Below are 125,302 nucleotides of genomic sequence, written 5' to 3'. Positions count from 1 at the left end.
ATTGGTCGCTTTAAATCCAAACAGAGGATGCCATGAATACAAGTCCTGAGAGACTTCACTGGCTTGTTGCTCAGATTCCTTGGTCGGATGATATGAGAATTCTGAAATGAAATCAGCAACAGCTGCCCTTTGATAGTTGCTTTCGATCTATATTGCAGATCGAACTAACTTAGTTCCATGGCCCATTTGAGCAATTTACCCGATGCCCTGGTTTCTAGAGGACCTACCTGAGAGGGTAACTTGTCATTACATGGATTGTATGGGGCTGGAAGTAAGGTCACAACTTTCGGGAAGTGATCAGTAGGGCATAAGCTAATCGTCCATTTCCAGATACAACATCTCGACATCAACAGAGCTTGCTCGCTTACATTGGCCATTGAACCTTGCCTCCCAACTAATGCTTCACTGACTGCGTACTGGGAGACGGACAAATACAGGAGCAGGATTTCTGCGGGAGAGGCTTGGATAGAATAGGGTTTTTTTAGGTGCTCTTTAATGTTTTGAAATGCCGTTCACACTTGGGAGTCCACTCAGACTTCTTATTGGCCTTGAGAATGTTGAGAATGGCAAGCAGCGATCTGTTACCCTCGATATGAAGCAACTAAGCGCCGCTATTCACCCATTGAGACTTTGAACATGTTTTCGGTTAGCGGGCTTTTTATGTTGAGGAGAGCTTGGATTTTCTCGGGATTGATCTCTATTCCCCGTGGTTAACCATGTACCCTAGGAACTTTCCTGAGGATACTCCGAATGAGCATTTGAAAGGATTAAACTTTATTCTGTATTTTCGGAGGTATCGAACATCTCAGCGAGATGTGCTATGTGATATGAAGCCACATGCGACTGAATAGCATGTCATCAACATAGACTTCCATCGACTTCCAATCTGCTCAGAAAATATTTGGTTAACAACACTGGTAAGTTGCTCTAGTGTTTTTCAGGGCGAAGGGCATAACCCTATAACAATACAGCCCCCGATCTATTACAAATGAGGTAGCTCTTCGTTCGGTGCATACATCGAAATTTGATTGTATCCCAGTATGCATCCATAAAGCTCAGTAGCTCGTGCCTAGAGGTGACATCAACGAGCTGGTCGATCGGTAGGGGAAAACTATCCTTGGGGCAAACTTTGTTAGGTCGGTGAAGTCCACACAGGTCCGTCACTTGCCATTGGTTTTTTTTTACTAGAACTGGGTTGGTAACCTAGCTCGATAAAACGTTTCTCGGAAGGACCCATTCTGAAGGAGGTTATCTACCTTGATTTTCAAGGAGTGTACGCCGGCTCATGCGTCCTTCTTTTTTGGCATACTGGTTTGGCTTCACTATCGATGTTCAAAGCATGGCAATGACATCTGGAACTGATCCCGACCATATCGGCATGCGTCCATGCGAACACATCAATACTTTCTCTGAGGAAACTGATCAGGTTGTTAGTGAGCTAGGGGTTGAGATTGCTTCCAATCTCAACACTTGCTCGACTCGCTCTGGCGACTGACCTCTATTAGATCCTCAACTAGCCCACTGGTAGGGCATTCCGGATACGAGGACCTATATTATCCTCGACTAGGCCAGGCTATGGTTCGATCGACTGATCGCCATTGTCTGTTTGGGAATGCCACACGAGATGCTTTCCCCTTACATGCCATCTGCACTACCTTCACATAGCAGTGCGAGATGCACGCTGAGATCCGCTTACTTTCTCTATCCCATTGGGGTGGGGAACTTCATCTTGAGTGGTAGATCAAACTGACTACTTTGAAGTTCCTCAGTAGAGGTCGCCTAAAACCATTGAAAGCGGATGGGCAATCCACTACTAAGAATTCAGTTATTTTGGTCACCTCGTCAGAGTCACCCAGTGTGACTGGAAGCGAGATGTCCCTTTGGGGATCAGATGATCCCTTGTAAAACCATACAGGGGGATTGAGCGGGCTTCAGGTCGGCCTTATCTAATTTTATTCTCTCGAAAGCTGGCTAGGATTTCACATCACTTCCATTGTCCACCAACATTCTCTGGACGTCAAAACGCCTTATTTGGGGTGTGATGATGAGAGCATCATCATGAGGATGATGTAATCGAACTGCGTCCTTTTCAGAGAAGGTGTTTCCTCCTCCTTGTAACCTTTGATGGTTGCTGCGTATGTGTTCATACATTGATGGGGTCATGATGGACTGCGCGAGATATCTTTCTTGGGCACCTCACAAGTTTGTTCGAGGTGCGGTCCTCCAAAGATTATCCCTACGCTATAGACACCTTAGCATCACGATGCTTTATTGGTTCCTCTTGATTTTTCTCTTTACGGGAGCAGAGTCATCAACATACTCTTTGAAATGCCCTTGCTTGATAAGATTTTTGATCGCCTGCTTGAGAGCTCGACACTCATCGGTGTGATGCCCATTGTGTAATAACTACTTCCTACTCAATACTCATAAAAATATACTAATAAAATACATGTATAAAACATAAGTAGTTGGGCCAAATTTTTCTTTTATTAAACATATACATTCTTTATACAAATAGTATCATAAACAAAAACTATCAAAAACTATGTAGACAGTGTAGCCATTCCTCCTCGCGTGCAGACGTCCATCCGAGCGTGTCCTCACTAAATCCTACAAAAACATAAAAAGACAATGGGTGAGCACAAATAATACTTAGTAAGTAAACCTCTAGTCATCTATCCCCGTAACTTGTCTCTCTAAGTCTTTCCTTACATTCTCACTTACTCTATTTTATTACTTCTCTCTATTTTCTCTTATGTTTCTCTCTCTCTGTTTCTTTCTTAGAACTTTTTCTACTAAACTCTCTTTAGTAAGTCATGCCACACCCCATCTATCGGGGGCACGCCGGGACTCGCTCCCGACTCCCGTGACTTCTACTGTTCTTAGCCGATCGGACTCGGTTATGCATGGATTCGGAACCCTTAGCCATGTGAGTATAAATCTCTCTCTCGGGTACTCTTGGTATAGCCCTCATCCGCATGCACTCTCACAGGCTCCACCTTTCTCTCTCATACTCATGCCCTCTCAATGCGGCGTACATGCGGGAATACTCTACCCATACTCACGAGTTCTCCATCGCACAACCTTCTATTCTTTTTTCTCTTTTCTCTTAATAAAGCTCACACTCAAAGTTCTTTACTCTTTTTCTACTCTTTCTCTAATGCATAATATATGCATATGGATGATTCATGCTAATTAATGCACTCATGAAATGCACAAATGCAATGTTGCATCAAGATAGTATCACACAGGTCACACTCAAGAAGGCATAACTTGAGTTATACATAAGGATTGCTACTATTTGGTCTCTTTTTAAAGCTTAGAGACAGGGCTACAACTTTTATGTTTTGATCTCAATCCATTCAATCATAAGATGTCCAAAATCACCAAAAGTCATGCTGTGACAGGGCAGTTTTACTTCGGCATTCCATCAAACAATAATGTGCAACAAATAAATCTACTTTAGCTATAACTCTTCTTCTTTCTTTAACCATCCAAAAGGGATTAAAGCTCCTTGTATCATCACAAACCTGTCAAGGAAAAACACTCCCAAAGTTTACTCAACTTCTTTCAACTTCAATCAAACTTCAACCTCATCATATAATCAAAAGCACTTCTCTAAGTCAAATATATCCAAGAACCAGCATATTCATCATCAATACTCATCTCAATTTCTCAATAATCATAACACATACATAATTAAAGAAATCTCTACTCACTGATTTCTTAAATCTTAACTTGGTTGGATTTACTTACTTGAATTTGAGCAACTCCAACACTATAATCTCTCTTTGATAGAATTCCCTTTTCCTCTAACCCTAAGCATATAAAACCATAAGAATTCAAACTTTAAAATTAATCTCACATCTTGATGCAAAATCTTACTTTGGATGCTTAGGATTGAAAATCCACTCAAAATACACCAAAATCTATGAATTTCTGGAAATCTAGTGAAGAAATTTGAGAGAATTTGAGTAGAGAATGGCATGAATGGAGGGATAAAGTGGCTGGGTTTCTACTCTTGAACTCTTATTACATAGTTTCCCATTTTGCCCTTGCTCTTTCTTAAAAATTCCATCATGTCCCTTAGTCAATGACGATAATGCCCTCATTTTATTACATTCTCCATGAAATTCTATCTCTTTTCAATCCCTAATTTTTCAACTAATTTTGAGAAAAGACCATTTTACCCCTAATGAAAGTTTAAGGGATTTTCTTCACATTTTTCTCAAATAACTTTAACAAATTCACTAAGGGCCAACCAACCAAAAATAACAACATGCAGATAAATGAGAACAAATCAATAAACATTCAAGCAATGCAACAATAATTAACTACATACCTCTAGTGGGGGTGTACACATTGTCCCTATGATAACGACAATATTTTTACTGTTTCTGGATGAGCAGAGACCTTTCATAGGCTCAGGCCTCCAAGCAGACTGGCATTTTCTGATTTATCAAGATGGCTTAAACAGATGTTCAAAGAGGTATACTGAGTCCTGTCGAGATCGCGACGAGGAACTATAGCATAAGACTTCTTAGGCTCGAACCGAGGTTTCTTTCTTTTTGTTGATCGTCATTAGCCCATTTGCGATCAACTCTCCTATTTTCCCCTCGACCTGGTGCATTGCCAGAAGTGCCGGGGTCATGGCGGTGGAGAACAAATCCTAAACATTCAAGCATGCAACAATAATTTAACTACATACTCTAGTGGGTGGTTACATTCTCCCCCCTTAAAAAAATTTCGTCCCCGAAATTCACGCAAATAACTTCGGGTAACGTTTCTGCATGTCTTGCTCTACCTCCATGTGGCATTTCTACCTTGTGATTTCTCCAAAGGACTTTTACTAATGGAATGCTCTTATTCCGGAGCTCTTTAATCCTTCAGTCCAAATCTGTACTAACGCTCCTCATACACAAGGTTCTCTCTAAGTCAACATCCTCTATTCCAAGATATGGAGGGAATCACTAATACTTTCGTAGCATCGAGACATGAAAAACATCATGCACACTTGTCCTGCTAGGTGGTAGTGCCAATCTGTAGGCACCTTTTCCCACTCGTTGCAATACCTCAAATGGAATATATCTCGGTGCTAACTTTCCTTTATTACCGAAGCGCACATCACTGCTATAGGGAAGAAAACTATAGAAACACTTTACACTCACTGACAATTCAAACCTCTTTTCTTTTCAAGGTGGCATAACTCTTCTGTCGATCGTGGGTTGCTTCATTCTGTTTCTGATTAATCTTACATCTTCTATCATTTTCTGAGCCACCTCGGCCCAAGAGCGGTACCAACTCATCATTCACATCCCAATGTAGTGGAGACTTACATCGTCTATCCACAAAGCCTCGTAAGGCGTCTCTTAATTGTAGACTGGTAATTGTGTTGTAGGCAAACTCCATAAGGTAACATTTCATGCCAGAATGCTTTATAATATATACAACAAGCTCTCAACATATCCTCAAGCACCTAATTCGTTCTCTCTGTTTGGGCCATCTGTCTGAGGATGATAGGCAGTGGAAATGCTAAACGGGTACCCAAATTTCTCTATAAACTAGTCCCGAAAGCTGAGACAAATCTGGAATCTCTGTCTGACACATTGTCTTGGGCACACCATGCAACCTGACTATCTCTTTAATGTAAATATGAGCCAACTGATCTGTAGTGTGGCTCTCCTTTACATGGGAGGAAATAGGAGGAAATAGGCGGACTCATATAGCATATATCCTCTCTGTACTCTAGGGAGACTTGTGATAAAATCTATAAAAAATACTCTCCCATTTCCCTTTAGAATAAAGTGGCTGAAGCAACCTGACGGCCTTGGTGTTCTGCTTTCACTATTGACAAGTCAGGCATTTAGCTATAAATCACAATGTCTCTCTTCATACCTGGCCACCAGTAGCATTTCTTTACATCTTGGTACATCTTGGTTGTCTCTAGGAGAGCATGTATGGTGTGTCATGCGCTCCATAAGAATTCTCTTTCTCAACTCATCATTTTGAGGATACACAACCAATTTCTGAAATAGAGGACACCATCCACTAAATGGAACTCCGTTACCTTGCCCCTCATGTCTTGCTGAACTATTTTCTGACACCATCATCAGCCCATTTGCTTAACTTGACTTCCTCCAATAAAGTAGACTAAACCTCTAACTGGCAATCCTTTCCGGAATCACTTCAAACTTGTTCTTACATAATTCTTCTATCAACTCTTTCGCTAGTGAGCCAGGGACCATAAGTTTTTCTACTCAAGGCATCGGTTACTACATTGGCTTTCTCGGTTTACTTGATCTCACAATCAAAGTCCTAACCAGCTCTAACCACCTTCTCTGTCCATATTCAATTCCTTTGAGTGAAGAAGTACTTTAAACTCTTATGATCAGTATAGATGTTATTCTTGCAACATAAAGGTAAGCCTCCAAATCTTTAATGCGAAGATCCAGGCCTGCCAACTTAGGTCAGCATAGGGTATCTCGTCTCATACTCTTTTAATTGCCGAGAGGCATATGAAATCACCCTACCTAACTGCATTAACACTGCACCAGTCCTGAAGAGAGGCATCTCTAAAATGTCATAATCTACACCCTCTTGTGATATATACATGACACGGGAGCTGTTGTTAATCTCTTCTTCAACTCTTGGAAACATCTCATACATGCTTCGACCATGACAAAAGGAGTCTTTGTTTGGTAAGAGCTGTCATGGTTTAGCCAACTGGGTGAACCCTTCAACAAATGTCTGTAGTAACCTGGGCCTAAGAAACTTCTGAATCTTTTACTGTTTTCGGCCTCTACCACTCAAGGATTCCTTTACCTTACTCGGATCTACTGAATCCCTTCTTGGACACTGTATGGCCTAGAAATATTACTTGGTTGAGCCAAAACTCACATTTGAGAAAACTTAGCATACAACCGTTTTTCCCTCAACCGGTTGTAGCACTTTTCTCAAATGTTCCTCATGTTCTTCTCTCGACTGGAATAAACCAGAAACATCATAATGAATACTACTATAAACTGATCAGACAGTCATGGAATACCTGGTTCATCAAATCCATCAAAATTGTTGGGGCATTAGTCAAGCAAACGGCTCACTACGAACTCATAATGCCCATACTTGTACGAAAAGCAGACTTAGCTATATCCTGCTCGGCCACTCTTACCTGATGGTACCTTGACCTCAAATCAATTTTGGAGAATACTGCTGCTCCCTTTAACTGATCAAACAATATCTATCGAGCAGGGTAACGGGTACTTATTCTTCACTGCACTTTATTTAGCTCTTGTAATCAATACACATCCGTAGTGACCCGTCTTTCTTCTTTACAAACAAAATTGGAGCTCCTAGGGAGAATGACTCAGTCGAGAAAAACCTTTATCTAAAAGCTCTTGAAGTTGACTTCTTTAATTCCTAAAGCTCGCTGGGGCCATTCGGTAAGGGCTTTAGATATGGGGTGTGTTCCTGGTGCTATTTCAAATATAAAATCAAACCTCTTTCTGGTGTGTAAACCCAAGGTAGTTCTCCGAGAAAAAATATAGGAATCTCGACCTAACGGTGAAAGAACAACATGCATGCATCAAGAGTGGTGGTAATGGAGAGAGAAGAAGCATTAAAAAATAATGATTATGGATTCAAAAATCGTTTTTTCATACAAAGCATGGAAATGAAATTATACTTCTCCTTTGCTTGGAGATTGATGAAGTTAGCTTCAAAGGGATGAAACCTCCACACTTTAAACACCACTTGAGAGATTAAAGACTGGTGTGTGGTTGTGGGTTATGGAGTAGATGTCTTCGTTGTGTTTTTTTGTGAAAAGGTCAAGAATGAACTAAAAATGCAACCTTTTGCAATTATTTATACTTGGGCAAATTTGTAATTTTTTTATTTTTTCACTTCCAAGCCCAATAAAATCTATTTTATTCAAGGGACCCCACGAATTTAATAGCTACCCTTTGAATAATCAATATTATTCAAGGGCTCATGTAAACTAAACTAGTTTATATAACAACCCATAAATTTACCTTTACCCTGTAATATTAAAAGGTTATTTTTGTTCATTCATTAATTAACACTTTAAGATATAATATAATTAAATATAATTAATATTGCTTGACATTTTAACCCTTTAAATGTCACAAATAATTTTCTATGTAATATTACTATAGAAATCCCGTTATTACCCTCAAAAGGTGCTAGCCTTTATGTCTCGGATTAATAATTTCTCTCTCTCATCCTTCTCAACTTCTCAAGGCTATTGGGTGGACCGTAGGTCCCCCGATTACATGAGCTGGTTCTGGATTTTTGATTAAATCCGGGAAAACCTGCCGGAGGCCCCAACACACTAGGTAACATCTAGCAATGTGCCATAGTCCTAAACCACGAGGAAGAAAATACTTCAGCGAAACCCATTTAGATCATACGTACCATGCAGGTAAAGTCCCCATAAGATACATAATACGAGTATGGATTCATGGAACGTCAAAATCTAAACTTGATCTTCTACCGAAACGTCGATCAATATGTTTCGGAACTCGTCATCACAAAAATTGCTTTTGATAACAAAATAGACTCTGGCCAGAGATCTTCAAGTATTTTTGACGACCCATGTTATTGATGTTAGCGCTAGGAACTCGAATCCCCGGACTGGATTTAAGCGAACTCCCGATCTATATTTTAGAGCAATGGATCCAGCCTCTCTGACATCGTTCGTTTCCGCATAGAACAACAGACCATTGGACCAATCAGGCTTTATGTACAAAACATGGATTAGTCTAGTACATTATACATCTTCCTTCTTTTTTCTTTTAGTTTCTTTTTAGAGAACATACGCAATCCATACGGATCCAGACTACAATGTCTCAGTGATCAAAGGACTACATGTGCATGATGATAAACCAAACGATAATCATTGAACATATGCTTTTCCAATGTGATTTGTCGTTATTCCGGTACACGTTTCGAAAACAGCCTTCAACCAACGTAATTACCATACAAATGCCCCAGTGACATGAACCCTCATCGTCCATGTATCTTATACAAACTCATGATACTCTCTCGGAACGCATCACGGTTTGACCTACTGTGCAATAGTAGTTGCCCCAATATTATTGCTGCCGTAGGGAACCCTTTGTATAATTCCACTTACGTTAAATGAATCAGTCGGACAATTCATATACACTACATATTTTAAATGCATGACTGAACTAAAGTAAGCATTTTCACATTAGTGAATTAAAGAACTCTTTCTTCTATTATTCATGTATATCTATGATAGATATAAGACCAAAGAATGCTCTGAAAACCGAGAAAACACGAAATGGCTTCTAGGGATTACCACTAATAAACCACTAACAACTGGCACCCTCTGATTTCTGATCGCTGTCGGCAACAGTCCACCACATCTTATACTACATGAGCCAATATATCCAGAACACCTCTTTTCAACATCTTCTAGCCTTCACCCAGTATAATCACTCGCCAGGCTCAATTGAGGCCTCCCCAACACTAATTTATCTCCACATTGAGATTAAATTGGCCTTCTTCTTCCGAACATCAATTTTTACTAACCATACCCCTAGGAAATCCCATGCCATATCAAAGTACAAGGTGGGCAATATCAAAAACTATTAAATCATATCCTAACTCTTGACCATGGGGATCACTACGGACTCTCCCCCTAACAACCACTCACTGTGGTAACACACACTCACCCTACAGGGGTAACTCTCTCTTAATGAGGCTTGACCCTAGTCAGGTTCTCAAACGTTATATCTCTATTCATTCCATGAGCATATAAAAGATATGGTGTGAGCCCCAGAATCATTAACAGCATATAAAGGAAACAAATGGAAATAACAATTTGACTAGTTATGGCGTGGAGGGACTGGCTTGGCTTACCCTATGCTACTGTAAATACTCTGGATTTGTCATCTGGAGTCTGAAGCTACGATAGGAGACGGACGCTTTACACATCATCATTATATGCCCTGGCTGTCGGCCACTTGTAACAACACGTTCGGTCCACTCAAAACACGTCTCCTGAATGGTTCCTCTACATTTAGAACAAGGGAGGAAAACCTTCTGTCTTGGTCGTTGTCTCGGCAATCTCTCTATCTTCACTGGGTTTAACCTTAGTTTGGCCCTTACTTCTTGTTCTTGTGAATCACTCTCTCCTCTCGTAGGTGGTGCGAGGCCACACGATATGTGAACTAACCCTCCTACAAGTATTCTATTTATCATAGATATCTACCCTAAAGGCCCGTGTTAGGCTTCCTGTAGGTATAGGAGGGGCTCGACTCTGTTCATACATCCGGACAATATTGATTCGACCCTTGCACGAATTGTCCGCCTATAAACTTCTGGTTTACATATCTCGGGGCAAAGCGAGCAAGGGAGTGAATTTCTTACTAATATTTTTTCACCGTACTAGTCCCCTGCCTTCCAAATTAGTAAATTCTTGGAACTTCTGTGTATTCATCTTCGTGTTCGACTACTCGGCCTCAAACAATCTAGCTGAATTCCTCCAAGTCATCGGGCATGTCATGAGTCTTCTCCATAATTCCACCAATTCGGGCATCTCCACCGAAATAGAAATGGCAAGCTGATCATCTTCTCTTATATTGGGAAAATGTGTAGTCTCCGCTACGAACTTAAAACTGCCTCTTCTGACTTCTAAGGGTCCTAGACACCTAAACTCTAGCGACGTGGTGGGTTGCAAGCCCCTGAATCGGATCAACTCGATTTGTACTGTACTACGGTACAATGACCTTTCTCGCTCGTGCTTTGGTCGGTATTTACTAGCGGGTTCATGCTTTCCTGTACAGTCTCACCCTGAGTCTCGTCAGTAAAACTGTAGATATGGTTCAAGCCTAGTCTCATAAGAGAAGGGGAGTGCGTTCTGGTGAGGCTTAGAGTCATCCCTTGTCATCAACATTTGTCCCTTCTTCCGTTACTACCCTCATTAACAAAAGAACAACATTTTATCAAGTCAGAGCACAATGAAGTAAGGAAAGACATTAATTACACAGTCAACTCTCGACAATCGTAGCGGATGAGATATGGTACATGTCAAAATTCGGCTCTGAATACATAAAAAATGTATATATACTATCTACCAAAGTACCACTAAAAAATACTAAAAAATACATGTAATAAAAAAGCAGTCTGGGCCCCAAAGTTTTTTATATAAACATATAATTTTTATACAAAATTAGGTATCATAAACCAAAAACTATCAAAAAATAGTAGACATGTGTTAGCCATTCCTCTCTCGCAGGACGACGTCTATAGAAAGTGTCCTCACCTAAATCTGCAAAAACATAAAAAGACAATGCGGTGGGATCACAAATAATGCTCAATAAGTAAACCCTCTAGTCATCTATCCCCGTACTCTGTTCTCTAAGTCTTGCTTACAATTCTCAGTTACTATTCTTTTTACTTTCTTGTTTTTCTTTATTTTCTCTCTCTTTGTTCTATTTACTTAAAAACTTCTTTTCTACTAAACGCTCTTGTTGTAGTAAGTCACGAGCCATTATCGGGCGCGCCGGGGATTCAGACCAGTCCCCCCCCCCCACACTCACACAGGTGACTTCTACTCGGTTCTTAGCCATCAACTCGGGTATGAATAGATCTCTTGCGGGTACCTCTATGGGTAAGGCCCTATCCGCATGCAACTCTCAGGCGCGACACACTCGCTCTCTCATAACTCATGACGCTCTTCAATGCGGCGTACATGAGGGGACACTCTCACCATACGCACGGGTTCTCCATCGCACCACCCCAACTCTATTCTCTTTTCTCTCTTTCTCTAATGCATAATTAAATGCATAGGAGATTCATACTACTAATTGCATATGAAATGCACAATTGCAATGTTGCATCAAGGATAATTATCGCACGGTCACACTCAAGAAGCATAACTGAGTATAGACGTATTGGATTGTACGATTTTGGTCTCTTTTTAAAGCTTAGAGACAAGGCTAAACTTTTATGTTTTGATCTCAATTAGTTCAATCGTAAGATATCAAAAATCACTCAAAAGGTTCATAGACTGGACAGGACGTTTTCATGAGGCATTCCATAAAACAATAAATGTGCAAACATAAATTCTACTTTAGTTAGTAACTCTCCACTCGTAACCATCCCAAAATGGGATTAAAGCTCCATTGTATCTCACAAACCTGTCAAGGAAAAAACACTCCCAAAAGTTTACTACAACTTCTTTCAACTTCAAATCAAACTTCAACCATCATCATACAATCAAAAAGCACTTCTCATAAGTCAAATATATCAAAAGAAAAAGCATAATGCATCATCATCTCTCTCAATTTATCAATAATCTAAATCACATACATAATTAAAAGAAATCCCACTGAACTTGATTTCTTAAATCTAACTTGGTTGGATTTATTACCTTGAATTTGAGAACTCCAAACACTATAATCCTCTTTGATAGGAATTCTCTTTCTCTTAAAATCTCTAAGCATATTAAAAACCATAAGAATCACAACTTTAAAATTTAATCTCACATCTTGATGCAAAATCTTACCTTGGATGCCTTAGGATGAAAAATCTACTCAAAAATACACAAAATCTATGAATTTCCTGGAAATCTAGGGAAGAAATTGAAGAGAATTTGAGAGAGAGGCACATGGGATAGAGTGGCTAGGGTTCTACTCTGGCACTCTTATTACATAATAATAATATATATATAAGATTATGTAAAAGGAGTTATATGTAGTTTCCCATTTTGCCCATAAATATATATATATTGTTCCATTTTTACCCTTTCTCTTTCTTGACAATTCCATCGATGTTCCTTAGTCAACAATGACAATCAGCCTCATTTTTTATACATTCTCCATGAAATTTATCTCTTTTAATCCCCAATTTTCAACTAATTTTGAGTGAAAAAGGACAATTTTACCCCTATGAAAGTTTAAGGGATTTTCTTCACATTTTCCAAAATAACTTTAACAAATAACTAGAGCCAATCAAGAAACATAACACATGCAAGCTCAAATGAGAACAAAATCAATCACATTCAAGCAATGAAACAATAATTTACAACTATTACCTCGTAGTGGGGCGTTACACATTGTCCTAGATAACGACAATATTTTTTATGTTTCTGGATGGGAGAGACTTTCATGGGCTCGCTCTCCAGCAGCTGGCCTCTTGATGTATCAAGATGGCTGAAAAGATGCATTCAAAGGGGTATACTAAGTCCCCTATCGGATCGCGCCGAGGACTATAGCATAAGATTTTGGGCTCGAAACGAGGTTTTTTTCCTTTTCGTGATCCGCTCATTAGCCCATCTGCGATCAACTCTCCAATTCCCCTGACCGGGCTGCATTGCAGAAGTGCCGGCGGTCTGTGGCGGTGCGAGCGCGCCACAACGCTCTCAATACGGAGGTATTTCTTGTACGGTTATAAAAGCGAAGTGAGGGAAACATCGTCCCATGATTGCAAGCTCATGCGAGGTCTGTCTGGGCTGAACTCTCGCTATGATAAGAGTCTGAAACGGACTCGAGAGTGTGAGTACTTATGCGAACGCTTTCTGTGGAAAACCTACGATTGTAAGATTGGAAGGATAACACTTTCTTGCCTTATGTTGCTAGGTAGCTCAAAAAGTATTGAGAACTTCCTGTTATTGGAACTGTATCAAGAATGTCGAGCTCATCTGATCACGAGATGATGATCCGCGAAAGGACTTAACCATCGCTTAGCATTAGAAGTAAGGGGCGTCATGCCAAGCTTGGCCATTTGCCAAATCAGAAACTTGATGAAGTTCCATCGGTCGTTAATTCGTATAAATGATCCTACGATTAGAATTCCATTGACCGCTGGCAATATCGGGCCATTCTGAATCTGGAAGGGAGAGAGGACAGCTACACAGTCGGAGAAAGAGGAGGGAGACGCTTCGTCGCAAACCTACCCTTGCTCATTTTTTTTAAGCTTTAGATGCTGATCAGAGCCGTTGTAGCTTCCTCAATCTGAGGCATCGGAAAAGCCATCTGGGGATCGATTTCCCCCATGCGGGTTAGGACTCGTGAGATTGCGAGTCAAGAAAGTCGGATGTCAGATGATCCCAGCCTCGTACTGACAGTTCGGCGTCTTGGACACACGCTGGTAGAGTCGTGGATGGCGATGAATGGGCTGGGAACCTTTCCGACATCTGCGGTGGTACGAACCAAACCCGCGAACGGTAGGAATTCACGCGTGATGACGATCAGTGTCGTATTTCTGGCGGGGATAGGAATCTCCCGCCTCGCACTTTTAGTGAGAGTGCGATTGCGCACCCCGTCTAAGTGTGCATTGAATGACAGATCGGGATGTGACCTGTTACCAGTCTTTGCAAGGGTATTCGACACCGGGGGGTGCAGTTGGTGTTCGGAAGCTCCCTCGGGGTCCTTAGGACCACTATTTGCCACCGCTTTCCCTTCCTTTAACGCGCTACAGTGCAGTTGCGGCAGGTTATTGCCATTTTCGTGGCGGTCATGCAAAAATGAAGGCGTTTATTAGGCAGTGGTATCGCTGATTGATTAGGGTGGTAAACCCGATCCAATGGTCGAACCTTGGGTGACTGTTTGGGAGAGATGTTGAACCCTGTGTAGGGAGGTAAGTTCATGACGGCTGGGTCAAGTCGTGAGCTTGAAGGAATATCCTCCACGAGATCTTGAGGGACTGGGGGGCACTTCGGAAAAAAAGTCTCCTTTTGCCGCCTGGGGGATTTCTTCTTCCCACGGTTGGTTCGCTCGATTCAAATTACGCGAGTCATTTGCTGTTGTAGGACAGACTAGTTAGAGATTCTCCTGATGAGAAAGGAAAGACTAAACAGACCCTCCTTCTGCGCCAAAATGTTGATGCGTGATTTGGAACAATTCACGTGTGGAAAGGCTGAGGCCCCAAAAGAACACACGCGAATAGGGGTTGAGAATGGAAAAGATCGGAGAACGATGTTTAAATGGTGGTCGATGCTTAAACAAGCGACTCCTACGCCAATGATTGTATGTTATAATTGATATCAGGTCGCGTTACAGCGAATGAGCTTACAAGTATTACCAAGAGAAAATAAGTGGCTATTACAGAGGAGAGATTAGCTAATCCCTACAAACGGGAAGGAGCCCTATTTATAGTGGGATGATTAAGGTAATGATTACAAATCGGAAGTGGGCAGATTCCGTACAAATCCTCCTTCGCCCCGTTATTCACCGTCCGACGTGATTTAGCGATTCTGCAGGGGTTGGGACAGTGGAATAACCTGAGCTTTCATCGGCCTGACGCGCACCTATGCACTGGCAGGGCAGCACGACTCGTGGTCAGCATGCAAATTGGCTACACCCTGAACGACACTTGGACTTACAAGTTTAGCAATTGCGTTGACAAGGTTATGGCAACCCTTATTTTTCAGTTCTAACAGTTTTCTTCTAATTTGAACAACCACTCACGGTTCCATGACAGAGTGTGAACGAAGAACTAATATTATGAATTAATTTGAAAGTTTTTAACAAAAGGATTAAAGGTTAAAAAAAAAAAAAAAAGGCGGTGAGGTTTGATAAGATGGGGGTTTAGAGTTGAAGGGTTAACACTAAAGTGGGAGGGCAACTGGGCAACAAGTAATAACGGACTAGACAGAAGAAAATCTAAAAGAATCACCGACTCTTCTAGGTAACTTTTTCAACCAGAAAGGATTGATGGCCGTTTTTGAAATTTAGGGAGTGTGGTGAAAATGGGGAAAGGACCCCACTGGCATAAAAAGTATTACTCTATGTTCCTCTTCTATTATTCCACATCAATTCGATTACAAACACGCAACTCGACTTGATTCTTCTTTATCTCTGTAAAACCTTCCTTTTGTCCCTTTTAATAAGGATACCACGAAGTAAAAGACTTCTAATTTTTGCACACTTCAAGAACATTTCAGCTTCGCACTGCTTGCCTTTTTTTTTTTTTTCAATCTGGGTTTGGAGGAAGATTCAAGTCGTCTTTAGCTTCATCTTATAGCTGTCCCAATATGTCTCTGTAATAATATATCTTCTTCTTGAATTCAATACGGATATGTATCCGACTTTTTTCTGTGGTCAGAAAAAAAGGCCGGAGTTGTTTTGTGGATTCATGGAAGCTAATAAGAAAAGATAATATTTTTTGTTCACATTGATTCTTTTTTGTGAAGTACGAATTGGATTTGGGTGCGGATTGATAGGAGAGCAACAGATTCTATTGGTTCTGAGGATTATTACTTGTTACAGTTGAGTCTGTTAACACTGAATTTCACTCTTGATTCTCTGTTATCTGACTCCTGTTATGTATCAGTTTTGTTATTACAGTATTGGTAGCGGTGATCAAGGGTGTTTTAATAGCAACATGGGGTGTTGATTGACTTATAGTTAATTTAGGCCGCCAACAAATACGTTGGTACTGAAATTTTGGAATCTGGGCTTTCCGATGAAAATTTGAATATGTGCCGGGTGATTTACATTGCCTGTGTTTCGCTGGATTGAAATCTTTCTTGTGTAGGCAATGATTTGAGTTTGCACCCATATTTTTGGCAATTAAGGTAGACATGCAGGCAACAAGTTTTTATGATGCCTTGACGGAAGAAAGCTTTATGTATGGTGATGCCTTCTAGATGCTGATTGCAGGCAATATTTGATTTATGCACCAAATTTTTGGTTTCTAATGTCAATTGCCCTGGTGGTTTAATGTCATAGTATCTGGAACCTGGAAGTTATGTTGCCAACTAATTGGTCGAATTCTAATGCTATGATAAATTTTCTTTGCATTTGTTAGTAAATGCCCAGTGTATATGCATTTCCTTTTGCTGCTAAAAATTTGAATTCTATACAAATGAGCCGTTGGTTGCGGCAAAAGTTCTTATCCTGCTGGCAAGATAATATTCATCATGGATGTGACACAAATGTGCAAGGTCCATCATAAAGGTCAATATTTCATGGAAAATATGGAGATGATAGAATATGGAATGGCCTAGAGATGCAGTGGTAATCCACTTTTCCTTTTTTTCCCCTCAGTCATAGGTTATAGCTGTCGCTTTCTTCCATAGATTATTCCTCAATTCGTACATTTTATTAATTATAGAAGGATACATGCTGCCAAGTTGAATATTGGTTGTGCATGCATTACACTTTATGCAGCCTTTTTTTTCAGTTTGTGATGTTGCTGAATATATGTGGAAAAACCTGGATATAGGATGATTCATCCGATTTGACAGAGAGAATTGGACCGTGCTATTGTAAGGTCTCTTCAGAAGTGTATCAAAAAGGAAAAAAAAGTGATTGGTAAGCCACAAACCTGTAACCACTGATCATGAATTTTTGTAATGGGATATAGGTAAAGTTTATGTGCACAATTACATAGACATTACTTAGGCTCAGTGCTGTGGAAGTACTCTGCAAATGACATATCAAAAGAAAAACAGCGTAAGGGAACTGATTGCCATAGTATCGCTTTGTATGGTGTACTTGCCTTGATTGCTTTACTTCTCTTCTTAATAAATAACAAAAATTATTCGCAATAGATTATTTTATTGCATGCCTCAAATTTGCCCAGAACTATGGGCAAGAGCAGAAGTAATGCATCGTCATTGTTTAGTTATTATGCTATTATGTTAATTGAATAATAACTTAAGAGCTTATGCTCATGGAATACTCTAAATAATAAGTAGAGTTGTATGAAGTAGAATCACTTAAAATAATTTTATTTTATTGGTTTGAAACAAGATAATTCTCTTTTCAAATAGTTATCATGCCAAAACAGTGGGTAGATTGCAAAATTGCTTACAGAGTACAACATGAAATCTTTGTGGTTTTTCTGTGAAAATCTGTTTTCGTTTTCAGTCAAAATAGTAGTGAGTGAAGTGAGGCAGGTGGAAGAACGGCTACAAAGTGACTTCTGAAAATATCAGTTGAATGGACGTCCGTTATTATAGGACATGGCTAATGAAACATTGCATAAGGTCTCTTAAAGAGGTGCACTCTATAATCAATACCAGGTTATTTGCGGAAGTTTGGAAGATAATGAGAAAATGTTAAAGTTAGACTTGTAGCTCATAATATATTTATGTATTAGAAAATGAATATGACTTGGGAAGATATACAATGTATTAAATCTGAAGCGTATGAAGACGAAGATGAACTGTTTGCAAAGCTGATAGAGGAAGATGAACGGGCGAGATAAAGCTTCACAAGAGGAAATATGAACGACGAGACTCAACAAGAGGAATCACGAACGTCAAGCCCAAAGCTCAACTAGAGAGCATGAACAACTTGCGAAGGCCTTCGGAAAGTTGGCGCATTGAGCTCCTCCTCACCGTACCCAAGTATATTTCAACCTTTTCCATGTATTTATCCGCCTGGTTACGGTACCGTCATGATTCAATATCTCTGTTCAGTAATCGACGGACTGTCTATATAGTCAATTGTTTTGATTATAGCTCTTAGTGAAAGTCATTAAAGGCCACAAGCGACCTGCTTTTTTGTATTAATATGCATTCATCTCTGAAGATAAAATAAAGATTAGGCTAGGCGAGTTAAGCAGAAACCCTGAATTGTTAGCGACAAACCCAGCTTAAGCATAGGATTCCACGGATAAAAGATAGATTAACACGTCGGCTTCACGTGAGCTAATGGTTAAAGTTTAGCACCACTATTTTGTATCAGTCCATTTAATTCTCTCATGACTGAACTTATTGGAAATGAATGTGAGCAGATTGTCTTACTTATAATGTTTTTTCCCTGTGCAATACTAGTTGTTTTCAGTGTAGGTGCATGGGAAATGGCATTACATTTTCTGATTCTAAGTTGACTTAAAATGCCAGTGGAATGAGGGGAAAACTCGATAATTGATGGTCCTTAAATCTAATATTTCTGTTTACGGAAAATAACTAGGGCAAGATGATTAAGAATTTTGTATTTTAGGCACAATTGAACTTTGTCTATCAAGGAGACATGCTGGGAAGTACTTGACATGGTTAATTTAAATGTGACACTCAAGAATTTGAATTTATTATGTGGCTCAGTTGAAATTATCATTTCAAGTTAGTAAGACGGACATGACAATATTTGACATGGCAAAGTCTAAATGTGTAAGTTGGAGTGCATTACATCATGATGTAACAGTCATGAATTTGCATGCCTAAAATTATATATATCACATCTTTAGTGTGTTTATTTTCATATTATCTGCTTATTAGTTTCTAGTATTTTTTAATTAGATATCGAAAAATCATAACCTGGTTGTTGAAATGTATTCTTTCATAGGATCGTTGTGCTGGTTGCCATATTGAGATTGGTCATGGAGATACTAAGTGGCTATGGGTGCTTTTGGCAACCTGAATGCCTCCGTATTGCCTGGTGGAATCAACCAATTACAGGATGAGGTTTAACTTGTAAAAACTGAATGATAATATTAATTTTGACAGGTTAAGCCAACACTGCTGGAATCTTGGCAAATTTTTCTGTCAGTATGGGTGGTTTTTACAATAACCAAAAGTGAATGAAGGGTATGCTAAGTTGATATATTCGTTTCTATGGAGTTTTTCAATGGCCGGGAGTCGCCTTATCACAAACACTGCCGTCGTAAGGCGCAAACATAACCCCCAAAGGTGAGGTCGCCATAACTTTGTAAGGTATTTTTCCATGTAGTTGCTCTAAGAACACTTTTTTTTTTTGCATATCTCTACTAATGATAGAGCTATTTTTTGTTATGTGCTGTCTGATATTAGATGAACCATTATAACTAGCTCCATCTGTTTTATGTTCAGTTGTAGAGGATGGTGAAGACCCGAACCAACTCCCCTACCTTGACGAGACGATGCTCGAACAATTGTACAGCAAGTATTAGCGGAGAGCACGGAAGAGGTGGTCATGAGAGAACCGAGAACCTCTAGAGGGTCGCCACCAAGACCAGAGCGAGAAGGAAGGGGTCCGGTACCTCAGACAGTAAGCCTCGGGTTGATCCGATTCAGGGGCTTTCTCAAACTAGCATCAACGCCGCGTTTAGGGTATAGTATAACGGGCTGGGAGTTTCACACACCCAGAAAGGATACACGATTAGGTGAGGGACTCCCCCCATTTATAAGCCAAAGACCTCCCCATACGCTTTCAATGTGGGATTTGTTACATTCTCCCCACCCAATCCTTGTGCGCCTCGCTCACAGTGGAGGCCCACGCTGGCCCCATCAACCTCACCTCGTGTGGACCAACAATCACCGTGGGAGGTCCCTGCCGTGGAGTTTGGTGGGACATCGAAAGACGTGATTGGCGTCTGCTCTGATACCACTTACACGGGCTGGGAGTGTCACACCCAAAAGGCTAACCTATTAGGGGGAGGGGAATCCCACCATTTATAAGCAAAAAGGACCTCTCCCATACGCTTTCAATGTGGGATTTTGTTACCTAGCACAGTTAGAAGCAAAAGAGTGGCTTTAAGTCCGTAGGAGCAAGACGATCGGACTGTTTCCTATGAATAGATTAGAGAGAGGATTAGAAGTGCCAGTTTCTTAGTTACGGGAGTGCCCGAATTTGGTGGGAAACTAATGGAAGAGCTATGATATGGCCTCAATGACCTGGGAAGAATTAGAAGATTGGTTTGAAGGCCGAGAGTACCGAACAGCAGGATCGAGTACATGAGAAAGTCCAAGAGTTTATTCATCTGAGGCAGGGGACTAGTACTGTTGAAAAGAATATTCAGTTAGATTCAACTCTCGTGACGTTTAGCACCCGAAATATATATACCGGATTAAGGAGAGATAAATTTTGTGCAAGGGTAAGATCAGGATATTGCCCGAGTAGAGTTATGACAGGAGCGAGCCCCTATACCTACAGTGACAGCTCTAGCAGGGTTTTAAGGGCAGAGCAAAGAGATCTATGGTAAACAAATATCGCAGACAGGGTATCTCCAGTGTTACACCGTGAACATCACTACCTTAAAGAGGGAGAGAGTAGTGTTACAAAGAACAGAGAATGTCAGGGCTAAAAAGAAGTTTCAACCCCCAAGAGGAACAGAAGAGACTGGCAGAACACGCGGCCTAGAACAGAAGGGTTTCCCCTTGTATGTACTGTGGGAGGAACCATTCAGGAGCGAAGTGTTTGAGGGACAGGAATGTATGTTAAAGATGACGACGGCCAGGGCATCTGATGAGGGATTGTAAGTTCTCTTTCACCTGTGGCTCAGCTTCTAGAGGTAACAATGCCGGAGTTTTACAGTGGACAAGGTGAGCATTGAGGCCAGTTCCCCACTCAACTGTACGGCCTAAGTTGTTTAGGCATGATGTTTAATTATATGCTTGATTGTTTTGGGGCTACTTATTCTTTTATTCGCATGGAATGATCGGAGGCGATTAGGTTGTGAAACCTAGATAAGTCAACATAGTAAGATAGAGTTACTGAGGGAGTGAGTGTGTTGAATCAAGAAAGTTATGGGAGAACGTTAGGTGATCCATAGACGAGAGTTAGTAGTGATTAATAGTTTTTTAATGCATGATTGATGTGATATTGGGCAGGATTTCCTAGGGAGGTATGGAGTAGAGATTGATTGTCGGAAGAAGAAAAGCGAGATTTAATCTCGATAGTGGAGATAAATTTAGTTTTGGGAGAGGGCACAGGTGGGTAAAGCTAGACAGATGTTTGAGGAAGGGGTGTTCTGGATATATGCTAATATAGTACAGAGTGATGATGTCCCCAAAGAATGTAATAGCAACTTTTCCTGTCCTTTGTTGTCTTGTCTTCTCTCTACAACTCAAAACAACAACAAGAACATAACAAACAAAAGACTTCACTTAACTATAAGAAAAACTCACAATTAAAGCGGCGCGCTGTGACTCTTAATTAGGAGGTTTAGATGAAATCTCTACTCAAAATTACTAAAAGCTATCTTAACTCCCTTAGAAATATTAGGGGAAAATTGAATGTGAAGATTGAGAGAAATTAGAGAATGGATATGGCGGTGGAAAGGAATGAATAATAACGGGTTTTCTACACGTAAATTCTTTTAGCTCATATTATACCATCATTTTCCATTTTGCCTTGCTCTTCCTTGACAAATACATTCTTGGATATCATTTGTTCTTTGATAATACCACTTATTATCAACACATTCTCCTACGTAATTTTCTGACTTTACTCCTCATAGTCCTAATTTTTTTTTACTAATTAGGGGTTAGAATGTCATTATGCCCCAAATGAAGAATTCTCTAGAAAACTCAACGAATAAACTTTTCATTAGGGTCGTCGCCGCGGCGAAAGAAATTCTTATGTCGCACCGACGAAACAGGGCAGAACCTACCCGTGGGTGTAAGCTTCCTCTTCGCCGCGACGAAAGCTTTTCTTCGCCCCGGCAAGAAGAAGATTGGTTTCCAAACTTCACCAAAACTCACAAATCTCAAGGGAACCATTCAACCAACTCAACATACCATTTCAAATTAGAGATCTCACAACCAACCATAACCAACATACCAACACTCAATGAAACTGACTCAATGAACTTTTAAGTTAAGACAAAATCTTAGTACGTACCTCAGCGGGGCGTTATAAATTCTCCCCCCCCTTAAAAGAATTTCGTCCCGAACGAAATTCACATGAATAACTCCGAAAAGCGAATTGCTGTCTAGTTCTACCTCTTATGTGCTTCTTCTACCTTGTGATTCCTCCCACCAAAAGGATCTTCACCAGCGGAATACCGCTTGTTTAGGCGTTATTTAACCTTCGAGCTGAATCAGTATGGAGGTTCCTCATACACAAGGTTTCTGTTAACTTAAACATCTTCTATACTCAGGGATATGGGAGGGATCACTTACCTACTTGTAGCAGTGAGACAGGAACACATCAGGCACCTTGTTCCATATAGAGTGGAATACCAATATGCAGTAAACCTGTCAGGCCTAAGAAACGCGGATCCTCTTTATTGAAAGACGTGGTAAAGTTGCACTACAGCATTATAACCTCTCTGTTAACTTAGGAGACCTGTGATGAAACCATTGAAATATCTCCAATTTTTCATTCCGGAATACTCAGTGGTTGAAGCAAACCCGAGTCGCCTTTGCTGTTTTGCTGTCACTGTTGACATATTAACATTAGCTACAAACTCTGCTATGTCTTCTTCATACAGGCCACCAATAGACGTTCACAACTTGGTACATCTTGGTTGTCCAGGATGAGCAGTGACGTGGTATGAGCCTCTGAAAGAATTCTTTTTTTCAAATCATCATGCGGAAGAATACACCGATTCTGGAAATAGAGGACACCACAACTAGTAGAAACTTCCATGTTCTTGCCCAAAGCACTTGCTGCACCTTTCTGACAAAAATCATCAGACACTTGTTTTTTCTTCTAACTTTCTCTAATAAAGTAGACTGAATCTCTAACCTGGCATTAGGTCCACGGAATCACTTTGATCTGCTCTATGCAACCTCTTCTCTATCTAAAATATTGCTGCCTAGTGAGCGAGAAAATGAGTTTTTCTAGTAAGCGTCGGTAATACGGTGCCTTTCCATGGTGATACTTGATTAACCTTCATTAATCCTTAACTAGCTTTAACAAATCTATGCCTTAATAAACAAGCTCCTTTTGGTTAAAGAAAATACTTAAATTCTTAGAAATCAGTTGAGATATACTCTTAGCTCATATTAAAGAGTAATGCCTCCAAAATCTTGAGCAAAGAACACGGCTGCCAACTCTAAGTCATGCGTAGGGTATTCATCTAGACTATTTCAATGGCAGGAAAGGCATATGCTATCCCCCTAACTAACTGCTTAACAACCGCCCCAAGTCCTTGCAATGAGGTATCGTATAATGTCATAATCTACACCCTCCTGTGGTAAACACCAAACTGGGAGCTGATGTTAACCTCTTCTGCAACTCTTGAAAACATTTCACCATCTTCGGACCATACAAAAGGAGTCTTTGTTGGTAAGAGATATCAATGGTTAGCCAATAGGCGAACCCCTCAACAAAAAGTCTGTAGTAACTGCAGGCCTAGGGGGAAACTTCGGACCTCTTTATTGCAACGAGTGGGTAATAAAGTTGCCTACAGATTGGTACTTCAACCTAGAATGGGACAAGGTGCATGATGTGTTCCAATGTCTCACTGCTACTGAAAGTATGTAAGGGATCCCTCCCATATCCTGAGTATAGAAGACGTTGAGTTAACAGAGAACCTTGTGTATGAGGAACGTCCCGTACTGATTCTAGATTCGAAGGGATTATAAGAACTCCGTAAACAAGAGTATTCGCTGGTGAAGGATCCTTTGGAGGAATACTAGGTAGAAGAGAGCGCATGAGAGGTGAACGAGACATGGCAAAATTCGCTTTCCCGGAAGTCATTCATGTGAATTCGGGGACGAATAATTCTTTTTTAAGGGGGGGGAATGGAACGCCCCGTTGGGTCGTACGAAGATTGTTGATTACTTAATGTTCATTGAGTCAGTTTTTAATGATTGTATGTTGTCAGGTTGGTGGGTGAGGCTTTTAAGTGAATGGTATGTGAGTTGGTTGATGGTTGCCGTGAGATTGATTGAGTTTTAGGTGAAGTTTGAAAATCCAACTGGCGTCGGCGAAAGAGGAGCTTCACGCGGGAGAGGAGATGCACCCACGGGTAGGGTTACCCTGTTTGCGTCGGGGCGACATCAAGTTCTTCGCCTCGGTGACGAGCCTAATGACTAAGCCTGCGCAAGCGAAGTTTTCTAGAGAATTAGCATTGGGGCCTAATGACCATTCATCCCCCTACCCCTATTAGTAGGAATAGTGACCGATAAATGTAAGGAAAATTAATAAGTAGAGAATGTGTTTGGTAATCAGGGTGTATTTGCAAGAAATCAAAGCGATATGGATGTAATTTTCAAGGAAGAGCAAGGCAAAAGGGGAAACTGATGGTTATAAATAGAGCTTAAAAAAGAGTTAAAGTGTAGAGAACCCTTGATTCATTCATTTCCACCCGCATATCCATTCGCTAATTTATCTCAATCTTCCATTCAATTTTCCTACGATTTCTAAGGGGATTTAAGAGAGCTTTTTGAGTACTTTTGAGGTAGAGCATTTCATCTAAGAATCCTAAGGTAAGGATTCATGCTTTCAGATGTGAGGTTTGTTATAGTTATAGTGAAGTCGATTTGGTGTTATTGTTCTTGTTGTTGTTTGAGTTGTAGAGGAGGAGACCACGAAAACCAAAGGAGGAAAGCCCAAAATTGGGTTTATACATTTTGGGGGAATTCACCACTCTGTATATATGAGCAATATAGCCCGAACACCCATTCCTCAACATCTTCTACTTCCTCTACTAATCAACATAATCAACTGATGGCCCTTTCCAAAGCTAAAATTTATCTCTAACTATCGAGCTTAAATCTCGTTTCTTCAGATAATCAATCTCTACCCATTACTCCCTAGAAAATTCATGCCTAAGATCACATCAAAGTAGACATATCAAAAACTATTAAATCAAATACTAACTCTCGTACAGGGATCACTACGATTCTCCAATACATTTTCGGTGCGTAAACATCATACTCAATAATGGTACTCTATCGTAATAGGTTGACTCACTCTAAGAGGTTTCAAACCAATCTCTCGAGCAATTCCAGGAGAAATAACAAGAATGGGTGCCCAAAATCAATTAAAGAATATAGGTAAACAGAAGGAAATACAATGACCAGTTACAGGATGGCCTGGCTTCGGATTCACCTGTGGTGCTACTGTAAAAAATCTGGCATTGGTCCTCTAGAAGTCTGAGCCACAGGTGGAGAAGAAGGAAAAACTGCGTTTGGAAAGGGGAACTTTACAATCCCTCATCAGATGGCCCGGTATGGGCACCTCGCAACATCACATTTTGGTCACTAAAACACTCTCCTGAATGGTGTCTCCACATTAGCACAAAGAGCAAACCCTTTCTGTATAGGCCGCTGTTCTGCCAGATCTCGCTGTTCCTCTTGGGTTGAAAACTTTTCGGGGCCCTTACATCTCTGTTCCTTGTTGCAACATATACTCTTCCTCGTAAGGTAAGAACGATGGTTCACGGAGGTCCAACTGGAGATAACACCTTCTGCCAGGTTTGTTTTACATAGATCTATGCCCTTAAGCACTTGCTAGAGCTCACTTAGGTGCTGAGGTGGCTCGCTCTTGTTAAACATCGCGAAGCAATATCTGATCTTACCCTTGACAAATTATCTCTCCTTAATCCGGTGTATACACTATTCTGGGTGCGAAACGAGCAAGATAGTGAATCTAATGAATATTCTTTCACAGTACTAGCTCCCATGCCTGCAGTGAATAAACTGTCTAGAACTTTTCATGTACTCGATCTTCTGTTCGGTATCGGCCTCAAACAATCTTTTAAATTCTCTACGTCATTGAGGCCATATCAAGAGTCTCCAGCCATTAGTTTCCCACCAAAGGCGCGGCATCTCCTTAAATAAGACCAAATGGCGCCACTAATCTGAGCCTCTCTATCTCATTCTAGGAAACAGTGCGCCCGTCCGCTCTAAGAACTTAAATCCAACTTAGTCGCCTTCTAACGGGCCTAGTACCCTAAAAGCTTAGCGGTTTGATGCGGTTTGCAAGCCCTGAATCGGATCAACCCGCTTCTTACTGTCTGGATTCGGTACCGGCCCTTCCGCTTTGGTCTTGTGGGGCGGTACTCTTATAGGGGTCTAGGTTTCTCCTGACCAACTCTTCCGTGACTCCCGAATACCTGATGTACATGTTCGAAATCATTGTTCTCGCAAGGGAGGGGGGAGTTGGTTTCGGGTGGGTAGAGGATTCTCCCTCGTTTCAAACACACTCTTTACACTTTCTCCTGTTTCTAGGCTCATCTACACAACAACCATACTTGATCAATTACGGAAACACTTACGTAAGGAAAGAATTACTTACCACCGTCGGCTGATTCAGAGTCGTGGCGGATGAGAATGGCATAACTGTCAAATCCAAAAATCTCGACTTGATACCAAAAAAGTAATAATAGTCAATTTCTACTCAAATACTCATAAAACCGTAATAATAACAATACCCCTATAAAGTAGTATAAAAGTGGGCCCAACATTTTCTTTATTAAATTATATAAATCTTTATACAAAAAATTGTATCATGTATTAAAAACATTCAAAACAAGGTGGACAGTGAGCTATTTCCTTCGCTTTGCGATGCCCAATTCCCACCCCGACCGTTTGTCCTAACCTAAATCCTGCAAAACATGAAAAACAACGGGCCGTGAGCAAACTAAATGAAAGTAAGTAAATCCTCTATCATCTATCCCCGTAACTCTTTCTCTCTGATTCTTCCTTACAATTCTCAGTTACTCTTCGTGAGACTTCTCACACTTTCTATTTCTCATAACTCTTTTTTGTCTAACTCCTCCTAGTATCAAGGCTTCATTACCAGAGGCACGGTCGGGACTCGCGCCTAATCTATGTGACGTACTAATTACTAGCCGATCGGCCTCGGTTAGGGCATAGATTCGGAACCCTTGACAATTCTGAGTATAAATCTCTCTACTCGGGTATATCGGGTATAGCTTAATACGCAGTACTCTCCGGGCGTACACCACGTTTCTCTCTCTATTTCAGGCCGCTCTTCAATGCGGCGTCCATGCGGGACAACATACCCACTACTCACGGGTTCTTCCATCATAAACCTACTCTATTTCTCTTTCTCTTCGTTATATAGTGTCATTCTCTCTTTCTCTTACTCTTAAGGTCGTATACTCAAATCTCTAAATAGGTCTCAAGCACATCTTAAGACATAAGAAAATAAGCGTAGGACAGACTCATGCATCACTAATGCACTATGAAAATGCCAAATGCAATATTGCATTTTTAAAACAGTCAGTCTGCACATGTCTCACTTAAAAAGGGCCATAACTTGCGTTATAACATCGGTTTACGGTTTGGTCTGTTTTTAAAGCTTTAAAAACAGGGTTTTTTTTGTTTTACAATTTTGCTGCGGGACTCAGGCCAGTTGCAAGTCGTGATAAGATGCCCAAAAGTTCACTCTTAGAAAGTCACCGGCGTGACCAAGGGCAGTTTCACTTAGGCTTTCCTCAAACAACTCATCGTGCATATCAAAGTTCACTATATATAATCTATCTTCTCTTTACTCATCCAAAATGAAAGGAAACACACCCCCCCTCCCGCGAGAAAGTATAACATCTAGTTCTTGCCAAAGTCTTAAAACAACGAAAAAAATATGCATACAAAATCCATTAACTTCAACTCAATTTCACTCCTCTCATGCACACATTAAAAAAACACTCTCATCATTTAATCATACCCAACAATAGGGACTAAGCACACATTCTATTCAATTTTCAGTAGGTATAAACACATACACAATCTCTCGACAAATAAATTTAAATCTCAATTTTAGTTTGGATTTCTTACCTTGTGAAAACAAGGACCTTCTCCTACGCACTTTTCCTCTCTTTGGTTCTTGTCCTCCTCTCTACAACTCAAAACAACAAACAAGAACAATAACAACCAAGTAAGACTTCATAATAACTATAAGGCAACTTACATCTAAAGCACATGAATCCTACCTTAGAGTGTGTCGAAATCTCTACTCAAAATTACTCAAAAAGACTCTCTTAAATCCCTTAGAGAATATTTAGGAAACTTGAAGAAGATGAGAGAAATTTTAGAGAAGGCAGTTTATGGTGGTGGTAAATGAGAATAAAGGGTTGGATCTCACTGTTAACTTTTGTAGCTCATCTTGATAACATCATTCCCATTTGCCCTTGTCTTCTTGGAAATTCATATCCATGATCTTTGATTCTTTGCAAATACACCTTTATTACCAACCACATTCTTACTTAATTTCTTATATTTTAATCCCCACTATTCCTACTAATTAGGGGTGACTGGTCCATTATGCCCCAAATGAAGAATTTCTAGAAAACTCAATAAACTTTTCATTAGGTCAGTCGGCCCCGACGAAAACAGGGCAAAAACTCCCGTGAGTGCAGCTCCTCCTCGCCGCGGCGAAGCTTATTCTTCGCCCCGGCGAAGATTGGATTTCAAACTTCACCAAAACTCAACCAATCTCAAGCGCAACCATTCAACCAAACTCAACATAGCTATTCAGATAAGACCTCACCAACCAACCATGACAACATACAAACTCAATTGAAAACTAAATCAATGAACTTTTAAGTAATACTAGCAAATCTTAAGTACGTACCCATAGAGGTCTCCGGATTATAATTTTTGCTGGCCTTAAGATGTTCCCCAAAATTGGTACACACTCGACCCGACGCGAATAACTCTCGGGAAAGCGATATTGCATGTCTGTTGACCTCCCAGTGCGTAACCTTCTTCTACCTTGTGGATTCCGTGCCAAATGTGTATTTCACCAGCGACAAGTACTCTGTTTCGGAGTACGTCTATTTAATCCTTCGCTCTGAATCTGTACTGGACGGTCCTCATTACAAAAGGTTCTTGTAACTCCAACACGTCACTCCTTACTCCATGAACCACTGATATGGGACCCGGGAATCACTTCATAACTTCTAGTAGAAGTGAACATGGAACAACACTCAGGCACCTTGTCATACAAGGTTGGGAAGTGACTCTAAAGCAACTTTACCACTTTGCCAATATCTCGCCCAACCTGGGACCATGAATCTCGGTACGAACTTCCTTTGAGATGGGCAATTAAACTTTCACCAATTATCTGAAAAAAAAAAAAAATTTAATTCAGTTCTTGGCATCAATCACTCATTGTAAACTTGCTGAAGTGACAGACACCCTTGTGTGGTGACAAAGAACTAGAAACTTTGTTTCTAAGAGAAATAAAATACGGGCACATCTGATGTTGAAAAGTTGGAGAAATCGGGAGATTTTAAAATCCTTTTATTTTAATTGATGCATTTTAGTGTCATGATATGAAACAATTTTTCTCAATGTTGGATAATCTACAAAGCACTAATCATCCTAAAATATACACCATTACTGTTACTGTATGTACTTTGTGATTTGACCTTTGATGGATTGGTCGGGGGCATGTTTTGAGCTTAAAAATACTTTGGCATTTTGGTTTACATATGCAACCTATTCTTGGTTATATGATACACAATTGTGTGTGTCACAACACACACACACACACAAGTGTGTAATAAACTCAAGATAGGTTGCATATATAAACCAAAATGCAAAGATTTTAAGCTCCAAATGCCCCCACAACCCCCCCCCGGCGCACAACACCCCCACCCCCCCCCCCCCCCACCCCACCCCCCCCCTCCTCGCGACATTTGCGGATTTGTACAAATTGTAGGATTCATAATCTGTGTTAGTGTTTATCTTCAACATTTTATACATAAAAAGTAGTAGAACGAAAGTACTTTTTATATTCTTCGCCTGGTATCAGACAATTCTATTGTAACAGACAAGTATTTTCTGAATTTCTGGTTCTTTCTTCAACCCAAGGACGAAATTCAGTTGGCCTTATTGAGTATAGTGCACATCCTTTTTTGGTTTCAGAATATTTGCCCCCACACGAGCAAGATGGACTCTTGTGGTTGAAGTTGTGAAAGATGGAGGTCAGTTCAAGGACAAAAAATTTGTACCCTCCTTCTAACCATATCCACCTAAAATAAAAGTCAGATATCTATGAGAAAGAAAACACTACACACTCTATCTGGGAACACATTTATTGTAAATGTGATCAGATATACCTTTTTGTATTATTCTAGGAAGTGTTGCTATGGTAACCCTGGAACCATGCAGCCAAGGGATGGCAAGATATATTCATTGACAGATGGACGAAGTTGGTTTGGAGTGTTTAGACTCTTGAATATGGATACTCATGATGCAACCCCTTTACCTTGAAATACAGATGTTATGGAAGGCTTAAATTATGAAAGTGGACAGCAAGTTCCTTTCACTTGGGTTGAGAGGACAAGCAAAATGGCGGGCCATGGACGGGGGGGAAAAAAGTATGGCTAAGCACTTAAGCTTCATACCTTAGACGAATGCAACCTTTCTTTCTTTCTTTTCTGGTGGTGTGATTATCTATCTATTGTTGTCAGGCAACATCATTTACCTGAGATAGAGGGCTCTGGTTGTCATGGAAGCGCAGATTGTACCACTGTAGGATTTCGTTTTGATACTTTGTTAACCTTAAAACGGCGTTGCCAAGATTTGATTAAGGATACAAGTTTATGGGATGGGACACTTCATATGAATATACTTAACAGGTTTTTAAGGAGGCCGAGAGTTGGAGCTGGCACTTGTTTGTATACAAGATACACAGAGCATTATAGGCTATTCGTCGATGTGAAGTGACAGCAATTCTCATTTGACAGTCTCCCTAAGTATTCTTATTACCAGTCTGGCGCGTAAGTCCTTATACCTGGCTCCATGATTCCATTGTATATGACTTGAGTTTATTGTAAAACACAAGGTTATGTAGCAGGGTCAATCCGTTGGCACATGAAATGATGCAGTGCCTGCTCGTCTGAAGGTTTTATTTGTCTTATGAAAAGCAAGTTAATCATACTCAAATTTTATTTAATTGAACTAGGCAAGCTTAATACGGGGTATTTGACAGGCTATCCAATTGAAACCAGAAGTCGAGAAGGTATCGATATGTCAGGTGTTGGCTCATATGTGGTCTGGATTCTGAACTGGTCTAGCCGGCTCCGCTCAAAGTGTTTGCTTCATCGTCGTCACTCCTCTCACACCCACTGCCTGCCATGACAACATAAGAGGGTAAACTGTTTGACACGTTAGATCGAAGAAGCTTGGTGAATTTTGTATATAACACCAGAGTGAGTAAGTCAGATGCCACATCGCGTATGGAGATGGATTTAGGGACAGGTAACAGGCGTGAGCAGTAGGCCTCAGGAGGACTCTGGACACATCCGTCTACTGGAAATTTTCCCGGTGATTGGATAGCTTTTAGGAACAAAAGCAGCAGATCCATCTTCTGGGTTCAAACCTTTTTAAGAGATAGATATGTTGCAAACCAACTCCTCATGGTCAGTCGATCAACTGGTGATATTCATTAAAAATTACACAGCTTTGGTGAAAAATAGGATGGTGCAAGCTCCAAATTTGAGTATAATTTGGTGGGCAGTGGTGATCATCATCTAACCAGTGAGGTCGAGAGATGATAACTAACCCACCCATATATGCTATACAAAGTTGAATTAATATTCTTTTATTCCGATTTGGCAGTCCCATTTAATAAAGTAATCGGTCATTGTTCTGTCAGCTCAAAGTTACCAGCTTGGTTTTTGTTGATGCGTGATTTTGACACTAATTAAACGCACGTGTGAAATGCTGAGCTGACTTAGAGAACACATGTGAATGGGGGTATGAGAATGGATAAAAGACGGAGAACGATGTTTAAAGTGGTTCGGATGTTTAAACAAGCGACTCCTACGTCCACTGATATTGTATTAATATATTGATATCAGGTCGCGTTCAGCGAGCTGACTTACAAGTGATTACAAAGAGAAAATAAGTGTGCTATTACAGAGAGAGATTAGCTAATCCCACAAACGGGAGAGGAGCCCTCTATTTATAGTGGGATGGATTAAGGTAATGATTACTAAATTCGGAGTGGGTCAGATTTCCGTCCAAATCCTTCCTTGCGCCCCGTTATTCACCTGTCCGAGTGATTTACTCGATTCTTGCAGGGGTTGGACACGTGGATCGATCATCTCTAGCCTTTCACCAACCTGATGCGCAGCTACTGCACTGGCAGGAGCACGCCTCTTGCATCAGCGCACGATGTGGCTGCACCTAAACGGCACCTGGACTTACCTAAGCTCTGACCACTTGCGCTGATAGGGCTCTGCATCAGCCCTACTTTTCCAGGCATAACAGAAGTCCCCTAGTTTTTAAGGTTTGAGAATCAAACCTTGGAAAATACCTGTCATACCTTGATTTGATGCGTTTGAACACTGGTTGACCGACCTGAATGCAGAGAGGTCGAAGAAACATTTTCATACAAGCGACCTACAATGGCCTTTACTTTAGGGGTCAGTGACCTGTATTAGACCATTGTAGTGCCACGACGATGGCTTTGATCTTCACCAGAGGTTTACGGCCTGATTGCACTGTGGAATTTTTTGGCGCAAGACAAGAGATCGTATGGCCTCGCGACCGATATACATCCAAGTCGAAGAGCCACGTCGCTTTGCGGTGAGATATGAGACAAGACCGAGGGGTCACATCGCTTCGCGATGAGACATGAGCCAAAGAATGTTGTACGTAACGACCTCTTCAGATGTTATCCGTTGCACTTTCATAGCTGATACATTTAATGAAATATCTTTTACTCTGACAGACATGTCCTATGCATAATAAGTGCCAGCCATGCGCATTAAATGCGAGACATGCTAAAACGACATTCCCTATCAGGGCATTAAATGTGGATGTGAGTGCATTTAATGTGGAGGAGGGAAAACATGCCGTCGCTTGGGTGTTTCAACGGCAGAGAATGACGATTTGGTTTCTCGAAGCGTGACAGTCACTCTTCTCCGCTGATCTATGACATGTGGTCGCGATCAATGGTGAGATGCATTTTCCGCCCAAAAGTCGTTTGACTTCGGGAAACCAAAGTGTCATTTCCTTCAATATAAAATCCCAAGTTCACTTCAGGCAATGTCACAATATTCATCTTCTTAGAGAGAGTAAGAGATTTTTGTGAGCTTTGATTCTTTGTCTACCAGATTGGTGCACGCTTGCTATCCGGAGCAGGAAGACTGATCTACTCATTTCAAGAGGTAAGGATGATCCTTCTGCCACCTTTCCTATTTTTTCTTGTTTTCAATAGTTGCCGTGCGATGACAGTCTATTGGAAGTTGATAGGAGATGAAACATTCTCTTTGGGATTGAACCATTGATGGTGGCTCTAAAAGTATTATGTTAGGGTTTTTCTAGGGTTTAAGGGAGGAAGTATTTTCTTTTTCCTCCACGTCATCGTACGAAACTGTGTACAAAGACTGAATGATTCCCTGCATGTCGCTTTTGCAGACTGCGGTAGAATGGACCCCCCAACGACCAGAGCCGAGAAAGGGACCAACTCGCTTATGTAGGATGCTCCTGCGGGTCCCCCTCGAGAGATCCTGTCGATACTTATAGACGAAGAGCTTTAAAGGGTGGTAGACCAATACGCTATCAACATGGAGGTCTTCTAAGACAGGACACTCACAACTCTGAATCCGCCACTAGGGCTGGCTACGATCTCCGAAGACATTTTCAAGGGTGTGGGTTTGATCCCTTTCCACCCCTTTGTCAAGTCGGTCCTCGACCATTTCGGGGTTGCACCCTTGCAGCTCACACCGAACGCGTACATGATAGCTGTGGCCATGTACATCGCATGCCATGAAAACGGACTGGGCAAGCTAACCACGCTAGAGCTCGGTTGCTTGTACATCCTGAAAAAGAGTAAGGACAAAGATTCATACTACTTTTCCAGGTGAACTACCATTGAAGTTGGAATACACAGTTGCCCGAGCAATGTAGGGGCATACAAGACGAAATTCTTTTTCTTTCTTCATGATGGCATTTTCCAGTTTTAGGATCAAAGTAGGTCCTCATTTCTTTTGAGTTCGCGAGCTTTCTTTCGTTCTTTGCTAACGAACTCTTTGTTTCTTCGCAGTTAACAAAACGATCAAGTTAGAGCTCCTGGAGGATCTGGATAGGATTACTACCTTTGGCTTTCTGTCCGAAGAGAGTCGCAACGCAAGATTGCTCGTGACAACCGCAAATTTGTAGAAATACGATTTTTTCAACTCAGAAGCGACCCTAGAGACCACATCGAGTAAGCTTGTTGACCTTAGCCTTTTTGATTTCATATGCAGCAAACTGTTTACTAACGATGTTCACGTGCAGTGACCATGCCTCCCAAGGCACCTAAATCACCGCGACCATGGCAATTTGCCTTTCCCCGAAGGGTTGCCATCGGACCAGCTGGAGAGGCTCCTAGCGGTTCGCTCGTTGGAGAGACATCGGTAGCTAATTAGGCCTGACTTGCGGGCGCTCCCCAGCCTTCAGCTGTTCGCCCGAAGCAGAAAACCACTGCCCAAAGGCCTAAGAAGAGGAGGTAAATTCGGACCGAGGAATTAGAGTCCAAACAGGAGGATTTAGGCGTTCAGCTCGAGAGGTCGCAACCTTACTAAGCTGTCTGCTCGGGAGGGCTACCTGGGGCCATGACCGACATCTCCATCGCTCCCGGGGGTCTGCAGGTAAGACAACAGGTGACTACAGTCCCCGAGAGGACGTTAGGAAAGGAGCCGATAGAGGGAACTCTACTTGCTATAGGTACATGCACCCTTGTGCTAGAGTCAGCGGGTTAACTACCGGATCATTTGCAGCCGGTAGTCTTTGCTTTGCTGGAATACGGGCTTGCAGAGGCTTTTGAGCAGTTTGTGGCCTCCGGCACCATGGTCCTAATGACCACATCCTTCCAGCATTTGAGCAAGGTAAATGAGCTGCCCTCAGTGAGGACAATTGTTTTTGTAATATAAAAGGACTAACTTTATTCTCTTCGTTATACAGGCCCTGCTCTCCATGCACCTGTCCCTACAGAAGGTCCAGTTGGGGGCTGCTGAGGGACTGGTCGAGATGAGGACAGAGAATGCGTGGCTCAAGCAGGAACTAGAGGCCGCGCGAGCATACAGAGACTCGTCCATCGCTTAGGAGGAGCAGCATCTGTCTGAAAGGGGATGCTACATTTCGCGCGGTGGACTTTCAGAAGTCCGAGCTGGAGAAGCGCAGCGAAGAGGTGAAGGAACTCCAGAAGACTGTGGCTAGACTTACCAGGGAGGCTGGCGAGAAAGACAAGGCACTGCAAACGACCTCCGAGTGGGCCTTATGAGCAGAGAGGGAAATGGGCGATTTGTGGGAGACTCTTGAGAAGTAGCGATCAATGCTTGAGGCCGAGCTCCACTTTACTCGAGGTCGCATCACTTCGCTAACTGCGGAGATGCAGCAGTAGGAGGCAGAGATTGAGAGTAGGGCTGTAGAATGGACGATTCAGTCCATCTTTGCCCTCTGGCCAAAGAACCCTGAGATAGATCTGTCCAACCTCCTTGAGGAGTATCAGAACGAACTTGCTTCCATGGCGCGGGCCGAGGCTGAGGAAGCAGCTTGAGGACCCAACCTGGAAGAGGAGCATCCGGAGTTTGTTCCAGAGGAGCCCGCACCTGAACAAGCGGTCGACGACCAGCTTGGGGATGAGGATCGATGATCTCCTTCTGTAGTCTTTTTCTTACCTGCCTATGTACTTTCTGTTTTTTATTATGAATAAAGACATCGTTTTTCACAATCTTTCATGAGTACTTACAATTTTCGTATTCTTACATATGAGATCGCATTGTAACTATTTACAATAACATTGAAACAAGTTTATGTGAACATAATTGTATACATGGGAAAATGATTACAAAAGAACAAAATTGCACATTTGCTATTTACAAAGATTAAGAAAAGTAAAATCTTTATAAGGAAACAATTGAGTTCGGAATTACTGATAATATGGTCGGAGATGTTCAGCATTCCAAGCTTGCGGTACTTTGGAACCATTCAGCCTTTTGAGATGATAAGTCCCCAGTCTTATCACTTTGGTGATGCAGTATGGGCTTTCCCAGTTCGGTCCCAAAACTCCCGCACTTGGTTCTATAATACTGAGAAGGACTTCCTTTAAAACGAGGTCGTCGACCCGAAAGTCTCTTCTTCTGACCTTAGAGTCAAAGAACCTTTTCGCACATTGCTGATAGGCTGCTATTCTTAGCTGAGCCTTGCTGCGATGTTCTTCAATTAGATCTAGACTTGCACGTATAAGCGCTTCATTGTCGGCTTCTGTAACAACTGCTTTCTACTCATATACTCATAAAAATACATATAATAAATTACATGTATTATAACATAAATAAATGGGCCCAAAATTTTCTTTTATTAAATATACATATAAAGTATTATATATACAAAAGCTCTCAAAAACAGGGTGGACAGTGTAACTATTTCTCTTCGCTTACCGACGTCCATCTGACTGCGTCCACACCTAGATCTTGCAAAACACATAGAAACAACGGGGTGAGCACAAAAAGGCTCAGTAAGCAAATCCTCAACTCAACCATCCCCGTAACTCTTTCTCTTAATTCTTTTCCTTACATTACTCTCTCATTAACTCTGTTTCTCTTTCACATAGCTCTTTTTCTGTTAATTCTTTCTGAATGTCACGGTTACTTCTGCACTGGTGGCACGGCTGGAACCTCACGTTCCACTCTTCGTGACCGATACTCATTCAAATGTCACGGCCCCATCTGACCGGAGGCATGGCCGGAGATTACAAAGCTCCCACTACTCGTGACCTTTTCTCATTTCTGTTTTCTTTCTGTTTCTATTTCTCATACTCTTCTCTATAACTTCTCTGTTTTCTCGTCACGGCCTCTTCTGACCGGAGGCATAGTCGGGAACTCTCCCGCTCTACGTGACTCTACTCATTTCTCTACCAATCGGATTCGATCATGCATGGATTCAGAACCTTTGGCCATGTGAGTGTATAAACTCTCTCTCTGAATGTCACGACCACTTTTGCACCGGTGGCACTGCTGGAACTTCACGTTCCACTTTTCTTGATGGTCACAACCTCTTCTGACCAGAGGCACGGCTAGGGATCACAAAGCACTCACTCTCGTGACTTACTCATGACTCACGGGTTCCCCACCGCACAACCTACTATATTCTCTTCTTTAGCACTTTTCTCTCTTTTATTCTCTAGTGCTCAATCTCTCTTTCTCTTTACCATTAGAGTGTTCTCATTCTCTTTACTATTAGAGTTGTTTATTCTCAATATTCTCTACTTTCTTTCTCAAGCTATTACTCATAGTATAGCTTATCTCTTAGAGTAGTCTATTCACAAAGATCTCTACTCTTGCTCAAGCTAATACTCATCTCTTTCTCAAGCTAGTACTCATAGTATAGCTTAATTCTTAGAGTAGTCTATTCACAAAGTTCTCTACTCTTTCTCAAACTATTACTCATAGTATAACTTATACTCAAAATTCTCTACTCTCTCTCATGCTACTTCTCAAATGCATAATTAATGCATATGGATGGTTTATGCTCATTAATGCACTTATGAAATGCCAATATGCAATGTAGCAAAAATTAAGGTTGACTAATCATACTCATACTTCTCTTAGGCATTTCATCAAACAACTCATATGCATACAAAAAAACTTTATTTTAACAATAGCTCTATTTCTTTCTCTAACCATCCAAAATTGGAAGTAAACTCCCTTCCATGGGCATAATCCCTACCATAGAAGAACACTCCCAAAATATACTCAATCTCCTCTAACTTCATCCCAACTCATTGCACATCCACACTTCTTATAAAGGAAAAGTATCCAACAAACTCAACATGAATACTTATCTCAATTTAATATCTCTACAAACATCATATATCTCTACTCAATTTCTCAACAAGCATCATATATACAAGCATAAAGAAATCTCTACTCAAATGATTTCTTAAACTTTAGCTTGAGTTGGATTTTACTTACTTGTGATGGAGTGATTCCACTAGCACTTCTCTTTACCTTTGATAACTTGTCTTTTCTCTACAATTTTAACCAACCATGCTATAATACTTCACTTCATATAAAGGTAAAATTAACATCTAAAGCAAGAATCCTTACCTTAGGATGTTTTAGATTACCTTCCCACTTCAAACTACTCAGAAAGCCCTCTTGAATCGTTGCAAGATTGAAGGAAAACTTGAGAGGAATGAAGAATGAAGGAGGCGGTGGAAGAAGAATGAATGAAGGGTTCACTAAGCTTCAACCCTTTTTAGCTCAAAATATCTTCATTCATTCCCATAATGCCCTTGCTCTTTCTTAGAAATTTCACCTATATCCTTTGATTCATTACAATCACACCCCCACACTAACATATTCTCAATGAAATTTTCTTACATTTTACTTCCCACTTTTCCTACTAATTAGGGGTAGAATAGTCAAATTGCCCTTAGGAAAAAATATCTAAAAACTTGAACACAAAACTCAGCCGTCTCTTCGCAACGGCGAAGAACTTTCTTCGCCCTGACGAAAACTCACGGTAGCTACGCCATGGGCTTAAAACACCACTTTGACCCCAAAATTCGCCAAGTCTTCATAATTTTCAAGGCAAAATCTTAACCAAATCAACTCATCAATCCAACTAAGGGCCAACCAACCGAAAATGACAACATGCAAGCCAATCATCTAATCTTAACTATGTACCTCAAGTGGGGCGTTACAGCTTCGCTGAACAGGTCCCTCCAAAGTGAACCGGTCCTTACCTCCACAGGGATCATCCCTTCGCAGCCATATGCTAGTGAAAACGGGGTTTCTGAGGTAGAGGTTGTCGGAGTCATCCTGTATGCCCACAGGACTTCAGGAAGGTCGTTGGCCCAATTTCCCTTGGCTGCGCCAAGTTTAGCCTTTAGGGTGTGCTTGATGGTTTTGTTGACAGCTTCAACTTGACCATTTGCTTGCGGTCTTACGACTGAGGTAAACTTTTTGTGGATACCCAGCTCGTCGCAAAACTACTTGAATTCCTCGTTATCGAACTGCTTTCCATTATCAGATATGAGGGTATGAGGAATCCCGTAGTGGTACATAATGTTTTTAAAGACGAAGTCCTTGAGCTTTTTGGTGGTGATTGCGGCTAATGGCTTTATTTTGACCCACTTGGTGAAGTAGTCTACTGCGACCACCGCATACTTAACTCCCCTTCTACCAACTGGCATGAAACCAATGAGATCGATTCCCCACATGGAGAATGGCTAGGGCCTGGTCATAGTTATAACCTGGTGGGAAAGAGCTCGCGGTATGTTTGCGAACCGTTGACACTTTTCACACTTTTTGACAAACTTGTAGGTGTCTTCCTAAATCAGGGGCTAGTAATATCCTTGATGAACAACTTTGTTGGTGAGAGATTGTGCAGCCGTGTGATTATCACAGATCCCTTTATGTATCTCTCGCATGACGTAGTTTGCTTTTTTGTCAGTTACACATTGGAGAAGGGGGGCGCTAAACCCTCGCCTGTATAGCTGGTCTCCTATTAGTGTGTAATGAGTAGCTCTTGTTCCCAGCGTCCTTGCCTCGATCTTGTCATTGGGCAAGATCCCATCACGGAGATACTGAATGATAGGGATCATCTAAGAAATTGGTTCTGTTGTATTCACGGCCTGTTCGGTCGAGCTAACACTGGGAGCTTCTAGTGCATCTGAGTCTAGCGATGAAGTTATTTTCGCCAAGGTATCTGCCACAGAATTGCTATCTCTAGGAATCTATGTGATCGTGAAGTGCTTAAACGGCTCGAGTGCGGCCTTAGCTTTCTTCAGATAGTTGATCATATTTTCTTCCTTAGCCTGGTATTCCCCCAAAATCTGGTTTACAACCAGCATGGAGTCGTTGTGGATGCTGATCGCGGTTGATCCCATTTTTCTAGCCAACCATAACCTAGCGAGCAGAGCTTCATACTCAGCCTCATTATTGGTCGCTTTAAATCCAAACCAGAGGATGCCATGAATACAAGTCCTGAGAGACTTCACTGGCTTGTTGCTCAGATTCCTTGGTCGGATGATATGAGAATTCTGAAATGAAATCAGCAACAGCTTGCCCTTTGATAGTTGCTTTCGATCTATATTGCAGATCGAACTAACTTAGTTCCATGGCCCATTTGAGCAATTTACCCGATGCCCTGGTTTCTAGAGGACCTACCTGAGCGGGTAACTTGTCATTACATGGATTGTATGGGGCTGGAAGTAAGGTCACAACTTTCGGGAAGTGATCAGTAGGGCATAAGCTAATCGTTCCATTTCCAGATACAACATCTCGACATCCAACAGATGCTTGCTCGCTTAATACATTGGCCATTGAACCTTGCTCTCCTCCCGAACTAATGCTTCACTGACTGCGTACTGGGAGACGGACAAATACAGGAGCAGGATTTCTTGCGGGAGAGGCTTGGATAGAATAGGTGGTTTTTTTAGGTGCTCTTTAATGTTTTGAAATGCCTGTTCACACTTGGGAGTCCACTCAGACTTCTTATTGGCCTTGAGAATGTTGAAGAATGGCAAGCAGCGATCTGTTACCCTCGATATGAAGCAACTAAGCGCCGCTATTCACCCATTGAGACTTTGAACATGTTTTCGGTTAGTCGGGCTTTTTATGTTGAGGAGAGCTTGGATTTTCTCGGGATTGATCTCTATTCCCCGCTGGTTAACCATGTACCCTAGGAACTTTCCTGAGGATACTCCGAATGAGCATTTGAAAGGATTAAACTTTATTCTGTATTTTCGGAGGATATCGAACATCTCAGCGAGATGTGCTATGTGATATGAAGCCACATGCGACTTGAATAGCATGTCATCAACATAGACTTCCATCGACTTCCCAATCTGCTCAGAAAATATTTGGTTAACCAACCACTGGTAAGTTGCTCTAGTGTTTTTCAGGGCGAAGGGCATAACCCTATAACAATACAGCCCCCGATCTATTACAAATGAGGTATGCTCTTCGTTCGGTGCATACATCGAAATTTGATTGTATCCCAAGTATGCATCCATAAAGCTCAGTAGCTCGTGCCTAGAGGTGACATCAACGAGCTGGTCGATCCTGGGTAGGGGAAAACTATCCTTGGGGCAAACTTTGTTAAGGTCGGTGAAGTCCACACAGGTCCGTCACTTGCCATTGGGTTTTTTTTACTAGAACTGGGTTGGTAACCTAGCTCGAATAAAACGTTTCTCGGAAGGACCCATTCTGAAGGAGGTTATCTACCTTGATTTTCAAGGTAGTGTACCGCTCTGGATCCATCGCCTTTCTTTTTTGGCATACTGGTTTGGCTTCACTATCGATGTTCAAAGCATGGCAAATGACATCTGGACTGATCCCGACCATATCGGCATGCGTCCATGCGAACACATCAATACTTTCTCTGAGGAAACTGATCAGGTTGTTAGTGAGCTAGGGGTTGAGATTGCTTCCAATCCTCAACACTCTGCTCGACTCGCTCTGGTCGACTGACACCTCTATTAGATCCTCAACTAGCCCACTGGTAGGGCATTCCTGGATACGAGGACCTATATTATCCTCGACTAGGCCAGGCTATGGTTCGATCCGACTGATCGCCATTGTCTGTTTGGGAATGCCACACGAGATGCCTTTCCCCTTACATGCCATCTGCACTACCTTCACATAGCAGTCGCGAGATGCACGCTGAGATCCGCTTACTTTCTCTATCCCCATTGGGGTGGGGAACTTCATCTTGAGATGGTAGATCAAACTGACTACTTTGAAGTTCCTCAGTAGAGGTCGCCCTAAAATACCATTGAAAGCGGATGGGCAATCCACTACTAAGAATTCAGTTATTTTGGTCACCTCGTCAGAGTCACCCAGTGTGACTGGAAGCGAGATTGTCCCTTTGGGGATCAGATGATCCCTTGTAAAACCATACAGGGGGATTGAGGCGGGCTTCAGGTCGGCCTTATCTAATTTTATTCTCTCGAAAGCTGGCTAGGATGTTCACATCACTTCCATTGTCCACCAACATTCTCTGGACGTCAAAACGCCTTATTTGGGGTGTGATGATGAGAGCATCATCATGAGGATGATGTAATCGAACTGCGTCCTTTTCAGAGAAGGTGATTTCCTCCTCCTTGTCAACCTTTGATGGTTGCTGCGTCATGGTCATCACATTGATGGGGTCATGATGGACTGCGCGAGCATATCTTTCTTGGGCACCTCACAAGTTTTGTTCGAGGTGCGGTCCTCCAAAGATTATCCCTACGCTATAGACACCCTTACGATCACGATGCTTCTTACTTGGTTCCTCTTGATTTTTCTCCTTTACGGGAGCAGAGTCATCAACATACTCTTTGAAATGCCCTTGCTTGATAAGATTTTTGATCGCCTGCTTGAGAGCTCGACACTCATCGGTGTGATGCCCATTGTGTAATAACTACTTCCTACTCAATTACTCATAAAAAATATACATAATAAAATACATGTATAATAACATAAGTAGTTGGGCCCAAATTTTTCTTTTATTAAACATATACATTCTTTATACAAAATTAGTATCATAAACAAAAACTATCAAAAACTATGTAGACAGTGTAGCCATTCCTCCTCGCGTGCAGACGTCCATCCGAGCGTGTCCTCACCTAAATCCTACAAAAACATAAAAAGACAATGGGGTGAGCACAAATAATACTTAGTAAGTAAACCCTCTAGTCATCTATCCCCGTAACTCTGTCTCTCTAAGTCTTTCCTTACAATTCTCACTTACTCTCTATTTTATACTTCTCTCTATTTTCTCTTTATGTTTCTCTCTCTCTGTTTCTCTTTCTTAGAACTTTTTTCTACTAACTCTCTTTAGTAAGTCATGGCCCCATCTTATCGGGGGCACGGCCGGACCTCGCTCCCCGCACTCCGTGACTTCAACTTGTTCTTAGCCGATCGGACTCGGTTATCATGGATTCGGAACCCTTAGCCATGGAGTATTAATCTCTCTCTCGGTACTCTTGGTATGCCCTCATCCGCATGCACTCTCACAGGCTACCCCACTTCTCTCTCTCATACTCATGCCCTCTCTCAATGCGGCGTACATGCGGGAATACTCTACCCATTACTCACGAGTTCTCCATCGCACAACCTACTCTATTCTCTTTTTCTCTCTTTTCTCTTAATAAAGCTCACACTCAAGTTCTTACCTTTTCTACTCTTTCTCTAATGCATAATATATGCATATGGATGATTCATGCTATTAATGCACTCATGAATGCACAAATGCAATTGTTGCATCAAGATAGTCATTCTACAGGTCACACTCAAGAAGGCATAACTTGAGTTTATCATATCGGATTGCTACATTTTGGTCTCTTTTTAAAGCTTAGAGACAGGCTACAACTTTTATGTTTTGATCTCAATCAGTTCAATCTATAAGATTGTCCAAAATCACTCAAAAGGTCATGGCTGTGACAGGGCAGTTTTACTTGCATTCCATCAACAATAAATGTGCAAACATAAATTCTACTTTAGCTATACTCTTCTTCTTTCTTTAACCATCCAAAATGGGATTAAAGCTCCCTTGTATATCACAAACCTGTCAAGGAAAACAACTCCCAAAAGTTTACTCAAACTCTTTCAACTTCAATCAACCTTCAACCCATCATCATATCAATCAAAGCACTTCTCATAAGTCAAAAATATCCAAGAACGCATAATTCATCATCTCATCTCAATTCTCATAATCATAACACATACATAATTAAAGAAATCTCTACTCACTTGATTTTCTTAAATCTTAACTTGGTTGGATTTACTTACCTTGATTTGAGCAACTCCAACACTATAATCCTCTTTGATAGAATTCCCTTTCCTCTTAAACCCTAAGCATATAAAACCATAAGAATTCAAAACTTAAAATTTAATCTCACATCTTGATGCAGAATCTTACCTTTGGATGCTAGGATTGAAATCCACTCAAAAATACACAAAATCTATGAATTTCCTTGGAAATCTAGTGAAGAATTTGAGAATTTTGAGTAGAGAATGGCATGAATGGAGGGATAAAGTGGCTAGTTTTCTACTCTTGAACTCTTATTACATAGTTTCCCATTTTGCCCTTGCTCTTTCTTAAAAATTCCATCTATGTCCCTTAGTCATGACGATATGCCCTCATTTTTATTACATTCTCCATGAAATTCTATCTCTTTTCATCCCTAATTTTCAACTAATTTTGAGTAAAAGACCTTTTACCCCTAATGAAAGTTTAAGGGATTTTCTTCACATTTTTCTCAAAATAACTTTAACAAAATTCAACTAAGGGCCACCCAACCAAAATAACAACATGCAAGATCAAATGAACACATCAATAAACATTCAAGCAATGCAACAATAATTTAACTACATACCTCTAGTGGGTGCTACACATTGTCCCTATGATAACGACAATATTTTTTACTGTTTCTGGATGAGCAGAACCTTTCATAGGCTCAGCTCTCCAAGCAGACTGGCATTTTCTGATTTATCAAGAATGGCTGAAACAGATGCATTCAAAGAGGTATACTGAGTCCTGTCGAGATCGGGACGAGGAACTATAGCATAAGACTTCTTAGGCTCGAACCGAGGTTTCTTTCTTTTTTTGTTGATCGTCATAGCCCATTCGATCAACTCTCCTATTTTCCCCTCGACCTGGTGCATTGCCAGAAGTGCCGGGGTCATGGCGGTGGAGAACAAATCAATAAACATTCAAGCAATGCAACAATAATTTAACTACATACCTCTAGTGGGTGTTACACTTCTCCCCCCTTAAAAAAATTTCGTCCCCGAAATTCACGCAAATAACTTCGGTAACGTTTCTGCATTCTTGCTCTACTCCCATGTGGCTCTTCTACCTTGTGATTTCCCCAAAGGCACTTTACTAATGAATGCTCTTATTCCGAGCTCTTTAATCCTTCATCCAAAATCTGTACTAGACGCTCCTCATACACAAGGTTCTCTTCTAAGTCAACATCCTCTATTCTCAATATGGGAGGAATCCACTTACATACTTTCGTAGCATCGAGACATAAAACATCATGCACCTTGTCCATGCTAGGGTGTAGTGCCAATCTGTAGGCCACTTTTCCCACTCGTTGCAATACCTCAAATGGACCTAATATTCTCGGTGCTAACTTTCCTTTATTACCGAAGCGCATCACTCGCTTATAGGGGAAAACTCATAGAACACTTTATCACTCACTTGAAATTCAACCTCTTTTCTTTTCAAGTCGGCATAACTCTCTGTCGATCTTGGCTTGCTTCATCTGTTCTGATTAATCTACATCTTCTATCATTTTCGAGCCACCTCTGGCCAAGAGCGGTACTCAACTCACATTTCACATCCCAATGTAGTGGAGACTTACATCGTCTATCACACAAAGCCTCGTAGGCGTCATCTTATTTGTAACTGGTAATTGTTGTTGTAGGCAAACTCCACTAAGGGTAACATTTCATGCCAGAATGCTTTATAATTATACAACAAGCTCTCAACATATCCTCAAGCACCTAATTCGTTCTCTCTGTTTGGCCATCTGTCTGAGGATGATAGGCAGTGTTAAATGCTAAAGGTACCCAATTTCTCTATAAACTAGTCCAGAAAGCTGAGACAAATCTGGAATCTCTGTCTGACACTTTGTCTTGGCACACCTGCAACCTGACTATCTCTTAATGTAAATATGAGCCAACTGATCTGTAGTGGTGCTCTCCTTTACTGGGAGGAAATAGAGAAATAGCGGACTCATATAGCTATATCCTCTCTGTACTCTAGGGAGACTGTGATAAAATCTATCAAAATACTCCATTTCCACTTTAGAATATAAGTGGCTGAAGCAACCTTGACGCCTTTGGTGTTCTGCTTTCACCTATTGACAAGTCAGGCATTAGCTATAAATTCTACAATGTCTCTCTTCATACCTGGCCACCGTAGCATTTCTTTACATCTTGGTACATCTTGGTTGCTCTAGGATGAGCATGTATGGTGTGTCATGAGCCTCCATAAGAATTCTCTTTCTCAACTCATCATTTTGAGGGATACACAACCAATTTCTGAATAAGGACACCTCCACTAAATGGAACTCCGTTACCTTGCCCTCATGTACTTGCTGAACTATTTTCTGACACCACTCATCAGCCATTTGCTTAACTGACTTCCTCCAATAAAGTAGACTAAACCTCTAACCTGGCAACCTTTCCGAATACTCATTCAATCTGTTCTCTACATAATTCTTCTATCAACTCTTTCTGCTTAGTGAGCCAGGACAAATAAGTTTTTCTACTCAAGGCATCGGTTACTACATTGCTTTCCTCGGTTGATACTTGATCTCACAATCATAGTCCTTAACCAGCTCTAACCACCTTCTCTGTCTCATATTCAATTCCTTTGAGTGAAGAAGTACTTTAAACTCTTATGATCAGTATAGATGTTTCTTTGCACCATAAAGGTAATGCTCCAATCTTTATGCGAAGATCACGGCTGCCAACTCTAGGTCATGCATAGGGTATCTCGTCTCATACTCTTTTAATTGCCGAGAGGCATATGAAATCACCCTACCTAACTCATTAACACTGCACCAAGTCCTTGAAGAGAGGCATCTATATAAATGTCATAATCTACACCCTCTTGTGATAATACTGACACGGGGCTGTTGTTAATCTCTTCTTCAACTCTTGGAACATTCCTCACATGCTTCTGACCATACAAAAGGAGTCTTCTGTTTGGTAAGATCGTCAATGGTTTAGCCAACTGGGTGAACCCTTCAACAATTTTCTGTAGTAACCTGTCCGCCTAAGAAACTTCTGACCTCTTTTACTGTTTTCGGCCTCTACCACTCAAGATTGCCTTTACCTTACTCGATCTACTGAAATCCCTTCCTTGGACACTGTATGGCCTAGAAATTAACTTGGTTGAGCCAAAACTCCATTTAAAAACTTAGCATACAACCTTTTTTTCCCTCAACCGTTGTAGCACTATTCTCAAATGTCCTCATGTTCTTCTCTCGACTTGGAATAAACCAGAATATCATCAATGAATACTACTAAAAAACTGATCCGACAGTCATGGAATACTGGTTCATCAAATCCATCAAAATTGTTGGGGCATTATCAAGCCAAACGCATCACTACAACTCATAATGCCCATACCTTGTACGAAAAGCAACTTAGCTATTCCTGCTCGGCCACTCTTACCTGATGGTACTTGACCTCAAATCAATTTTGGAGAATACTGCTGCTCCCTTCAACGGATCAAACAAATCATCTATCCGGGTAACGTACTTATTCTTCACTGTCACTTTATTTAGCTCTTTGTAATCAATCACATCCGTAGTGACCCTTCTTTCTTCTTTACAAACAAATTGGAGCTCCCTAGGGAGAATGACTCAGTCGAATAAAACCTTTATCTAAAAGCTCTTGAAGTTGCTTCTTTAATTCCTAAAGCTCTGCTGGGCCATTCGTAAGGCTTTAAGTATGGGTGTTTGTTCCTGGTGCTATTTCAATACTAAACTCAACCTCTCTTTCGGGTGGTAACCCGGTAAGTCTTCCGAAACATCTAGGAATCTCGAACTACCGTGAAAGAACAACATGCATGCATCAAGTGGTAAATGGAGAAGAAAGCATAAAAAAATGGATTCAAAAATCGTTTTTCATACAAAGCATGGAAAGAAATTATACCTTCTCCTTTGCTTTGGATTGATGAAGATTAGCTCAAGGATGAACCTCCACACTTTAACCACCACTTGAGAGATTAAGAGTGGTCGTGGGTTATGGAGAGGTTTCTTGTTCGTGTTTTTGTGTAACAGGTCAAGAATGAACTAAAATGCAACCTTTTGCACTTATATATACTTGGGCAATTTTGTAATTATTTATTTTTCACTCCAAGCCCAATAAAATCTTATTTTAAAGGACCCCACGAATTTAATATGCTACCCTTTATAATCAATATTATTCAAGGGCTCATGTAAACTAACAGTTTTATTAACAACCCATAAATTTACCCTTTTTACCCTTTAACTATTAAAAGGTTATTTTTGTTCATCTCATTAATCTTAACACTTTAAGATATAATATTAAATAATTTTATTGCTTGACCATTTTAACCCTTAAAATGTCCAAAATTTTTTATGTAACTATTACTATAGAATCCCGTTATTACCCTCAAAGGTGCTAGCCCTCTTCGGATAATCATTCTCTCTCTCATCCTTCTCTAACTTCTCAAGGCTATTGGTGTGACCATGTAGGTCCACCGTGGATTAGCCATGAGCTGGTTCTGGATAAATCCGAAACCTGCCGAGGCCCAACAACTATGGTAAACATCTAGCAATGTGCCATAGTCCCTAAACCACGATGAAGAAATACTTCATCGAACCCATTTCAGATCATACGTACCATGCAGTAAAGTCCCTCCATAGATATCAAATCGAGTATGGATTCATGGAACGTCAAAATCCTAAACTTGATCTTCTACCGAATCGTCGATCAATATGTTTCGGAACTCGTCATCACAAACTTGCTTTTGTATGACTAAAATAGACTCTGGCCAGAGATTCAATTTTTTGGACATTTATTGATGTTCGTCTAGGAACTCGAATCCGGATGGAGTCAGCGATACCCCCGATCCTTATTTTCGAGTCAATGGATCCCCTCTTGACCATCGTTCGTTTCCCATATGAACAACGCATGCACCAATAGGCTTTATTGTACGAAACATGATTAGTCTCGTACTTATACATCGTATGAACCATACCATCCATATCGGATCCGACTACAATGTCTCAGGTCAAAGGACTACATCGTGCACTGATATAACCAAACGATAAATCATTGCCTACATGCTTTTCCAAGTGATTTGTCGTTATTCGGTCACGTTCGAAAAACAGTTCACCAACCGTTAATCCATACCAATGCCCCAGTGACATGACTATCATCGTCATCCGTACTTATATCAACTCATGATATCTTTCGGAAGCATCCGGTATGCCTACTGTGCAATATAGTTGCCCAAATTATATTGCTTCCGTAGGGAACCCTTTTCTATAATTCATTTACCGATTAAATGAATCATCTGGACAATTCATATACATACTTTATTTTAAATGCATGACTGAATAAAGTAAGCATTTTACATATATGAATTAAAGAACTCTTTCTTCTATTATTTATGATATATATATAGATATAAGACAAAATGCTCTGAAACCGAGAACACGAATGGTTTCTAGGGCATACACTAATAAACACTAACAACTGGCACCCTCTGAATTTCTGACTGTGGAACGTCACCACTCTATACTACATGAGCAATATATCCAGAACACCTCTTTCTCAACATCTTTCTAGCCTTCACACTACTAATCAACATGCTCAATTGATGGCCCTCTCCAAACTAAATTTATCTCCACTATTGAGATTAAATCTTGCCTTCTTCTTCCGACAATCAATTTCTACTCCATACCTCCCTAGGAAATCCATGCCCAATATCACATCAAGGTTGGGCATATCAAAAACTATTAAATCAACTGCTAACTCTTGACCATGGATCACTACGGACTCTCCTAACAACATCTCCTGAGTCAACACACTCACCCTATCAGGTAACTCTCTCTTAATAGGTTGACTCACTCTAGTAGGTTTCAAACTTAATCTCTCTATCATTCCATGAGATATAAAAGAATGGGTAGCTCCAGAATCAATTAAAGCATATAAAGGAACAACATGAAATAACAATTGACTAGTTATGGCTGAGGGACTGGCCTTGGCTTTACCCTATGCTACTGTAAATACTCTGGCATTTGTACCTCTAGGAGTCTGAGCTATCGATAGGAGAGGAGCTTTACAATCCCTCATCATATGCCCTGGCTGTCGGCACTTGTAACACACGTTTCGGTCCCTCAAACACTCTCCTGAATGGTTCCTCTCACATTTAGCACAAGGGGGAAACCCTTCTGTCCTTGGTCGTTGGTTCTGTCAATCTCTCCTATTCTTCCTGGGTTAAACCTTCTTCTTGGCCCTTACTTCTCTGTTCTTTGTGGCATCTACTCTCTCCCTCTGTAAGGTGGTGGATGGCTCACTAGATATTGTTGAAGCTAACCCTCCTACAATGTATTTATTTACATAGATCTCTACCCTTAAAGCCCGTGTTAGAGCTTCACTGTAGGTATGAGGGGGCTCGACTCCTGTCATTACATCTCGGACAATATCTGATCTCGACCCTTGCACGAACTTGTCCCTCCTTAACTCCTGTGTTTACACTATCTCGGGTGCAAAGCGAGCAAGGGAGTTGAATCTTACTAAATATTTTTTCACCGTACTAGTCCCCTGCTTCAAATTAATAAATTCTTGGACCTTCTCGTGTATTCAATCTTCTGTTCGATACTCGGCCTCAAACAATCTCTTGAATTCCTCCCAAGTCATCGAGGCCATGTCATGAGTCTCTTCCATTAATTCCCACCAAATTCGGGCATCTCCCCGAAATAAGAAACTGGCATATCTGATCCTCTCTCTATCATTCATGGGAAACAGTGTTGTCGTCCGCTCTACGAACTTAAACTGCTCTTCTGCTTCTAACGGGTCCCTAGTACCCCTAAACTCTAGCGACTGGTGCTGGTTTGCAAGCCCCTGAATCGGATCAACTCGACTTTGTACTGTCTAAGGTACCAGCCTTTCTCGCTCTTATCTTGTGGTCGGTATTCTACTAGGGGTCTCATTTCTTTCCTGTACAGCTCTCCCCTGACTCTCAGCTAACACCTGCTGTATAATGGTTCGAATCCTCGTCTCATCAAGAGTAAGGGGAGTTGGTTCTGGTGGGTTAGAGGATTCTCCCTTGTTCATCACACTCTTGCCCTTCTTCCTGTTACTACGCCTCATCTACAAAAGAACCACATTTGATCAATTCAAGAGAACACTTAACGTAAGGAAAGAATTAACTTACACAGTCAACTCTCGGACATCGTAGCGATGAGAATGGTACACTGTCAAAATCTCGGCTCTGATACAAAAAATGTAATAACTACTTCCTACTCAAATACCCATAAAAATATACATAATAAAATACATGTATAATAACATAAGTAGTTGGGCCCAAATTTTTCTTTTATTAAACATATACATTCTTTATACAAAATTAGTATCATAAACAAAAACTATCAAAAACTATGTAGACAGTGTAGCCATTCCTCCTCGCATGCAGACGTCTATCCGACCGTGTCCTCACCTAAATCCTGCAAAAACATAAAAAGACAATGGGGTGAGCACAAATAATGCTCAATAAGTAAACCCTCTAGTCATCTATCCCCGTAACTCTGTCTCTCTAAGTCTTTCCTTACAATTCTCATTTACTCTCTCTTTTATACTTCTCTCTGTTTTCTCTTTATGTTTCTCTCTCTTTGTTTCTCTTTCTTAAAACTCTTTTCTACTAACTCTCTTTAGTAAGTCACGGCCCCATCTTATCGGGGCGCGGCCGGGATTCGCTCCCGCTCTCCGTGACTTCTACTCGTTCTTAGCCGATCAAACTCGGTTATGCATAGATCTCTCGGGTACTCTCGGGTATAGCCCTCATCCGCATGCACTCTCACGGGCTACACCACTTCTCTCTCTCATACTCATGCCGCTCTCTCAATGCGGCGTACATGCGGGAATACTCTACCCATTACTCACGGGTTCTCCATCGCACAACCCACTCTATTCTCTTTTTCTCTCTTTTCTCTAATGCATAATTAATGCATATGGATGATTCATACTTATTAATGCACTTATGAAATGCACAAATGCAATGTTGCATCAAGATAATTATTCTGCACAGGTCACACTCAAGAAGGCATAACTTGAGTTATACGTATTGGATTGCTACGATTTTGGTCTCTTTTTAAAGCTTAGAGACAAGGCTACAACTTTTATGTTTTGATCTCAATCTAGTTCAATCTGTAAGATATCCAAAAATCACTCAAAAGGTCATAGCTGTGACAGGACAGTTTTCACTTAGGCATTCCATCAAACAATAAATGTGCAAACATAAATTCTACTTTAGTTATAACTCTTCTCCTTTCTTCAACCATCCAAAATGGGATTAAAGCTCCCTTGTATCATCACAAAACCTGTCAAGGAAAAACACTCCCAAAAGTTTACTCAAACTTCTTTCAACTTCAATCAAACTTCAACCCATCATCATACAATCAAAAGCACTTCTCATAAGTCAAATATATCCAAGAACAAGCATAATTCATCATCAATCTCATCTCAATTTATCAATAATCATAACACATACATAATTAAAAGAAATCCCAACTCACTTGATTTTCTTAAATCTTAACTTGGTTGGATTTACTTACCTTGAATTTGAGCAACTCCAACACTATAATCTCTCTTTGATAGAATTCTCTTTCCTCTTAAACTCTAAGCATATAAAACCATAAGAATTCAAAACTTTAAAATTTAATCTCACATCTTGATGCAAAAATCTTACCTTTGGATGCTTAGGATTGAAAATCTACTCAAAAATACACAAAATCTATGAATTTCCTTGGAAATCTAGTGAAGAAATTTGAGAGAATTTGAGTAGAGAATGGCATGGGATAGAGTGGCTAGGGTTTCTACTCTTGAACTCTTATTACATAATAATAATATATATATATATTATTATGTAATAAGAGTTTATATGTAGTTTCCCATTTTGCCCATAAATATATATATATATTAGTTTCCCATTTTACCCTTTCTCTTTCTTGAAAATTCCATCTATGTTCCTTAGTCAATGACAATAATGCCCTCATTTTTATTACATTCTCCATGAAATTCTATCTCTTTTCACTCCCCAATTTTTCAACTAATTTTGAGTGAAAAGACCATTTTACCCCTAATGAAAGTTTAAGGGATTTTCTTCACATTTTTCTCAAAATAACTTTAACAAAATTCAACTAAGAGCCAATCAACGAAAAATAACAACATGCAAGCTCAAATGAGAACAAATCAATAAACATTCAAGCAATGCAACAATAATTTAACTCATACCTCTAGTGGGGCGTTACACATTGTCCCTATGATAACGACAATATTTTTTACTGTTTCTGGATGAGGAGAGACCTTTCATGGGCTCAGGCTCTCCGAGCAGACTGGCCTCTTCTGATTTATCAAGAATGGCTGAAACAGATGCATTCAAAGGGGTATACTAAGTCCTATCGCGATCGCGACGAGGAACTATAGCATAAGACTTCTTGGGCTCGAACCGAGGTTTTTTTCCTTTTCGTTGATCGTCATTAGCCCATCTGCGATCAACTCTCCTATTTTCCCCCTGACCTGGTGCATTGCCAGAAGTGCCGGGGTTGTGGCGGTGGAGCGCCGCCACAACGCTCTCAATACGGAGGTATTTCTTCGTAAGGTTATAAAAGCGAGTGAGGGAAACATCGTCCTCTGATTGCAGCTCCTTCCGCAGGTCTGTCTGTGGATGAACTCTCGCTATGATAAGAGTCTGAACGGACTCTTCGAGAGTGTGAGCTACTTTATGGAGCTTTCTGTGGAACCTATCGATGTAAGATTGGAAGGATTCATCCCTTTCTTGCCTTATGTTGCTAAGGTAGCTCAAAAGTATTGAGAACTTCCTGTTTTCTTGGAACTGTCTCAAGAATGTCGAGCTCATCTGATTCCACGAGCTGATTGATCCCGCCGAAAGTGACTTAAACCATCGCTTAGCATTAGACGTAAGAGTCATTGCCAAGCATTGGCATTTTGCCAAATCAGAAACTTGATGAAGTTCCATCAGGTCGTTGAATTCGTATAAATGATCCTACGGATTAGAATTTCCATTGAACGCTGGCATATCGGGCATTCTGAATCTGGAAGGGAGAGAGACAGCTAACACAGTCGGAGAAAGAGGAGACGCTTCTGCAACCTACCCTTGCTCATTTTTTTTAAGCTTTTAGCTGATCCAGAGCTCGTTGTAGCTCCTCAATCTGAGGCAGCGGAGCCATCTGGGGATCGCTTTCCCCCATGCGGGTTCGACTCTTGCGATTGCGGTCAAGGAAAGTCCGGATGTCAGATTCCTCCTCGCCTCGACTGACAGTTCCGGCCGCTCTTGACACACGCTAGGTAGAGTCGTGTGATGGCGATGAATGGTCTGGGGAACCTTTCCGACCTCTGCGGTGGTACGAACCAACCCGCGAACGGTAGGAACTTCCCGCGTGATGACGATCAGTGTCGTCATTCTGGCGGTGATAGGAATCTCCCCGCCTCGCACTTTTATGGGAGTGCTTGCGCGATGTGGCATATGACAGCTCGGGATGTGACCTGTTACCAAGTCTTTGCACGGGTATTCTACCCGGGGTGCAGTTGGTGTTCGTAAGTCCCTCGGGTCCTTTAGGCCCACTATTTGCCACCTGCTTTCCCTTCCTTTAACGCGCTACAGTGCGTGCGGCACAGGTTATTGCCATTTTTCGTGCGTTCATGCAACCTGAAGGCGTTATAGGCAGTGGTATCGCCTTATTTGATTCGGGTGGTGCAACCCGATCCAAATGGTCGAACCTTTGGTTGACTGTTTGGAGAGTATTGTTGAACCTCTCCAGGTAGTTCATGACGGCTGGGTCAAGTCGTGAGCTTGAAGGAATATCCTCCACGAGATCTTGCGGGACTGGGGGCACTTCGGAAAAAGTATCCTTTTGCGCCTGGGGGATTTCTTCCTCACCACGGTTGGTTCGCTCAGATTCAAATCCGCGAGTCATTTGCTGTTGTAGGACCGACTAGTTAGAGATTCTCCTGATGAAGAACGAATACTAAATCAGACCCTCCTTCTAGCGCCAAACTGTTGATGCGTGATTTTGACACTAATTCACGTGTGAAATGCTGAGCTGACCCAAAGAACACACGCGAATAGGGGTTTGAGAATAGATAAAAGATGGAGAACGATGTTTAATATGGTTCAGATGCTTAAACAAGCGACTCCTACGTCCACTGATATTGTATTCATATATTGATATCAGGTCGCATTAAGCGAAATGACTTACAAGTGATTACCAAGAGAAAATAAGTGTGCTATTACAGAGAGAAATTAGCTAATCCCTCAAACGGGAGAGGAGTCCTCTATTTATAGTGGGATGGATTAAGGTAATGATTACTAAATCAGGAAATGGGTCAGATTTCCGTCCAAATCCTTCCTTACGCCCCGTTATTCACCTGTCCGAGTGATTTACTCGATTCTTGCAGGGGTTGGACAGGTGGATCACCTTTAGCCTTTCATCGGCCTGACGCGCACCTACTGCACTGGCAGGAGCACGCCTCTTGCGTCAGCATGCAACGTGGCTACACCTGAACGACACTTGGACTTACCTAAGCTCTTACCACTTGCGTTGACAAGGCTTTATGTCAACCCTATTTTTCCAGTCATAACAGTTTTCTTCTAATTTGAACAACCACTTCACGGTCACTGACATGAGTTGTGAACGAAGTAACTAATATTATGAATTAATTTTAAAGTTTTATAACATAAGGATTAAAGGTTAAAAAAAGGCGGTGAGGGTTTATAAGATGGGGTTAAGAGTTGGAAGGGTAAAGTGGGAGGGCAACTGGGCAACTAAGTACATAACGGACTAGACAGAAGAAAATCAAAGAATCACCTACTCTTCTAAGGTCACTTTTTCAACCAGAAAGATTGATGGCGGTTTTGAAATTTAGTGGAGTGTGGTGGAAAATGGGGAAAGGACCCACTTGCAATAAAAAGTATTACTCTATGTTACCCTATTCTATTATTCCACATCAATTCCGATTACAAACACGCCAACTCCGACTTTGATTCTCTCTTTTATCTCTTAAAACCTTTCCTTTTGATCCTTTTAATAATTTATACACGAATTAAAGACTTCTTAATTTTGCACACTTCAAGAACATTTCAGCTTCCACTGCTTGCCTTTTTTTTTTTTTTCAATCTGGGTTTGGCGTAAGATTCAAGTCGTCTTTAGCTTCATCTTTATAGCTTTCCTAATATGTCTCTTTAATAATATTATCTTCATTCTTTAATTCACTAAGAATATTTATCCGACTTTTTTCTGTGGTCAGAAAAAAAGGCGGAGTGGTTTTGCTGGATTCATGGAAGCTAATAAAGAAAAGAATAATATCTTTTTGCTTCCACTGATTCTTTTTTGATGAGTACGCATTTGGATTTGGGTGCTGGATCTGATAGGAGATTCACCAGATTCTATTGTTTCTGCGGATTATTTACTTGTTACAGTTGAGTCTGTAACACTGAATTTCCCTCTTTATTCTTCTTTTATATGACTCCTGTTATGTATTAGTTTTTGTTATTACAGTATTGGTAGAGGGTGATCAAGGGTGTTTTAATAGAAACATGGGGTGTGATTGACTTATTAGTTAATTTTAGGCCGCCAACAAATACGTGGTACTGAAATTTCTGGGAATTGGGCATTTCAGATGAAAATTTGAATATGTGCCGGGTGATTTACATTGCCTTGTGTTTCGCTTGCTTGAAATCTTTCATTGATGTAGGCAAATGATTTGATTTTGCACCATATTTTTGCAATTAAGGTAGACATGCAGGCAACAAGTTTATTGATGCCTTTGACAGAAGAAAGCTTATGTATGGTATTCCTTCTAAGCTGCTGATGCAGGCAAATGATTTGATTTTGCACCATATTTTTTGGTTTCTAATTTTCAATTGCCTGGTGTGTTTAATTGTAATAGTATCATGAACCTGGAAGTTATTTGCCAAATTAATGGTCGAATTCTAATGCTATAGATAAATTTTCTTGCATTTGTTAGTAATGTCCCAGTGTATATTGGCATTTCCTTTTGCTGCTAAATTTGCATTCTTATACAAATGAGCAGCTTGGTTGCCGGCAAAAGTTTGCTATCCTGCTGGCAGATAATATCTCATCATGGAATGGCTGACCAAAATTGTGCAAGGTCCCAATCATAAAGGTCAATATCATGGAAAATATGGAGATGATAGAATATGGAATGAGCCTAGAGATTCAGTGGTAATCACTTTTCTTTTTTTCCCCTTCAGTCATAGGTTTACCCTAGCTGCTGCTTTCTTCCATAGATTATTACATCAATTCTTACATTTTATTAATTATAGAATGGATACATGCTGCCAAGTTGAATATTCATGCATACATTTTATGCAGCATTTTCTTTTCAATTTTGTGATGTTGCTGACTATATGTGGAAAAACCTGGATATAGGATGATTCATCCGATTTTGACAGAGAAGAAATTGACCGTGCTATTGTAATGTCTCTTTCAGAAGTGGATCAAAAAGGAAAAAAAGTGATTGGTAAGCCCACAAACCTGTAACCACTGATCATGAAATTTTTTGTAATTGTGATATTGGAAGTTTCTGTGATCAATTACTAGACATTACTTATGGCTCAGTGCGTGAAGTACTCTGCAATGACATATCAAAAGAAACACAGAGTGAAGGGTAACTGATTGCCAATAGTATCGCTTTGTATGTGTGTACTTGCTTGATTGCTTTTACTTCTTCTTCTTTAATAAATAACAAAAATTATTCGTCATCAGATTATTTTTATTTGCATTGCTCAAAATTTTGCTCCAGAAATTATGGGCAAGAGCAGAAGTAATGCATCCGTCATTGTTTTAGATTATTATGCTATTATGTTTAATTGAATAACTTAAGAGCTTATGCTCATGAATACTCTAAATAATAAGTAAGAGTTTTAATGAAGTAGAAGTCAATTAAAATAATTTATTTTATTGGGTTTGAAAAATGATAATTCTCTTTTCAAACTAGTATCATGCCAAACAGTGGGTATGATTGCAAATTGCTTACAGAGATACACATGCATCTTGTGGTTTTTCTGTGAAATCTGTTTTCGTTTTTCAGTCACAATAGTATAGTGAAGTGAGGCAGGTGGAAGAACTGTACAAAGTGACTTCTTAAAATATCAGATTGAATGGACTTCCTTTATATATTACATGCTAACTGAACATGCATAAGGTCCATTAAAGAGGTGCACTCTATAATCAATACCAGTTATTTTCGGAAGTGTTGAATTAATGATGAAATTTAAAGTTCATACTTTTAGTCTCATTAATATATTTATTTATTAGAAAATGAATATGACTTGGAGGAAGATATACAATGTATTAAATCTGAATCGTATGAAGACGAAGATGAACTGTTTGCTAAAGCTCTGATAGAGGAAGATGAACGACGAGATAAAGCTCAACAAGAGGAATATGAACGACGAGCTCAACAAGAGGAATACGAACGTCAAGCCAAAGCTCAACTAGAGGAGGATGAACAACTTGCGAAGGCCATTCAGGAAAGTTTGAGCATTGAGCCTCCTCCTCAACCTGATACTCCAAGTATATTTCAACCTTTTCCATTCTTTTATCCTCCTGGTTACAGGTACACGTCATTGAATTCAATCTCTGTTTCAGTAATCTGACGACTGTCTATATATGTCAATTGTTTTGATTATAGCTCTTAGTGAAATGTATTAAAGGCACAAGCAGACATGCTTTTTTGTATTTGAATATTGCATTCTCTCTGAAGGAATAAAGATTTAGGGCTAGGCTAGCTTAAGCAGAAACCCATTGAATTTTAGCCGACAAACCAGCTTAAGGCATAGGCATTACACGGATAAAAGATAGCATGAACACGTCTGCTGCTCGAGCTAATTGGTTTAAAGTTTAGCACCATATTCTTGTATCAGTCCATTGTAATCTCTGCCTTGACTGAACTTTATTGGAATGAAGTGATGCAGATGTCTACTTATATCGTTTTTTCCCTGTGCAATACTTAGTTGTATTTCATTGTAGGTGCATGGGCAATTGCATTACATTCTTCTGATTAAGTTGACTTAATAATGCCAGTGGAATGAGGAAACTCATAATTTGATGGTCTAAAATCTAAATATCTTCTGTTTCGAAAATAACTAGTGCAAGATGATTAAGAATTTTTTATTTTAGGTACAATTTGAACTTTTGTTCTTCAAGGAGACATGACGTGGGAAGTACTTGACATTGGTTAATTATAAATGTGACAATCAAGAATTTTGCATTTTATTATGTGGCTCAGTTTGAAATTATCATTTTCAAGTTAGTAGACATGACATGACAATTATTTGACATTGGCAAAGGCTAAATGTGATAAAGTTGGGGTGCATTACATCCTTATGTAACATCATGAATTTGCATGCATAAATTATATATATAACATCTATTATTGTGTCTTTTATATTATCTGCTTCTTATGTTTCTAGTCTTTTTTACTTAGATATCTGACAAATCCTAACCTGGTTGTTGAAAATGTATTTCTCATAGGACGTGTGCTGGTTGCAATATTGAGATTGGTCATGGAAGATACTTAAGTTGCATGGGTGCTTTTTGGCAACCTGAATGCCTCCGTTGCCATGGTTGTAATCAACCAATTACAGATATTGAGGTTTAAATTTTATAAAACTTGAATGATAATATTAATTTTGATCAGTTAACACACTGCTTGAATTCTTGGCAAATTTTGCTGTTAGTATGGGTGGTTTTTCAATAACCAAGTGAATGAAGGGTATGGCTAAGTTGATATATCGTTTCTATGATAGTTTTCAATGTCCGGGAGTCGTCCTTATCACAAACACTGCCGTAAGGAGCAACATCACCCCAAATGTGATGTCTGCCATAACTTTGTAAGTATTTTTCCCATGTTAGTGCTATAATAACCCTTTTTTTTTTTTCCATCTCTCTACTAATGCTAGAGCTATTTTTTGTTATGTGCTTTCTGATATCTAGTATGAACATATAACTATGTCCTATCTGATTTTATGTTCAGTTGTAGAGGATGGTGAAGCTACCCGAACCAACTCCCCCTACCCTTGACGAGACGATGATTCGAACAATTGTACAGCAAGTATTAGCGGAGAGCAAGGAAGAGTTGGTCATGAGAGAACCGAGACCTCTAGTAGAGTACCGCCCACAAGACCAGAGCGAGAAGGGTCGGTACCTCAGACAGTACAGACTCGGGTTGATCCGATTCAGGGGCTTGCAAACTAGCATCAACCGCCAGCGTTTAGGGGTACTAGTATCACGGGCTGGGAGTTTCACACCCAAAAGGCTAACCTATTAGGTGGAGGGACTCCCCCCATTTATAAGCCCAAGACCTCCCCAATACGCTTTCAATGTGGGATTTGTTACATTCTCCCCCACCCAATCCTGTGACGCCCTCGTCACAGGTGAGGCCCCCTGCTTGCCCATCCACCTCACTCTCGTGTGGACCCACAATCACACGTGGACGTCCCTGCGTGGACGTTTGGTGGGACATCGAAAGACGGATTGGGTCTGCTCTGATACCACTTATCACGGGCTGGGAGTTTCACACCCAAAAGGCTAACCTATTAGGTGGAGGGACTCCCCCCATTTATAAGCCCAAGACCTCCCCAATACGCTTTCAATGTGGGATTTGTTACACTAGGGACCCGTTAGAAGCAAAAGAGTGGTTTAAGTCCGTAGAGCAGACGACGGCACTGTTTCCTATGAATGATAGAGAGAGGATTAGATATGCCAGTTTCTTATTTAAGGGAGATGCCCGAATTTGGTGGAAACTAATGGAAGAGACTCATGATATGGCCTCAATGACCTGGGAAGAATTTAGAAGATTGTTTGAGGCCGAGTACCGAACAGAAGATCGAGTACATGAGAAAGTCCAAGAGTTTATTCATCTGAGGCAGGGGACTAGTACTGTGAAAGAATATTCAGTTAGATTCAACTCTCTTGCTCGTTTCGCACCCGAAATAGTATATACCGGAATTAAGGAGAGATAAATTTGTGCAAGGGTTAAGATCAGATATTGCCCGAGATGTTATGACAGGAGCCGAGCCCCCTTATACCTACAGTGAAGCTCTAGCAAGGGTTTTAAGGGCAGAGATCTATGTAAACAAATATCTGGCAGAAGGGTTATCTCCAGTGGTACCCCGTGAACCATCCACTACCTTACAGAGGGAGAGAGTAGATGTTACAAGGAACAGAGATGTAAGGGCTAAAAAGAAGTTTCAACCCAAGAGGAACAGAAGAGACTGGCAGAACAAGCGGCCTAGAACAGAAGGGTTTCCCCCTTGTGCTAAATGTGGGAGGAACCATTCAGGAGAGTGTTTGAGGGACAGAAATGTATGTTACAGATGCCGACGGCCAGGGCATCTGATGAGGGATTGTAAAGTTCTCTTTCCACCTGTGGCTCAGGCTTCTAGAGGTACCAATGCCGGAGTTTTTACAGTGGCACAAGGTGAAGCCGAGGCCAGTCCATCAACTGTAACTGGTCAGTTGTTATGTCATGCTGTTTCCTTATATGCTTTAATTGATTTTGGGGCTACTTATTCTTTTATTTCTCATGGAATGATCGAGAGATTAGGTTTGAAACCTATTAGAGTAAGTCAACCTATTAAGATAGAGTTACCTGATGGAGTGAGTGTGTTGACTCAAGAAATGTTATTGGGAGAATCCGTAGTGATCCATAGACGAGAGTTAGTAGTTGATTTAATAGTTTTTTATATGCCTGACTTTGATGTGATCTTGGGCATGGATTTCCTAGGGAGGTATGGAGTAGAGATTGATTGTCGGAAGAAGAAAGCGAGATTTAATCTCGATAGTGGAGATAAATTTAGTTTTGGAGAGGGCCATCAGTTGAGTAAAAGCTAGAAAGATGTTGAGGAAGGGGTGTTCTGGATATATTGCTCATATAGTACAGAGTGATGATGTTCCCTAAGAATGTAATAGCCACTTTTCCTTTCCTTTGTTGTCTTGTCTTCTCTCTACAACTCAAAACAACAACAAGAACAATAACAACCAAATAAGACTTCACTATAACTATAAGCAAACTCACATCTAAAGCGTGAATCCTTACCTTAGGATGTTTTAGATGAAATCTCTACTCAAAATTACTTAAAAGCTCTCTTAAATCCCTTAGAAATCTTAGGAAAATTGAATGGAAGATTGAGAGAAATTAGAGAATGGATATGGCGGTGGAAATGAATGAATAAAGGGTTTCTCTACACTTTAATTCTTTTTAGCTCATATTATAACCATCATTTCCCATTTTGCCCTTGCTCTTCCTTGAAAATTACATCTATATCCTTTGATTCTTTGATAATACACCCTTATTATCAACACATTCTCTACTTAATTTTCTTACATTTTACTCCTCACTATTCCTACTAATTAGGGGTAGAATGGTCATTATGCCCCAAATGAAGAATTCTCTAGAAAACTCAAGAAACTTTTCATTAGGCTCGTCGCCGCGGCGAAGAACTTTATGTCGCCCCGACGAAACAGGGCAGAACCTACCCGTGGGTGTAGCTCCTCTTCGCCGCGACGAAGCTTCTTCTTCGCCCCGGCGAAGATTGGATTTCCAAACTTCACCAAAACTCAACCAATCTCAAGGCAACCATTCAACCAACTCAACATACCATTTCAATTAAAGACTCACCAACCAACCATAACAACATACAAACTCAATTGAAACTGAATCAATGAACTTTTAAGTAAGACAACAAATCTTAAGTACGTACCTCAAGCGGGGCGTTATAATTCTCCCCCCCTTAAAAGAATTTCGTCCCCGAAATTCACATGAATAACTCCGAAAAGCGAATTTGCATGTCTCGTTCTACCTCTTATGTCGCTTCTTCTACCTTGTGATTCCTCCAAAGGATCTTCACCAGCGGAATACTCTTGTTTCGGAGTTCTTTAATCCTTCGATCTAGAATCAGTACTGGATGTTCCTCATACACAAGGTTCTCTGTTAACTCAACATCTTCTATACTCAGGATATGGGAGGGATCACTTACATACTTTCGTAGCAGTGAGACATGGAACACATCATGCACCTTGTCCATACTAGGTGGAAGTACCAATATGCAGTAACCTGTCAGGCCTAAGAAACTTCGGACCTCTTTATTGCAACGAGTGGATAAAGTTGCCTACAGCATTATAACCTCTCTGTACCTTAGGGAGACCTGTGATGAAATCCATTGAAATACTCTCCCATTTTCATTCCGGAATACTAAGTGGTTGAAGCAACCCTGATGGCCTTTGCTGTTCTGCTTTCACCTGTTGACATATTAGACATTTAGCTACAAACTCTGCTATGTCTTTCTTCATACCTGGCCACCAATAGCCTTTCTTTACATCTTGGTACATCTTGGTTGCTCCAGGATGAGCAGTGTACGGTGTGTCATGAGCCTCTGAAAGAATTCTTTTTTTCAACTCATCATTCGGAAGAATACACAACCGATTCTGGAAATAGAGGACACCATCAACTACGTAGAACTCCACTGTCTTGCCCTCAAGCACTTGCTGCACTACTTTCTGACACCACTCATCAGCCACTTGTTTTTCTCTAACTTTCTCTAATAAAGTAGACTGAATCTCTAACCTGGCAATTCGTCCCGGAATCACTTTGATCTGCTCTCTGCAAAACTCTTCTATCAACTCTTTCTGCCTAGTGAGCCGAGACAAATGAGTTTTTCTACGTAAGGCGTCGGCTACTACGTTGGCTTTCCATGGTTGATACTTGATTTCACATTCATAATCCTTAACTAGCTTTAACCACATTCTCTGCCTCATAATCAGCTCCTTTTGAGTAAAGAAATACTTTAAATTCTTATAATCAGTGTAGATATTACTCTTAGCTCCATAAAGGTAATGCCTCCAAATCTTTGATGCAAAGACTACGGCTGCCAACTCTAAGTCATGCGTAGGGTATCTCATCTCATACTATTTCAATGGCCGAGAGGCATATGCTATCACCCTACCTAACTGCATTAACACCGCCCCAAGTCCTTGCAATGAGGTATCCGTATAAATGTCATAATCTACACCCTCCTGTGGTAACACCAACACTGGAGCTGATGTTAACCTCTTCTTCAACTCTTGAAAACATTCTTCACAATCTTCTGACCATACAAAAGGAGTCTTCTGTTTGGTAAGAGCTATCAATGGTTTAGCCAACTAGGCGAACCCCTCAACAAAACGTCTGTAGTAACCTGCCAGGCCTAAGAAACTTCGGACCTCTTTATTGCAACGAGTGGGTAAAGTTGCCTACAGATTGGTACTTCCACCTAGAATGGACAAGGTGCATGATGTGTTCCATGTCTCACTGCTACGAAAGTATGTAAGTGATCCCTCCCATATCCTGAGTATAGAAGATTCGTTTTGCTCTCAAGTTGAACTCGTTTTGTTCAAATTGAGCTCGTTTTGCTGAGGTTGGCTCGTTTTGCTCTCAAGTTGAGCTTGTTTTGTTCAGATTGAGCTCGTTTTGCTTTCAGGTCGAGCTCCTAATAGATTTCAGGTCGAGCTCCTAACAGATAGCGATCAGCTCCTGGCTCTCAGCACTCGATCGCGCCAAGAATGGTTCGAGTTCTTCAGTTCGAGACTACAGCCATTCAGATCAAAGACCTTGGTTTCTAAAGCGTGATTACGCACTCCAAAAACTGGGGGGCTTCTGTTATGCCTCAAAAGTCACGCTTATGTCAGCCTAATAAATGTCTTTTGTACTAGCTGCCAAGACCATATCTCCTCAAAGATATTCTTACCAACCCTATCTCCTCTCAAGAAATGAATGGATAAGAGCCTTCCATGTGTTAAGACAACTTGCAAAACACTCATTACATTAAGTGTTTAGGTGTATAAATTGACACTTCTCTTCCCAAAGAGGGGGGCTGGGCATATGAGAGCTAAACCATAGATTCAAGCTCAATTCTTTCTCTCTGTAAACACTGTATTTCTTCATCTTTGTATGCCTTATGGGCAATATCATAAAAATAGTCAGAGATCAATAAAATAACAATGGATGTAGGAGTTACTTGTTTGAGCATCCGAACCACTATAAAAACCTCTCTTGTTAGCCTATTATTTATGTTTTCTGTAACGTATATAATCTCAGCTCCATATTCAAATCTCATGGATCCATCACGTGTAATTTCTAAGACCCTCTTAGCACTTTGCATGTGCAAGTCGTTGGCATCCAAAATCAAGCGTCAACAGATTACCTTTTTTTATTTTAATTTATAGATTCATAGAATATTGCAATTAAAAGTTTGTTGTTTGAAAAATGCAGATGCTTGCCTTGTGGACACCTATCTGTTTGTCTTGCATTGAAAAATGGATCAACAAGGCTCCAGCGGTATATTATTTTCCTATTTGTAATTTGATTATATGTTTCATTCACTTTTATTATGTGCATTAATTTAATTTCTTGGTTATATTGCCCCTCAATGCAATGAGCGGTGCAATTTGAATGATGTGATAAAGTTTATGCTTTACTTGCAATTCTGCTTGATCAAGATCTCGAGAAGGTATTTTTATTGTAGAATGATTAATGTTTATTAATGAACAGTATTCATCAAAATTCAATCTGAGGTTTTGCTCTTTTGCAATATTGCAGGATAATAAGGAGCTCAAGGCTTAGAACCGCGATTTGTTGTCACACGTAAGGCTTATCATTAATAAATTATTTAAACTCACATTTATTTCTTTTTCCATTAAAATTCGGATATGTAGAAATCTTAAGTTATTTCTGTTTTTCATGACAGCTCCGAGGCTTCTAGTAAAGTGAGACTTCTCCATGTCAGGCTTCTGGTAGTGGTGATAATTGTTAGCATAATGAGCTGTTTAAAAGGTGTAAGTATAGAGAAAATCACCAGTTTCATTCTCTACAACTGTTCACGTCTTGGTAATCAGAGAAATTTGTAGATCTAATTTCGTCATTCATGTATGGATTATGAATGGCTTTAATATGTTGTTTATGGAATAATGTCATGTTTACAACTGAGTCATACAACGAGACAAAAAACATAGGATAGATTAGTTATTTTACATGAATTTTGTAAAATTTTAGCTGGGTTGTATAATTTAGTTATAAGCATAGCATTATTCGTTGTTTATAATCACTTCAAATCATCTAAAGGTTGTCGGCATTGGAGTAATTTTGGCTAATTTACCTTGTGGATATATAGATTCCAATAATCAACATCTTCTTAGCAGCCATGTCGGCCTATTTTGATTTTCTAAATGCATCTTAAAAGTTTTAGAGGTTATTATAACAATTAATTTGCAGAATATTAAATGACATGTTGTTTAAGCTTCACATCTTAAACGACTTGCTTAACATACATCATCCATTCCTCTTGTGGACTTGTTCTCTATATACTACATTTACGAATTTATGGAATAACTAAAAATAGAATAATGCTACAGACACTAAAAATAAAAGTTGCATCAAATTTTTGTACTAATGTATGTGACATCCGGTTACATGTAGTCATGTTGGAGACAACACTCCTCTTTCGTGAATGAACGGTTGTCCAATAATTATAGATGTTCGTCTATATTTGATGAACGATTGTTCATCACGAATAAATGGTTGTCCAACAATTATGGACCCCTTTCTATATTTTATGGACGATCGTCCACCAATCCGGACGAATTCTTATACCGAAATAACAATGAGATCTCATTCATTTCATATGGATAGGTGTCCACCTCGAATGGATGCTTGTCTTAAATTATAAAAGAACAAGGTAGATGCCCGTCCATATTCAATAATAATAACAATAACATACTAAAAAATGTATGGGATTTTATTGGTCTTAGGAAATACAAAGCTTTACACTTTAGAAGTCGAAAGATGCTTTTGTTTTACACGAAATTCACTGCTGGCCTTGCAAAATCAAAATAAATCAAGTTAGAATATGTCTCTGATCTAAATGAGAAGCAAAACTAAAATATTCAAAATAATCAATACACCAACAAAATAATAGTATGTTTAAATGCCAAAAATCCAAAAGAACAACAGATAAGAATCTAACAAAGCCCAACAAAAACCTTCATGGAAACTAAGTGAAGTCCATTGAAGAAATTATTCAAGAATGTGGGATTATTTTGGCCCAAGGAAAATGCATAATGGAAGGCAAGAGTAAGGACTTAGTCTAAGGAGATATTACGGCTCAAAATTTGGCCCAAGTAGGTAGAGTCGTTTATCATGAGCCCAAGTGGCCCAAATGGATTTTGACTATTTGGGTTCAATGCCTTTAATTGGATGTAGCTAGATTACTTGGGAAATTTCTCACCAAAAGTAGTTCAAGTGTTCAAACTTTGCTGGGAGAATTAAGGGAAGCATATGGGAGCATTAAATGCAAGAGACAAGGGAACACATGGGTGGCTACAAGCATTATCCGATTTGGCAAAAACAAGGTTGTAAGGTTTGGGCGGCTCCATGTCCATTACCACTTAGGGAAAGTTCTAGGATCTTGTATTTTAGCTAATCCATGCATGCATTTTTTTTTTTAATTTTTATTTCTCCTATGTTGGAACCCATGTATGACCAATTCAAATATTGGTCAATTTTCTTTTATATGGCTTAGATTCACTAGGAGTTAGTGCATGCCACTTGTACGCCCAAGATTAAACCAAGTTAGGGCAACTTTTGCAACTTTTTGTAAGGCCATTATATAAGGCTAGCTTCTCCTATTGTAAGGTAGTTTTTAGATGAATAAAATTCGTAGTTCTAGTGAGAGCTTATTTTATACTTTATCCAATCTTGCCGAAAGGGTTGGTGGTGGTTTATCCTTGGCTAGTGGTGATCCTTTAGGCCCTGGAATCATTTTGGCAACCTTGTTTTTTCTTTGTTTTAAGTGTTATTTTTGTTGTTGAGTACAAACATTAGAGCTAGTCGTAAATTGCAAGCTTGATTCCTTGTCAACCAATATGAGTTCGTCAAGTGTAAAACTCTATCAACTCACTCTATTCACTTACAAATGCATCAACAACATATATCAGTAATAATTTCCATCACTTAAACCTTGGTATCTGTACGAGGCAAATAAAAAATTTTATTTGCCAATGGACGACTGTCCTTTATTATAATTTTAAAAATTTATGGATGGGCGTCCATTCGAGGTGGACCCCCATCCATAGGAAATGGACAGGAGTCCATTGTTATTTTCGTATGGATGGTCGTCCATGAAATATGACTGGGTGTCCATAACTGTTGGATGACCGTTTATTCACGGAAGATGTGTTTTGTCTCCAACGTGGTTGTGTCTGACTGGATGCCATATCCTTCAATAAAAAAATTCGGTGCAAAAAATCGGTGTCTGTAACAACTGCTGAAAACTAGTACAATGCATGCATAATAACAATATAAAATTTGGGCCCAAAACTTTCTTTTCATTATAAGTCATATGTCTTTTATACACAAAGAGTATTGTTTACAAAAATTCGTTTTAAAAGACAAAGCAAGGGGAAACAGTGTAGCTATTGCTCCTCGCTTGCCGACGCCCCTCCGACTGCATCAACACCTAGATCCTGCATCCACAAAGGAAAATAACGGGGTGAGCACAAAATAATGCTCAGTAAGTAAAACCCTCTATCTGTCTGTCCCCGTATGAATAACTCTTAATTCTTTCCTTATACTATTTCTGATTCTATTTCTGTTTCTACTAACATCATGGCCTCATCTTACCGGAGGTACGGCCGGATGGCGTTCACACAGCACTATCTCACTCTCCATGACTATCGGGTGGAGTTCACACAGTACCAACCCGTTCTTAGTGACTACCGAGTAGGGATCACAAAGCACCAACTCGATTTTCCTAACTATCGGGTGGAGACCACCTAGCACCTACCCGTTTCTCATGACTTTTGGGTAACGATCACCAAGCATTAACCCGTCTCTAGTCACTGTCGGGTGATGGTCACAAAGCATCAACCCACTTCTACTAAATGTCGGATGATGATCACAAAGCATCAACCTACTTATCTATTAACTAACCGGGTGGTGGTCACAAAGCATCCACCCGTTCCTAATACTTATCGGGTGACGATCACGAAGCATCAACCCATCTCTAAGGGCTATTCGGGTGGTGATCACAAAGCATCAACCCGATTCCCATAACTGTTGGGTGATGATCACAAAGCATCAACCCATCTCTACTACTCTTCTAATTCACTCTATTCTAGCATTTTGTTTCATTCTCTCTACCCTTAGAGTAGTTGCATCCACCAAGCTCTCTACTCATAGGGTAATTGCATACCCAAGTTTCCTACACTTTCTTAGGTCACTTTTCAATACATAATTAGTGCCTATGGATGGTTTATCTCCACTAATGCACTTATGAAATGCCAACATGCAATGTTACAAGAATTAAGGTTCACTACTCATACTCAAACCTCTACTAGGCATTTCATCAAACAACTCAAGTGCATCATAAAACTTTACTATAGCAATGATTCTAAATCTTTCTCTAACCATCCAAAATGGGGATAAACCCCTTCACATAACCATAGAACCTGTCAAAGAAAGCACTTCCAAAAAGGGTATCCATAACACCCCTTCAATTCCATCTCAAACTACCTTTCCAACCCACAACTCATTTCTTATATTTGAAAGGTATAAACAATCACAAGGCATAGAAATCTCTATTTAAGCCTCCATACATGGCATATCACATGTATATCACATACATACATCATTTCTATCAAAACCCTAATCAAGAAAATTCTTAAATCTCAACTTGGGTTGGGATTTACTTACCTTGCTATGGAGAGACTTCACCAACTCTTCCTTTCACTTGGTTTGCTTGACTTTTTCTCTACTCTTAACCAAAAGAACAAAAACCCTCAAACTTCAATATAAACTAAAACTCACAAGTTTCACAACTAAAGTAAGAATCCTTACCTTAGGAAGCCTTAGGTTGATTTTCTACCCCAACTCACTTCAAAAACCCCTTGGAACTCCTTGATCAAAAGAAAGAGAAATTGAGAGGAACAAGAATGGAGAGTTGCGTTTTTGAGAAGAAGAATGAGGGGTTTGCTAACTCTTAATTCCTTTTAATGAAATTTATACCAAAGCATTCCCATTTTGCCCTTACTCTTCTTTGGGAATTCCATCTATATCCTTTGATTCATTACAAACTCACCCCCATATCAACATATTCTCCATGAAAAATCCTTACAATTAACTCCCCACTTTTCCTGCTAATTAGGGGTAGAATGGTCAAATTGCCCTTAGGGAAGAAAATATCTAAAACTTAACAAACATTTTAATCGGCCTGTCGCCGTGGCGAAGAAACTTCTATCGCCGCGGCGAAACTGTCCAGAGAGTTTCCCCGTGGTTTCAACACATCTTCGCCGCGGCGAAGATTATTCTTCGCCCCGGCGAAGCTTGGTACACTGAACTTCTTCTATTTTCAACCAATTTCAGGGCAACATTCAACACAACACTCAATCAAACAATATTACCAAAACCAACTCAAATAAGAGCGAAAGAGGAGACAATAACTACGTACCTCATGTGGGACGTTACAGTGTCTGTAGCATTATTGCCATTAGAGATTATGTGAAGTTTAATATATTTACATACCTTTTTGTTTGATTTTTAAGTATATATTGTTTTTTATTTAAAATATATTGTATATATGTTTTGTTGATGCTTGATTTTGACACCAACTATTCACGTGTGTGAAGTACTAAGCGGACTTAGAAATCACACGTGATATAGAAGTATAAAAAGAAAGATTGAACGAGTGACAATTTTAAAGTGGTTCGGATGCTCTAAGGAGAATCTTACATCCACTGTAATTATATTAATGGGAGGTTACAATCAAGTCTCGCTTGACAAGTTGAATTACGATAGAGAAATTAAATGTAAAAAGAGAGAGCGAGTATATGTTTTAGTCTAAGAATGAGCCAATCCCGTAAATGAGAGGAGAGCCCTCTGTTATTGTTAGAGGATTCAAGCTGGTAATCATGACTCTGCGTGCGGGCAGGTGTGGTATAATTCCTAACCCGCTTCCCATTGGTTGTCTGCATGAGAGATATCCTTAAATCGCATGGGACTTTGGCAGGTAGACAATTCTTAGCCGTTCATAAGCCTGACAATTCCTTGCCGCTCATAAGCCTGACATTCATCTGCCTTACTGACGATGACCTTACCTCTCTCGTCCTTGCGGGACGTGGCTGTGTCTAGAAGGTACAAATCCTTCCTGAATTCTGATTGGCTCTTGCTAACATAAGCTCACGTCAGCCCTAGTTTTTTGGGCATAACAGAAGCCCCCTAATTTTTAAGGTTCAAGGATTGAACCTTAAGAACTTCATGATTATGCCACGACTCAGCTTATCCTAGATGACGCTTGGTCGAGCCGATTGAGCTGTATGGGTCTCTAAGAACTACACTAGCAACCTGATGCGGTCTTTTCTGACAGGTTCAGCGACCTGAGTCAAACCCTAATCAGTGCCATACCAACATGCCTCGAGTCTCAACTATAACTTGTGACTTGAAAATATTTAGCACATCTTTTACCAAAGGCAAGGAGTCACATCGTTTTGAAGTCGATGCATGATGAAGAGTGTTTTATTCGAACAACCTTTTCAGATGTTATCCGTTGCGTTTGACGGTTCACCTAGCCAATAGTATAATCTTTATTCTAACAAGTGTGTCCATTACGCAATAAGTGTCAGCCATGTGTATTAAATGCAATCCATGCTGAAACGACATTCTCTTTCATAGCATTAAATGCGGATGAAGGGGCATTTAATGTGGAGGAGGGTAATTGTGTTGTCGTTTGGTTGTTCCAATGGAGGGAACGCGATGTAGCGGCAAGGACTAACCACACGATATTAAGCTGTCCTGAAGCGTGAGCGGGGGGGGGGGTGGACGGGGGGGTGGGGGGGGGGGGGGGGGGGGGGGGTGTTAATCTTCCCGCAGATTAATGACACGTGGTATAATCAATGACAAGAAACGTATCCCGCCCAAGCGTTGCTTGCTCAGGAAGCCAATTGTCGTTTTCCCATTGTAAAACCCCGGGTTTGCTTCAAACTTTTGCCATAGAACTCACATTTTCAGAATGAAAAATGAAGCTCTTGCAAAGTCGATCCGTCTTTTTTCATCTGAAGGTTGTGGGCATTGGAGTAATTTTGGCTAATTAATCTTGTGGACATATAGATGCCAATAATCAACATTTTCTAAGCAGCCATGTCCGCCTATTTTGATTTTCTAAATGCATCCTAAAAGATTTTAGAGGTTATTATGACAATTAATTTGCAGAATACAAAACGACATGCCGTTTAAGCTTCACATCTTAAATGACTTGCTTTACATTCACCCTTCATTCCTCTTGTCAACTTGTCCTTTATATACCACATGTACGAATTTATGGCATAACTAAAAATATCCATTTCTTCGTATTAGAGATTATGTCAAGTTTACTATATTTGTTCCATAGCCTTTTTGTTGGGTTTTTAAGTATAATTTTTTTATTTAAAATATATTGTATATAAGTTTGAACTAATGTTTTAATAATTGACCTACGGTGAAACCTAGCAAAATGACTGAGTCCGGGGTCAACTGGTATGGTTGAACCGGTGATGTTAGCATGTCTAGAGGTTTGAAATTTAGCAAACACACCCTTGTTATCTTGTCAAATGCAAATCGACAGTCGACTGGTTGGCAACGGCAACACACCAAATGCAAATCACACTCATTCTTTGAGTCATTCCTTAGCAAATCTACCATACATCTGGCCAAAATCAAACCATTTTTCGAAAAAAAAAAACCACCGCACGCAACTGTCAACCTAGGCCAAATAGGCCTGTTTCTAGTATCGACAATCGCCTTACCAAAAGCCATCTCACCCCCTATTCACCCCGCCAATCGCCGACAATAGCCCGTTGTTGTGGCCATGCAACTTTTGCCTTTTGCCACCTTTTGACTCACCGACACTTCCTTTTCAGAACCCCCAACATCCTCACCACCGTCTGCTCGTCGATCGCCACCCTTCTCTCTAGGGATTTCTTCTTTGTGAATTTGGGGTTTTAAACTATCGACATGGGTGACCCCACTCGGAGAAGGCCCCGGGTCTTGGTCTGACTAGTTGAACCGATCGGAGAACCAAGTTTTAAAACAATGGTTTAAACATTGAAATTATCTGTTTAATATGTGTTAATTATAGGTGAGAATTGTAGTTTTTGTTGACGGGTAACAAGGGTGGAATTAAATTCTCTTGAGTGCATATTATGCTTGAGTTTCATATGATATTAGTACACAAAAAATAAAATCATATATATTAAATCAAATCAAATGGAAATTCATTACAAAAAAATTTCTCATGTTCTCTAATACAACATGACAAACATTATTGTTGTTCAATTGAATTCTATTTTTAGTGCATAGATATGTTTAGACTTATTAAATTTATTCGTTATATTTTAAACTAAATTTGTCACACAATCAACATAATCTCTTAGATGATGCATCCATGGCTCCATCTTTTTAAGGTCCAATGTTAATATTAGGATTTTTAATTATTTAAATTAAAGATGAGATAACCATAAGGGTGAATCTAGATCTAGCTTGAAAGTTGTTATTGGAAATCCTTTTTAGACATGCTACCAAATTGATATCTTGTGCAACTCTTGTATTGTTTTGTAAGCATATTTTGGTATAATCTGCCAGCTTTCACCAAGAAATTAAACAAAAAATGCCACCCCTTTGGTTTATCAAAAAAGATTTAAAATTCCTGTAACTATAAATTTTCAATTTCCTCTTAAGCAAAATTATTTATTAAGTGTTGCTTTAACATGTCTCTCGATGATGTCTTGAACAGTTGCATCGAGTGTCAAATGGATAGATTAACTACCGAGTCAAAATGTATACCAAACGGAAGATCAATTCTTGGAATTTTTCCCTTCCCTGTTTTAACACAATAAACTATAATAATGTTGATTCTAGAACCACCACTTGATGGCCTGATAGAAAAAGAGCAAAGACATCTAACATGAGTTCGAGTTCCCTCGGACATTAATAAGAGTAGTCAGTGAAGGGATTTATCTAACTGTTCACTTCAAGACCTCAGAGGAATAGTTGAAGTGTGCGTAAACTGGCTTAGACACCACCGATCAGCAAAAAAAAAAAAAAAAAAAAAATTGTTGATTATAGTACAATACCAAATGGTAAGATTTTTGAACAGTTCATCCAAGGGACCAAGGCCTTCTGGTGCCTGTGGGTGGGAATCGTAGAGTGCCATGCAGAAAGCAACTGTAGTTTCTCATAGTTAACATGTGTAAGCATATTTTTTAAAAGGAAAGCTGTCTAAATAATGGTTCTAACATTATATTAACATTTACTGAGGGCAGGGTACCATAAATTCCAACAAACCAAATCTCTTATGAAGTCTCTTGTTTCAAGAATATGTCCAACACCTACCACCAACAAAAAAGACATGGCAGCAATCAGCTATTCCCTTATTCCCCCATATAATTTGCACTATCCCGTCTAGATGAATGCAACTAGCCTGAAAGCAAGAAATAATACAATAGGAAGAGAAAACGAAATGGGCTCCTGGGTTCAACTTCTGCTTCTGTAGCATGCATTTTTCCAGCTCTGGTTGAATGCAGAGTTCGCCATTACAAGTTCAATGTAAGTACATTAATTGCTTCTACTTTCATTCTGCTACTAATAAACCAAGACTGAATATCAATATGTGTCGCTTATTAGAACTTGTGCATCCAATTTATTAGTTGATAAAACAGATGTTTGGTGTCCTTTTGGGTGACTATACAGGTAGTGATGAAAACTCAACCAAACTATGTTCGACAAAGCCCATTGTCCTGTTAATGGGAGTTTCCCAGGACCAACTCTTTATGCCAGGGAAGATGATACTGTGCTCGTCAAGGTCGTCAACCATGTCAATATAATGTTTCTACCCACTGGTAGAATTCTTAAGATGATTCATTCAATCTTTAACATAATTAAATGTAATATTGATTTATTTGATTACACTTAATTTCCAGGCATGGTATCCGACAACTGAGAACCGGCTGGGCTGGGACCAGCATATATCACACAGTCCAATTCAGCCTGGGCATACCTACATATACAATTTCACAATTACAGCCAACGAGGCACGCTTCTCTGGCATGCATATATTCTCTGCTGAGGCCACTGTCCATGGTGCCATTGTTATCTAGCCTAAGCGTGTTTCCATATCCCTTCCCCAACCCCACAAGGAAAAGGTTATTTTGTTGCTAAGTGGTGAATCAGACACTGAAACCGTTATCAATCAAGCTCTCAAATCCGGATTGGCACCTAATGTCTCTGATGCTCACACAATAAACGGCCACCAGCCCGTATCTAGTTGTTCTTCACAGGTAGAAATTTGTGAATCAACTTTTGTTTGGTAACAGTCTTAGGAAGGTAACTTTATAATATTCCGAACTCCTTTTCTGTCATGTGCAGGGGGCTATACATTGCCTGTGGAAAACGGCAAAACCTACTTCTTCGCTTGATCAATGCTGCACTCAATGAAGAGCTTTTCTTCAAGATAGCAGGGCACAAACGCACTGTGGTGGAAGTTATGCAATTACGTAAAACCATTCAAAACCGACACTGTTGTAATTGCCCCAGGCCAAACCACTAATGTCTTAGTTACTGCTGACCAAAACTGGAAGTACCTCGTGCGCTCTCTCCTTTCATGGACGCTCCTTGCAGTCGACAACGTGACGGCAACTGCCACATTGCACTATTCAGGCACGCTTGCTAGCACACCCACAACTCCCACGAGCCTCCTCCACAAAATGCCACCGCAGTTGCCAACTTATAAATGTAATTGCTTTGAATTTTATATATGCAGGAGTTTGGTTCATGCACTGTCACTTGGAAGTGCTACAACATGGGGACTGAAGATGTCATTCTTGGTTGACAACGGCAAAGACCCATCAGTCACTTCTACCACCTCCAAGCGATCTTCCAAACTGTTAAAGCACTCAAAGCAATTTATAGAAATACAGAGAGTTTCCAGGACGAGTAATGAGATTATAGAATACAGAAGAAGTTTACAAGAGAGAGCTAATGACAAAGCGATGTACCGGATTCAATATTATTTCTTGGAAAGATTGCAATTAAGTTTACTCAAGCATTTTTGATAAATAATTGTACGAAACTTTGTTAAAGAAATTTACATGGAATTTTTTTTGAGGAACTTGACAAAACTTAGCTTTTCCAAAAGAAATCATCTTGTGATTCTTAATTCCTGTGCTAGATTGAAATAACAAACAAGGCTCCACCTCGTATTGATGATCTGATGTCATTTCAAGAAAGAAAATGAGGGAACCCATATGTTTCTTTCAAAAGAGAAATGGAAACGCCCTTATGGCTCAACATAATATTCACGGTTTTGTTTTATAACTAATGTTTTCCGCATCAATATAAGTGGTCTCACTGTCATCCGGTGTCGGTCATTTTACATAATAAGTAATCAATATGACAAAAATATTCATCTATGACTACAACAACAATGTAAAAGTCCCGAAAAGGTAGGGCTGTGGTGACTTTTCTTCAGATCCCTCTAATGATCAAGGAATATGATTTTAGGATCCTTAGTTGGAAATCCCCATAATTGGGTTGAGAGATTTGGATTTCCAAGATTCCTCAAACTCCAAACTAGTGATGGCAATGGCCGTCCGGACCAGTACCCCTGGCCTAGGCCCAACCCGACCTCATGACAAAGGCCCAGCCCGTCCCGGCCCGTCACGGTTATGACAGGTAAAGCTCAAACCCGTCCCGACAGGCTTTTTGTAACCTCAGGTCTGACCCAAGCCCGTCTATTTTATAATGTGAATTTTTAAATATAATAAATTTAAATTTTCTTTTATATTTTTAATTCTAGAAACAATTTTTAAATATTATTTATTTAAATACTCCACCAAATATATAATTAACTTTCCCAAAGTGCATCCATCCATCCATGTGGTTTGGGAAAAAGAGTATATAATATATATATGTAGATAATCTTGTAATTAATATATAGTATAGGTAATTTATTAATTAATACTAATGTCGGGTCGAGCTGCCCGGGCCAACCCTGAAGACATACCTAAGCCTGACCCGTACCCGAAGGCGGGTCTTAAAATCAAGCCTAAGCCCAGCCCACGAACATCAGTAAAGCCTGACCTTTTCGGGACGGGCCAGTTAAATACCTAGAAATATCGGACCCATTGTCATCTCTATCCAACCCAAACCTCGTTTCAGAGGTTCGAGGAGTTTGGAGAATTCATTCTCATATCAACAATGAAACATTTATTTGGGTTCAAAATCTTATCCACAACCAAATTTACTATTTTTCAAACATTTTTACAAGAAAGATATAATATTTACTAATACACATCATTTTCATTCAATTTTTAACACATAATACAAAATGAAAATATCTACATTAAATCAAGGAACTCTAATTTTTTCAAATTATGAAGGGGTCTAACTTTTTAATCTACAATAGAAATTAATAAATAATTACGCCATGTCCGTTAGCTTAAATAAGAGGTAGTTTGGATTGGAACATTGAGGTATCTTGTTTGTTTAATATTTTTCCCTATTCTGGATCCTATTTTTCAAATAGCGTTTGGTACAATATTCTCAAAATATTACCCTATTTTTTTAATTTATTTTAACCCCATAAGGTTATTATTTCACTAAATACCCCCTGAAAAAAAAGTTTAAAAATAACAAAACACCCCCATTAACCCAACTGTCAGATTCCGGCAACCACCGTCTGATAGCCGAATCTGTACAACGGCCAAACTTCCACCAGAAATGGCCGAAGTTCCCGCGTGGCCTTTTCCGGCCAGATCCACACGGATCTGGCCGGAAAAGGCCAGATCTGGCCTTCAGCGACGGCCAAAGAAATGGCCGTCGTTGACGGTCAACGACGCCCAATCTTGGCCGTCGTTGACCGAAAACGACGGCCACATCTTTGGCCGTCCCTGACGGCCAAAGATGGCCGTCGTTTGCCTTTTCCGGCAAACGACGGCCATAACAAACCGTAGATCTGGCCTTTTCCGCCGCCAGATCCACCATGGATCTAGCCGAAAGGCCATAACACGTGTTACGGCACAGATCCGCACAGTCTGTGCCGTAACGAAATTTTCCGCCAGATTCCGGCGGTGGTGGCCGAATCTGACAGTGCAGGTGTGGGGGTGTTTTTGTCATTTTACATGTTAGGGTCTTTAGTTAAATTAGTAAACCTAAGGGCTTTTTATAAATTTTAAAATTTACCTCGTAATACTCCCATATCCAATACCCCATACTACCCTTAAAATCCTATCACAAATACTAAACCAAACGCACCCAGAATGTGGGTATTTTGATAATTAATCTAACTAAATGGTCAATTCAAAGAGGATGAGTAGTTGATATTTTTATGGACTCCTCAAATGTGATTAATTTATTAGCATATCTCCTTCTACCATTTCACACGTATACAAAGACAAAAAATAATAGATAATGCTAAATATTCTTTTAGGTCGCTCCCCCATTAATCATTTAACACTCTTAAAAAACAAAAAACAAAAAAAAAAAAAAAAAAAAAAGGAAGTAAAAAGACATGTTCTCACCCAAGGTTTGGCAAAATCGAAAGTTTTCACCCATGGTTTCATTAATTTTAGATTCTCACCCTTAAACTGACATCATAGCGATTTTTATCCCTAAATTAATAAATTACTTATCCTTAAATTAATAAATTACCTTTCTAACCCTCAAATTAATAAAGGGCGCATTTTAGCAAGAGGCAACACATGTTAGCAAACGTTGCCACCTACTTTTTCTGCCGTTTTTCGATGATAGTGACTTTCCTCACTACCACCATCCTTTTTCTTGTGCTTCACACACCAAAACCCCTCTCACCCCACCCTCATTGACCATAACAATGGCCGAATTTCGGCCGATTTGTTGCTCACGAAACCATCCCTCCATTTTTGACCAAAACCGACCACCAAAATCCAATCTCTCACCACCCATAGACTCACCAGCCTCTCTTCTTCAAAAGCCTCAACATTCTTGACTAAGTTAGCTCCCCAGTCACTGACGACCTCTCCTAGGGTTTCTTGCATGATTTTGTGAGTTTGGGTTGAAATTGGAGTTTTTTTTGGAGTTGATTGGGTGAATTGGTAGTCTCTTTGGAGTGATTGATTGTTTGGGAGTGTTTCTGTACTGTTTGGGTGTCTTTTCTGGCTGATTTTCCTACCGTCGGCGACTTACCATTTTACTTCAAATCTGTGCACATCAAGTGTTTGTGAAATTGCCCCAACCAACCCCACCTGATAAGGGTGTGGAAATCCGGTTAACCGAACCAGATTGCCCACTTTTCAAACCGAACCGGTTTTTTGGTTCAAGTGATAATCCAAATCGAAACTAGACTGGATTATTCCTTGAACCAATTATTAACTGAACTGAATTATTGGTTCGGTTACTGGTTTATAAACCGGTTTTATAAAACTACCTCTAAATCAGTAAATCTAATTCTAATTTCTAAATATAATCCAATTTACCTTTACACATCCCACAATTTTTCACCGTTCTAATTCAAAAATACATACTCTCAATTATCGAATAAGTAAACCAGCCCCTTCAATTTGTTGGAAAATTTCCAGTTCACAACCAATTCATTCCAAGTGCCCATAATGATAGAGATTCTATCAAACCCTCATACATTCCTCAACAAACCATACATTTCTCAACAAACCATTAAACCGAACCAAAAAATCGATTTTGTCAGTATCAAAAACTGAAATCGAATCGGTTAATTCAAAAAACCAATTTTTCAGTCCAATTTCAAGGTTCAGTTCGGTTTTTAGTTTTTTATTTTTTTTCAGCCTTACCACCCGCCTTAATATATTAAAAATGACAACATTACCATTTAACCATTATATCAAACAATTTTCTGTTAATTTAAGGGTAGAAATTTAGGATATTTTAAACCATGGGTGGAAACTTACAATTTCTCCAAACCTTGGGTGGGAACATGCCTTTTAAAAAAAAAAAAAAAAAAACAAAGACGAGAAAAGAAGTAATTGTCTCGTATTTTTGTCTCCTACATGCTTGTCACAATAAGAGTTGAAAGAGTGAGAAAGATAGTGTAAAAGAGGGTGTTTCTAACACTTCTTCTACCTTCAAAATCACAAGCAAAGATCAATCGATACAGCAAGAGTGGATTAATCCCTTAGAAGATAATTGGGCTTCATTCTTTGGAAAAAGGCTTATACCTGCATGGCTAGGTCCCATTAAATAATTAACTAGTTATTCTATTCAAAGAAAAAGCCTTGGGCACCATAGTGGTTTAGAAAGAAGTGACAGTTCTGTCCAATAGTAAATGACAAGGTTTGCCTAAATGACACTTTTCCACCCAAAAAAGTTTAAAATAGCACTTTTTCACGCAAAATTAATATTCTATTACTATTCAAAGCCAGTTTCGGCGGCAAAAATTATCCCCGTCACCATCATTTGAACTCCAATCTCCTCTATACAAAAACCCTCTTACTTCGGCACCTGATTTCTCACTGATTTTCGGTCATTGCAAAGTTAGCGTTTCCAAACTAATTTTGACGATGAATATTCAATCGATCACACCATTCGATCCACACAGCCTACATCTACAAAAAATCTTACTCTGACTCCTGGTAACTAGGAATGTCAGTCAGAAAGTGAAGTGATTTTGGGTATTTAATAAAATATAATATTGGGTGGGAAAGTGGTATTTGAAACTTTTGGGTGTAAAGTCAGTCAAGCAAACTTTGGGGGTAAAAAAACGTTTACTCCAATGCAAAACGATCAAGTTTAGTTGGACACAGCTTACTGAAAAAATCCTCAGCATGTTGCAAATAATCATGCTTATTGTGAAATAACCCAGTTTTATATGATTAACTTTTTTTTTTTTTACTGGATATTATTATTCACAAGTGCACTGCACATGAACACTTCAATATTTTGCTTTTATAATTAGACATTTTTATGGTAGAAAGGATTTTATAAGCTTTTAATAAAAAATAAGATAACATAATCATAATAGCGGTCTTCTAGATCCAGCTTGATAGATCTTATTAGAAATGCTCTGGAGATGCCACCAAATACTATATTGTTTGCAACTCGTGTTTTGTAGCATATTTGGTACAATCTGGCACAGCATCCACCAAGAATAGTTAAAATTGCAGGAATTTTGCTTAAAACATAATTCACAACTATTCACTACATGAGTAACTCAACCCACCTTTTCTGATGATTTCATCAATCACTCATCAAAACTAACTTCTGTACTACAGCAATTGCTTTACTTGTTTACTCTTCCAATCCAACCCCATCAACTTTCTTCCTCTACCCACTCACCAAAAAATTCAACACCCAAAATAACTTGTCACATGTCTAATAATAGCCAAGTACCTATATGCAAGAAAACAAGAATTATTAACTGATATATTAAGGGTTGCCAGATCTTAAAAGTATCACAGAGTCACTTAAGTGATATGGTGTACGCTTAAGCAATTTGGATATCACTTACTGGATCACTTAAGCGATCTAGTATAAATAAGCCTAACCGCTTAAGCATTTTTCTACCATATACCTGATCGCTTAAGCAATCTGTAGCCATATACCAGACTTATAGCAGATCGCTTAAGCGATTTCTGTCATATACCTGATCGCTTAAGCGATCTTCAATTTGCTGCATTATAAAACATACTAGATCGCCTAAGTGATACACTAGATCGCTTAAGGATCATCAAATCCCGAACACATTTTCAGTCATCTCCACCTACAATAGGTGCTACCACCTCCAACTACCCATAATGCAAGAAAATATTCAACAAAATTCACTCATTTCAATTTGTATTACTTCAAACACAACAAACAACCTAAACAACTAAATCAAAATCATAAACCAAACTCAATCCATCATTAAATCTTTGTAAATCGAAATATAAATGCCAAGAGGTGATACAATACTTGGACGAAGTGTCAGTAGGAGGGGGAGGCGAATCTGTGGCAGAGAAGATGTTAATGGCTGAGGAAGAAGAAGAAGAAGAAGATGTAGAGGAAGGATGAAGAAGAAGATGTAGATGAAGCTTAGAAGAAATAGCAACCAGGGGAGGATGCGTAAATGGTGGGAGGAAGAAGAAGAGGGGTTTGGGTTTGTTTACAAGAATTTCAGGTTTTTGGGACATATTATAATTTTAAAAGATTACACAATACTTCATTAATCCTAATTAACCACTAATCGTTTAATTAACCTTAATCGACATTAAAACTATTTACTTAACACTTTAAAACTACATAGCTTTTAATTAATTTGAACTTCGTTTGGAATCTCCCATGTTGAAAATTGAAGTAATTATAATTACAGGGATATGGTCCCAAATATCATCATTGACTTTCCCCAAACAATAATTTCTTCATACGAACATAACTATGAAACAACAAATCTCCAGGGTGTGTGTTTTTTTATTTTGGATAGGATTTGGGAATAATAGGGTAGTGTGAATAGGGTGAGTATTACAAGGTAAAATTAAAAATTAACAAAAAAAAACCTTAGATTTGCTAATTTAACTAAACAACCCAATATATAAAAAATTGTAAAATGACAAAAAACACCCCCACCCACCACAATGCCAGATTCCGGCCACCACCGCCAGAATTGGCAAAATCTGCCATTACGACTCAGATCGGTCGTATCTTGCCGATGGTTTGTTGATCTAGCCGGAAAAGGCCAGATCTACTGCCAGATCTGATCGTTAACGGTCGCAAAAGGCCAGATCTAGCCGTCAGAGATGGCTAAAGAGTTGGTCGTCGTTGACCGTCAACGACGGCCATTTCTTTGGCTGTTGTTGATGGCCAGTCCAGATCGGTGAATAATGTTTGAAAAGTAACCTGCCCGACCCAACCCGTGGCGGGCTAGTGGTTTTGACGGGTTTGTCACTTGTTAGGGTTGGCTAGCCCAGCCCGGCCCGCCAACCTAAACGCTGGGTTAGGTTGCGGGTCGAGTCAGGTTAGCCCCCTTTTTGATTTGTTTTGTTTTCTCTTAGTTAACTTTTCAAATGATAATTAACATTTATAAATGATAAATGTAATTGTTTTTAGTTAACTTTTCAAATATCAATAATTCAATTAAATTAATTTTTTTTTTTTGTTAACATTTCAAATATTAATTCAATTTTAATACAATAAAATTGTAATATAAGAAAATTAGATTTATTCATTTATCAAAAAATAAAATAAGAAATTACGACAATTATTGCTCGTTAAACACTCACCAAGAAAAACCCAAGGGACAAAAACTATTAGTAAACGGTCCGTATACGCACGGAAACAAAAATTATAATATAACAGGATCGTTTGTGAGCCAAGATCAAGGGTATATGATTTTACAATATATTAAATAAAATCTGAGAATATTCAACATGAGTTAAGAGAAACAAACGCACGTTTGGAGGCTCCACCACGATTGTCTTTGAACGTTTTGCTACCGATCCAAGTGTAGGATCGAACTTGCGTAGTCTACACGAAGACAATTCAAAAGAATCAAAGAGGGATTTGTAGTCCTCTTGGCTCAAGATTAAGAAGAAAAACAAATCAACTGAAATTGATTTTAGGCTAAGAGTGTTTTTCCGTGGGGAGTGAAAAGAGAAGGTGCGTGTGTGTGTGTGTTATTTCAAAGAAAAATCAATTCATCATATTTAATTAACACACACTTTTCTTTTTTAATAAAAAATCAAGTTGCCCTAATCCCATACGGAATAGGCTGGGCTCCAACCCAAACGCCCCATGTTGCCAAACACTCCCAATTTGATTTATTTTATTTTCCATCATTATCTCAATTAATCAATTAATAATATTTAAATATATATTAACATTTAACAATAATGATAATATATTTAAATATGTGCGAACACACATTTAAACGTAATTTTATATTAATTTTTCTAACAAATTAAATAAAGGCTAAACCTCAGCAAATTTAATTGCACTGTGAAATTACCAAAATACCCTTTCGCCTTAAAAGACGAAAACGTCCTTCTTTCTTCTGGATCTTAAATTGTTTCTATGTGGTGTGACCCATAGGCTCCTTATCATATCGGAGTGGATAGTATCGCGATTAACACCAATAATCGTCTCACTAATACACAGACCAAGATTGGCCCCTAGCAAGGCCATGGCCACCCGATAGATTCGGATTCAGCAAAGTAGCTACTGTCAACGATATGGTTACCGTGCAATTCCATCCTTTCATCATACGTATCCGGTGACGAAGGCATAGAAATAGTGTCAACCTTCGGTTACCCTCGATATTATTATTCAGTTTTGGACCAATGACCCGTATTATAAACTGGATAGAGCAACAACTCAATCCACTGTGCGGATAGAGCAACAACTCATCCCACTGTGGCCACAGTTTTAGTGTCATTGTCATATACTGATTGCGTCGGAGATAACTTTCTCCATACCCGGGAGTGATGAATCCTCTGTCAATCCACCATAGTCTTAATACACTCCTTGATGCAGCCAATCACCACGTATTGACAGCTCTGAAAAAACGCGTTAGACTAGTGGTCAAACTACACCAATCGGGGCACAAGGCGCTCGGTGATCTCAAGTTAAGGATCACATGCACCACCATTCGTTAGAGGATTTGTTCCATAGACACTGGGGGTTACCATCTATGGAATCTCTGGTGGGTCAGTCCAGTGAACTTGCTGTGGTGTAATCGCCTACAGCAAGACACCATGTGTTGCACCAGTGTAACGCCCACTTGAGGTACGTACTTAAGATTACTGTATTACTAACAGTTCATTAATTCAGTTTCAATGAGTTTGTATGTTTTATTGGTTAAGTGTTTGCCTGGTTTTGGTTGAGATTTGGTGAATTTTGGAAATCAATCTTCGCCGGGGCAAAGGAGAATCTTCGCGGCGGCGATGAGGTGCTGCACAACGGGTAGGTTATGCCGTGTTCGCCGGGTGACGGAGTGTTCTTCGCCGCGGCGAAGAGCTTAACAAAAAAATTTCTTGAGCTTTCTAGAGAATTCTTCCTTTGGGGATAATGACCTTTCTACCCCAATTAGTAGGAAAAGTAGGGAGTAAATGAAAAGAAATTTAGTAGAGAATGTGTTGGTAATAAGGATGTATTTGTAAAGAATCAAAAGTATAGATGGAATTTTTAAGGAAGAGCAAGGGCAAAATGGGAAACTATATTAATATATATATATATATATATAATATATATATATTATGTAATAAGAGCTCAAGAGTAGAAACCCTAGCCACTCTATCCTCCATTCATGCCATTCTCTACTCAAATTCTCTCAAATTTCTTCACTAGATTTCCAAGGAAATTCATAGATTTTGGGTATTTTTGAGTGGATTTCAATCCTAAGCATCCAAAGGTAAGATTCTTGCTCAAGATGTGAGATTAAATTTTAAAGTTTTGAATTCTTAGGTTTTATATGCTTAGGGTTTAAGAGGAAATGGAATTCTATCAAGGAGAGATTATAGTGTTGGAGTTGCTCAAATTCAAGGTAAGTAAATCCAAACTAAATTGAGATTTAAGAACTTATTTGAGTAGAAAATGTGTATGTATAGTATGTATTATGCTTGCTGAGAAATTGAGATGTTATGAGTATGTATCTATGTTGATATGAATTTAATTGAGTTATGAGAAGTGTTGTGATTGTATGAGGATGAGTTGAGTTTGATTGAAGTTGGAGGGAGTTATGAGCAAACCCTATGGGAGTTGTTTTGCCTTTACAGGGAATTAGAGTGTATGAAGGAGTTTTCTCTCATTTGGCTGATTAAAGAGAAGAGTAGAGTTATAGATAAGTAGAGCTTGGGATGCACATGAGTTATTGAGGAAATGCCTAAGTGAAATCTACCCTGTCACAGTTGTAACTTTCTAAGTGAATTTTGGGCATCTTACGGATTGAACTGGGCTAAAACCAAAACATCAAAATTGTAGCCTGTTTTAAGCTTTACACGAGACCAAAACCGTCAATTCCAATGTGTATAACGCAAGTTATGCCTTTTAGTGTAACCTGTGCAGATGACGATTTTAGAGCAACATTGACTTTGTTCATTTCATGAGTGCATTAATAAGCATGAATCATCCATCTGCATATAGTTTGCATTAGAGAAAGAGTAGAAAAAAGTAGAGAACTTTGGTGTGAGCTTCTTAAGATAAAAGAGAGAGAAAAAGAGAAGAGAGTAGGTTGTGCGATGGGAACCCGTGAGTTATGGGTAGAGTATTCCCGCATGTACGCGCATTGAGAGAGCGGCAGAGTATGAGAGAGAGAAGTGGGTAGCCCGTAAGAGTGCATGCAGATGAGGGGATACCCGAGAGTACCGAGAGAGAGAGATTTACACTCACATGGCCAAGAGTTCTGAATCCATGATAACCGAGTCGATCGGCTAGAATAAGTAGAAGTGAAGTAGAGTGGGAGCGAGTCCGGCCGTGCCTCCGGTAAGATGAGGCCGTGACTACTAAAGGAGTTAGTAGAAAAAGTTATGAGAAAGAGAAAATAGAGAGAAGTGTAAGAGAGAGAGTAAACGAGAATTGCAAGGAAAGAATTAGAGAGAGATAGTTACAGGGATAGATGCGTAGAGGATTTACTTACTGAGCATTATTTGTGCTCACCCCATTGTTTTTCATATTTTGTAGGATCTAGGTGAGGACACGGTCGGATGGACGTCGGCAAGCGAAGGGAGAGGCTACACTGTCCATCTTATTTTGATGTTTTGTACATGTTACAATGTTTGTGAAAAGAATGTTTATGTACTATATATGTTTAATGAAAGAAAAATTTGGGTCAACTATTTATGTTATTTCACATGTGTTTTCATTATGTGCATATTTTATGAGTATTTGAATAGAATGGAGTTATTACAACCAGGTTGTCACCATACAACCAGGTGTCACCAAACAACCTTGACAAGTGAGATCAGTCACTGTCTTTCGACAGGGTCGTTCAACACTATGATAGCCTTACCGTATTATCTGTGCCCTTACTTAGAATAATACTGGGGCTACGGACGTTTCTAGAATGGCCACCATATGTGCTCATAGGGTTTCTCACTATCAAGATTTGAAACATTTGTACCCTCGTCACGGTTCTACCATTCTAAGGACATATATCAATACATATTGCAATAATAATGATTTACGCGATATAGAATAAAATGCCTTTTATGATCAATGAACATTATACAAATAGTCAATTTACAATAATTGATTGGCTCTAGGGCATCTACTTAACAAAAAATTATAAAGAAAAAAAATGCAATAATTGACAATTAATTTACAAGTTACAATTTACAAAACAACTAATTTGGGGGTTGACTAGGACCTCTCTCATCGTATCATCTACATTACAAAATTGAAATGATTCTATCAAAGTATCGTCGACAACCTCATATTGATCTTGAAGGCGCAACCGTTCCTAATCTCGAAGACATGTGAGGACTTCAATCATTTTTGTGAAAGTTTAGTCCTCCTTCATTTAAAATTATTCCACTTGCACTAAATGTTTGTTCGGATGAGACGTGGAGACATGAACAGCGAAAATCCAAGGAAAGTGTTGATAAACCGAAAAAATACATTTCTGGTTTCCAATATTCTAAGACATCAAAGTTGGCTCTTCGTTGTGGATCTGCTAGTAACATTTGGGGGTTCCCAAATATTGTTGAAGCTTGTTACTCTATGACTGAAGGGGGATAGTATATTCGTTGTTGGTGCTTTGAAGAGAAAGGCTGTGCTTCGGATTTGGGTCCTCTTCGGCCTATTAAGCACTCCAGGAGTAGAAGTCTTCATTTGTTTCTTCTGATGCAACTTCCGGGTATTTAGGCTCTTTACGGGTTCCATACCTGTTTCATATTGGAAATATACCTCTGCAAGACAATTTCTTACCTCTCCTAGTTGATTGGCATATGTTTCGTTTTGTAAATTTTCAGATAATGTGTCTAAACCATTTTCTAAACCTAATAATTTAATTTTAGGATCAAATATAGCACCTAAACAATAAAGAAAAGGAAAGGGTTTCCAATATTTAAAAAAAAAAAATTTCATTGCCTTATTGGTCCCGCAAAATTTCATTGTTTTTGTTTTTTTTTTGTAAATAACTCTGAAATTTTTATAATGTATGTATTATAATGGACTAGTAGGATAATACATACCAGAAAGTTGTAAAGTGGATTGGTAAAAATTTTAAGAAGAGATTGAAATATTTTAGCTATATCAATCATTTTCTACTAAATAATGAGGACCTCTATTATTTGCTACAAAATAACTAATTAAATTTGCATAAGATAAACATGAATCAATCATTAAATAAGTACATTCCATCTAATAGGCATGTCTAATGCAAAAGTTCTAGGAGATATATTTAATTTTATACAAGCATCTTGAAATTCAGCCTTTCTTCATTACTACTAAAATCCAAGCTAAAGAATCCCTATTCTATCAATATTATCTTTAATTGTTTCATAGCACTTTTCACAATTAATTAATAATGTAATATGCACAACGTTGGTGAAAAAACTCAAATTGTTATAAAAATATAATTAATTTAAAAAAAATTTATAGATGTATTATTAGTACTTGCATTATTAAAGTTAAATTTATTATTTTATTAATAACTCATATCTTTTAAAACTTCAATAATTTATTATAAATTTGTTGACCACTATGATCCACATCCATTAATCTAAATCTAATAAAGATTATTCAATTTACATTTGTTATCAAAATAATGACTAGTCACACAAATATAATCTTGTTTAGCTCTACCACTCCAATATCGGCAGTTAGAGCCACACTAACAGACAACTATGTATTTTATTTTTAATTCTAATTTTATTTTCCCAAACAATTTTTATAATCATTTTGTTGCAGTTTTAGAATAACTTTAAATCCTGGAAAAATGAATTTTAATAAATCTTTCAAAATATTTATCTTCAGCCCTATTATAAGTTGATCAGTTGCAATAATATACAAAGCTAATTGTTCTTATATATCAGAATTATAATGTCAAGTAGTACCAATTAGTTATTTGAGTTTAATTGGTTTCTCTATCCATGTTGAGCAATATGTTTATTAGCATGCCTTTTTAAAGTACTAGTACTATTACCTGAATCAGCTTTATAAATATTACCACAATACTTGCATCTGCTTTCTCACTTGAACTTCATTTTCTATCTCGTAAAATTTATCGAAATGAACCCAAACGTCTGATGTGTGTCTGTCGTGGTTTCGACAACAGTTGATGAACCCGCTCAACTTGAGATGAAGTTGGACAAGAAAACGATTACGAGGACGACTTTAGAACCACCAGGAGCTATAGTAGCATGGGGAGGAATCGGAGGAATATTATGAGGTGTATCAGATTTTGAGACCGGGAAAGTAGGATTATTTGAATTACTGCATTTATGTTTAGTAAATTTAGGGGGACAAGGATAGTAGTTTCCTTCATTATCAAAATTGATGGGATGGAAATATCTATCCATTGTAGAAAAAAAAAAATTGATATAGAAGAAATACAAAATTAAAGAAGGAGAATTGAAATTTGGAAATATGAATTGAAAATTGCAAAAACTAATAAAAATTAAAATGAGAGCAATTGACAAACAAAGAGAATATTGAGAGATTGAATAGAGATTAGAGGAAATGAGAAAATTTGGGATGTGGGAAATATGAAAGTTTAGGGCCTATTTATAGAAAAAAATGGGAAAAGAAAATGACAAAAAAGACCCTCCAACTGCTATAAAACGGCCTATTTCAAGGGTAAAAGGGGTATTTAAAAAAAATTTATTTTTTTCGACCGACCCGGGTTGGCGGGTTCTTTTAAGAAAAACAAATAGCAACCTGTCGGGTTGCCATATAACAACCGGCCTGCCCAAGGGTTGCATAAGGGTCAGGTTCAACCCGACGCCTATAGGCAGTCTGAGTTGAACTCTCTTTAATGCGGGCTGGGTTAGGGTTGATCCGCCCAACCGACTCATTTGTTCCAATAAAGTGAATAAACGGCAATTTTCGATCGTTTTTAGGCTATTGTGATAGATTCCGACCCACCATCGATGTGGTTTTTAGAATTTGGCAACAATGGGCGGGTGGGATTGTTTTGTTAATTTTAAACTTTGTTTTCTAGAGGTGTTTAATTAAGTTAATAACTTAAGGGATCTAAAAGTAATTAAAAATTAAATAGTATTTCTCAAATAATTAACAAACAGTATTTTGGGAATATGATAGGGAAAGGTTTTGAAATAATAAAACAACAAGCCCAATATCGTCGGGTGCGTTTGGTGTAGTATTTTGGATAGGATTTTGAGGATAGTATTGGATTGTTGGATAGGGGAGTATTACGAGGTAAATTTGAAAAATTTATGAAAAAGCCCTTAGGTTTACTAATTTAATTAAAGACCCTACTATATAAATGACAAAAACACCCCCACCACCTACAGGTGCAGATTCCGACCGCCACCGCTGGAACCTGACCGAAATTTCGTTACGGCACAGACCGATCGGATCTGTGCGTAACGCATCATTATGGCCTTTTCCGGTCAGATCCACCACGGATCTGGCCGGAAAAGGCCAGATCTACGGCCTGTTATGGCGTCGACGGCCGGAAAGGCCAAAACGATGGCCATCTTGGCCGTCAGCGAAGATGTGGCCGTCGTTTTCGGTCAACGACGGCCATTTCTTTGGTCGTCGCTGACGGTCAGATCTGACTGGAAAAGACCAGATCGGTGTAATTTTGGCCATATGGTCGGATTTAGGCCATTGTACAGATTCCGGCTATCACCGGCGGTGGTTGCCGGAATCTGACAGTTGGGTTGATTGGGGGGTTTTGTTAATTTTTAAAAAAAATTCAGGGGGCATTTAGTGAAATAATAATTTTATGGGGTCAATTAAAAATAGGATAATATTTCTGGATAATGTGCCAAACATTATTTGGAGAATAGGATTGGGAATATGGATAAAAATAGGGAGCCAAACGCACCGTCGTTGTCTTTCCCCGAGCAAAAAATCTTCCTTCAAACGACAGCTAGCTAATACAAAACAACTCAAATCCACTAAAACCTTCACACTGTCTCTTCAATGGCACAACATCTAGCTCTACCTCTTTTGCTCCCAATCCCACCGCCATAAAGCCGCTCTTCTTAACAAACCATCACAATCCTAATCCACAACGCCCTTATCACCACCACAACAAACGACTTCACCACTCCCTCTTCACTCCTCTTCTTCAAGACTTCCTTCACCAACAAAACCCCTCGCACACTTCTTCACAACACTTTAACTCTCCATCTTTCATCCCAGAAACAGAACCCGAATTGGGAAGTCACGTGACGTAACCACGGAAACCTGGTCAAACCACCACCTCTCCGATGCAGGTCAGCGGGTTTCCAATGTTAATATGATGAATCTTTCGATGTGAAAGATATTGATAGTGTTTTGTTACAGTTATTTGAGTCATATCGGGAAACCCAGATGTATGATTGATGGTTTGAGTTTTGATATGTTGGGATTGTAAGGGTTTAGGGTTTTACAAGAAACGTGACTTGGCGTTGAGGGTGTTTGAGTGGCTTAGGAGTCGTAAGATTCTGAGTTGGTCTTGAATGGTTCTGTTATACCTGTAATTATTAGCATGTTAGGAAAGAAGGTAAAGTTTCGTTTGCGGCTTCATGTGAGTAGTTTTGCATAAAGATGGGATTGATATTCATGTTTATGTTATCAAGAATTGATAAGTGCTTATGCTAGCAATGGGAGGTAAGGGAGGCTGTGATGGTGTTCAAGAAGATGGAGGATGAGAGGTGTAAACCTACTTTGATAACTTACAATGTGATTCTGAATGTGTATGGAAAATGGGTATGCCCTGGAATAAGATGTGACTCTCGTAGAGGGAATGAAGAATGCCGGAGGTGCTCCAAGTCTTATACTTATAATACGCTTATAAGTTGTTGTCGGCGAGGTTCTTGCATGAAGAAGCAGCTTGGGTTTTTGAGGAAATGAAATTAGCGGGTTTTAGTCCAGATAGATACTTATAATGCCTTGTTGGATGTTTATGGGAAGTCTAGGCGGCCTAAAGAAGCCATGGAGGTATTAAGGGAGATGGAGGTTAATGGTTTTTCACCCAGTGTTGACTACACTTCATTGATATCAGCTTATGCCAGAGTTGGTTTGATGGAAGAGGCGATGGAGCTTAAAAACCAGATGGTGGAAATAGGAATTAAGCCTGACGTTTTACTTACACCACCCTCTTATCGGGGTTTGGAGAAAGTCGGGAAGGATGAGTCCGCAATGAAGGTTTTGAGGAGATGAGAAATGCAGGGTGCAAGCCGGACATTTTTACTTTTAATACTTTGATTAAGATGCATGGAAAAGGGGAAAGTTTGTGGAGATGATGAAGGTTTTTGATGAGATCAAGAAATGCAATTGTAACCTGAACATTGTTACTTGGAACACACTTCTGGCAGTATTTGGGCGGATGGGATGGACTCGGAAGTGTCAGGTGTGTTCAAGAAGATGAAGAGGGCAGGGTTCATTACTGAGAGGGACACTTTCAACACCCTAATTAGTGCATACATTCGTTGTGGTTCTTTTGACCAAGCCATGGCTGTTATAAGAGAATGCTGCAAGTGGGGTTACACCGGATCTTTTCACCTACAATACTGTTTTGGCAGCATTGGCTCGGGTAGGGATGTGGGACAATGGAGAAATGATTGGTGAAATGAAGGATGGTCGGTTGAACCCAATGAGCTAACATAGTTCTTTGCTTCGTGCTTATGCCAAAGGCAGGAGATTGAGCGGATGCTTACTCTTGCAGAAGAGATATTCTCTGGTCTGATTGAACCTCATGCTATGCTCTTGAAGACCCTTGTTTGGTTATAAGTAAAAGTGACCTACTATAGAAACAGAGCGTGCCTTTTTAGAGTTGAAAAAAAAAGGATTTTCCCCTGACATAACCACTCTAAATGATGATTTCGATTTATGGGAGGAGGCAGATGGTTACCAAAACAAAGAGATCTTGAACTTCATGAATGAGAGTGGGGTAACTCCTAGCTTGGTAACTACAATAGCTTGATGTAATGTACAGCCGTTCTGAAAATTTTGAGAAGTGAAGAGATGTTAAGGGAAATTTTGGAAAAAGGTGAAACCTGATAATATTCATATATACTGTCATTTATGCCTATTGTAGAAATGGTCGGATGAAAGAGGCTTTGCGGATATTTTTGAAATGAGAGATTCTGGCCTTGTTCCAGATGTAATCACCTACACTATCTTCATTTCAAGTTATGCAGCTGATTCATTGTTTGTGGAGGCGATTGATGTGGTTAGATGCATGATCAAGCAAGGATGTAAACCAGACCAGAGCACATACAACACCATTGTGGATGGTTTTGTAAATCTCATCGTAGAGATGAGGCAATAATGTTTGTTAACAATCTTTCCAAGTTTGATCCACACACATCTAAGAGGGAAGAATGCAGGTTATCAGACACGTATAGCAAGAAAATGGTCATATAGGTAACTTTTTCCCAACTTCCTATACCTCTACAAGCATGTTGATTCTCCTTCGGAGCGTCATTATCTAAAAAATTTCTGGTTTCTAAACACGCAATATTTATTCTATCATAACATGTTGTGATGTTAAAAAGAATCCCAGAAAAGAAACACTCATCGTGATGTTTGTCATGTGGGCATGCTCGAACTTTATTTTGAAACAGAGAGACGTTCATTCACAATGGTAAGTTTGATCATCTTCTTTTTTTCTGACATATGAGAGGCACATGTATGAAATATGCCCTGATAAATATGCTATGAAATGAATGAACATAAATAATTCCTTTTAACTTTCTTTTTGCTCTCCCTCTCTTTTGCTTTTGTGGCCTTTCAGTAGGATTGACCCTATTTGTAATCACTCTTTACAGCATGTGTGTTGAAATATAATGCTTGAGCATGCAATCTTGACTTGCATTTCAGGATACAACTTTCAAGTCTTTGGTTTGACATTGACTTAACTGCCCATGCATATCACTTATTCATAAGCATGGAGAGGGACGATCATTGGGATAAGATATTGGTCTAATTACAAGCCAGGGATTTGAGGGAGCCATTTATAAAAAAAAAACTATGAGCTCCTTGATTTGAATTCTGAGACTGTGTTGTTTGGATATCGTCATTGAATCAGTTCGTTAGGAATATCTAAAGATAATAGTGCATTATTTTTGTAGTTATTCTCGTTTTAGTTTGAGATCGAGTGCATGATTTAAGTGATTGAATCAGTTCGTGAAGAATATGCAAAACATTTCTTGTGAGTACTAATAATTTTTTTTTCTCTAATCAATAATGATTTTCACATCAATGTAAAATTATCAATTCATATCATGGTAATTTGCTGTATAGTATTGTAAAGCAAGGCAGTAGCTTTATCCTTCTCTGCTGATGCAATTGTAATGTTATCACAATGAACAAGTCTTTCTTTTTGTTATAATAAGAGCTATCTAGACTGAAATTTGGGAAGTTATCAAAATTTTCTTGTTTAATAGGAGTTGAGTTGTGCCTTCATTCTCTCACAAATATTGTATGCAATTTGGTTCAGGATGCAATGTTTCCATAACTGCGCTGAATGGCTCTACCCCTTTGTTGATCTGTGATAGATCACATGCAATGCAGGTCTACAATAGGCAAAGGAAGCATAGTAGAGGATCACAAGCTGGGCTGGCAAAACAGTACAGGACAGATGGCAACATGACAGAGGACAGTCAGCACAAGACAAATGGCAATATAGGAGAGGAGCAGTACAACATTATGTTATTGGAATACTAGACAGATGGCAATATGGGAGAGGAGCAGTACAACATTCTGTTATACTGGGCATTACAAAAAGAGAGCAGATCGTCAGGGAAAGGCAGAGGAGAGGACAAGAAAATTTGGGAGGCAGCTGGCCCTCGAAGCACAGCAGTGTTTATTTTTTTCTTTGAATCTGTTTGAGTGTTTTGAGTCTTTAATATTACTTGAATAGCTTCTAAGATGTTCCTGTTCAATGTATGAAGCTGAAAAATAGACAAATTAAACATCTATTTGTTAAAGAAAAAGATGGATTTCTGTGACTGATTTTCAGAAATTCATCCAGAGAAATGGATGCTATCACTGTTCAGGCCAGTTGTTGAGAATTCAAACGTTAAGCAACTTTTCTGCCGTATTATATTATTATGTTTCAACAGATAAAAGTTTGACTAAATTTAACTGTTCAACACATGCATTAATATATTCTCTAAAGAAGAGGGAGGGGGGTCGTCATTGATCAAATCTTTTACCATAATTTCCGAGCCTAATACTTTAATTTCCAATCTAATTCATCTCTAAACAATAACATGGGGAAACTTAATTAGGAAAATCTTGTTTTCCAAGAGTATGTTTATTCACCAAACCAGGAAAAACGACATGGCAGCAATAAGAAATTTCCTTAACCTCCCACCCCATATAAATTTGCGTTAGCCTGCCATACATGAATGCAACAAAGTCTGAAAGCAAGAAGCAAGACAATAACAAAAGAGTTTGAGTTTGAGATTGAGATTGAGAAGGAGAAGGAGAGAAAGAGATGGACTCCTGGGTTCGACTTCTGCTTCTTGTAGCATGCTTTTTTCCGGCTATGGTTGAATGCAGGGTTCACCACTACAAGTTCAATGTAAGTAACTTGATTCATAATTCTTTTTTAACTCTCAAAAATAACTTATGAATAAGTTTTAGAAGAGGTTTGACACCTTTTTTTTTTTTAATAATTTTCACAGGTGCTAATGAAAAACTCCACTAAACTATGTTCGACCAAGCCCATTGTAACTGTTAATGGGATGTTTCCAGGACCCACTCTTTATGCCAGGGAAGATGATACAGTCCTCGTCAAGGTCACCAACCATGTCAAATATAATGTTTCTATCCACTGGTGAGAGTTTTTACTGATGATTTCATTCATATCATTAACACAATTAAAAATGTTGATTTATTTACTTAATTACTTTTGATTTGCCAGGCATGGTATCAGACAACTCAGAACCGGCTGGGCTGATGGACCAGCATACATTACACAATGTCCAATTCAGCCTGGGCAAAGCTATGTATACAATTTCACTATTACAGGCCAACGGGGCACACTTCTTTGGCACGCACATATTCTCTGGCTAAGGTCTACTGTCCATGGTGCCATTGTTGTCTTGCCTAAGCGTGGAGTTCCATATCCCTTCCCAAAACCCCACAAGGAAAACGTAGTTGTACTTGCTGAGTGGTGGAAATCAGACACGGAAGCCGTTATCAATCAAGCTCTCAAGTCGGGACTGGCACCTAATGTCTCTGATGCCCACACTATTAATGGCCAGCCAGGACCCGTCTCTGGTTGTTCTTCACAGGGTAGGATTAGATTATGTGAATGATACTATATTTAGTAAAAATTCATTTACAAATATAACTTGATAATTTTGGGAAGTTTTCTTCTCTCATATGCAGGGGGCTATACATTTACCTGTGAAAAGCGGCAAAACCTACCTGCTTCGCTTGATCAATGCTGCACTCAATGAAGAGCTTTTCTTCAAGATAGCCGGGCACAAACTTACCGTTGTGGAAGTTGATGCCACTTACGTTAAACCACTCAAAACCGACACTGTTGTAATTGCCCCAGGCCAAACCACTAATGTCCTGGTTACTGCTGACCAAAATGCTGGAAAGTACCTGGTTGCAGCCTCTCCTTTCATGGACGCTCCAATTGCAGTCGACAATGTGACTGCCACCGCCACGCTGCACTATTCGGGCACAATTGCTAGTACACCCACAACTCTCACCAAACCACCTCCCCAAAATGCCACTGCAGTTGCTAACAACTTTATCGATTCTCTTCGTAGCCTTAATTCCAAAAATTACCCTGCCAAAGTTCCACAAACAGTTGATCACAATCTTTTCTTTACAGTTGGACTCGGAATCAACCCTTGTCCTTCTTGCAAAGCTGCTAATGGTAGCCGGGTTGTGGCTTCTATCAACAATGTGACATTTGTTATGCCAACTACTGCCTTACTTCAAGCACATTTTTTCAACATTAGTGGAGTATTTACAACTGACTTTCCTGGCAACCCACCAAACGTTTTTAACTACACTGGAACCCCACCAGCTAACTTGGCGACTACAAGAGGGACTAAGGTTTACAGGCTGGCTTACAACTCTACAGTTCAACTTGTTTTGCAAGATACTGGGATCATAGCCCCTGAGAACCATCCAGTCCATTTGCACGGATTCAATTTCTTTGCGGTTGGTAAGGGACTAGGGAACTTCAATCCAAAGAAAGATCCTAAGAAATTTAATCTTGTTGATCCTGTTGAAAGGAACACAATTGGCGTACCTTCTGGTGGATGGGTTGCTATAAGGTTCCGGGCAGATAATCCAGGTACCACTTATACTTCTCTGGAAATCGGATGGACCCCTTTTCAAGACCACCTCCGCAATTACAGCTTCTTATAAAAAATGTTAATTTCTCTTAATTTTATATATGCAGGAGTTTGGTTCATGCACTGTCACTTGGAAGTGCATACAACATGGGGACTTAAGATGGCATTCTTGGTTGACAACGGCAGAGGCCCGAATCAGTCACTTCTACCACCTCCAAGCGATCTTCCAAAATGCTAAAGCACTCAAGCAATCTATACATAATCATACAGAACAGAGAAATCTCCCCATTAAAACAGAGTTCCGGGGAGGATTATGCGATATACAGAAGAAGATGAGAAGGGAGAGCTATTAACAAAGCAATATACCGGATCCAGTATTATTTCTTGAGTAAATGCGAACTTTTACTCAAGCATGTTTGAATAATATTTGTACGAAAAATTCCATTACAGAAATTTACATTGAAACTTTTGCAACTTAATTGTATCGGGGACCTGACCACGTCGCTTCTTCATTAAAATTAATGTATTCTTGTGATTCTTTCGGGACAGATTGAAATAAAAATCGTGTTACTGATATGTTTCTGAAAAGATATTAAGAACTGTTGGTTGATTCAGTGACTATGTTTATTAACTGTTATCAAGGAGCATGTATTAATTATATTTATTAAAATAAAGCTGATTCAAAATAAAGACTCCTCAGATAATCCTAAATACAAATCTTATGGGTTAGTGTAAATGTTTCTGAGGATACAATGAAGCTGGCAGATGATCAGGACGAATTGGGGATAGTATAGATAAATATATAGTCTCAGGTTCGATTTCTTATCTAAGTATACGTGATTTAAGGGGGGGTTTAACAAATGATTAGCAGAGTATTTTGGCTAAATATTGGAAGAAATTAACTTTGATGTGCACATATTGAAACTATCTTTCCATCATTTTCTACATGCTATTCTAAATAGTTTGCTGAGGTAATTATGACAAGTAATCTGCATAAAACTATACGACCAGTCGTTTGAGCCTGGCATCTTAAACTATTGTTGCCTTTATGTTTCACTTTCTTCATTCTTGGTACAGATAAAGTTAGTGCCATTCAAATAGGTAAACACAAAAAGAGTTAACAATCAATCAAAAGGTCCTTTTGCAAAGCTTGATACCCATCAGAAAGAAAAAAAAAAGTTGATAATTATCAAGAAAATGTCTTGGGCCCTGTAGTATAAAGAAATTAATTAGTACATAATGCAAAATATTGAAATTTTGTAGTATTCCTTTTTTTGTTTTTTTAATAAGTGGGGTGTTCAGACCAGCTTATGCATACCTCGACTAATCCTTAGAAGGAGCTATCCTATGGCAACCCACCGTCATGGCCTCTAGGTTAATCATGGATTGTGTGAAATACCATTTACAACTCCTTTATTCGCCCTTACCGTTAGACTATTTATGAGTGGGTAAATTTTGTAGCACTCATATTTATAATATCTTAAAGATGTTAAATAATCATATTTATTTTAAATTAAATTGAGTATTTAGTTTGATTGATAATTTTTTTATGAAACACGAAGGTATATATATTAATTTAGGATTTTTAAAATTTTGAATATGGATGAGAAAACCATAACAGTCAATGATCTACATCCGGCTTGATAGATCTTACTTGAAATATTCCTTTGGAGACTTGCCACCAAATATATATTAAAATAACCTTGGCACCGCACTCACCAACAGAAATTTTCATTTAAGTCTCTCACAATTCGAAGCTGGAATTAAAGAAGCTCAATACCTTAATTTACAAATCTAATCGGTTCCTAAACAACGACTTTATGTAATATTCACGATATCATTAGAGAGTTCAATTAGGTAAATTTTGTATTCCAAGAAAATGTTCATACACCTAACCAGGAAAAACGACTTGGCAGCAATAACCAAATTCCCTCTTATCTTATCCCCTGTATAAATTTGCGTTAGCCTGTCATACATGAATGCAACAAGCCTGAAAGCTAGCAGTAAGACAATAACGAGAGAGAGTTCTGACTTCTGACAGTGAGATTGAAAGGGAAAGAGCCAAATGGACTCCTTTATTCGACTTCTGCTTCTTGTAGTATGTCTTTTTCCAGCTCTGGTTCACTGCAATCTTCGCCGATACAACTTCGATGTAAGTACATTAAAGCATGAAAATGCTTCACTACTTTCAATACCGTTAGTCATAAATGTCAATTATGGACTTGCTATGTATCTATAACTATACGTGACTTTGACTTCATTGCATACCTGATTGCTTTAATGAAATATTTGGTTTCCTTAATGTTAATTCTTCGTAATTTGAGCAGGTGGTGATGAAGAAATCAACTAAACTTTGCTCAAGCAAGTCCATTGTCACTGTTAATGGGAGGTTCCCAGGGCGTACTCTTTATGCTAGGGAAGGTGATACAGTGATTGTCAAGGTCACCAACCATGTCAAATACAATGTTTCCATCCACTGGTGAGATGTCTAACATTTATATGATTCATTAACTCGTTAACATAATTATATATTTTGTTTTTTAACTTGGGAATAATTTGTTAGGCATGGGATTCGGCAACTCAGAACTGGTTGGGCTGATGGACCAGCATACATTACACAGTGTCCAATTCAGACTGGGCAGAGCTATGTATACAATTTCACAATTACAGGCCAACGGGGCACGCTTTTGTGGCACGCACATATCAACTGGCTAAGGTCCACCGTTCATGGTGCCATTGTTATTTTACCTAAGCGTGGAGTTCCATATCCTTTCCCAAAACCCGACAAGGAAGTTGTGGTTGTACTTGGTGAATGGTGGAAATCAGACACTGAAGCCGTCATCAATCAAGCTCTCAAATCCGGATTGGCTCCAAATGTCTCTGATTCCCACACTATTAACGGCCATCCAGGACCTCTCTCTAGTTGTTCTTCATCGGGTACTTAAATAGAATGGCACTACTAGATTTAATTCAATAATATAAACTGTTATTCATATAGATATATTACTTTATGTGCAGGGGGCTTTACATTGCCTGTTGAAAGCAGCAAAACCTACATGCTTCGAATAATCAATGCTGCACTCAATGAAGAGCTTTTCTTCAAGATTGCAGGTCACAAACTCACCGTTGTGGAAGTTGATGCCACCTACGTTAAGCCATTCAAAATCGACACTGTTGTAATTGCCCCAGGTCAAACCACTAATGTTCTGGTTTCTGCTGACCAAAGTTCTGGCAAGTACCTAGTTACAGCCTCCCCTTTCATGGACTCTCCAATTGCAGTCGACAATGTGACTGCCACCGCCACATTGCACTATTCAGGCACACTTGCTAGTACACCCACAACTATCACCAAGCCGCCTCCACAAAATGCCACTGCAGTTGCTAACAACTTTATTGATTCTCTTCGTAGCCTTAATTCCAAAACATACCCTGCCAGAGTCCCACAAACAGTTGATCACAACCTTCTATTTGCAGTTGGACTTGGAGTCAATCCTTGTCCTTCTTGCAAAGCTGGAAATGGTACCCGGGTGGTGGCTTCTATGAATAATGTTACATTTGTTATGCCAACTACTGCCTTACTTCAGGCACATTTTTTCAACATTAGTGGGGTATTCTCAACTGACTTCCCTGGTAACCCACCAAACGTTTTTAACTACACTGGAACCCCACCAGCAAATTTGCAAACCAACAGCGGAACCAAGGTTTACAGGTTGGCTTACAACTCTACTGTTCAACTTGTTATGCAAGATACAGGGATCATAGCCTCCGAGAACCATCCAATCCATTTGCACGGATTCAATTTCTTCGCGGTTGGGAAGGGACTCGGGAACTTCAATCCAAAAACAGATCAAAAGAAGTTCAATCTCGTTGATCCTGTTGAAAGGAACACAATTGGAGTACCATCTGGTGGATGGGTTGCTATAAGATTCCGGGCTGATAACCCAGGTACACTTTATATTTTTTCTTCAGAATCCTATTAATTGTGGTCCTCTGCCTATTGCTTACAATTGTTTCTTCAAATTCTATTTTTTGCAGGAGTTTGGTTCATGCACTGTCACTTGGAAATTCACACAACTTGGGGACTTAAGATGGCATTTTTGGTCGACAACGGAAAAGGCCCCAATCAGTCACTTCTGCCACCACCAAGTGATCTTCCAAAATGTTAAAAGCACTCAAACAATCCATACATAATTATACGGAATAGAGAATTCTCTTCATCGAAACAGAGTTGTTGAATAGAAAATGAAAGCAGAGAGTTGACAGAAGAAACTAGATACAGGATCCAATATTGTTTCTTGTGTAAATGCAAATTTTACTCAAGCATGTTTGAATAATACTTGTAAGAGAATTTTGTTAAATGAAATACACATGAAATTTTTTTGGGGTTCATTTGAATTCTGAAAGAATGGCTACTTATCATCTTGTGATTCTTTTAATTGTAATGAAAGAACATAATTAATATGACATACTTAAATTAACAAAAGTTGAATCCAATATTTCCATTGAAAACTATCAGTGGATGGCTTGATGGTAAAAGAGTAAAATGAGGTTTTATAAGCTCCTGAGTTCAAGTCTTCATAGGCTGGTCACTGAGGAGCTTACCGCTTACTTAGTCATCAGTTTCAAAGCCCATAAATTAATTGAGATACACACAAACTGACTTAAATACTTTTAGTCACCCCAAAAAAAAAAAAAAGAAAAAAAAAATTCTCAATAATCAGATGTTTCTTTACAGAGAAAAATGTTCCCTATCAACCCAAACCCAATTTCTTCATCTAAACCTTCAAAATTATAGCCCATTCAAATTAACCACTGTGCAAGTGTGTAAATGGTATCGTAGTCCGTAGAGGAAATTGGGCTTGGTTCTGTTAACATCTTTCCTCGACCCAATTCAGAAAAAACATAAGTCTCTATCGACAAAAAAAAGCTTGGGCCACTTAGTGGAAAGAAATTTGGTTATGAAAAGTCCACTATATATGTTTAAATTCAGTTGTATATGTGCAGAAGATGTCTTAATCATATGCTTATTTTTGAAGTAAATGGAGCTTTTAAGATGCTTTATTTTTTGGGGACATTGTTCACAAGTCAAAGTACACATGAAATAAATCTATACTTTGCCAACAGTTTGTCTCTATTAATGACTTGGTGTAAACATCAACAGTGCCCACTATCTCTAATTGCTTGCCATCACATTGACAATGGAAAAAGAAATGCCACCCCTTTGATTAATTTGTCACACAAAGATTCTAACATTCTAACTCTTCATACAAAATTTCCATCTCTGACACATTAACAGTTTATGAGAAGAGCTCTGCAAACTGAGGGCTCAAAAGGGATTGATCAAAGGTTCTGAAGTACACAGATTCCTGAAGAGAAAGTAATGTACTGTGGCCTCGCAAGATTTCTATATATAATTCATCTACTGCTGCTGAATTCCCTTTTCACTAGACTTTCCATCATTTTATCTTTTTATTATGATACCCTGACATCCCCAAATGGGATAAATAATTGGGGAGACACGTCTTCTGTATCCTTGCCTTGTCTGAGTTATATCGATGCAAAATTGTACATGCTTTTATGTTTGTGCGCTGTGTGAGAGATATCAGGCATATGACACAAATAATTGGAGGTTTCTGGTTGTCCTCTCCTGTTTTGGTATCTCGCACTAATTCTTGGCATGCTTTTGGTTAACCTGGTGGGTTTCAGTTATGGAGCCTGTACAGCAAAAATATTAACTAGTCTCCTCGTGCACTTCAAAAGCACAATTTGCTAGCTCATTCTTGACCTTTAAAAGGAGTGGGACAGGACTTTGTGATGTTGACATCTCATCAGCTCAATTATGCAGGTAAGTAGGAGAACCTGAAGTAATTTAGCTTTAAAATAATAGTTTTACCTGCAAATCCTGGCATTGACAGGGTTAATTTCTACATGAAATTGGCTTTGGTCTGCCAAGTTTTGCCTCGAACAAATATACTATATAAGAGTCGGCATTAAAGAATTATAGCCAGCCAGACAGACAGCCCTCCTTCAATCCGCCGAATGGTAGGAACTGGGGACCAACCTATATTTCCAGCACTACTTCAGAAAAAATGGAATTCAATGTCCCTGTGGACCCTGGACTTTTTACCTACAAACCTGTAAATTTTACACCAGACTTTTAAATTTACTGGTGAAATAAACTCTGATATAACATTATGTGTCAGTTGTGGTCAAACAAAGTTCATATTTTGTTTAATCATCGGAGTGTAAACCTAATCTTACGCATGCAGATGAAAATGAAGGGAGCCCCACAGCCACGAGGCAGAAGAAGGGAGCAAAGCCCGATTTAATAGTTGTGGCCTCGGTTACAGTGCGGTATTTTTTCTCTTGGAAGATGTGAAGTATATGCTTTTGCTAGTTGTACAAGCACCCACATGAGCCAGTGCACATCTGCATCTGCATCACAAACTTGAATTATAGAAAAACTAAAATAAAGACAGAGGGAGAGAGCTCAGAGCTCCATGTCCACAATTACCATAACCTTACAAGTATTAAACAATTATCACTTTTAATTAAAATAATAAGAAGAATCTTTCCATTTATGGAAACCCCACTTTGTTTAAGCAGTCTCTGTCATTCCCAAGCCAACCAAACTTCTATTATAAACCCTTTTTCAAAGCCTCTGAGTGGGAGACAATTACTTCCATATAATATTAAGAAATTCAAAAACCCTGGAAAGGAATTTTTTTCTTATATGAATTGAAAATAAATAATGAAAATAAGTGAGTTAGTGTAATTATGGAACTAATACAGTGTTGCATGCCGCCACTGACACGTACATAAGCTTAATATTGAAGATAAAAGCTTTACTGTCTTCATCATCATCATCATCGTATTGTATTTCATTAAACAAAAGATCAAATTTTTTTGTTCAGCTTTCTGTGCACATTCTTAAACCAGTTCAAAAGATGAACCAACTAATCCATTAGACTATATTTCCATTATTTCTTTTTTCATTATTTTATGCATTGGGTTACACAATAGAAAGCAACCCATTTATTTTCGTTTAAGCTATACCGAGCCAATAGTCTTGATTTTAGGTTTTGGATATGGGTTTGTTATGTAAGATAAAAGTAGGATTAACTTTAATTAACCCATGATTACTCTAATTAAGAGAAAACGACATATTCACACTCGAGGTTTGGCGAAATCCCAGTTGATACCCCTGATTGCATTTATTCCAGATTCTCACATTTAAAGTAACATCGTTTCCTTTATTTTAACACTGTAACGCGACGCACGTTAGCACGCTAAAGTGCGCTAGTACTTTCTTTGGCAAAAGATAGACTCGTGTTAGCAAAAAGCTGCTCACGTTAGTAGCGTCCAAGTTGACGGTTTTTGTCATTTTTTGACCGATTCTAAAGTTCAAAATCACTTCTAAAACCACCATTGGACTCGTCATAACCTCCTTTATAAAACTTATACCTTCACTTGTTGACCTCACTTACCGTTTTTAACCATTTTCAACAGTAATTAACAATCTTAGTTTAAGTGTAAGAATCTGGAATAAATATAACTAGAAGTATCGACTTAAGATTTCGTTAAACCTCAGTTGGAAATATGTCGTTTACGCCTCTAATTAATTAGTGCAGTGAGGAATCTTCTTTTAGGTAAGGTGATTAGTAATTTACCGCACTAGATTTCCAATCAATTGGGAGCTTAAAATCTGATTTTGTTTCTTTAGATACGGGCTTTAATTAGTCTCTGATTAGGGTTATTGTACTTGTGTATTTATTTCGACTCTACCTTATGATCTGAGGAACATTCTTCTAGTATTTGTACATTTCTGAAAACTTGATTATTCACAAATAAAAATTTCAAGTAACATATTAATATTTATATAAAGAAACTCCAAATCTCCAGTAATTACAGGAATTTTTTTTATCCTTGTTGGGCCAATTTCTGTACTGGAATTGGCCCAAAGAATCAGTCTGAACCGTATAAAAACCGACCACTCCATTTAGACCCCACCCCACTAAAGCCAAGATTAATAATTAAATTTGTTTAAAAAAAAAAAAAAAGAAATTGTAATGACTCATGTTTGTTAGTGTTGTGGGGGCAAGGGCAACGAGTCTGTATTCAAATTGAAATGTGTTTTCTAGAAAACCACAATGGAATAACTTAAAAAGTTTTGGTCATTAATGAGCTTGTTGAATTAGTACTATTTGACATTTCATAATTTGAATTAGGGGAATCTTACGACATATTAACAAGCTATTAAATATTAGTTGACTCTTATTAACGAAAGCAACCCATAACAAAATCGCAGCTGGCTCTAATTCGTATTGGGGTCAAGCTAATGATTTGTGAAATGTATATTATATATATACACAATCAAAACCTTCTTTCCCACTAATAACAAACTCAAATATAATAAACTAAATGTTTCCACCCTCTTCTTTTTAGAGAGTTACGATCGTTATTTATTATTTTATTCACCTCATTTGATAGGGTTTAGATTTGTTTTTCATCTACCTCAAATAATAAGATTCAGAGTGCGTCCTCAACTGAAATTTGGATATCATTTTTTTAAACAAGTTAAGAATACTAATTGAATAAGAGATAAATTTGAACTTTATCAAATGAAATATGTTGGAGTAAGATAATGTGTAATAATCGTAACTCTTGAAACACCACTCAATGAGATGGGTAAAGATTATTACATGAAATAGGTTTTCATCGAAAATTTGTAATGATCAGAGTAAAAGATGGTTAAAAAATCCCGAAGGGTTGGTTGACGATTAAAAAAATATATTCTTTTTATTAATTTTTTTGGTTCGAACTTAGACGGTTACCACAAATTTAATTTGCGGCTTGCTGACTCATATATCCCCGTGAAAAAAAAAAAAAGGGGGGGGGGGTGAGAAAAGAGGTCTTAATTAGGTCAATTTAGGGTCCGAGTTAAGTACAAACCGCTTATCCAACAAGTGATTTTCAGTACAGGATTTGTATAATAATGAAAGAGGAAATGGATTTCTTTTTTTTTTTTTATTTTGGACAGAAGGTTAGTAACAAGGGACAAACATCTCACGTGCTACAGCTAAACGTCAACACTATTGTCAGGGCTTGTTAAATGACCAATTAATCCAATACTTTCTTTCACTTTCACCGGCAAAACCTCCCTCCAATTCTCAGCAACAAGCCAATTACGGATTGTCCTTTCTGCAGCTTCAATCTCATTGGTTCTCTACACTTTCCCACGTATAATTATATACCTTTTTCTTTAGCTCCAGCGCCCACATAAAAACCATATCAACCAATCACAACTGAACACCGCTCACTCTCTTTTTCTGCTTATTCTCTCTTCTCTTCTTTCTCTTTGCTTACTAAGAACAAACACCCCTTCCCCCCAGCTCCCGAATCTTCATTCACTTCTCTCTGCTTTTTCTTTTGTTTTTGCTTTGGCCACCAACTCCGGGAAAAAGCTACAAAACCACGTTTTTTGTTTTTTTAACAACTTTTACCATTTCAATTATCAAGAACCTTTCTGTTTTCCCTCAACTTCCCTCTGTTTTTGGTTGAGTTCTTCTTCATCTCACTTCAAGTTTTCTCGTTTTAGTGCGTTGAAGTTTTATCTGGGTTGTGCTTTGTCTCTTGCTTTACTCGTGATTTTGTGTGTTTTTGGGCGGTGGTAGTGGCCTAGGGTTTATGTTTTTTTTTTTTAACAAAACTGAGGTGTTTTTAAAAGAATTTTTCTCTATTCCTTCTCGAATTTTCCTGTATTCCTCCTCGAATTTTCCTTGATTTTTGGAAAGTTTAGCTTTTTTTAGATTCCTCAATTGATGCTTGTGTGAAAAAAGTTTGCTTGGATTCCAAACAAATGCCTTGGTGATTTGATGCTTCTCTGGTCATAAAAACCTCCACTTCTCTGCATTTTCTATCTGGGTTTTCTCTCTCTTTGAACATTGAATTCAAAGAGAGAGAAACTGGGCTAGGATTCAGTCCACTAGTACAGTTCAATAAACCAAAAACAAATGAATCGAGGAGTAGAAGTTCTATCTCCAGCCTCATATCTCCAGAACTCAAACTGGTTGTTTCAAGAAAGCAAGGCAACGAGATGGACTCGACAAGAGAACAAACTGTTTGAGAATGCTCTGGCTTTGTATGATAAAGATACTCCTGATCGATGGATTAAGGTAGCAGAAATGATTCCAGGCAAGACAGTCGGTGATGTCATCAGACAATACAAGGAATTGGAAGAGGATGTTAGTGATATTGAAGCAGGTTTAATTCCAATTCCTGGCTATTGTAATGATTCTTTCACTTTGGAGTGGGCTAATGGTAATCAAGAATTCGATGGATTGAAGCAATTTTATAGTCCTGGTGGGAAGAGAGGCACCGGAACTCGGCCTTCTGATCAAGAAAGAAAGAAAGGGGTTCCATGGACAGAAGAAGAACACAGGTATTAATTTTTCTTTTTATTATGTTCCGTTGCCTTCAAAATCTTATATATAACAATGTTGAAAAGTTAATTAGAGTTAGTTGGATAGCCTTTAAATTCTGTTGTATCATATATTTGGCTTGTCTGCTACAGGCTAGTTTTATTGTGAATAAATTTGTTGTAAGTTTGTTTCATTTTTGAGATTGATGATCGTTGGTAATCAGAGATTTATGGTTACTTCATTCTAGCCGAACTTAAGAAATTATGATATAAAGCTTTGATTTGTTGAAATAATTGACTTTTTGATTACTTAAGATCTCTGGCTGATCTTGTGAGTGATATGATACTAAGTATGATACATGGGTCAATTGGATGAAAGCAGTTTATTGAATCCTTTATGAAGATCTCTTTTTCGCTTGTGTAATTGTCTAGTTCTCAGTGGTTTAGTACACTCCAGCAGCTCATGATGTGGTGTTTGATAATTTTACTACAGGCAATTTCTAATGGGTCTTAAAAAGTTTGGAAAAGGGGACTGGAGAAATATCTCCCGCAATTTTGTGACCACTAGAACACCAACTCAGGTTGCAAGTCATGCTCAAAAGTACTTCAATAGGCAGCTTACTGGAGGGAAGGATAAGAGGAGATCTAGCATTCATGATATTACTACTGTCAATTTGGAAGACACGGCATCTCCTTCTCCAGAAAATAGTAAATCTTCATCTACAAATTCTTCTACTGCTGTCGTTCAGCTGCAGCAGCAACCAAAGTTAACTAGCATAAGAAATGAGCACTTCGATTGGAAACCACCAAATGAAGGAGCAGCCATGGTTTTCAACCCAACAAATAGCAACGGGTTCATGCCCCCTTTCTGTGGGATATCTTCGTATGCACCTAAGTGGCAGGAGCAAAATCTGCTTGGTGGAACTCTTCATGGATCTCAGTTTGACGTTTACAACACGTTTTATCAGATGCAGTCAATGCAACATCAGTAATTCATAGATAATATGGAGTTCTAAGGATATTTATTTGCCAATTCTTAGTCAGTGTCAGTGATCTCAGATTACTCTGTCCATGCAATATCTTGGTTCTATGTGAATATGTCGATGAAGCGTGGAACGAGTCCATGAAGAAATCAGTTAGATTGTGCTATGATTTGCTATTGGAGAACTGGACCATTGAACCATAAGAGTAGCCTATTTACAAGAAGCTTGAGCTTTTGTTCTTGTGCACTGGTTATTTCCTTGCAGTATTTGTTGGTCATCAGAAGGCATTCTTGTATTGAGTTTGTTTGTATTATGAATATTTCCATTTACGTAAGAGCCATGTACTAGATGATCTAGATGCTGAAATGATTAAAAGTAGATGATACAGTCTCCAACCATTCTGAGTAGCTTCATGTAAATTACACAACTCCCAAGTTTGCATGGTTGATATAATAAAGGCATCTGTGAGAATAATATCATCTGGGTTGGATTATAATCTTTAGGATATTTTAGGCAAGCAGAATTTTCCTTTTTCTTTCCCCGTTAAAATCTTTGTTGGTGATGAATTTTGTGAAGCATTTGAACCAGGATCCCGCAAAACTGCATATCCATCTCTCAGTTGAAATATATAAGTTCTTTTGTAAATACCTTTGTGCAATAAAAATCAAGAATTTGTGGTTATCTGTCTTTATGATTTGCCTCAAAACTTACATTTACAGTTCATCCTAGATAAAGACCGAGATCATGATGCGCCCCCCGCCCCCTTTTTTTTTTTTTTGTTGACTGAATTGTGGCCTATGATATAGGAATCTAAACTCTTGGTATGGTTCACATTCAGAGTTCAGTGTACTGTATACGCATTCATAAAACCCAAGTGGAAGTAGTTGATTTGGACATTAGGCCAAGTCATGCGATGCTCGGGACCAATTTTGCTGAGTCACATTGCATTCTCTCTGATGACACTAGTTTAATGAATTGCTTTATTCTGATGCCTTTTTGCTAAAGTATAGTTTATACAATTGATGGCAATTAGTTGACTAAATTTGGATGCTCGAATCTTGACCAAAGTCAAGACTTGAGAGCCACTAATATAAGCATCTCATGCTTCATTCTGTCTTCTTTAATGTTGGTTCTCTTCTTGAGGATGACATATTGTGTTTTCTGTTTGTTCCCTTTTAATGAGTTAGATGGTGGGTAGGAGATCATATCGGATGCATCACTGTATGATCAAACCGAACAAATGGCGGCCTGTGTTTCCCATTCATTTGTTCACTTATCTAAGATAATTTTTTTGCCCATCAAGCCAATTAATTAAGGTTAAGGTTTCGCATAATCCTTTTACTAATCATCAACGGAATCTTGGTTTTCTGATTCTTTTAAGTTAGAACATGGTGATTAAACAAATCTTGATAGTTGCTTTGAAGTCTTGTGACCCTTTTTATTTAATGGGAGTGCTCTGCTTTTACTTGGTGGGTTTTATGGCTATAACTCTGCTTTACAAAATAAAAAAAGTCACAGGGCCTTTCTCCATCTTTTATTTTTTTTTCTTTTGTAAAGATCTGGGAATTGGCTTTAGATTCTTGCATTTGGTTGGGTAAATATTTTCGTGGATGTTCTTTCTGTCAAAAGCACTTTGATTACGAGAAATTCCGCCCAAGTGAAGTAGAGTGGAAATGGAATGAGTGATGTGACTGGTAACTAATATCTTTACATTCCCAGTGCGCAAGAATGATCTCAATTGGACTCAAAATCTGCTAACAACAGTAATTTAAAGCTTCATGTTACTCAAGTTTGGTAGCATAATCAGTGGCATTGTTTGCAGGAATTCCACTACCACTTGAAATGTTAATTGCTCAAAAACTTAATGAAAATCCATGTAAGCTCTCCACAAAATGAGTTTTTTTACTCATCTTTTTAATAACAAAACTCTGAACAAGGATCATTTGTGATTGATTTCCACAACAAAAGCAAGTGTTTTTTTTTTTTTTTCACATGTCAGCGGTGGAGTTGGACTGTTGTGATCAGTGTTCACTTATTTTCTCTGTAAATTATATATATATAAACCAAGTGATTCTGATAAATCTTTTGATCCAATCAAAATCTGGGCTGGTTCTTTCTTTTGTTTTTCTTGCTTCAAAATTGCTGGCACTAAAAATCAAGTGTAGCCCAAGCAACATTCAAACAAAAAGCCCTAGTGCCCGCCATATTGCTTTGCACATATAATTTTGGACCCACCCACTAGACAAAACTATTTAAGACAACATGGAGCAATATATATAAAGATCCTTATAACATCCTTCCTCTTCTTTCAAGCTTTATCTCCTGGTAATTGACAAAACTACCCACTTTCTTTTTAAAAAGAGTACTTTTTGCTAGTTGCATTGGAAAGCACTTTGGCTACTCTATTCTAATTTCCATCATACACTTTGGCTGATTTAAGACCACATACCTCAATTCCCACTTCGTTTTCTTTCTCTCTTTTGTTTACCAATATTCTTATTCCTCTTTGATATTGCTGCTGCTGCTTGACAACAGAAACTACGTTGAATAGTAATAAAGAAAAAACCGAAAACAAAAGAACCCATAAAAAGAATGAAAGCTCATATGGGTACTTTAATTTTTTTTTCTATGGTGCATCATTGTGGGCCATTGAGTATCTAAGAATGATCCCTTGTGGATGCTTTTGGATACTTATTCAACATAAAGGAAATACCAGAGAAGTGGAACATTTTCAAATCATTGTACCTATAATTCATCACAACCAACAAACAAACATATAAAATTTTCTAGCAGATTTTGTGTCCATTTCCAAACAAGAGAAACAAATTTACTTATCATTCATCTATAGGAAATAAAAAGTAGATGCATTAAACACACTGAGATGTTGCATCAGCTTGATAGAAATTATCCATTTTCTGCTTGGGTATTTTCAATTGAAAGCTAGCTAGTATGATGGGATTTAGCATTACACAACAAAAGTTTGATACTGTAATAGAGTTGTGATATGTTTCATTTGAGATGGGGATGTCAAGGTGCAATGTCTTTTCATGTCTTTCTTTTTCTTCATTTTTTCAGGCCCCCAACTCATAGTTCTCATTCCATCTTGCTCTATGTCAAAATAAATACCCATCTTCCTCTATTTTAAACCATTGGAAAATTCAATACAGATGAAAGAATACTAGGAATAGTTCACATCTAGAACACTATGACAACACATGGTTTTCTGCAGATTAATAAACATGAAGCAGAAAAATTTGGAGGGCAAAATCCATGTTTAACCTATCAAGTTCAAGTGTTAAACCACATTATTGCAAGCATAAAAAAGAAGTTGAAGTTTAAGTCCAACTATCAATCATTATTATTATTGAACAGCTTGAATTTTAAGGTTATGAAGCAAGTCAGTAAGTTCCTTCCTGCAATCATCGATCAATTATTTATAGTTAAGTGTGAAAAGACTAAGCAGCGCAGAACACGGCGTTTTCCAAGTCTTTATTTGTATGTCATTTAATGCTTTAAGCAATATAATTGATGCACAATCAACTGCTGAAATATGATAATGACTTGATAATATCATGCTGACATCAGTCGAATGCGATAATTCGCTGTCATTTACAGTTATTTAGACATTTTAAGCTTGAAAAGTGTTAGATAATTAAGGTTGTTATCTAGTTTATGGTAAAAACACATGCTTGCACTTGAATCTTGAACAAAATAGAGATATGAGAAACCAAAATAACAACAAATACACAAATCACAAACAGTAAAACAAAAGAAGAGATACACGCGATTTACCTTGATTCATCTAATTAACATGTTATGGTTACATCTAGCAGAGTCAATATTATTTCAATATTACCTCATCTCTCTCGTTTATAATGAAATAATTTGCCCTATGATTGCTCTCATTCATTACAAAAGAAAAATGTGTTTATATACTAGGTTTAAAAGACTAAAAACTCAATATTACAAAGATTCTTATTTCTAAGCCCAAACATGATAAGAATTTAATAATTTAAAGAAATCCTTCAATTGGACCCCCGAATGCGTCTACGTGACCCATTAACGTTGAAGTAGTCGACAACTCTAACAAATTTGAGTATTCACTAGTGAAATACTAAGTCCAAACCTAATAAAAAATTAATAACTTAAAGAAATCCTTCAGTTAGACCCTCGAATGCGTCTACGTGACCCGTTAACGTTGAAGTAATCGACAACGCAAATATGAGTATTCACTTGGGACAATCCTATTTCACCTACCAATCACTCTCCTTATCAACTTTATATCAACTTTTATTAATGCTAATTAACATCAATTGCATAATACATACATTATATTTAGGGAGAGCCTGTTAACATGTCCAGAACTGACCAAAACTTCTGTGTTTTCAGTAACTATTTCAGGCAAAGATTCAATCATCTTTTGTTCTACTGATAGAAGATAAGATCGTTTTTACTTTAACATATAACATCAACTTGGGAAATTTGATTACCACACGATATTAATCGTCTCCTGAAATGCTTGTTTTATCTACTTGCCGTGTAAGCCATCCCATTTGCAAGTGAGGTGAATTTAGAACTTCCCATTAGCATTTCAATGCTTTTAAACTTTGCTATTCATTCAATTTTCGCAGACTTTCATGAACTAAACATCAATGGAAAGATCAATATTTTAATTTGTTGTGGATGACAAAGAAGTCCAAGAAGTGACACAAACATTAATTGATGATACTCTTTGGAAATGAACTATTAATAGATGAAAATCCACAAATTACTCAGTTGCTAGTTCATTGATTGAGATTCTTTATATACTTACATCTGAAGCTTCATAGACAAATTTATTAACCTTCAGAAAACAAGGCCCAGGACTCGAGGCTCAAAGCCAATCCACTTTCGCAAATCAGACCCTCGAGACCCAAAAAACCTTAATGCTATTAAACCCGATCCTTACTCTCTTTACACACACTAAACACAAACCCAAGATATTTTTTTCACTTGATTTTCGATTCCGAAGAAGATGAAGAGCCTTGAATTTCAGTTACCGTACTGAATTTTGGTGGATACACTAATTAATTGCCTCTAGTTATCATCTAATTCTTATGTCTGTTTTTTTTCTTCTAACATTGGGGCTGCTTAAGCTAGTTTGTCCCGTACCCTTTTTTTTTTTTTTTTTTTTAAATCAAGGGTGTTTGGTCTAGTTTGTGTACACTTCAACTAATCTATTTGAATCCTAAAACTATCGATCAGATAAAAGCCTTAATGATCACCTGTATTAGTACCTAAAGAAACTCGAACACAGGAGTTTATAGAACATTTTTTTGTTTTTTTTATCATCAGACCATCTAGTGGTGGTTCTTCTGTCTAAACTTGCACATACAAATGCCACTAATAATTAGTAATTAAGATACAAATGCCATAGAGCTTTTTAGTTCTTAATTCATAAAAGTGTTCTATTTACCGTTTAAAAGACTGAGTAAATAATATAAAGTTGAAAAAAGATTTTGTTGTGATTATGAATATAATAAAAATATTCTTATTTTAAGATCGTAGCATTTTGTAATTTATTTGAGAATCAACTAAATAAGTTTTTTTTTTTCCTTTATTATATCCTATTATACCTAATAAAAGTAACATTTTAATCTCCAAAAAAAATTACCCTCAAAGGAAATGGTCAACCTTTATAACTAATATTTACATGTGTTATCTAGTTAAAGACTTAAATTACTACTAAGGATGTCTTAGATTAGATTTCAACACCTCATGGCTCGTGCTCCACAAATATGTACACACGCAATATCAGCTCAAAAGTTAACATTTTAAATATATATCTGAGGAAGACTTCATATTACATATAGTTTTAGTAATGTTATACAAATATTTTGATTAAGTAAAAAGAAAATCATGTTATTTGTGAATGTTTTGAAATAAAATATTCCAAATTTCTTATCACAAGTAATATGCTATCTGAGAATTTAGGTGAATAATATTTATAATATGTTTGTGTCACATAAGATGGACACCACTTGAAATATAGATTTAGGATTTCATTTAGAAATATAATACTACTCTTATGTTTAAATTTTGTTTTACTCAAGTCATCCACTCAAAATGCTTACAAAATTGAGATATCTCAATTGACATGATAATTTGATTCATCTTAACGCGTGAATATGATCTCAGTACAAAAAGTGCCAAAATTAAGAAATTGGCAAAACTAATAATCACGTTACATTAACAAACAGAGTACATTATCTTTATGTCAAACAATATAATTCAATCTAAAGCACACTTTCCACTAAAAGAGTACTAAATCAAGTCATAAACTTATCCTACAGATATACGACCCAATCTTCTTGATTATGCGTAGAGCTCTGAGTTGTATTCTCTATATTCTCCTTGATTATGATAGTAATGATGTCAAGCTTAGTGGACTTTTCCATATTTTTTTAAGAGAATTTGTCCTTTACGAGTCTAATAGATTCTCATTTCATCATTTATACTGTTGAAAATGATGCTAAAAATTATCATAAGTATACAACTATATGTGAACTAGTAATGATAAAAATAAAAACACATCAACTGAATAAGAGACAGAGACATGATTTACAAGCAATAGGTTATAATGACAAAGAAAATCCAAGAACCAAAGTTCAAGGCAACTCAATAGACCTGAATCATTGTAGTCGCGGAGCATTTAACACAAGTCTCAATCTCCCTAAATTGTTGCATGATCAACCTCATTACCTCCTTCAAGCTCATGGAAAGATATATATTTTTTATTTTTTATTTTTATGAATAGGTTAATATTATAAAAGAAAAAGAAAACTATATAGTATACGAGGGGCATACCCCAAGAGAAGGTCTAAAGATGATCAAAATGGATGTAACCATCTTTTTGGACATATAAGTAAAAAAGATGGGCACAATCGCCCAAAAAGACCACGCAAGCTGCACAAAACATGTGACCATAATTGTAGTCGCGGAGCATTTAACACAAGTCTCAATCTTCCTAAATTGTTACATGATCAGTCCCATTACCTCTTTCGAGCTCATGGAAATATATATATATATATTTTTTTTTTTTTTGGAAAAGGTTAATATTATAAAAGAAAAAAAAATTATACAATATACGAGGGGCATAGGTCTAAATATGATTAAAATGGATATGACCATCTTTTTGGACATACAAGTAAAAAAGATGGGCAAAGCCGCCCAAAAGGAGCACGCAGGCTGCACAAAAGAGAAGAGAGATAGGTACAAGTAGATCTGGCAAAACAGGTCTAGACGTGCGGGTGGACTCGAACCCAAGTAAATAATATAGGGTACGAGTCCATAAAATTAGGTCCCTTTTTTTGGATCCATACTCGACCTGACCTGTTTTGAAAACGGGCGAGGTGGGTACACCCGCAGGTACCTGTTTGTAATTTATTTTTTAATAAAAAAAACCAAATCTAAAAACTTGAAATCCCTAACTCACTTACATACAAACACAATTCCATGTCTCCACCATCGTCACTTCTCCAGTCTCTAGAGTCATGTCTCCACTGACCGCCGCTTGCTTAGGTAACATACACACACAAACTCAACGACATACACTGATACACACAACAAAGACTTCTCTCAATCTCAGAAGCAATTCACCAAAGCCATCAATGAAGGCATCAAAATTGAGAAAGAAAACCAAAGGTCATCAAAGGATTGAAATCAAGAAACTTGAGAATAAAAACAGTCTTGAAGTCACCTTCTCCAAGCGAAAGAACGAGATTTTCAACAAAGCTAAAGTGAGCTTTCCTTATTATGTGGTGCTCAAGTTGCCATTATCATGATGTCTTCACATAATAAACCTTTCAGTTATGGTCAGCCTAGTATTGAAGCTCTTCTTGATTGTTTTTTCTCCGGAAACAATGACCCTTTGGAATTTTTGACCAACAACGAAGCGTTTGACACGATTAAGCATGAGATCAAAAGGCTACAAGATCAGTTTGAAGAGGAAGTAAAGATTGCCAAGGAGATTAAACATCGAAACAAAACGAATGACCATGACTGGTGGGAACAACAACGTGTTGATGATATGGGGTTAGATGAAGTTGAGCGATTTGTCAAGTATTTGGAACAACTAAGAAGTAACGTGGTAGCAACGGTCAATAAAGAGGAACCAAAGGCTAATAATAATGATCTTGCAATTATTGATAAGAGTGATGGTAATCATCATGAGGCAAGGGTTGTTGACCCATTAACTGATCACAAATTTGTCAATGATATTGCACCTCTTAATTTTTTCTTTGATGATGGCAACTTCTTTGACAATATGGATATAAGTGGGTTGATTTAATCATATGTTTTAAGTGTTGAGTTTTAGAGTTGTTTTATGTTATTTTATGCCAGAAATTTTAATTGGATATTGTTGCTTCTTAGATGAATAAAACAATTTTATTCAATTAGCATAAGTGTGTTACCAACATGCAAATCTATGGCCTACTCAAGAAGTTATAATTTAAGCTTAACAAAGAGACTTTTGTGGTGAATTGAATTGAATTTGGAGTAGTTTATTGTGGGGGTATAATTGTAAAAAATGAAAACTACAGGAATTTTAGGGGTGTAACCGTCATAATTGAAAACCACTATGAACAGTGCGCAAACCCGCAGGTCAACCTGTACCTGTATAGGGTAGGGTGCGGGTCTAATATTTTGGACCCGTTTAGATCGACTCATTTTGGGCTCATACCCGACCCACCCGCCCGTTTTGCCAGGTCTAGGTATAAGCACCCTAACTGAGCAAACATGCTCAAACAAAACAAAGAAAGAGATAGGCACAGACGCTTAACTAGAGCATACAACTAGATTTTCATGGCAAGATGCTCACCATGCAAACCTAACTTGCACCCAACAAAAACAATAGGGACATTAACCTCTCCTTTAGTATAATATTACACACAAGCAGTCAACTCAACAAAAGCGTAAAACATACAAATCTCTAAACTTCGAAGCTAGGGGAGCCAATAATAAGTCAAATGAGAAGGAGATATGAACTAGTACCATCAAGGAAAATTTGATTCATCTTAACGCATGAATAGGGTTTCAATACAAAAAGTGGCAAGATTGAGAAACTGACAAAACTAAAAATCACGTTACATTAACTAACGGATTACGCTATCTTTCTGTCAAACAGTATAATTAACTCTAAAGTACACTTTCCACTAAAAGAGTACCAAGTCAAGTCATAAACTTATCCTACAGATACACAACCTAGTCTTCTTGATTCTACGTAGAGTTCTGAGTTGTATTCTTTATATTCTTTCAGGTTTTGATAGTAATGATGTCGAGCTTAGTTGAGATTTCCATATTTTTTTTAAAGAGAATTTATCCTTTATGAGTCTAATAGATTCTCGTTTCATCATTTATACTGTTGAAAAAGATGCTAAAAATTATCGAAAGTCTACAACTATATGTGAACTAGTAATGATAAAATAAAAACACCTCAACTAAATAAGAGAAAGTGACACGACTTATATGCATTAGGTTATAATGACAAACAAAATCCAAGAACCAAAGTTTAAGGCAACTTAATAGACCTGAATCATTGTAGCCGCGGAGCATTCAACACAAATCTCAATCTCCATAAACGGTTGCATGATCAATCCCATTACCTCCTCCAAGCTCATGGCAATTTTTTTATTTTTTATTTTTTATTTTTATGAATAGGTTAATATTATAAAAGAAAAAGAAAATTGTATGTATATAAGGGGCATATCCCAAGACAAGGTCTAAATCGACCAAAACGGATGTGACCATCTTTTTGGACATACAAGTTAAAAAGATGAGCATAACTGCCCAAAAGGAGCACGCGAGCTGTACAAAAGAGAAGAGATGAGTTCAAGCACCCTAACTAAGCACACAGGCTCAAACCAAACAAAGAAAGAGTAGATAGAGACGCTCAACCAAAGCACGCAACAAGATTCCTATGGCAAGATGCTCACCTCGCAAATCTAACTTGTAGCCAGTAAAAAAAGTAGGCACCTTAACCTCTCCATTCAGTATAATATTATACACAAAAAAAAAAACACAACGTCATTTTAGTGAGATTTAGAAATAAGTAGTCAATTCAACAAAAGCGTAAAACTTACAAATCTCTAAACTTCGAAGCTAGGGGAGCCAATAAGAAGTCAAATGAGAAAGAGACATGAACTAGTACCATCAAGGAAAATTTGATTCATCTTAACATGTGAATAGGGTTTCAATACAAAAAGTGGCAAGATTGAGAAATTGACGAAACTAACAATCACGTTACATTAACTAATGGATTACGTTATCCTTCTATCAAATAGTATAATTAACTCTAAAGTACACTTTCCACTAAAAGAGTACCAAGTCAAGTCATAAACTTATCCTACAGATACACGACCCAATCTTATTGATTCTACATAGAGCTCCGAGTTGTATTCTCTATATTCTCCTAGATTCTGATAGTAGTGATGTCGAGCTTAGTTGAGATTTCCATATTTTTTTTAAAGAAAATTTATCCTTTATGAGTCTAATAGATTCTCATTTCATCGTTTATATTGTTGAAAAAGACGCTAAAAATTATTGAAACTCTACAACTATATGTGAACTAGTAATAATAAAAATAAGAACACCTCAACTAAATAAGTTACAGAGACATGGTTTACATGCGTTAGGTTATAATGACAAACAAAATACAAGAACCAAAGTTCAAGGCAACTCAATATACCTGAATCATTGTAATCGAGGAGCATTCGACACAAGTCTTAATCTCCCTAAACTTTTGCATTATCAGTCCCATGACCTCGTCTAGGCTCATGGAAAGATTCTCATCGCAAATCTAACTTGCACCCAGTAACAATAATAGGCACCTTAACCTCTTCATTCAGTATAATATTATGCACAATAAAGCATAGTGTCATTTTAGTGAGATTTAGAAATAAGCAGTCAACTCAACAAAAGCGTAAAGCATACAAACCTCTAAACTTCGAAGATGGGGGAGCCAAAAAGAAATCAAATGAGAAGGAGACATAAGCTGATTACATGCATATCTTAAAACCACATCATCAAGCTTCTTCAATTCTTCATTAATTTTACCTTCATTCTCCAAGCTAAATTTGAACATTCATAATGCACAAAAATCAGCATACTTTATGCTGCGCACGATGAGGCAATGCATATTTGTGCCTAAGTGGGGGAATCTTAGGCGTGAAATTCTCAAGGAGTGTCATGACTCCAAATGGGTGAGACATCAAGGCATGCATCGCACCGTTGTAGTGGATGACTCATATTATTGGCCACAAAGGCGGGATGATATGGAGACATACAAAGACTTGTCTAGTGTGCCAACAAGACAAGATTGAGCAACAAAAGTCATGATGTTTGTTGGAGCCACTCCCCATATTGGAAAGACCGTGGGAAAGTCTTTCCATGGTCTTTATTACTTGCCTTCCAAATCTAAATGATATGGCACTATCATTGTTGTCATAAATCGTTTCACTAAATATGCCACTTTCATTTCCACATCATCATCCTTTACAATGGAGGAAACTACATGTCTCTTTTTCAAGAATGTGGTTAACTATTGGGGGCTTCCAAAGACCATTGTGAGCAATAGAGATGTGTGCTTCATAAGGAAGTTTTGGTTGAAACTCTTCAAACTTTTGGGTTCGGAGCTTCCATAATTCACAAGCTTTCACCCAAAGACGAATGGGAAAACCGAGAGAGTGAATGTTTTATTGGAGATGTACTTAAGGCACTTTGTGAGTGCCAACCAAAGGGATTCGGCAAAGTTGCTAGACATAGCCTAATTTTCGTACAATTGACAGCGTTCAGAGTCTACGGGTCAAAGTCCCTTCGAGTTAGCAACCGGGCAACAACCTTTGACTTCTAACACCTTGACGGCTTATATAGGGAGTTGCCCATCAGCCTTTAAATTCGCTAAGAATTAGCAAAACCAATGGGAGCTAGCACGCATATACTTAAACAAGGCAGCCAAGAAGATGAAGAAATGGGCAAAGTCAAAGATGCGACACGTGGAGTTCCAAACGAGAGATCTTGTCATGGTCAATCTGCTTCTCATACAACATAAGTCTTTATGCTCGTTACACAAGGGTCTCCTAAGGAAGTATGAAGGGCCATTTCTTGGCCTCAAGAGAATAGGCAAGACGTCTTATCGCTTAGAGCTTCCACCAAAGATGAGATTCATCTGGTTTTCCATGTGAGCCACTTAAAGTCATACCATTCGGATGCAGAAGACCCTACCCGAGGGGAGTCGAGTAAAGCACCATCAATCACTTCTACTTCATTTCATAAAGAGGTAGAATCCATACTGGTAGACCTTGAAGTAAAGAGTTGTGAGCCAAAATACCGGGAGTACTTCATCAAATGGAAAGTCTTGCCCGAAAATGAATCTAGCTGGGATTCTGAGGACTTATTGTGGCAATTTAGGGACCACATCAACCGCTATGTGGAGTAAGCTACTAGAATGTCTCCAAATTAAGTAGGGGAGGATATCACAAGCTGTTTGAAAGGCAAGACCCGATTGGCCCAAAAAACTCAAATTTCTTCTAGATATGCAACTTGCATGGCAAGATACATAGCAACTTGCGCATGCCAACTAGGGAGGACTAGCCTATAAATAAGGACATTCACCCTCACTTGTAAATTATTCACCACATTCACCAAGTCACCACATATCTTGTAAAGATACTCAATATACTTTTAAGCTTTTTCTTTACACCTTCTCTACATTTCTCCCTTGCTTTTTATTATTTAAGGCTTTAGCTTGAGTTAGGCTGAACTAGTATTCATCCATCACATAGATTTGATATAACTTAGTCTGTGACACCAAGTAGTCTCAAGGCACCCTTTTTTGATGAAAAGAGCATGGAGAAAGAGGAACCCTTTAAGGGTAACTCACAGGTCATTGACTCCCTCTAGTTGCTTCTCTTGTAACACCTTTTCACTGCCATTATTTCAGTAGGGTGCAATTGAGCATTGAAGCATTTAACTTGGCGTCATCCATGTATTGGTCACAAATAATAAATATCCTTTTCAATGCCCTAGCAAATCGTTATTTTAGACCTCATGAATCATGATCAAACAATGGACCTATTGGATAACCTTCTGAGCGTGATAAAAAACATCATGGACCTACCATCAAAGAAAATTTAATTCATCTTAACGCGTGAATAGGATCTTAATACAATAAGTGACAAGATTAAGAAACTGACAAAACTAATAATCCCATTACATTATTAAACGAATTATGTTATCATTCTGTCAAACGATATAATTCACTCTAAAGTAAACTTTTCACTAAAAGTTTTAGTGTAAACAATAAACTTTACCCTATTTGTATTTTTAAGAAATATCATAGTTGAACAGAAATCATTTATACACGGAATTTTTTTACACATTTCAATTTAGATTGAAATTACTTATATTTAGTAATTAATATTAAACCAATGTTATAATACAAATTTGTTAACTAATTGAACGCACCTATCTCCATATGATCTCAATATATTTGAAGACAAACAAACAAACCCACCCTAAAACCTGAAACCTGAAACCCCTTTACTCTGCAGGCTTTTACTTGTCAACAAAAATGGAGGAAACCAATACAACAATTCACATTTCTAAGAAATAATTAAACATCTAAAATTGGTTATGGTAATCAGTAAGATAATGAGTCATTTATGAGATCTTCATTTTCCAAGAAAAATCGAAATCGAAATATTGCACAAAAATTGTGACCAAAGATCACTGAAGTTTCAAGTTTGTATTTGTCTAGTAATTTTAGATGTGTATAAGGTTTGCATTAAATATCTTACGTAGATCGAGATATTATTATTATTATTATCACTTTTTTCATATCGGTGAACTAATTAATTCCTTAAATTTTTTAAAATAAAAGAGTTTATAGAAGGCATTTGTCTTTACAATAATATTACTTTTCTAAAATTTATTTCAAATTTTATCTTTCAAGTGATATGTCTTTATATAAGATCTTAATATATAAAATGATGATGTATTAAATGATATAGTAATGTTCGATGGTGCATCATTGAGATGAATAGTATTACTATTATGATCTTCATTTGCTTAATTCTATATTTATCAAAATAATCGTTTAAAAATAAGAATTTTGTAAGATACATATATATATATATATATATATATATAACTCAGTAACTATTTCATTGAATAGATTCGTTACATGTGAAGCTTCAGAAAACAAGGCCCAGGACTCGAGGCTCAAAGCCAATCCACTATCGCAAATCAGCCCCTCGAGACCCAAAGCACTAAGCCGATTCTTACTCCCTTTACACACACGAAACACAAACCCAAGAAATTTTTTTGTCTTGATTTTCGATTCCGAAGAAGATGAACAGCCTTGAATTTCAGTTAGCATACTGAATTTTGGAGGATATACTAATTAATTGCCTCTAATTCTTCTGTCTGAACTTGCAATGACACCCTTTACACATACAAATGCCACTAATAATTAGTAATTAAGATACAAATATAAGAGAATCAACTAAATAAGTATTTTATTTTATTTTTTATTTTATATATAGATTTCTTTATTATATCCTATTATACCTAAATAATAGTAACATTTTAATCTCCAAAAAAAAAAAAATTTACCCTGAAAAGAAATGGTCAACCTGTATAATTAATACTTACATGTATTATCTAGTTAAAGTTACTACTGAGGAAGTCTAGATTCATTAGATTTCGACACCTCGTCCTCCACAGATATGTACAAATTCAAGATCAGCTCAAAAGTTAATATTTTAAATATATATCTGAATGACTATTATATATAGTTTATACGAATCTTTCGATTAAGAGAAAAGAAAATCATGTTATTTGTCTTTAATCCCACATGCAATGTACAGGTCTATTTCTAATCATCATAAGAGGCGGTGATGTGACCTATTACACAGGATATTTAATCGTGTAGCACCAAGTTAGTGACATTTTTGCTCAATAATATATAAAATTTTGCTGCGTGGTCTTGACCATTTAGAGATTTTAGAATATTTAAAAAAGGACAAGCGCACTTTAATCAAGATCCCCAGGTCCTAATCTGTACAGATGATCGTGCGATTATTGGCAAAAGAAATATCTTTGTTTATGTTCGATTATCTCAGTCAATACTTTGTATACTGAACTTTCATTCAATTCACTTATTTATTTTCGTGATGTTCGTGTGATTCAATGATTTAAGTCAGTTTTTTTGTGCAAACGTACGTATTTTGCCTGTAATTGATCCATTGGTTAGCCAGTAGCTGTCTATTACCGATGACTTTGCTTCTGATCATTTTCCACATTTATATATGAGAACTCTTATCTTGGTCTTCGCATTCACAGTACTACGATTTTGTCCTGGCTAGAAGACTAAATATAGAACAAAAAACTCAATCACCTATTGCAGAAAGTGACTTCATTGCACAGCGAAGAAGTGATATAAGCATATAGAAAGCAAAACACCAGCCGCCTTGTGGCTAAAACACAAGTGATGGGTTACCAGTTCTACCTATACAGCGCACATAGATTGACCCAATTATTATAGAGTTAACGACTTTTTTCCACCCAAATAATATTTTAATGATGCTTTCTCACATACGAACTTTTAAAACATCATTTTACTACCCAAATTTATATTTTGATGACAAACAGAAAACAAACTCGATTTAAACTATTAAGACTTTTGAAGATGAGAGGTCGATGAGTCTTTTGATGATAGAAGATTGAATTTTAGTAGTTGTGATTGATCAGATTTTAACTTAGGAGGGATGGTTGTGCAAACCCTAATCGTTCAATTGTCCGCGATTAACAGGGTCAACGAGAGTAGGGTTTGAAGAGTTTTGGTGAGTGATAGTCAGGAAAGAAAATGGTGATAGTATAGGATCGCAATGATACCGGAATTAGAAACAGAATATAAATTTAGATTTGTAGAGTGGTATTTTTAAAAGTTAATAAGTGGGAAAGTGTCATTAAGCCATTATTTGAGTGGGAAAAAATCTTTTACTCAATTATTATAATAATATTTCTGATGATCAACAAATATAAATCATGGAAAAATTGTACTTACATGTCAT

At 38.5% G+C, this 125,302-nt stretch overlaps 4 protein-coding genes and 3 pseudogenes across 4 annotated transcripts; all 7 read left to right on the top strand.

Annotated features, from left to right (window-relative positions):
• The first annotated feature begins 56,690 nt into the window (after positions 1–56,690).
• Positions 56,691–66,251, top strand: LOC116117000 (protein DA1-related 1-like). Its single transcript, XM_031403065.1, has 8 exons — positions 56,691–56,761; positions 57,376–57,527; positions 57,735–57,825; positions 58,623–58,923; positions 59,841–59,961; positions 60,116–60,216; positions 65,617–65,682; positions 66,092–66,251. The coding sequence occupies exons 2-8, from the start codon at positions 57,426–57,428 to the stop codon at positions 66,249–66,251; spliced, it is 942 nt and encodes a 313-aa protein (XP_031258925.1). The 5' UTR covers positions 56,691–56,761; positions 57,376–57,425.
• Positions 66,252–74,887: 8,636 nt separating this feature from the next.
• Positions 74,888–76,156, top strand: LOC116116915 (annotated as a pseudogene).
• A 1,232-nt stretch (positions 76,157–77,388) lies between these two features.
• On the top strand, positions 77,389–93,882 carry LOC116116828 (annotated as a pseudogene).
• Positions 93,883–95,899: 2,017 nt separating this feature from the next.
• Positions 95,900–98,348, top strand: LOC116117465 (annotated as a pseudogene).
• A 1,435-nt stretch (positions 98,349–99,783) lies between these two features.
• Positions 99,784–102,176, top strand: LOC116116642 (laccase-4-like). Its single transcript, XM_031402718.1, has 5 exons — positions 99,784–99,939; positions 100,115–100,266; positions 100,351–100,724; positions 100,806–101,732; positions 101,823–102,176. The coding sequence occupies exons 1-5, from the start codon at positions 99,853–99,855 to the stop codon at positions 101,951–101,953; spliced, it is 1,671 nt and encodes a 556-aa protein (XP_031258578.1). The 5' UTR covers positions 99,784–99,852; the 3' UTR covers positions 101,954–102,176.
• Positions 102,177–107,085: 4,909 nt separating this feature from the next.
• On the top strand, positions 107,086–109,820 carry LOC116117368 (transcription factor DIVARICATA-like). The gene is made up of 2 exons (XM_031403438.1): positions 107,086–108,228; positions 108,701–109,820. The coding sequence occupies exons 1-2, from the start codon at positions 107,801–107,803 to the stop codon at positions 109,197–109,199; spliced, it is 927 nt and encodes a 308-aa protein (XP_031259298.1). The 5' UTR covers positions 107,086–107,800; the 3' UTR covers positions 109,200–109,820.
• A 7,192-nt stretch (positions 109,821–117,012) lies between these two features.
• LOC116116727 (agamous-like MADS-box protein AGL61) lies at positions 117,013–117,519 on the top strand. The gene has a single exon (XM_031402810.1). It carries the CDS (start codon positions 117,013–117,015, stop codon positions 117,517–117,519), a length of 507 nt encoding a protein of 168 aa, XP_031258670.1.
• The last annotated feature ends 7,783 nt before the right edge of the window (positions 117,520–125,302 follow it).

The sequence above is a fragment of the Pistacia vera genome, unplaced genomic scaffold (assembly GCF_008641045.1).
Source record: "Pistacia vera cultivar Batoury unplaced genomic scaffold, PisVer_v2 Contig1019, whole genome shotgun sequence".
Classification (NCBI taxonomy): Eukaryota; Viridiplantae; Streptophyta; class Magnoliopsida; order Sapindales; family Anacardiaceae; genus Pistacia; species Pistacia vera.
Note: the sequence above shows the minus strand (reverse complement) of the source record. Positions and strands in the feature narration are given on the sequence as shown.

Excerpts from the sequence above, each read along its gene's own strand:
- LOC116117000 (XM_031403065.1), top strand. The coding sequence starts at position 57,426 with ATGGAATGGCTGACCAAAATTGTGCAAGGTCCCAATCATAAAGGTCAA. Across the intron at positions 57,528-57,734 it reads ATGAGCCTAGAGATTCAGTG|GATGATTCATCCGATTTTGA; the intron begins GTAATCACTTTT and ends ACCTGGATATAG. Across the intron at positions 59,962-60,115 it reads AACCAATTACAGATATTGAG|TTTTCAATGTCCGGGAGTCG; the intron begins GTTTAAATTTTA and ends TTTCTATGATAG.
- LOC116116642 (XM_031402718.1), top strand. The coding sequence starts at position 99,853 with ATGGACTCCTTTATTCGACTTCTGCTTCTTGTAGTATGTCTTTTTCCA. Across the intron at positions 99,940-100,114 it reads TTCGCCGATACAACTTCGAT|GTGGTGATGAAGAAATCAAC; the intron begins GTAAGTACATTA and ends TAATTTGAGCAG. Across the intron at positions 101,733-101,822 it reads ATTCCGGGCTGATAACCCAG|GAGTTTGGTTCATGCACTGT; the intron begins GTACACTTTATA and ends TATTTTTTGCAG.
- LOC116117368 (XM_031403438.1), top strand. The coding sequence starts at position 107,801 with ATGAATCGAGGAGTAGAAGTTCTATCTCCAGCCTCATATCTCCAGAAC. Across the intron at positions 108,229-108,700 it reads TGGACAGAAGAAGAACACAG|GCAATTTCTAATGGGTCTTA; the intron begins GTATTAATTTTT and ends ATTTTACTACAG.
- LOC116116727 (XM_031402810.1), top strand. The coding sequence starts at position 117,013 with ATGTCTTCACATAATAAACCTTTCAGTTATGGTCAGCCTAGTATTGAA.